General features: G+C 45.0%; 2 protein-coding genes, 1 long non-coding RNA gene and 1 other non-coding gene across 4 annotated transcripts; 2 read left to right on the plus strand and 2 right to left on the minus strand.

The window, feature by feature from the left end:
* The first annotated feature begins 11,309 nt into the window (after window positions 1-11,309).
* Window positions 11,310-23,375, plus strand: LOC135896922 (uncharacterized). The gene is made up of 2 exons (XM_070540176.1): window positions 11,310-11,687; window positions 23,322-23,375. Exons 1-2 carry the CDS (start codon window positions 11,310-11,312, stop codon window positions 23,373-23,375), a joined length of 432 nt encoding a protein of 143 aa, XP_070396277.1.
* Window positions 23,376-24,313: 938 nt separating this feature from the next.
* On the minus strand, window positions 24,314-98,950 carry LOC135896919 (G patch domain-containing protein 1). Its single transcript, XM_065425430.2, has 16 exons — window positions 98,690-98,950; window positions 98,412-98,540; window positions 97,534-97,622; window positions 94,735-94,892; window positions 71,418-71,778; window positions 65,181-65,310; window positions 54,286-54,492; window positions 53,680-53,946; window positions 52,166-52,341; window positions 48,320-48,447; window positions 47,374-47,486; window positions 41,614-41,696; window positions 34,489-34,939; window positions 33,875-33,972; window positions 33,631-33,791; window positions 24,314-24,409 (listed from the first exon to the last, which is right to left on the minus strand). The coding sequence occupies exons 1-16, from the start codon at window positions 98,739-98,741 to the stop codon at window positions 24,382-24,384; spliced, it is 2,631 nt and encodes an 876-aa protein (XP_065281502.1). The 5' UTR covers window positions 98,742-98,950; the 3' UTR covers window positions 24,314-24,381.
* TRNAS-GGA (transfer RNA serine (anticodon GGA)) lies at window positions 89,780-89,854 on the minus strand. The gene has a single exon. It is a non-coding gene; the product is annotated as a tRNA-Ser (tRNA).
* A 1,453-nt stretch (window positions 98,951-100,403) lies between the features above and the next one.
* On the plus strand, window positions 100,404-119,742 carry LOC135896938 (uncharacterized). Its single transcript, XR_010562852.2, has 3 exons — window positions 100,404-100,583; window positions 117,050-117,095; window positions 119,529-119,742. It is a non-coding gene; the product is annotated as an uncharacterized lncRNA (long non-coding RNA).
* The last annotated feature ends 23,385 nt before the right edge of the window (window positions 119,743-143,127 follow it).

The raw sequence follows: 143,127 nt of genomic DNA on the forward strand, positions 1-143,127 counted from the left end.
GAGTTTTTTATAGTGAATTCTGAAGTCGAATATGATCTGAATAGCAAAAAGCTATAACATATTAACTCTATGGCTAGAGCTATATGTCAAAGTATAGTTTAGAGATCTAGTTTAAAGTTTAGTTTAGGTTTAGAAATTTTCAAAATGCATGACTAGCACACGATGTCTCCAAGTCATATGCTTCTAGTCATTGTGAAGACAATTACTTGGAAAAAGTGGCAAATTTCGTAAGCATTGCCAGGTAGGAAGCTTCAATGAATTCGAGAAGGGGGTGGGGGGAGCTCACCAATGCATAGAAGGTCTATTCGATTCAGCCAAGTTTCTCTGCACCTTGTGCACCTATTCACGGTGCACTGCACCTAGACCCTCGATTCACCGAGGTGCAGCAGTGCACCCTGCACCCCCGTGCTCGATTGAACGGGATGCAAGGCAAGGTGCCGCCGCGGTGCACTGCACCCTTGAACCTTGCAGCGAGTGGGTGCCGCTGGGCACCCCCTGCACTTTTTCGTTTGAGGTGCCGTGCACCTTTTTCTGAATCGAACAAACCTAGAGTTAACCGGAAGGGGAGGTGGTTCAATATGGCTGGCTCAAATATGGTCAACATTGATAGCATGCCATGATTTGCAGCCTGCAAACGGGGAGCTCAAATTAAAATTAACACAAAGAGCGAGTAACAAAAATAAAATATATTCTGTTCAAAAGACATAGCTGTGCATTAAAGTTGTTTTAAAGCGAAAATATGTAAGCCTGAGAAGAGATTACATAGCTTTATTCAAGCGCAGCAAAGGTGGCGCCACATGCAGCAGTGCCGTAAACATGTTTCCTTCGGTGCCGTTGCGTGCTCTTTTTTGCTGGTTTTGAAAGCTTCGGCAGCGGTGGCTACCGCAGTCAGGAAGGCGATGATATCAAAAATGTCCGGGGAGTGGGGGAGGGGTGAGGTTTCAGCACCAGCACAGCCATCTTGGATCCCCCCCCTAACTTTGCTTTTGTACCCGGAGATCGCTAATGTAGGAGATATAGAGGCCGATTTATTTTCTGCACCAAATAAAACAGGGTGCTGCACTGATAACTTACGATAAGCGCATTTGTACATCTGCTGTCAGACTGAAAGGCTTGGCAGCCATCACAGATAGTTGTAATTAGCAATTTTAGAGGCAATATTGCACTTGCAAAATGAAAGCCCTACAGTCATATGTTGCCCAACAACTTCACAAAAATCGTTGTAGGTACTACGGTGTGCAGTATTTTGGCTGTCGCCAGCCCTGAACCCAAACAAAAAATATATAGCCTGTGAGCGACGCTTATCTCCCCAAACCTATCTGAAAATGCCACCTGCTTCCTTTCTGCATGCGCACCAATGCTATGACAATTACCAGTTCTCTTATAAATTCTGATCCATAAAGCCTTTCTTTATTTGCTGCTATTAGCAAATGTGATCATCCGAGCTGCGGTACCGCCAAAAGATTGGAAACGAAACAGAGCGCACTCCTTGTCGATTCCTGGCATCACTATGCAAAAAACGAGAAGGCTGTGATGAAGCCTGTGCCAGCGAAAGCTTGCGCTACTGTTGGTCTGCACTCGCAATGGAGAGGATAGAGAGATCGACGTCACTGGTGCACTATTTCATATTTCTTTCGGTACTGCCATATTAGGCTGCCCATAGTGCCAAAGTACTGCAGGCTCTAGCACCCAAGATGATTTTGTTTAGGAAGAAGTTTTTGTTGAGTTAATGATATGATTTTGGGTCACCAATTTTCGAATTACAATGTTTCCTATATAATTGCTAATTAAGCAGTTATTTAGGATATCTTTATTAATTATCTGTCATATTTTGCACAATACCGAGTTCCTAGTGATCACAAAGAGACATAACCTGATAGAATATCGGGAGATATCCTCACAAAATTCACCTTTTTGTAAAATTCCATCTTGCTAAAACAGGACACTGTGTTTGTGACACGTGCCGTGGTTGCTCAGTGGCTGTGGTGTTGGGCTGCTGAGCACAAGATCGCGGGATGGAATCCCGGCCACGGCAGCCGCATTTCGATGGGGGTTAAGTGCGAAAACACTCGGGTACTTAGATTTAGGTGCACGTTAAAGAACCCCTGGTGGTCGAAATTTACGGAGCCCACTACTACGGCATGCCTCATAATCAGAAAGTGCTTTTGGCATGTAAAACCCCATAATTTAATTTTAATTAATTATTTGTGACTTGAAGTCACACAACAACAGGAGGAGAAGGTGGAGGAGGAAAAAAAAGAAAGGAAAGGTAAGAAGGTCAACCAGACGCGCGTCCGGTTTGCTACCCTATGCAGGGGAAGGACTTTAAGTGAAGAAAAGAAAGGAGAGGGAGGGAAGAAGGTGCTATATGTGTGAATACATGCGGTTGTCCATAATTTCCCGCTTATAATCGATCACTGAGGCCAGTTGATTTCATTAAATGTAGCAGCGCCCGTGTTGCTTTGTAAGCCTGTGATGGGTGGCGCCATGGTCCGAGAATATTAGTCTCTGAAAAAGGTCTGTTGCCTAATTAGTTTAACACCCTCCGATGAATGTTGCGTTCAATCTAATAGTGATTATAAAAACGCAACATGCGCTTGATCGTCTCTTCACATTTGCACGAGTCACAAATCGGTGTGTCAGTCATTCCAAAAAGGAGTAGGCTTTCGTAAAAGCCACCCCTAACCAGAGGCGGTCCAGTAAAGTTGCATCACGGTGGGAGAAGTTCGATGAAATCTGCAGCTTCAATGTAGGATCCAGCCAGTGGAGACAGCAGTTGGAGATAATCGAGGTGTACATACCACAAGGTTTCAGTCTTGGTTTGAGCAAGTAAACGACTCCTCGCAGCATCTGTCCTTGATAAGGGTATAGGAATTGTCAGGGTTTCATTATGAACTGACCGGGCGGCATCATCAGCAAGGTCATTTTCGGCGATGCTATAGTGCCCCGTATGCCATTGGAAGATGGTGTCATGTCCATTTATGGGGGCTTTATGGAGAACCTCTCTGGTCTTGAACACCAGTTGTTCATGGGTCTTGTGTCGTAAGGCTGACTGCAGAGAGAGAGAAGGATGCATAGAAATGCAGGGATGTTAACCAGAGGTTGTTCCGATTGGCTACCCTACACAGGAGGAAGGGTTAAGGGGGATGAAAAGAGAAAGAGAGTGGAAGGGGGACACACAGAGAGAAAAAGACGAGCACGAACAAACCATGTACACTACAGAGCAGTAGGGGGCAGTGTTCTTAAAGTCTATCGTGAAGGCTTGAGCCCGCAGGAACCTTAGTAACGTAAGTAAGGCCTTCAGCGCGGTTGTTCTTTAGGAGCACTTACCTAAAGCTTTTAGTTCTGATAGTGGATGATTGTCCGACTGGTCCTGCACTCTGCACATCACCTGTCTCTGGGCACTACATCGCGGGCAGACACAGATAATGTGTGTGAGCGACTCATATAGCTATTGCATGCGTCGTATGTGGGGCTGTTGGCCAATCCAATAAGGAAGGCATATGAATTCGTAAATGCAATGTCTAGCTACAGACAGTACAGCATGGTCTGTTCACATCATGGTAACCCAGGCGCTAGGTGCATCCGTATGTCCAGAGACAATGAGCGCAAATGACACATGGTGAAAACACTTGAGTCCCACAGGGGCAAAGTACATTCACGAGACATCAATTGCAGCCTAGCCGCAGCATGTGTTCGCGAAAGTGAAATCAAGACACATTGACCACTTTCATGTGCAGATTGGGTGGCTTCGTCGGCATGGTCATTCCCACTGAAGCTGCAATGTCCTGAAAGCCATTGAAAGATTAGGTTGTGTCCCTTATCATGGCTGTGATGATATATCTGTCGAATTTCGGAGGCCAGTTGTTCATTGGGTCCGTGGCGCATTGGGCTTTGTGTGCACTGAAGGGATGCCTTGGAGTCACTAAAGACTGTCCATTCTTGCGGTGGTTCTTGATTAATGAAATGAAGTGCAGCAGGGAGCGCCGCAAGTTCTGCACTCGTTGATGTGGTCACACATGAAGTTTTTAATTTGATTTCTTCTGATTTTGCTGGGATGATGACTGCAGCAGCAGAGCTGTTGCGTTTTACCGAACCAGCTGTGTAGACATGTTGCCGGAATCTGTGCAAGTTGTGAATGTGTTCCAAAGCTGCTTGCTTAAAAGCTTGTGCAATGTAATTAACAGCGGCACACAGAGCGGCAAGTTCTGTTGCCGTAAAGGTCATTATATGGAACACTTTGAATGTAATTATGACTTGTAAGGCCGGGATGATAACAGCGCCTGTGGAGCTGGTGGTTGAGACAAATCCATTGGTGTAAATGTGCGTTCTTTGCTAACATGCTTCGTTCAGTAATGACAGTGTGAACTGATGTAGAGCCACTGTTGATTGATGGGTCTGTTTCGTAATTCCCAGAATCGTGAGGCGTACTTGTGGCTGCCGTAGGCACCAGAGGGTTAACAGTGTTCGAGGCTACCTTCTGTCGGACTTTACCTCAGCAGTAAGATCTTACTGCTGAGGTAAAGTCTGACAGAAGGTAGCCTTGATGTACTGCAAGAAGTTTGGAAAATGTGGATTGAGGTCTTTGTGCTGGCAAAGCAGCAATATAGTGACTGGGTACGCGACACACATGTCGAATGTGTGCTCCAAGGTTGCCAATCGTTATATATGTTGGCACCAAGTACGTAGTCTCTAACAATCATGTTTGTTGCGTGAATCGAGGCACATCGTGGTAGTCCAAGACATGTCTGTAGAGCTTGGCCTTGCAAACTTTCGAGGGTACAAATGTTTGTTTTACATGTGTTCGCCAAAACTTGCAAGCTGTACCGTAAAAAGCCCAGAAACAGTTATCTGTACAGCTACAGCATGGAGCATACCAACGTGCCCAAGGTTTTTCCGCACAGGAACCCCATTACATGTACAATTGAAATTAGTCTCCACTTCAGGTAGATGCAGTGGGGGCTCCATGAAAGGCCCCTGTCAATAATCACACCTAAGAAGTGGTAAGACTTCTGGTATTTGATACTCTGGCTATTGAGAGAAACAGGGTATGGTGCCATGGGTCTGCGCGTAAAAGCGATTAATGCGCACTTTTTTTATGGACACACTAAGTCCTTGTTTGCGGAGATATGAACAAGTTCGGGTGGCTGCCCACTGAATTCTTACTTGTGCTAGAAGACGAGTCACCGTAGAAGACCAAAGACAAATATCATCAGCGTACATTGATAGGTGGATTGTTTTGGGTAATATTTCAGCTAGGCCAACCATATAGTTAGGTTAAAGAAAATAGGGCTCAGTACCTCACCCTGTGGAATGCCAGCACGACAACAACAAAATGACGAAGAGACGGTTAACTATGACTAGGAGACAGTGTTTTTATTCAACACTGCGAAACTGATGCAAAACGAATGCAAATGATACAAAGCTGATAAATGGAACGCTGTATACATACTGACGAGACACGAACCATGGTGGAACATGAGCGCACTGCACATGAAACGTTCCGATAAGGCGAGTAGTTTAGTGATCACTTAGCGAATTAAATTTTTCAGCCCACACATTCGTGCAATTATTATACAGGAAGTTGATAAAGCTGCAGCCGACAATTCTGCAGCACAACACATCTGGTACATGAGCTTGTGCTGCTGGTTACCGGAGCATTCTTTGCCATTTGCACCCAGTCAAGCCGGCGGAAAGACATATAAAAGACCCCCCTTCCCTTCTGGCACCCGGGGCCCACGACCCCCCGGCCCCCCCGTTACTACGCCACTGCCTGGAGCTGAGGCCTCTTTTGTATAATGATGACAGCAAGGAGCAGAAGTTTATGATGCTGTTTCAAGGGAAGCCACAAGGGAGTAAAACAAAATCAGCAGCTCATAGGCATACATATGCAACATTTAATGAAAATTGAACTTTTAAAGTGGTCGAAAATCTGACAGGCGCTGCATTCTATTATGAGTGCAGAAAAAATATCACCTTTACACATTAGCAAAATGAAACTTCCAATTTCAAGGTTAAGAAATGAAGTACTGTGTGATTCGTTTCAATGTTCCTGTGTGAACTGTAAAAAGCCTATCCACAAATCATGGTGAACTTTAAATTACTTTTGCGTGTATTGTTTTGGTTGAATGTGTAAATAAATTTTTTTTAAATTTGTTTAAGATAACATTACTGTCAGTTGGCCTTTATTCTGTTTATACTGAATAGTTTCTGCGCTGCACTATGCCAAGTGGCTGTCAACAGAGCTGCGTCGCTTGAGGTGTTGTCACAGAGTAGTGTGTAGTCAATATAGCCTGCATTTTTTTTTTTCATTTTTCTTGTTACGAGCATTTGATTTTTTTTTTTTTGAGCACCTGTTTTCACTCAGAGGTCACATTTGAAATTTTGTGAAAGAAATCACTGTTCATATGACATTCTACCTTTCTCACTGCAATAGGAAAAATTTTGGCTGAAGCGATTCATAAGTGTCATGGAATGTGAGCTTGAAGTAATGTACGGTCAAGTTGGCCGCAGAGACAAAGCAATGACAATAAATTTGAGACATGAAACAAGGCTAAAACAAGGTACATTTTGTTTGTAGAACAGTGAGCTATCACATTTAAACTGTTTCCTTTGAATAAGTCAGTGAAGCTTAAGGTTGTTAATAGCCAATGTGCTATTATTTTGACAGTCTAATTTAAGTAGTCGTTTGTGCTACCTGCATCAGCTGATCAATATTTTCTCAATTTCAGAAGCAGCTAGGAATGACCTAACGTGGGCTAATATCCTGTCACACTATCAAAACAGTGGCAGACTGGCTGACAACACTGCTGCTTGAGCATCACCTGTGCCTCAAAGGTAAATGTGATGCATTTTATAGCCTTAATTACATAGAATTCCTACAGTGTTTTCTGGCATATAGCATCATCATCATCATCATCATCATCATGTTTTATGTCCACTGCAGGACAAAGGCTTCTCCCTGCGATCTCCAATTACCCCTGTCCTGCGTTAAGAGACAGAAAGAGAGCAGTTTGGATCAGAGAGCAAATGGGTATAGACAATATTCTAATTTACATCAAGAGAAAAAAATGGAGCTGGGCAGGTCATGGAATGCGCTGGTTAGATAACCATTGGACCATTAGGGTTACAGAATGGGTACTAAGAGAAGGGAAATGCAGTCGAGGATGGCAGATGACTAGGTGGAGTGATGAAATTAGGAAATTCGCGGGCACTAGTTGAAATCTGGCATATATTAAAGTGAGCTATGCTTGCATTTATTGGTGGGAAACGTCGTCATTTTCAGTTTAGTTATAAATACAAGTCTAACTTGTCAAATTGCAGTGTTTAAATGCTGTAAGCATCAGGAAAGGAAGTTTTATGGTGTGCTATTTGTCAGTAAGAAAAACGGCCTTTCCCTTTTGAAATTTACAATATCTAATTTGAATTTGACAAGAAAACAATGATCGTAAGGTCGTTTGTGTTGTTTGTTCTGGTGAGAGAGCACTTTGATTTTAGGAGTTAACAACAAAAATTTTGTCGCGTTTTTATGCCAAGACCAGATAGCTGTAAACTCAGCAATTATGCTATGGAGCCTCAGTTACTAGTTTAATAATACAGTTTAAAACATGTATGAAGTGTAGTGTGGCTTTCGATGTGAAACAGAAGTCTATTCATGTCACCAATACTCGATGTGGCGGTCTCATATAGTACCAGACACAACTGATGTTATGACCATCCTGCAAAAACAGAGATCATTCAACACTTGACAGGATAACAGGAGAGAGAGTCCTTCTACATTGCAAAAAGAAGCGTGCAATTGGAAGGGTCAATTTGACAGCTTTTAGTGACGAGGTTATAATATCGCCGTCAACTACTGCACTGAGCCAACTGTCTCAAGCTTGAGTTGTTTACAACACCGTATGAATTCCAACAATGGTTTCGGTGATGTGAATAATCTCCTGCTTCACTTATTAAATAGTGCTGCACTTCGAGTACATTTTAAACTAACTGTATAAGATTTGATGTAATAATTCTTTGTGCTTCTCAAGGAATTGAGGCTCCATGTCATATTTGTCGGGTTGCAGCTACCTAAAAGCACAAAAGTGAGCACAAAATTTTTGTGTCAGTACTCCCTTAATGAATTTTTCCCAGATGCATTAATTTATTTTAAACAAGATTAATAATTTTGATGCACAATTTGTTTTACACTGTTGATGTCTTGTTTTAATTTGTGCAGAATACTAGAAACCATTGAGCCAGCCAATCCCGGTGTAAGCAGCTGCATCTTTCCCTGAGGTGACATGGAGAAGGAAGTCCCGTAGCTGTGATCTCATCGACTAACTTTTTGCATGCGAGTCCCAGTTGTCCATAGCAGATTGCAACAAAGTATTCCAGGGTGAAAATCAAGCCGTTCGGGTTAGTGGAAATAGTGGGCCTCCTATTCAAAACATGACTCCAGGGCCCTCAATGAGCTTTTTGGGCTAAGCCAGCTACAGTTAGTTGTAATTCCAGTTGATAACTTTTGAAAATACCACAAATTGGTTTTGTGTGTGCGTGTGTGATGTGGTATAATTTTTGCAGTCATGACTTAGGAAAAATAAGTCTTTTAGAACATTGGTTACTGGAAAGATATATTCAAGAAAGCATTGTGAATGCATCTTTGCTGCATTTTAAGCTTACAATTCAGTTCAAGTCATAGCCTGTTGTTTTTCTGGACTGTTTGTGTTATTTGAAAAGAAAGTCCACTACATTTCACGATGCTCTAAAAAAAAAGTTACTTGGTCCTTGTACCCATTTTATAAACAGTTGAATTACCATTTTAGCTCGGACAATTTTATTTTTGTTGCATTGATAATTACAATTTCTAAGTTCTTTGTAAGGAAGTTGTTGAAACTCATGGAAGCGGACAAGAAGAGAAAGACGACGGCGGGCTCCAGAGGTGCGCGCGCTCTTACGAAAACAATAAAGAAAAAGAAGAATCTTGATTCCGTTTGCATCGAACGCAGCTGTCTCGTCTCGTTTCTGCAACATGGTGTCGTGACCAGGATAGCAGCTACTCCTCTTCCGACTGGCCACGGACTACTAGAACAACGGACTGGCCACAGAAGACGGACGAAGAGGAGGCCCGAAGGCGAACCAACGGCAGCGAGGCGAGACATCGACAGCAAGGAGCGGCACAGACACAGAGGGCGACCAAGACTCCGATGACGTTTCGCCGCTACAGTCTGTAAGCGACCAGCAGTTTCCTCAATTAGTCAAGATGAACAGAGAAGTGATTATGAAAAAGCGAAAAACGCTGAGGACGCAAATAACTAACTTAGTGAGCGATGCTGAAAAGAAACTGGAGGAAAATCAGGATCCTACAGCGATGTCGCTGATAGCCAGCCAGATCAAAGGTATTGCAGACTCGCTAAAGAAAGCAGACGAGCAGATGGAGCAGTTCATAACACCCGAAACAGCTGACTCGGAATTTGCGAAGACCACTGAGTACGAGTTAAAGATAATAAGTGCTTTGCACAGCATCAACGCGTACCTTTCTCGACAAGAAATACGGGAAACAGCGAGGGAGCTATCCAACTTTAATGGCGAAGCTAGACAATCGCAGCAAGCAACAACAGTGACATGATATTGGCTTCTAGCGCGAAGTGAAACACGGACACAGAAAGGAGCAGACAGGTCCTGTCTGCTCCTTTCTGTGTCCGTGTTTCACTTCGCGCTAGAAGCCAATATCATGTTACCGTACCAACTCGCCCAGCTGTCTATCCTGTTGCAACAACAGTGAAGCTGCCAAAGCTAGAAATAATGAAGTTTGACGGCGATAAAATGAAGTGGCAGAGATTTTGGTGGCAATTTGAAACAGCTGTACACGAAAGAACCGACTTGAACGAAAATCAGAAATTTACGTACCTTCTGTCATCACTAACCGGAAAAGCGGCAGCTGCTGTAGAGGGACTACTGTTTTCCGACAGTAACTATGGTAATGCCATTGATCTACTCAAGCAGAAGTACGGAAAAGATGACGTGCTGGCAGAAATGCATATGTAGGAATTAACTAACTTGAATACAGTGGCAAGCTGCAATGACCATGATGGTTTAAGAAAGCCGTCACAAAAGGTGCAGGTGCACATACGTGGATTGGAATCCTTAGGATTGAAAAGCGAGTCCTATGCATCGATGTTGCTTCCGATCCTGAAAAGAGCTTTACCAGTGGATCTGCACATTGGATTTCAGTTAAAATAAAGGGAAGTGATCAGTAGATCTTCAGCACAAGATCAGAACGTGGCTTTACGTCAAGAAGACATTCTTAGGTGTTTGATGAAATACATAGAAGATCAGGTAGAATGCAGAGAAGAATTGTCAACAGAAAAGAAAGAAAGCTACGGCAACAGAACGGAGAGTAAACCGCAGACAAGAACTGTTAATTTTCATAGTACAGCTGCAAAGTTTTGCATATTTTGCGAGAATACTACTCATTATACTGATGATTGTAGGAGAACGATGCCTTATGAAGATAAGAAAATGAAGCTCAAAGAGGCAAACAGATGTTTCCGCTGTACCAGGCTTCGCCATACTGCTAAAATATGTAAGACAAATATTAGGTGCAAGATATGTCGAAAATGGCATGCGACGTCTATGTGCCGAAGCAAAGAACTGACTGCACAGTGTATAGCATCTACTCCGGGTGAAATCAGGAAGGGAAAACATCTACTTGCCAGTTTATGAACCTCACATCAAGTGTTTTTCTGCAGACTGCAGTTGAATTAGCAGAAGGTAGAAGACAGTCATATTGTTGTCGTATTCTGCTGAACGTCAAGGCAAGCCTCGAGAAGCAGTATTCTCAGGAGAAAATGGCACTCCTCTCTGAGCAGATGGTACGTACCAAGGAGCTGCTGAGCAAGCATCGGGAAGAAGTGGAGCAGCTAGAGAAAACGGCGGAGGCAAGGCTAGCTGACGAGCGGAAACGCATGACGGAAGAGCTGGACGTCCTCCGTTGCAGCCTCCGGGAAAAGGAGCAGGCTCTTAGCCGGTGTGACAATGAACAGCAGGCAAAGGCTTCTGCTGATATGACAAAGCTTATCAACAAACACGGTGAAGTGGTCCAAAAACCGTCCTCTGCCCTCGAGGTAGAGCGGGAAAAGACAGAGTCATTCCGCAGTCCACTTGATTCCCTCAAGAAAGATATGGACGAAATCGTAGAGCTTGCAGAGAGCATCACAAGGGCCAGCTTGGACTCGACGGTTGAGCAAAGCACTGCAATCAGACGACTTGCAGAAGAGAATGCGACGTTGTGACGAGAGGCGGAAGCAGCACGCGCCGAATATGAGTCTATGCTCTTTGAGGAGAAGTCTAGGCTGAAAGATGAAGTGGAGACTGTTCGTGCCGAGTACGAGTCTACACTGCAGAATCTTGAGGAGAAGCTCCGAGGGACCGAGGTCGACCACAGGAGACATCTGAAGGAACTGCTAGCAAACCAGGAGCGGTACCAGGAAGAAGTAAAGTTGAAAGACGAAGAGCTATTTCTACTGAAGCACGAAGTGGAGCAGTACGCTGACACGCTTAGTTCGCAGAGGCTGAAGTATGACCAGGAGCTGGAAAACATCGAACGAAGTCTGGAGGCCAAACACGCTGCCGAGATCGAGTCACTCAAGTCAGAGCACAGGGAAAACGTTGAGGTGCTGAGAGAGAGTCTGCAACGAGAGCTGCTGGTACACAATATTAATAAACTCATGCTGCATGGCGGAATAAGCGTCACATTGTCTAAGTACTGGATAATACAAGGGAAACGGCTGGTGAAGAAGATAATTCATGAATGTCTGAGGTGTCAACGATTTGACGCTACACCGCTGCACCAGGAAACAGCCCCACTTCCTGCTGACAGAGTCAACGAGCGACAACCATTTGAAGTGATCGGTGTGGATTTCGCTGGTCCGTTACTTATAAAAGAGGCGATGAAAGGCACGACAAGACAGTATGTTGAAATATTTGTATGTGCTACTACTCGAGCTGTACATTTCGAAGTTGTTGACAACACGACAACAGAAGCATTCTTACATGCATTCCGAAGATTTACAGCGAGACGAGGGTTATGTTGCACCATTTACAGTGACAACGCTAGGACGTTCAAGAAGGCCGACAGAGACAGCAACTGTATGATTACAGAACTACAGGACGAAGTCTCCAAAAGAGCAACCCAAGGAGATCAAATCAAATGGAAGTACATCGCAGAACAAGCGCCTTGGTTGGGAGACTTTTATGAAAGGTTGGTACGAAGCATGAAATTAGCGATGAGGAAAGTTATTGGAAAAAGACTGTTATCAAGAGAAGAGATGCAAACAACAAGTGAAGTTTAAGCTATGCATAATAGGTGGAAAGCATAGGATTAAAGACAACCGATGGTGAAAAAAGGGTCAACATAGAAGAAATGTGCAGAAGCAAGCAAAAAATCACGAAAGATTGGTGGAAAAGATGGAACAGGGAATATCTGAAAGAAGTGAGAGAACAGTGTAACGCAAGAAAGCAAGAAATGACAGTAAACCAAGGATATATCGTTTTGATCGGCGCACGCACTCCTAGATCCTTCTGGAACCTGGCTAAGGTCATTGAAGCATATCCTGGAGTCAATGCGAAGCCGCGCTCCTGTCTCTTAAAAACGAAAAGAATACTCGGTAGGAGACCAGTACAACATCTTTACACACTTGAAGGCTGCTTCCAATGATGAGAAGAAAGCTTTTCGCGGCCGGAAGCTGTTGAAACTCATGGAAGCGGACAAGAAGAGAAAGACGGGCTCCAGAGGCGCGCGCGCTCTTACGAAAGCAATAAAGAAAAAGAAGAATCTTGATTCCGTTCGCATCGAACGCAGGTGTCTCGTCTCGTTTCTGCAACAGAAGTTGCATCTACTAAGGACCTACTCCATTAGTCATATTCATAGCAACCACACTGAATCAAATTTGTATTTATGAAATAAAGTGCGCATTTTTTGCTGTTCCCTTAAGTATTGATGAGCCATTGTGCAAGGTTGTGTCTGTATAGAGTCAGGAAACAGCCTTTCTACGTGCTGTTTTATCTTCCTTAAAATGCACTCTCCACACACTTGCACTCACTTCTGCGACCATCGGTACTGCATGCAACCATTTAGAGTGCAGTTTACCTGAGGTGATAGTGGTATTTATTGGATGTATTCTGTCATGGACATGGTATATGTGGTTCTTGCATTTGGATCCATGCATTTTCATACCAGCGCAAGTCTGCTGGCATGTAAGATGCATATGCAGTGGAACCTACTCATGGCCTGTGGAACAAGGTAAATAGAATCGAACATTTGTTGCACTATTTCAGACAGACATGCTTATTGTATGCATGGTATAGTATGCTAATACTGATCCACTAGTATCACAAAACAATGGTGCTTTCTGATTCTGAAAATGTAGAACTATTTACAGGCATGGTACTTGAACATTGAGAATGGCTCAACAAAATGAACGGACTGCAATGCATTATGTGCACTCAGTGTATGCTTAGGCTGGACTGCTAAACTTGTCTAAGTTGTATCTTAAATTCTTAAAAATAAAAGAGCATGATGAAAAGTCACTTTCTTCTGCTGCACGTGTGCAGCGGCAGATGTCATACTTAGTATGGAGACCTCCAATAATGTTTCATTGGCAACTTTGGTACACATTAGAGCTGGTTAGCGCTAATGCCATTTGATCTCTAGAAATGCTTATATTTGCACGAGCTTAGGCGGAAACTGTTGTCTTGCAGGTCAAGGAGCAGTTTACGAGTAGCAGGAAAACAATATATAGAGCACAAATACATTTCTTTATGAACGTTGGAGTAACTACTTTGGTACTGGTGCTATTGACAAAAAGTATTTGATTTCACTGTAGTTATTATTTTGTTAAGTGATTGTCCATTCGGTATTTTTGCGATATTACAGTGGCATGAAATTAAAGGCTTGACAACAGCTCATTTGGTTGGGAATTCACTTGGCACAAGAGAAACATTGACCACAGTTAAAGTGATAATTTTACTGAGGTTGTTGCCGTTCTTGTGCTTCTGTAGTGACATGTAAAATAAGAATTCAACCTTCCAGGATCGTAAACATTGTAAGTAGAGCTAACTATAGCACCTGTGAAGCTGGAACACGCCTGGACATTGAATGTCTACACTGCAGCTACAGCAGTGGCAGTGCTTCCCAACATGGCTGCTAGCTGTAAGTGGAGGGAGCATTGGCTGACCTACCAGCTGGCTTGTAGAGGTCTAGGTCTAGAGCACAACTTATAAAAGATCGCTACTAGCTGTGGCCTTCGCTAGATCAACCTGGAAGGTAGACGCCTACTAGCTAGCTGTGTGCTTCCTGGTCATATGCGAAGTTGGAGTAATCAATCGTCACGATAACGGTTGAGTCAAGGGCTGCATGAATATGGGACTGATCGTCACCTCAGCTGCGAGGAGACAGCATTTACTTGCTGGCAAAGCGATCATGTTGGACTCTCGAATGGAAGCGTTTGGAAAAGGTTAACCAGGTAAGAGACAGCCGGGCCGGAAGAGTTTCCGCCCTACTTTAGTACATTCTATACACAGATGTGTGCTCTCGGCAAAGGTTGAGTCCCCCTTGGTGGTCCAGTTTTCGAGCATTCATCTTCATCTTTTCATGCGTGCTCCTCCACACAATAGGGTACGTAAGTTCTACCGATGCATTACAACGGTCAGTTGAAACCGCTTCAATGACATGGTATAGTTGTGCGCACGGAGCATCATTCGCCTCAGCGGATGAAAATTGTGAGAAAGATGAGATTGCAAGGAAATATCTCAAAAAGAAAAGTAAAGAAATAAAAAATCAACACCCAAGCACTCCGTACTGATGGTTAACCAGCGAAGCTGAAACGTGCGGCTTCGGTGTTTAACATTGGGTTAATCCTGACGGTTCATTAATGACGGCTTGGTAGGCTGCCCGATCCTTGGTGCGCAGTTGCTGCTTGCGCTCGGCTGCACGAGCCTGTTCTTGTGTCTGGGCTGCATCAATGGTACGGTGTAGATGAGCTATTTCCTGGTTCTGCTCACGGCATCGCTGATCGAAAGCTGCCTGCTCCTCAGGAGTACATATGACACCTGGCCTACCCATTTCGGAGCCAGAGAGAAACTGCTGCACGCGCACTTGGCTGCGACGGAGAAAAATGATGTCATCACTGGCGCGGTCAATCGCGCACCTTTTTTTTTCTGCGCAAGCGCATGGGGTTGCGCCGGAGGAGTTTTTGCCGTACAGACGACAGATGGACGAATGAACCGGCTAGCCATATACAGCTTCGCTGTAAAACGGGCAATGGATACGATACCTGGAGAATGAGGACACCCTCAATTTGAGCGAGAACTTGTGATAATCATTGTGTACAATGTGTCGACACATATCAAGGCTGAAAAAAGAAAAATGAATACAATTAAGGGCAAGAGTCTAATATGGGTGTCACACGGCGCACTTTCGATTGCGATTGAGCCAGATTAGTCAAGCTAATTTTTCAAAAGCGAAATGACGCATTTACACATGGTAATGCTTGTAGAATATACAGGCTACACGCCTACTTGTATGACATCACAGCTCAGTGTGCACAGGCTTTGCTCTATTTCTGTGTTGGATATGCCAATGCCTCTTCGATCACGTCTGCACTTCGACGGTGCCATGATGCTAGGTAGTTGGACCGATAGCCATAAAATCAAATGAGGTCATTCACAAAAAGTGAGCAGTGAACATGATTGCCTGGAAATTTACAAGATAAAGCACAATAAATAAATGCACATAAATGCCTGAAGCCACAAGCACAAAGATCAGACAAATCTCTGTGCTACCCATAATTTCCACAGCAGAACCTCTATAAGTTTACGGAGGAGCTAGGTCGTATTCCACAGTAGCTGAATGATCACAACACTACATATTCTTCCAGTAATTTTAGTAGGAAACTGTGCCACAGCCTGTGTCAGTCAATTGGAAGTGCAACATTGCGAAGGCACATGTCCATGTGTTAATTATTTTTCCGGTGTTGTACACTTGGTTAGCATGCTGGCACATGCCTCACAGCTTCCACTCGAGTGCCACATAATGTGCAACAATCAGTGTGTCTACCAATCGTGTCTGGAAGTACTCGGGGGAAAACTCAGGGAATTTGTGCTTCTATCAGGGAAAATTAGCTGTAATTTTATTGAAAGGGAACGAAAGTCACGTTAATGCTGGCTTGACTAACAGAGAAATCGTAACGAATCATTTTTGACACCATGTCATCGGCTGTAGGAGTTGCCAGTGTACAGTCAATGACCAATTTTCTGGACGCCCGATTTTTGGGACATGCCTGATAATTTGGACGGCTTTGCGGCACCACCACGTGCCTCATAGACTCAATGTATAAGAACATATAAAATTTCGGACGCAAGTATGTGGTGTAGCATACGTAAAGTATTGTGGTGAAGTTTAACAGGTGTGGGAAGGGGCAATAGTCACGGGGCCCAGTATGTATTCCTTAATAATACACGCGTGCGCCCGCCATCTCCTGTCCCTGTACGGGCGCTGATATGCCTAATAAGTGTACTGGCAGGCTTTCAGAGCTTTTTCGGTTGTGCCTGTGGCATTTGAGCCTTTAAGGGCAGTAAAAGACATGCATTAACTTTTTCAAACTGCCAGATTTTTTGGACGTTTTCGCTGCCCCTAGGCAGCCCAAAAAATCGGATGTTGACTGTACTACTGACCAAGAGGATGCTTGAAAAGGTCCATGGGGTGAACGCGCGGCGGAAGGAAGACGGCAACACAAAGGACTGATGCATTGAGGATTGAATCGGAAAGAAAGTGTGCTGCCGCTTCTTCGAAGGAGCTTAAGCTCAAAAAACAAAGTTTTTTCTACTAAGAGATAATTTAATTGAAAGAAGGCAGAGAGGTCGGCCTGAGCTAAGGTGCTCTAGCCTGCTACTCTGCACAGGGGGAGGGGGAACGGGGACATAAAGATGTGATGAGGGATGATGATGATATAGCAAGAGGGATGCGCAAAGGCGAAAGCAAGTTCAACACTCTGATGATAAACATTCACAAATGTCATCCATGAAGCCACAATCAGGCTTCGCATCAAGTTTGTAGTCACCAATTTGAGTGAGCATAAAAATAGAGGCGTTAGGACGAAGCTGGTGGGAGCCTCCCCTGCGTGAACAGCACAAGCGCCAAACAAAATATTTATAGCATATAAAGAGCTGCGATAAGCGGCTCTAGCACGGCGAGCACTTGTAGGGCACTTTTAGCGGCCGGAGTCTCGAGACCACCGAGAATCACGCGCATTGATTCGACTAGGTGCTTCAGCATTTTTTGTACACTCTCCTCATTGTGTTCATCTCTTTGCTTGCCCGTAGTGTCGCCGGTTTCATTGGCCGTATGATTCTTGGCTTCATGGCGCAGAGGACCGCTAGTGCCCGGTGGCATGGCCGTGGGCCTAGAGGGCAGCAAAGGCCATTCCGTGTCTGTATCAGCTGGTGGAGGTGAATGTTTGCCGCGTGCTCTCGTCGACCTTGAATTTTCAGTAGACGCCGTTACCGTCCTCAGTGCACGCACAGGCAGAGGTGACCGTGGTACCTGTGCCACGCTAGGTAGTTCTCCTGGAATGGTTTTGTGATGCTTCTGTCGCGAGCGTTGGCCACTTTGGCGAACAGATTGAGCAGCCTCTTTACGCGAAGATTGGTCTCTTGCCATTTTTCGAAGGATACGAACCTCCTGTTTCATCTTCGGGCATTCCTTCGAAGTCGCTTCGTGAGAGCCAGTGCAGTTGGGACATTTAAATGAGGACGCCTCACAGTCGGTGGTATCATGCTCTCCGCCGCAACGCGAGCAGGTGGCTTTGCTTCTACAAACAGCGCTCACGTGCCCTATCTTGTGACATTTCCGGCACTGAATAGGCCTCGGAACGAATGGTCGTACTCGGTGTATAACGTAGCCCACTTTGACAGACGCTGGTAATGTCGAAGAAGCAAACGTTAACTTGATACATCGGGAGTCCCCCAAGCGGTGAATCTCAAGAATGCACACCGATGACCTCAAAAGACTCTTGAGGTCCGCATGCTTGATTTCAAGCTCTACGTCGGAAATCACTCCAGTTGTTGTCTCCTTCCCGTAAGTAACAAAGGAGCGGACGGGGATTGCGCTTAACTGTGAAATGTTCTTTAACTTCTCAAGTATTGCGGAATTTTTCACATCTATTGTCAGGATGTTCTTGCGAGCGTTGATCCTGATTTCGTTAATTTGCCCAGGGGCCACACTTTCAATATATTCGGTGAGGAACTGCCTGCTGAGGGAGTTCATGCTGTGTGACGTCGAGAGCGGCACGTAAGAAACCATGAAGGATTCTTGCTCACTCTGATACGATGAAGTCGCCTCAGTCGACATACGGCGCATCTTCTTCATGCGGCGGCCCATGACTACAGTGTACTCGCTGTCAGAGTCCATGGCTTCTGGCGTTGAGCTCTCCCAGGAATCGAGCTGGTCCGAGCTTCCAAAGGCATGTCGTCCAAAAATGAGCGATGAAGTAGACGACTGACCTTGTTCAGGTGGTCGTGGGGACATCTTCTTGCTCATCCTTGATGAAATGACTCTCACGAAAAATGACAAGAACGTAAAAAAATGCATAACAGCGAGAGGCCCAACGAAATTAAAAAAGAAAATGACTTAATTCAATTTGAATAGTAAAGAATAGTGTTTATTTTATTCAAAAAAAAAAAAACAGAAGGGATGGGTTAGCAAAATGCAAAGCGAATCAAATATCTTCAAAAAAAAATTGTAAAGCCCATGGCAAATTGAGCCGAACATCTTCAAATATGAATAAAAAGAGATGCATACAGAGCATACAGAAGCAAATATTTTCGAATATGAGCTATCTCTATCAACTGATAGCAAGCTCATTGTTATGAGCCCGAACTCCCTCAGCAGGCAGTTCCTCACCGAATATATTGAAAGTGTGGCCCCTGGGCAAATTAACGAAATCAGGATCAACGCTCGCAAGAACATCCTGACAATAGATGTGAAAAATTCCGCAATACTTGAGAAGTTAAAGAACATTTCACTGTTAAGCGCAATCCCCGTCCGCTCCTTTATTACTTACGGGAAGGAGACAACAACTGGAGTGATTTCCGACGTAGAGCTTGAAATCAAGCATGCGGACCTCAAGAGTCTTTTGAAGTCATCGGTGCGCATTCTTGAGATTCACCGCTTGGGGGACTCCCGATGTATCAAGTTAACGTTAGAAGAGTTCTTGCTCATCCTTGATGAAATGACTCTCACGAAAATGACAAGAACGTAAAAAAATGCATAACAGCGAGAGGCCCAGAACACCAGTGAGCTCTGGGCACTTCTTTCTCTTCCTCCTTTTCCTACTAAAATATAAAATAAACTCTTTAAAGCAGTGAAACGCAACACTGAGGCATTGTGTGTAGTGCTGAGAGTATGTCAGGACAGTTGAGGTTGACTATCCAACTGCCGAAAAAGAATCTCACTTGTGACAAAGTTCGGGCCTCATAACAATGAGCTTGCTATCAGTTGATAGAGATAGCTCATATTCGAAAATATGTGCTTCTGTATGCTCTGTATGCATCTCTTTTTATTCATATTTGAAGATGTTCGGCTCAATTTGCCATGGGCTTTACAATTTTTTTTTGAAGATATTTGATTCGCTTTGCATTTTGCTAACCCATCCCTTCTGTTTTTTTTTTTGAATAAAATAAACACTATTCTTTACTATTCAAATTGAATTAAGTCATTTTCTTTTTTAATTTCGTTGGGCGACATTGTGTCAACCTGTCTTGACATAAAACAAAGTTCTGTGTCACTCAGGAAATTTTGCAAAGGCACTTGGGGAAAAACTAGTAAACTCAGGAAGTTTGGAAACGTCAACTTAGTAGACACCCTGAACAAGTCTAGAATGTGCTGGCTAGTCATGGCAATCAACTGAATCAGCTTTCACGAAAGCGAGCAAGCTTGTGGTTAAGCTGCGGAGTCGTTGCGATCACATCATTCCAACTTGCTGCAGGAGTGCGACTATGCTGCTAAAATTCACTGGCTGGGATTCCAGCATGTAGGCAGCTTATTATTGGCTAGTTACTTGCATGGGAGCATATACAACAACTATAAAACGGCCATTCTCGGCTCCTACTCCTTTAATATTTTGAGCCAGAGCTTTTAAGCTAAAGTCCATAGCAGAACACTGTCTCCAAACACTGTCCCCGTCGCGATGTGCTGGGACATGAACCTAGAAAAAGTATTGATGTGATATAAAAAAAGCAAGAATGATAGTCTGGATGTATATTTTAGTGCAAAAGCGCACAAAGAAGCTGGTGTCCCGTTCAGGGTAATAGTATCAGAGAAAGGCACATGGTAGAAGTCCATTGCAATCTACTTATTAGACAAGCTTAACCTATCGAAATTAAAGATCCGTTCACCATGAAAAATTCCGAGGGAGTTTTAGCCTTTGTAGAGGCCAACTGTAACGCGGGACTAAAGGCCTTCTCAGCAGATGTGAAGGACCTGAATTATTCTTTGCCGCAGAATGAATTGTTGTGTTCAATAATGTATAGATAAATTTGGGGCCGTAAGATTTAGTACGAAAGAGGGCACAACTGTTGAATATTTTTTAGAACTATTATACTTGTACATGAAGTCAATATTTGCACAAAGAAATAACATTCTGTGCCTTGAAAAACAAGGGGTCTATATAGAATCCTGCTTAGCACCTGTTTTAAGCAACCTATACTTAGCTAAGCTAGACAGAGACCTGCATTCACGCGTCAATGAGACAAAAGTTGTTAAAATATTCAATTTGTTGATGGTTTTTTAGTGTTTGTTAATGTTAAGCTAGACAACTTTGACGCAGAATGTTCAACTGTTAGTAATCTTATACGCGGGTGCCTTTGTCCACTGAATGTTACGTTCAAAGTGCCCATAGAATGAAAGATCAAGTTTCTTGATGTTAAATTTACCTTCGGTGATGACCTAACATGCTGGTGCTAGAGTCCCAGGACAAATAAACCATTGTTGTCATATCATTCAGCCCATTGTCAATTGAGAAAAAGAGGAATTGCAAAAATGTGTTTTACTAACACACTTAATAAATCATGACATCACTGCACTGACGAAGTGTTCACACAACAGGCCAGGCACCTACATGATGCAGGTTATCCCGGTCAGGTTCTGGTATCAGTTGTAGAAGGAACACTAAGGCAAGCGCAGCAATCTGGGGTCCTCTGAACGTGCGGAAGGAAATAGTAGCTATGAGAAAAAAAGATCAACAGTTACACCCTATATCCACCGGTTGTCGCACAACCTAAAGGAAATTGCCTGCCGAGGTAACATTGATGTTTTTTCTGCACTTAACAAACTAATCAGCTTGTGCAGGAAAACAAGACCACAAAAGAAAGAAGGTGCTCTTAGTTGGCAAGTAACACACAGGAAAAAGTTTAGAGATTGTAAGGCTTCGATTATATATTGTATACCCTTATCGTGTGGAAAGTATTATATCGGGCAGTAGAACAGTTGCATTAATGATAGGTTGTGCGAACACAAAAACAAGGTCGACAAAGTTGCATCAGATGGGCTTCTCTCCCTTCACTGTAAGCGGCATAAGTGCTCCCCTCTCTCTAAATCAACAACCATTACTGGTATAAGTAAGTGCGAACTGATTAGACTTATAATAGAAGCTGAGCACATAGTTGCCCTGGGGGAGTCCTGTATCAGCAAACCGTCATTGGCTCTCTCTGAAAAAGAATTGAAATTTTTACGCATGGCTTAAGATATCACTTCTAAAAATTTTATGTTTTGAACTGTTCATATTGCTGTGACTCATGTTAGCCGAGTGTATCACCCCTCGATAAAGAACAGCGTTGGAAGTTTGCGCTGTGTACGTTTCTGTGTGTCTTTTGTCCCATCTTTTAATCGTACTACTGTACACCTATTCAAGACGCGTTACCAACAAGCCCACATTTCAACCCTCATGAACCCATATTAAGAGTTATATCAGACTTACCAGTGGCAATTATATGATCTGCAGTGAAGCTGGCCACACATTTGAAAGTAGCAACAATGAATGCAAAGCTTTTATTTTAATTTTTAAAGGGACAGAGAAGAATTATTTAAACTGTTAGTAAATTACACCAAAAATGTCACTCTTACCGTGAGAAAAGGTTTGGTAAGCCAGAAAAAATGCAAGGACAAAGGACAGGGGGCACAGCAGCCTGGAAGTTTCTGCACTAGCTCACTGTGATGTCATGGATTTCGATTACACCTACTTGGGCCTAGTTAATTTTTTCTCAGAAAAGATACGCTACATTGTATACTAAAAGTGTCGAAGACTGAACTTGGCCAGATTGAACAAAATTTGAACTGATTGAACTAAGCCACAGCAGTCCAAATACAGAAATGTACCTTGAAATCAGCTATGTTGAGTGATGCTGGGACTGTAGAGTTGGGACTGGCACCACTGCCCTTGAAGCCCTTTCACTTGAAGGTGATCGTAGGGGTGAAAGCTACCCAGCCTGAATTCTCCTCAAGGAAATTTGTCCAACCTGGTGATGTTTTGGGCACATGTGGTACAAAGTACAGGGGTGGGCATATGTGAGAAAATAAAAGCATGTGTGTCGTGTTGAAGCAAATTTCTATGGGCTAGGGGAAGGGATGAGGAGTCAGGCACAAGAAGTATTGGCAGATGCATGTTCTTCGTTTTGTCGTCCTTTTTTTATCTACCATGTCAATGAAAGGGTCAGAGCACTATCCTTGTACCCAGTGTAGATGAACGTTGAAACATGAATCACTATGAAGCTCTTAGATTTTTTCACACAGTAATAGAGCTTTAATGACTGACTTCACCTGTTTAATGCGATCAACAGCAGCCAAATACGAGAGGAGCCAATGTCTTGACAAGGGCACTTGTCTTTATCAGGGCAGACAAGTCCTTTTGTCGAAATGTAGGCTCCAGGAATCGGATTATCGTGTTCAGCCACTGTTGTTCAGTTCAAGTTTCCATCTTACTGTGAAACCTTTTATTTGTTCAGCTGTTTAATGACACTCAAATACTAATCACTGCATAGTATGTGTACTTGTATGATGCTTGATAAAGAAGAGGTTGCTACCTTAATAGCATCTAGTATGATTTGAAGCTTAAGTAAAATTGAGTCAGATATATTTGTCATGTATTCCTCATTTTCTTGAATAGGTAAATGTGTAAGGCTGACTTATGCTATACTTTCACTATCATTTCTAACAGCAGTGCCTGTGTACACCATGCATTTGTCCAAGGAAACATCAGTGTGCATTGGGCTTATGTTTCTGCTTGCAGGTGAGTGATTTGTTGCCTGTCATACAAGCAGATTCTAAGGAGGCAATGCAATGACCTGATGTGCTGAGGGTGATGTGTTGCAAAAGGAGACAGAGTTCTGCAAAAACTGGAATATGTCTCTAATTTGCGTGCTCACTCATGTAGAGCTGTCAGTTACACTATAGTGTTTAGCTGAGCGTGTTCTTGAAGAATAGAGGCGTAATATGTGGGAGGGCTGTAATTGTAATCATCACATCTAAATTAATGACTTCAAACTGGTACCACCACTTAAGTCTGAGTTGGTAAAATTGAGTGTGGTAGAGTACGGAAATTATTGAAACCGAAATGAATATTATGTGGCATAATATTCAATTGACTATTAAAAAATATTGAATATTTGCACAAGCCTAGTACATATAAACTTAATCACAACAATACTTTCCCACCTCACTTAACAATCTAATTTGCAACCTTGAGTGTGCACTGTGCGATGCGTTCAACAAGTACTGTGTCTGCACTAACGACATGATATTTTAGCGCAAAAAGCGGAACAGAAAAATTCTAAGTGACAGAAAAGCAAGAAAGGTGGCACAAGTAGCGCCGTCTTTCTTTTCTGTCTGTCACTTGTCATTCAGGTCATGTCGTTCAGCAAACACCAACTCGCCCAAGAAAAATGTGTTTGCACTACCTGCCATTGCAGCATTTGCTGTTTCACACAAGTGCTCTCTAATTCAGTGTAGCCTTGCACCATTACAAAAGAAATGGAAGCACGTGTTTTTCACAGGCACTGCTGAGCGAGCATAATGAAATGATTTCTTTGACTCAATTCTGTTTCATTCTTTTCACCCCCTGCTCTGAATAAGCCAATGCAGGTAAAATGTATGTAGGGGCCAATTGAGCCAATGGTGCTGTGCAGGGAAAAGAATTGGAATATAATTATTGCAATATTCCATTTGTGCCCTGTATAATTCTGCCACCGCTACCAGCAATTAGAATGTTCTTACACAAAAAAAGCACTATAAACTATAAAATTTATTGATATCATTTATTTATTATTTACAGTGTTGGGAGTCAGCCTTCATCACATAAGCTTTCTTAGCTTCTCAAGCCTGAAAAGTAAGAAAAGGGATAAAATGGAAATGTTTAAGGCAAACTGCAGCACATGCACAAGCATAAGTACAGCATCATGTAATAGTAACCAGCACATACAGGGTTGTCCCAGCTAACTTTAGTCAGAGTTCAAAAATATGCAAATGCACACTGAGACGATTTGACCAAAAGCATGTTGCTGACTATTGTATGGAGTAAGTCGCACTATTTTTTGTGTTCTGCTTAATTGCACTAGTCAAGATTAATTAACCAACTTCTGAAGCAACTAAGTTAGGCAAAAAATTCCAATTAGACAGTTGTAGAGAGCTTAGCAAAACATTCAATAAAACAGTTTCTAACTTTCTATTAGGCATTAGTGCTTTCCTGCTTACTGCAGATGCCCGCAGAATTAAAAAAAAAAAAAATACCATGTGACATGTCCGCTTGCGCACCGTGATTGCAGCGAATGCTCCGCATACAAACAAACATAGCATTCAGCTATGTTCCCATGTGATCAAGACCTCATGTAATAAAGAAAATGCGCGAGGCGTGCACGATCGAGAACAGTATATAGCTGCCCACCATGGCAGCTTCACTGCAATGCTTGCCCGCCCATCTCACGTGAAAACGCCGGCACGCACTCAGTTTCTCATTTAGGTACCAGGAAATCTTCTCCGGGGTCATCGCACGCGGTATTCACAGCTATCACCGCCAATCCTATTGCAATAAGCATCTTCGCCTATCCGTTTCACAGTGCATGGTGCTGTTGCATGCATAGCGCACCCTTTTAACAGGCGATAACCGAAATTCACCGCCGTTCCCTTCTGCAAACTGCGATTGTATATGTTTTCCAGCTGCTAGATCCCACGTTTAAAAAAAAAGAAAAAAAGAGAAGAAAAACAAGGGCGCAAAGCTCACGCGATTGATAACATTATATAGCTGCCCGTCTCGCGTGAAAACGATGGTGCGCACAGTTTCTTATTCTGGTACCAGTAAATCTCCGCCTGGGTTGTCGCACACTGCATTCACAACTGTCACCATCAATCCTATTGCGATTAGCACCTTACTGCCTTCAGCTATGTTTTACAGCGCATGGTGCACAGTGCCAGTGGTAGCGTACACCACGCTTTTGGTAGGAGGTAATCCACTGTTCCTTGCTGCAGGTGGGGCGGTGTGGACATCAAGTTTCACTTCGGCGATGTCTGGCATCCCCCACCAGCTCGATTTCGTTTGGGTTTCCCGTCTCCTTCTTAAAACACCAGGCAATTGGAAAACAACAAAGCGGGTTACCGAAACACCACCAGGGGCGCAATTGGAGATCGTTGTTCGAAACGCATTTTCAGTTTGTGTTTCGAACAACTATCTCCGATCGCGCCCCAGTAGTTAACAATAGTTGAGTCTTTCAAATTTTGGTTACTTCGGATATGTTTTTCCAGTTACTACGTTTTTCTCACTGTTTCTTCCAAAACGTATGAACAAGGTTCTACTGTATATTTGTTGAAAGGAACCGCACTCACTCCAGTGTGTTCCAAGTTTTGAAGGCATTGCAAGGCCTATTTAATGTGTAGTACACTCAGAAGCTATTAACAGTGATGCAGAAGCATGTGCAAAAAATCGCTGCTGGCGTATCAGTTCACAGGCTTAGCACTGCATGAAAAGTGTGCAAAATAGAGAAAATGCTCATAAAAGAAAAAGAGAGAAGGCTGCAAAGCACTCGGTGTGTTTGGTTGAATTTTGAGGAAGTTTTGTGAAGATGATGAAAAGGAAAATCAGCAATGAAAGGAAAGATTTGCTTTCAATTCTGTTCATGACTGGAACCTCTGGAACCATTAACGAAGTACTGACATGATGTTTAAAAATTTTCGCTCTTTAACAAATGAAGGTACACAACCTCGAAACACTAGAAAAAAAATACTAGCAAGGGTCTCGGAGTGCCCGATATAGTTTGGTTGTCTGTTATGCTGCTACTCATTATGCAGTTGGATGTAGCACAATTGAATGAGTCATAGTGAGTGGCAAAACAGTGCAATGTTTTGCTCTTATGTGACCATCTTCTATGTCACCATGTCATGACACATACACCTCCTTACAAATGAAACCAAAACTGGTTCCTAAAAAAGGTATTATAGTAAATTATTTAGGGTGCTTTGAGGCTTGTGAGTATTGGTTTTTGGGTTTCAAGGTAGAAGACTTTCATTCAAAGTAAAGAAACAGAAAGTCGAGAATGTCACGTCAATACTTCTCTAATATGCTCTCTTTTATTTTGCCAGTCATGGAATAGTGCCATTTTTTATCACATTTTCCAACTCGGGGAGCATACATGACAATAACTGATGAAGAACCCAAGTGTTTTAGCATTCCACCCTTATGGAATGACGACACCACAGCCAGGAATCAAATCCATGACCTCATGCTCTGCAGAAAAATGCCATGGCTACTGAGCCATCGTGACAAGTAGGCCTATATATGAAGCTGAAATACTTGACAATAAAATGTGAATCTTTTTAAAGATCTAATGAGGGAACTCTGCTTCACCACTGCCCACTGCCTCTAAAAAGGATGTCCCTCTCTTGTTTTCTAATCTGCCACAGCCACTGACACACTGAATCAGATGCTGGCTTTGGGATTGGAGCCCAAGGTTGTGGCAGTAGTGATAGAAGAGGCATTAAGCAATAAGCCAGTGTGGCCTAGTTTAGCAAGCCCACTGCAATCACTGCCAGTAGACTGAAGAAGGAGCACATTCACTGATTTCCTACAGCGAAGTAAATATATGAATAGACTTGGTAAATTCTTCACATGTACGGAAGCTAGAAGTGAGCTTAGGCGCATGGCAGTGAAAAGTGAAAAGTCTCTATGTCCTTTGTGTTATTCTGTGGTATGAAATGAGGAAGCAAATAAATTTTCTGGGAACACAAGGTAACAACGAAAGAAAATGGAGTCTAGTTGTATACATCAAAGCCACAAAATTCAAAGCATGAAGATGAAAATTTTGGGGCTTTGACATACTCATGAGGACATATAAGTTGAACTTCAAAAATTTTCTCTAGCAGGTGTTTTTCAAAAGTTTTCAAACTTATCCAAAAATGTAAATCTTAAATGTCAGCAATGCAGCCTCCTTTACCCATGGTAATGGGCAGTGCAAATGAGGACAAAGAAAGAACCACAAAGGACAGTCATAATCCTGTGTGGTTCTTTCTTTATCCTCGTTGTTCATCCTGCCCGTTACCATGAATCAACAATTCGCCCTATTTTCCAGTTTTACCCATCAGCGATATTGTGAAATATTTGATGTGTGCACTGTTCTTGCAAGTAAACATGTATTAAAAGCATGATAATAATCTTCAAATAGGGTTGAAGATTAATATGCAGAAGACAAAGATAATGATGAATAGCCGGGCAAGGGAACAAGTGTTCAGGATCGCCAGTTAGCCTCTAGAGTCTGTGAGGGAGTCCGATTACCTAGGTCAATTAATCACAGGGAACCCTGATAATGAGAAGGAAATTCATAGAAGAATAAAAATAGGTTGGATAGCATATGGCAGACATTGTCAGCTCCTGACTGGAAGCTTACCATTATCATTGAAAAGGAAGGTGTACAATCAGTGCATTCTACCGGTGTTAACATATGGGGCAGAAACTTGGAGACTGACCAAGAAGCTCGAAAACAAGCACCGCTCAATGAGCGATGGAACGACGAATGATGGGCGTAACGTTAAGAAGCAGAAAGAGAGCGGTTTGGATCAGAGAGGAAACGGGTATAGCAGATATCCTAATTGACATTAAAGGGACCCTGAAACGAATTTGACGATTTTGTACAAACGTACCGAGTCGTTAGAGTAGGTCCTTTATTATTAGGGGACCCATCTAAGTGCTCAGCGTAAAGTGTGTAATTTATTATAGGGTTTTAAACATGTTGGGTTAAACATAGGGTTAAACATGCTGAATTTTAAGCCGCCCCTACCCATTTGACGTCATTTTCACTAATGAAGTTAGTAGGGTGAGCTATCCGATCGGCTGCCCAGGGCGCATCATCAATAATTTTTCCAACTTTATGGTGAACAAATGTTGTTTGTAATAGTTGGAATGTTAGTTAATTTGTTTCTATAAAAAGAAAGTAACAGAAAGAGAATGCGCAAGAGCAATTTCTCACTACACTTAAGCACTTCCGGCACACAGCAAGTGTTGTCTGCTGGTGTTACAATGTGGTCCAGTTTGACGAGAGCTCCGCAGCCAAAGTCGGTCTGTCTTTTCGCGAGCACCATCATTCGACTTTGTTGTATTGTGGGCTGCAAACATAGTGACTGGCAATATGTCAAGCTGTGACATCGTGTCCCTCTGCAAGGCAGCAGATGAGCGGAGTGGTTGCAGTGCATAGTACTGTCGCTATCCGATTGGCGCCAGGATTTGCGCATTTGCGGCGATCACTTTGCACCGAAAGATTACTACCACAACAGCATTTCGCGAGTCTGGTGCTCGGGTAAACGCAAGAGCAAGGGGACAGGGCCTGGTCGTTTGACCGTGCCGTTTCACAGGATGAACAGAAGCGCAAACATGAATGGTCTGCATGGTGAAACCACCTGGTAGCACAGAGCTCAACCAAACACAGTGCCAGTAATTAAGCATATTCTTCTTTGGTGCTGGTGCAAATTTTTTCGCAGGAGTGTAATTGTTAACACATTGTTTTTGTATATGTTTAAAATGTTTTACACTTGGTTAGAGCAATGTTAGCTCTTTGTTTGGCTGGTTAAGCTCTGCGCCAATGGGTCGCTGGACCGTGGAGACAGATCAGGTAGCTCACGTACGTCTATGCTAAAGTTCCTTAATCAGCTTGAGTTTATTCCTCCACCGTTCCATCAAAACGCCTAGCTCGCCTGTGGTTACCGAAATACCAGACACGTTCAGCGTTGCAACAGAATGCTCGCAACACACGCTGCTTCGATAGCTGTCACTTGGGGTCGACTGCCAAGCAGCTGGCAGAGAGGTTGGAGAGGCTTCACGCATTCGCTCCTAGAGAACTGGAAGTGAAAGACATGACGTGCCATCATGATGCAGAGCCAGTGAAGGCGGAGGTGCTTAGCATCGATCACTCGGCGAACGAGCTGAAGAGAAAATGCGTGGCTATGGAGGAGGGTAACTTGTAATCGTCCATAGCTCTCTTAATATGAGATGCTTCACACAAATTGTGGTGCGAATAATTAACTTTAGCTGTACCCTACGTGTCCACAAAATTTTTCCAAACCATTTCAGGGGCCCTTTAAGAGAAAGAAATGGAGCTGGGCAGGTCATGTAATGTGCAGGTTAGATAACCATTGGACCATTAGGGTTACAGAATGGGTACCAAGAGAAGGGAAGTGCAGTCGAGGATGGCAGAAGACTAGGTGGGGCGATGAAATTAGGAAATTCGCGGGCACTAGTTGGAATCGGTTGGCACAGGTCAGGGGTAATTGGAGATCGCAGGGAGAGGCCTTTGTCCTGCAGTGGACATAGAATGGGCTGATGATGATGATGATGAATAAAATAAATTACTGCATATTTCTTCATACTTACTTTTGCTTGACTGAAATTTTACTTGCTATTTTACATGTGTCGTTTTGCACATTGCACTTATCTTGCACTATGTGGTGTTTTTTTCTACTTCTTATTAGGGCCTCCTTCATGTTTAAACCAATACAGTTGCCGACTGATAATACAGACATGCTTATTCCACCCTGAAAGTCTGCTTGGCACAACTTTATATGACCCCCATCGCGGTTGTCATGGTGGCAGTGACATGGTTCTTAACCCTTTACTGCACAATTTTTTGTTTCCTCAAAATATTATTCATGGCGTTGTAGGGAAGCATAATAGTACCTGTACTCCCATGGAAACTTACTTTAGCGAATGTCTGTGGTTTCAATTTGCAGAAAAAGGGTATGTTGCATATTTGCAACAATGTGCAAATAAAGAAGAAGTTGAAATTAAAAGATAGATTTAGTGCGATTCATACTCAGATGCTTATTTGCACAACACAATCATTGGTGCACCTATGATTTAGTGTGGAACAAAAAGAAGCACTTGTACATGTTTGTGCAGCACAGGTGGTTCCCGCACTTCGTGCAGTACGTCATGCAGATTCCCGTCCAGCCAGGAAACAATGCAGTGTTTTCGGGTTATTGACAAAATGTAGAACATCGAAGCACAGACGTAAAGTTGTGCCCGTGACGACGTGACACAGCAACGTGCGGAGGCACAGCGTACTTTTGAAAAGAAAAAAGGAAATTTGACCAGAGAACATCTTGTCCACATATTGAATCGAAACGGACTTACACTCGTGGCTGTCGTGACTAATTGAATAGTCACTGCCTTCACTATCAGGAGGAATTTCTAGGCCATACCAGCGTTTCGAAGCCATTTCATTATTCCGAAGAAAATAAACCATGTACACGTTGTTGCATTTGTGCAACATAGCAACGTTCTGTCGCCAGGAACAAACTATTCTGAAATTACAATATTTTTTTGAACCTACAGAGTCAGAAGGATGTGGAGCATAGCGTAACAATTTTTTTTGCGCTTTGTCTTGTGGAGAAATACATTTACAATTTGTAGAACTTACCTATATCACTGCTCCTGGGTGCGCGCAGCCTCCGCCACGTTTGTTTTGGTAGAAGATGCAAAGAATTAGCACAGATTGCAGCACAAGGTGCCGCATTTTACAGACCAATGTTGCGGATATGCAACAACATGTACAGGAAGCTCGAAACTGACTTCGCTTCGGTTTTTAACGCCGTTCATAAGAATGTTGCGTAAATGCAACAAGGTGCAGTAAAGGGTTAAAATTAAATTGTGGGGTTTTATGTGCCAAAACTAGTGGTGTGCGAATATTTGAAGATTAGAACATTCGATTTGAATCGGTTAGTATTTGATTTCATTTGAATGGCACTTTTACTATTATAAAAAGCCAACAAACACTTACATCAAGGACAACATAGGGGAAATTATTTGTGCTTAATAAATGAAATAAAGAAATGATAAATTAATGGAAATTAAAGTGGATGAAAAAACAACTTGCCGCAGGTGGGAACCGAACACACAACCTTCGCATTTCGCGTGCGATGCTCTATTGATTGATTGACTGACAGCGTAGCCTAATGCGGGGAGTTGCGACTTGTATACTACCCAGCCAATTTTGTCTCTTGCGACCGCCATCGCACCGTGTGTTGAAAATTCCAGCGTGTCAGGCCCATGACCCTCATGACGATTCACCACGCATCAATAACTGCAGTGACGATGCTTGGGCACAGTGTGCTGCTCAGCGAAGTGTGGCGTATTTTCGCCGGGTCCGGCCGCCTTCAGCACAGTTTGTCGGACAAAAAGCGCCCACACTCCATGACCTGTGCCACGTTCGGTAGTGCAAAACGCCCTACATATGTGTCAAACACTTTTCAAGTGTGAGATATATGCACAAAACCCAAAAGAAAGCACAAAACTAGCGAGACTCGTGCTACTCTACGGGACGACATATTTTCCATACGACCCAGCCAACTACGTTGACTGCCACCAGGTTGCACCATGGTGCATTCAAAACTCAAGTGCGTCAGCCACATAAATGGATACTTATTAAAACTTTGCAATAAAATAAACTTAATCGATGAACTTGGTACATATTACTGAATCTGTAGGATGAGCAGGTACTATTTAATTATCAAAATCATAGGAAGCCTCATAGTCAGAAGGGTAATCTACTCGCTGCCATACCACCCCATGATTTAGAGCGAAACAGAACAAGCAGAGACAACCCTGTGGAAGGCCTACAAGACGGCACTGCACCTACCAAGAAACACACCGAACAACAAGCTGCTACAGCTAGGGGTTAGCAACACCTTTGCCAAACTGGCAGAAGCACAGCTTGGAGCACAGTTTCACCGACTCAGAGACACGGCTACGGGAAGAGCGCTCCTGACAAAGTTAGGTCGCGACCCAAGGAGGCATCTCGATCGATCCATCGATATACCCGACGAGATCCGTAGGATCCTGCAGGTCAATCCCATTCCAAAAAACATGAATCCAAATCTCCACGCGGCCAGAAGGCAGGCGTGGGCAGAGTATGTGGAAAGGCATTTAGCCAAACTAGAAAACACGGTTTTTATGGATGCAACACTGTATCCATGGAATAGACATACAAATTACATTAAGGCAGCTTCGGTAGTGGTTGACAACGCAGGCAAGCTAATCACCTGCGCAACTACACATAGCGCCAAGATAGTGGAAGGGGAGGAGGTCGCTGTTGCGCTGGTGGCGGCTGAGGGCTATCGAAAAGACAAATCAATGGTCATTTTAACGGATTCAAAACAGACATGCAGGAACTACACAAAGGGTAGAATCTGCAGTGCTGCCTTAGCTATCCTCCGCAAGGCAGAACACCTCAGACACAGCGCAACCCACAAACTAATCTGGATTCCGGCACACACGGGGATAGAAGGAAATGAAAGGGCAGACAGCTTGGCTCGCGAGATCACGTACCGAGTCGAGCGGCCACACGGCCTGGAACAGCACTTCACCGTGGAGATCGGCTATTCAGAGTTACTGAACTACCACAGAGGCAAGAGAATTAGATACTCCCCGCCACACAAAGCCTTAACACAGCAAGAAGCAGATAGTTGGCGGAGGCTGCAAACGGGAACCTTCTCTAACTTACATATACTAAGCAAGATGTATCCTACACAATTTAGGAACACATGCCCGTGGTGCGGGACAACCTCCACGCTTTACCATATAACCTGGGAGTGTAAACGTAACTACACATTCCACCAACACAAAACCCTGAGTGCGGAGCAGTGGGAGAGCCGGCTCACCAGCTGCGAGCTCGCCGCCCAAAGGGCAATGGTGCAGCACGCAAGCGAAGCAGTGCGGCTCAGTGGAGCCCTGGACTAAGGGCCCAACTCTGCTAAGGTCAAGCGTCTGCAGCGATGAAGACGAAGACCGAACGCTAAACCCTTAATGGACCAAATAATGTCTCTCTCTCTCTCTCTCTATTTTGTAAGCACTGTCTGGGTAATCTTGAGACTCTACAGGTATGTTTTTGTGAACTACAACAAGCTACAAAGCTCAACCAAGATATTGAAAGGCAATGCAGCAGGCAGACACAAGAGATACCAGTGTTACTACGCAAGACAAACACAGCACGCAATGCTGCTTTGCTGTTAGCAACAATTTTTATATGCACAACAATGAAGAAAAAAGTTTATGAATGTTCAGTGTATACCTTGACATGATGTCTTTATAAGAGGGCTCTTTCTCGGATTTTGACAGTTCTTCCCCTGAGGTGTCACTGGTTTCGCTATCTTCACTGCTTTCATGTCGAGAGCTCTTTCTCGCTGTTGCATGTTTTGCATCCTTCTTGTGTTTCTTCTTCTTAAGTTTAGACTGATAAAAATAAAAAAAATAAACTTGGCATAAAATCCACAAAATTTTCAAAAGCACAGATTAAATGAGTTTTCTAGACATACCTTGAGCTTTTTTTTGTGTTTCTTCTCACTCCTTGACTTGTGATCTTTTTTCTTGTGTTTGTGTGAGTGTTGTAACTTAGATGAACCTTGAAGGATAGCTGACAATAGAAAAGCAACAGGGATTAATCACCTGCAAAAATGCATCAGTACATTAACTGCACAACAGCACCAAAGACAAAAATATTACATGCCATTTACACACTGCAGCTTAGTCCTATATAAATTTATACAGGCTGCATCACAGTACACCTATTGCATTCCTTACTGTTCATTACAACATTCAAAGAGACAAGTTATAGAAATTAGAAAAGTCTCAGGAGCTAAATTTACTTTTGCCCACATGTGAAGAAGATAAGATCATCCTCTGTGCCTGATGAAAGTGCTGTCCCAGCAGTATTTGTTCTTATGTTTTTTCAAGCTGGAAATGACGACGGAATGAACACTCATTTTTATGAACCAGACCCACTGAAGGCAACAACACAAGCAGTTTTTTTTTTTATAAAAGTGAAAGATGCTAATAATGTGAAAGGTCTGCAAGAAACTTCAGATATGTGCTGCTTCAAATATGACATATTGCCAAACCAGCCTTCAAAGTAGTGCTACAAGGTGTATACCTCGCTCCGATGGTTCAATGTTGGTAAAGCAAGGCCCCCCTTGTGGTGGTGGTGGTGGTGGTGGCATGGGGCCATACATGCTGCTGCTGCTGGACGTTTGCGTAGAGTGTTGAGACGACGTCGTTTCACCTAAGGAAGTGCAAGCCACTGTGCTGCTTGCTGGATTAGAGGGCATGTCTTGCAGTGGTGCTGGTGGCACCCTACGATTGAGCTGCTCAAAGTCAAGGTTGGCAAAGACTCCGAGGGCAGGTCTTGGAGGTTGCTTTACTGCTTCAGCCGGGCTTGCTTTTGTGTCAGTAGCCCCTGAAACGGCCTCCTCTCCTAGAGTTGTCTCTCCTAACATGGGTTTCCTATCTACATGATCCTCATCCTCATCCTCTGATGATTCTGAGAAGATTGATTTGAAAAATTCCAAAGGTGGGCGCTCCTCTTCAGGCGTGTCGCTGGAGACCTGGACCAGAAATAGGTTAAAGTAAGAAAACGTATTTGGACCCATTGCTGACAAGCACACAGAGACTAGCTTGTGCACAATGGAACATGGAACCAGGCTGCTTCATTATCACTGCAATGGTTTTTTGTTTTTAAAGCATCAGTGTTCACATGCTTAGGTTATAAAACATAGTGACTTTTCACCCACATGGCAAGCAGTGCGGATCAGTAAGTCATCAGGCGGAGTGGGGTAGCGCGAAGTGGGACGAGAGACAAGGGCGCTGCACCACTCAGCCTCATGGAATACCAACTAGCTTCAACGATCATTCTCTTAAAAGTATAAATATAAAAATAAATTTATTTTTATATTGCTACGGAACAGCCGCCACAGCGTGGCTGCACTGAGGAGGACGAAGACGACGTGTGTGCCGGTTAGATATAGTGCGCCATTTTGGCCTCCGTGAGCTTACCTGTAATTAAATTGTAAACAGTATTCGGCTTCAGCTTCACGTAACATTAATTTGGTGGAGGTGGACGTTCCCCGTACCCGTCATGGAGCTTCGCAGCGGTCGCAACGGCGACAATGCAACTTCGGCTCCTGCTGGCGGCACTTCATCTACGCAAGCGTCTCCGCCTGCAGCCCCGACCTACGTCGCCGTTTCCCCACCTCGGGATCCTGGTGTTTTCAACGGAGTCGGCAGTCCTGATGTTGACGACTGGCTCCGCTTATACGAACGTGTCAGCCCCAGTCACAGGTGGGATCCGACTATTATCCTTGCCAACATACTTTTCTACCTCGACGGAGCTCCATTGGCGTGGTTCCAGACTCACGAAGAGGAGATCTCGAGCTGGGATCTCTTCAAAGACAAGCTACGCGACCTTTTCGGCAATCCGTTTGGTCGACAAGTCGACGCCAAGAAAGCCCTTGCCACACGTGTACAGACGCCGACCGAGTCTTACGTGTCGTACATTCTCGACGTGTTGGCCCTTTGTGCCAAGGCTGACCCAAACATGACTGAGGACAATAAGGTTAATCACGTCCTCAAAGGCATTGCTGACGACGCCTTCAATTTACTGGCGTTTACGAACGTCACCAGCATCGATCCCATCCTTAAGGAGTGCCGCCGTCTCGAGCATGCTAAAAGCCGCCGGGTATCCCAGCACATCACGCGACTTCCCAACACAGCTGCTACGTTATCCTGTGACGACCTCTTCCACCAGCCGTCGTGATGTGACAACTTGACTCGTATCATTCGTCGTGAGGTCGAAGTGGCACAACCGGCGGCCCCTTCATTCCTCTTACCTGATCATTCTCCGGTGACAATCTCCTTGATCCAGGGCGTCGTCCGTCAAGAGTTGTCCAACGTCGGCATGAAATCCATTCGTTCCGTACGCTCGGAACCTTTGTCTCCACGCACGTCCCCACCGCGCTCTTCTTACTCCTCTTATGGACAACAGAACCCCTCTGAATGGCGAACCGTGGACGACAAGCCAATTTGTTTTAACTGCCGACGCATTGGACATGTCGCTCGCCACTGCCGCAGCCGCTGGACTTCTCCGACACGCTATTATCCTGGTTGCCCCCCTCGCCCCTCTAGTGCATCCATTTCCTTCGCCCCTTCTATGCCCGCTCCATCATCTGACCCTGCGACACCTTTGACACGACCCTACTCCCGCTCGCCTTCTCCCTCCCGCCGCCAATCTCGCTCGCTCCCGTCACGCCGTGCTCCTTCTCCGACCTACTCGCCGCACCCCCGACCGGAAAACTAGACAGTGCAGCTTCTGGAGGTGAAGCTGCATTGACGACATTGGCACGAAATCCTCGCTTCACCTTACCCACGAACAAGAATCTTTTGGACGTTCTCGTCGACAATGTTCCTGTGTGCGCGTTGATTGACACCGGGGTGCATGTGTACATTATGAGTGCTGCTCTTCGCCATCGGCTCAAGAAAGTTCTGACGCCTGCCCCGAACCGAGTCGTACAAGTCGCCGACGGAGGGACTGTCGCTATTGTTGGCATGTGTTCTGCCCGACTCACCATTGCTGAGAGACACAACGTCGTTCTCTTCACCGCCATCGAGCATTGCCCTCACGAACTCATTCTCGGTCTGGATTTTCTTGCCCATCATTCTGCCCTCATTGACTGTTCAGCCGGCTCACTTCGCCTTGACTTGCCTCTCCTTGCCGACCCCGTGGACCCGCCTCCAAGCCATCTGAGCTGCATAGATTTTATTCGCCTACCACCTCACTCTGTGACACACGTCGGCTTGTCCCCTCCAGCTGTACCTGACGGAAATTACGTGGTCGCGCCAATTCCGGCCGTTATGCTTACACATGGTGTTACCGTGCCACACACTGTGCTGAAAATTACTGGCAACCGCACCTGCCTTCCACTTGTCAATTTCGCACTAACCGCGGAAGTTCTGCCTCAGGGGATCTCCTTGGCTATAATTCGCGCTTTGCAGGATGATGAGGTCGAGCCATTCACAGTGGGAGATCGTTACAGCTCAGCCCATACCGTGACGTCATCGCACGGTACTGACGTCGACATTAAGAAGATGGTCTCCTCTGACCTTACACCTGCTCAAGCTGAAACTCTTTGCCGCGTTCTTGCAGGCTATCGCGACATTTTTGACTTTGACAATAAACCCTTAGGTCAAACATCCGTCGTGACCCATCGCATAAATACTGGCGATGGGAACCCTATTCACCGACGTCCATACCGTGTCTCTGCGTCGGAACGAGCTGTTATCCAACAGGAAGTTACAAAGATGCTTGCAAAGGACCTTATCGAGCCTTCCTGTAGTCCTTGGGCATCTCCCGTCATACTTGTCAAAAAGAAGGATGGAACGTGGCGCTTTTGTGTAGATTATCACCACCTGAACAAAATCACAAAAAAGGACGTGTACCCTTTGCCACGTATTGATGACGCTTTAGACTGCCTGTACGGTGCCACCTATTTTTCTTCTATCGATTTACGGTCCGGCTACTGGCAGATATCCGTCGATGACATGGACCGAGAGAAGACTGCATTTGTTACCCCTGACGGCCTTTATCAGTTCAAGGTGATGCCTTTCGGTCTCTGTAACACGCCCGCCACCTTCAAATGAATGATGGACTCTTTGCCTCAGGATTTCAAGTGGTCCACCTGTTTGTGCTATCTGGACAACGTCATCGTTTATTCGCCCACATTCGACATGCATCTGGACCGTCCTTCAGCGATTCTTGACGTGTTCCGCCGCGCCAGTCTCTAGTTGAACTCGTCAAAATGTCATTTCACTTGCCGCCAAATCGCCGTCCTTGGACACCTCGTAGATGCCAGAGGCGTGCGACCCGATCTGGAGGAAATTCGCGCCGTTACGAATTTTCCCGTTCCGAAGTCTACCAAGGATGTTCGTACTTTCTTAGGGCTGTGCTCTTATTTCCGACACTTTGTGAAGGATTTTGTGACCATTGCACGTCCCCTTACCAACCTCTTGAGAAAGACGCCCCTTTTTCTTGGGGTCCTGACCATGCCGCATCTTTCTCGCAGCTGACTACTCTAATTACGTCTCCAATTTTGGCCCACTTTGACCCGTCTGCCTCAACGGAAGTTCGAACTGATGCCAGTGGTCACGGCATAGGAGCAGTATTAGCACAGCGCCAGCGTGGACATGATCGCATTATAGCCTATGCCAGCCGACTTCTATCACCCGCCGAGCGCAATTATTCAATCACAGAGCGCGAGTGCCTCGCTCTTGTGTGGGCTGTTGCGAAATTTCGTCCATACTTGTACGGACGCCCCTTCTGTGTCATCACTGATCACCACGCTCTCTGCTGGCTATCCTCGCTCAAGGACCCCACGGGACGACTCGCTCACTGGGCGTTATGCCTGCAAGAATATACCTTCTCCGTGGTATATAAGACGGGACGCTTGCACCAGGATGCCGATTGTTTGTCCCGCTACCCCATCAACAAACCGGCTGATGCAGACGCCATCGCTTGCGTTTTCTCTGTGTCCCAGTTGCTTCAAATCGGCAACGAGCAACGGCGCGATCCTTCATTGCGCGCCCTCATCGACCGTCTGGAGTCAACTCCTGGCGACGCCTCTCTCCGGATGTTTCTCCTTAAGGAGGGGACATAATACCGCCGCAATCTCGATCCACACGGCCTTGACCATCTGCTCGTCATTCCATCGTACCTGCGTTCGACTGTCCTCCAGCAACTTCACGATGCTCCCTTCACTGGACACTTGGGTGTCTTGCGCACATACGACCGTGTACGCCGTCGATTCTTTTGGCCGGGTCTCGCCCGCTCCGTGCGGCGCTACGTTGCCACTTGTGAGCCCTGTCAGCGCCGGAAGAAACCCTCCACACCTCCAGCTGGATGTCTCCAGCCGATCGACATCCCACTCGAACCCTTTTTCCGTGTTGGTCTAGATCTTCTTGGACCATTTCCTCTCTCGGGCTCCAAAAATAAATGGGTCGCCGTTGCTCCGATTATGCTACGCGGTACGCAGTCACCAGAGCCCTCCCAACAAGTTGCGCTACTGACGTTGCTGACTTTCTGCTCTATGACATCATTTTAGTGCACGGTGCTCCGCGCCAATTACTCACTGACCGTGGCCGCAGCTTTCTGTCGGCAGTTGTCCAGGACATCCTCCGCTCCTGCTCGACAACGCACAAGTTCAGGACGTCCTACCACCCCCAGACCAACGGCCTCACGGAGCGCCTCAACCGGACCATCAACAACATGCTTTCCAAGTACGTTGCGACCGACCACCACGACTGGGATCTTCACTTACCATATGTGAAGTTCGCGTATAATTCATCGCGTCACAACACCGCCGGCTATTCACCGTTCTATCTCCTATATGGTTGAGAACCCGTGTTGCCCTTGGACACTTTGCTGCCCTCGGCCACACGTTCCACCACTGAATACACCCGCGACGCGATCGCACACGCTGACCACGCACGCCAGCTCGCCCGCTCCCGTCTCGAGGCCCCACAGGAGCATCAGAGATGCCTCTATGATTGCCACCATCGTGACGTGCACTTTTTTCCAGATTCTCTGGTGCTTCTCTGGTCACCTGTTCGCCATGTGGACCTTTCCGAAAAGCTGCTGTCGCGCTACACTGGCCCCTACCGTGTGGTCCGACAAGTGACCGATGTCACGTATGAAATCATCCCCGCCGATCTCTCAGCGTCATCATCAGCTGCAAGTGAGATCGTTCACGTGGCAAGACTAAAACCCTACCACACACCTTTCACCGCGGATGTGTAGATTAGGCACCGGGACGGTGCTTCTACAGCCGGGGGTGATGCTACGGAACAGGCGCCACAGTGTGGCTGCACTGAGGAGGACGAAGACGACGTAGGTGCCGGTTTGATATAGCGTCGCCATTTTGGCCTCCGTAAGCTTACCTGTAAAAATATTGTAAATAGTGTTCTGCTTCAGCTTCACGTAGCAATATATTCTGGGGTTTTACGTGCCAAACTACAATTTGATTATGAGGCACTCCATAGCGAGGGACTCCGGATTAACTTTGACCAGCTGGGGTTCTTTAACATGCATCCAATCCACGGTAAACAAGCATTCTTGGATTTCGCCTCCACTGAAATGTGGCTGCCATGGTCGAGATTCAATCCCATGCCCTCAGGCTTAGTAGCGCAACACCACCACGCCACCATGCATACTGTATTTACCCGAATCTAATGTGCACCTTTTCTCAGAGAAAATAGGTCTGAAAATTGCCTGCACATTACAATAAATACAAAGCTAAACTACCGTCACAGCCATGAGACGCAGCGTCATCACCATTACAAAATAGTGACAAAGCAAGTTTTTGTGAAGTTTGCTGCTGGTTGATTTTGTGCTCAACTACAATCTAGAGTGGTATTCCTGGCCAATAACTGTCAGAGATGCTATCACTTTCACGAGATTTTGCACGACTCTGCACTGGATGCGTCACTGTAATCGGCTTCCAGCGTTTCTGGCGCTATGCCAAGCTTTCTAACTGCGTACAGTACTATGAACGTTGTCGGACACACACTTCGACAAGTTCGATGCAGTCTTGCAAAAGTGATAGCAGTGTCTCTAAAAGTGATTGCTCATGAATACCATCTCTGTGTGCTTGGTATCTGCAGTCAACTAAGTGTAAATGGCAATGATGATACACTGCTTTCATACTATAAAAGCTCAGTGCTCTTAAAAGAAAAAAAACACACACACACACACATCTGTGAAGGTGTGTCAGTTTTTCTGATCATGAACGTGAGGTGCATACTACATTTTTCTTTTATGAATTTGCTGCCTGTTACATTCAGTTGCACATTTATTTAAAAAACAGGGTGCACGTCAGAATCAGGTAAATACGGTAATGGCTCATTTGAAGTGCTTTTATACATTAATGAACACTGATACACGCATTTAATACTTTCATTACATCAATAAACTAATAACATTAATAATACATGAATTATACAATTTCACTTTATGTTCGCTAATATGAATAAGCTGTCAGTGGTTTAGACAGGACTTAATCTTGCGTGTTGGGGGGTGAGGGAGAGTGTGCAACCCAGTGTTGATTTTAAGAGGTGTTTCTCACTTGCTTGTAACACGTTTCATGTTTTAACACAAATAATTTTTTGCCATTTTCTGACACCAAAACAACACCCTGCGCATGCAATGGTCAACCGTGGTCACAAGAACACTTGCCTCTTCATCATCAGACTTGGATTCCACTGTACTTGTCATCGCTTCTGCACCTGAGACAGCAGGTTCAGTAACCGGCACAGATCCTACGAGGGAAATGGGGGATTTTGCAATCAGCCACACATTTCATGATTGTAGATTTTCAGAAAATCTATGGGGAGGCCACAATGTTTCTTGACGTAAGCACATTGCTATTCAAGTAATACAAATTAAAATACTACTATAATATGAAACAATGGCAGCAAGAATCACTATATTAAATAATAAGGTAGGGCTTTCTTCTAAAATGATTAAGTCTTGGGTGCATTTTTGCATATTAGATAAAGTCCGAGCATAAGCGCAGGCTTAATTCTGACAATAATATACAGTAAAACCTCGTTTATTTGAACTTGGTTAATTCAAAATCCTGGATAATTCGGAGGTTTTCTGTTGTTCCGTATTTACCAATGTAAATTTGACAGGATAATTCGAACCGGCGGCCTAGGCCAACCCGGTTATTTCGAAGATTTGGGGTGCTTTGTGGCAATTCCCGATTCCCATTTCACTGAAATCTGCCGAAACGACTGCCATTCTGAGCCGCGAGGCGACGCCACATAGCAATCGTGATTATTTATAGACGAAGTGCCCGACCCGTAGTACTGCTAGCACAAAAATCAGTCCACGGTATGCCCCGCGCACGGCCAAAACGCGCGCCTGCAGAGAAGACATGCTTCACTGCAACGCAGTGGCATATCGGTTTTTGTCACATGCTCTCGTCCCCCCCTCTGCACGCTCCTCGTAGTCGCAGTGGTCGCAGCATCAGCGCGTGTTCTGTGCCACTGCTGCTGGCTGCCATTCGCCCATTCTCTCTCCGAGCCTGCAGTGACGTGTGTGCGCACAACGCCAGTCTGTGCCGCTTCTTTTTGTGCGGTGGTTAGGGATGTTGCAGCTAGTGTGGTGTTCTTTTTTTTCTGAACTGTGCAGAAGTGCCAGTGGGCAAAGATGCCAAAGTATAAGACTTTAACGCTGCAGCAGAAGTTCTGCTTGATCCAAGAAGCAGGTAAGAACATGTGTTCCAAGACTGAGTTGGCTGAAAGGCATAGCGTGCTCCTGTCGACGATGTCCACAATATTGAAGAACAAGTCGAATGTACTGGAGGCCTACAGCAAGACATATGCTTCGAAGCAGTCATTAGTATGGGCTCCCACGTACCAAGATGCGGAATCAGCTTTACTTCGCTGGCTGCAGAAAGCAAACGCAACCCACCTTCTCGTCACTGGAACGATACCGTGGGAGAAGGCCAACGACATGGTTCTACAACTTGGGCACGAAGAGTTCAAGTGTACCAATGGATGGTTCAGCCGTTTTAAAGAGCGCAATAATTTGACCTTCCTAGCCATCTGTGGCGAGAGCAGCAGCGCAAACGAGAGCGTCGTTGACGACTGGAAGAAACACACACGTTGGCTGCGTTGCTTAGCGAGTATGGTGCAGACAATGTGTGCAACCTTGACGAGGTGCAACCTTGACGAATTTTTTGCCTGGGTTGCATTTTTTTTTCGTGTTCATTCATTCGAAAAGCCGCTTAATTAGAAGATTTTTTGCAGTCCCGATGACTTCGAATTAACGAGGTGTTACTGTACAATCGCACCCATTTATAACAATATTCTAATGCCAAGAAACTCCCACTGTTATAACTGATAATTGTTATAACCACGTTGACTGTACAGAAATAAGTACAGTCAAACCCACTTATAGCATCCCTGTTTTTAACAATGCCCAGGTGTAAAAAAGGGCAGCTGCTGGAATGTGAACTTTTGTGAGTGTTCTGTGGTAATATAAACAGCTTACGAGAATGTTCCCATGCTGTATAATTGGCTATAAATTAAATCTGGCTACTGGGTGTTTGTGGCTAACAGAAAATGAACGTGAAATCTAGGAAAAAAAAAAAAAGAGAGCTGCTGCACGCCCGCCTTTGTGCCGCGCTCCCTGCACGACAAGCCTTCATCACATCATCCTACGCATTGCCGGCCTCACATGCTCCTCTCTCGTATTCCTTACACCTCTCCATTAAATGAGTCGACTGCGCTGTGTGTAGGGCAACGAGATGAACTCGTGCTGTGCGGGATATGTGGCACAAAGGCAGGTGTCATGGCTTACGCATTTTTACCCCTCTATTTTTTTTGTGTGTGTGTGTTCAAGTATATTGCATTCTTTTTCCATTTGGCACACGCATCCAGCAGCCAGATTTATATTTTTATAACTGATACTGCAGCATGGGAGCATTGTAGTAAGTGGTTTATTTCACCATAGAACATATGCAAAAATATATGGTGCATCGGCTGCTCATTGTTATGTCCAACACATTGTTAAGAGCAGTATCTAGAAGTGGGTTCAACTGTAATACCCTTGCGGCAGTTGTGAGACGTTCTGGATATTTAAATGTCTGTACAAGGGTATAAAATGAGCCAAGATTTGGTATATGTGGGTTCAACGTTCAACATGTGTTGATGTTGCCCACTTTCAGGTGATGCAAAGAGTGGAACCATACCTGCAGGGCATGGCACTAGCATCAAACAAAACGAAACAAGAACTTCAAGATGGGCAACTTCAGAGAATGACAACCTCGTTAGTTGTTTGTTGACGTAATTTCCAATACAGTCAAACCTGGCTATATCAAACTCGCCAAGAACGCCTATCAGTTCTATATAGAGCATAATTCGATATAATCCTGCTAAATAATTGAATGTCATAAAAGCACATACCATTTATAAAATCACTTTATCGATGAAACTAGCTTAGTTTCACGTGAAATAGTCCTGTATTTTATTCTGCTTGGGCAATTTCGCTGCGTGCAATGCACACACTTCTCCACATTGTCTAAGAAGTCGGAGCAGCTGAGGCTGCAACCTTCTGCATTCCCGCAGAAGCAGCTGACTAGTGTGAGTGCACCAATAACTTCGGAGGATGTGGGCAAAGGACTGTTGTTGCTTTCCTCATTGTGCCCACCTTCACTTGTGCTTGGTACGATGTCGGCAATGTAGTCTTCATTTTCGGGCTCTCCCGTGGTCGCGACACCATCATCTGCACCCACAAACTCGTCTACCATTGATTTGTCAACAGCTTCCGGAAATTCTGACAGTTCGTTCCAAACTTATGCAACACCCGCAACGGCTTCGTCGCATTCATCAGAATTTACAGTCGTTATCGAGCACGCGGAAGCCAGCACGGCTGAAGCAATTTCGGATGAACCACTTTCACACGGCCGTGCGTATGCATCGGGTGCCACGGGCACCGAGTCGCGAGCTTGGCCGCTTTAGCCCTAATCTCCCCCTTATTCTTCAAGATCGTGCTGAGAGTGCTCCTTCGAATCTTGCACGCTGCGGGGACATCCGACTACTCACTGCGTTCGACTCGATTTATGATTTCGAGCTTCACGACGAAACGCAAATCCTGCCGCTTCATCACGGCAACACTGCGGGAGAAGGCCCACAAGGCGCACACACAGTGAACCAGAAAAGCAGTGAGACAACTTGCACTTTCGCCATCTTGCACGACGAGGGCACAAGAGCCTCTGGTTGGCTGTCTGAGCAAGCATTGCGGGCGGGCCAGGATAATTTTTTGCAGGGGGGTGTGAACGGCTCGCCCGAGGCAGCGCGGTCACGGTAGGGAGAGCGGCTGGATGGAGCCGCGCCACCGGGTTTCTCTGCCACCACGAGGGAAAGCCAACTTTTGGGGGCACTTTACTGCCTTGACGTTCGATATATCGGGAGTTGCTGCTATTTTTGTTCAATGCAAGCATAAATTTTGCTATATATACTCATTGTAACTATACCGTGTCCAGAAATTGTTCGATATATAGAATAATTCGATGTAAAGGGGTTCGATATAGTTGGGTTTGACTGTATACTGAACACCCACAGTGCACTGCTCTTTCTAGAAATAGAACAGAGCTTGTACATAAAACAAAATCCAGGATAACACCTTGCTTAAAGACCACGCACAAATAAACAGAACCATGGAGAACTTGATATTTCTATGCATAGGCTTAGAGTAGACACTTTACACATATGTATTTTACTCCTTTTGGAAGATGCAGTTAAACCTCAATATAACGAAATTCTCGATATCATGAAGTATTTAACTTTTCATAACCTCTTGTCCACAGAACATATTTGTCCATCTTGTCCATTTTGAACAGCTTGTCTATAGAACATAGAGTATTTAGAGCCTCAATATGATGAAGTGTGTGTGTATGCGATTTCAATATAATGAAATTTCACTGCCGCCGCAAAGGTATGCCGAGACAATGGAAACTTTCGGACGCAGATGGTCACATGATTGAATTACAAGCTGCTGCTTGCAAATGCACTTCTCAAATCTCGCGCCTTGCAACAAGAGCAACCACCAAGTGGAGCCGCATCTTGTTCCATATAAAGTAGAAGTGCGATAAGATCCTATCGCGCCCCGCTGACTACGTGCTTTAGGTGCAAGTGAAAGTGTACGAAGATGAGACAAGAAAGATGGCGGCTTCACAAGTGCTGCTTTTTTATGCGAACAAAGGAAAGAGGGGGAGTCGAGTGAGCTTGCGGTAACGCGATCAAGCGCGCACAAAGGGGGCGGGGCGGAGTGGGGGGTAAGTTGGCGCGCATCTTGATCTCTGGCACGCGTCTCAGCCGTGGCTACGCATGGCTGTAAGCATGGCTGAATGCATACACAGCCACGCACCCTGCTTTAGAGGTAATCTGCCGCGTGTGCAAAGAGTGGGCGTGCTGAGTCGGTGTAGCACTATGCAAACTGTCTTACCGCGCATTTAGTATTGGAGGTTGTGTAATATAAAGTTTTGGTGGCCCATTAGAGCGAGAGGCAGATGAAGCATTCACTCCCCACTGTCGGTGGTTTTCCTGATAGTGTCACCCCAGTGCGGGCTACGCTATCAGCTGCGGGGGTGGAATACATGCAAAAGCGTGGCTGACTTCACTTATTTCTTAGCACCGAGGAGATAACGTTTGATTTACGTGGCTTGAAACCGTATCGTTCATCGCCGACTCCCAAATTTATCGAAATTAATTGTTTTCTCATTCAAATTTGCTTTTTTTGATTGCCCAATAATTCAAGAAATTCTGCGGCCCCTTTCCATGGAAGAAAAATTATTTGGCGACTGTAATTATTTGCACAAAAGGTTGAATTTCAATACAACGAAATTTCGATATAACAACGCAAATTGCCGATTTTACCGACTTCGTTATATTGAGGTTTAACTGTATAACAGAAGCCCAAAAGTCTGATATCTCTATCAAGTAGCCCAGAAATACAATGGAAATGAGTCTTTAAGAGCAGTGGTGCACACATGGCATTGTCCAAAGTATTCAATTGAAACTTTGCTGATGCAATGGCTCACAGGCATTCAGCTATGTGTGGATAAATGTGGGGAGCTCCAAATTGCATTTCATAGTAATAAATGTTATTTTCTGTATTAGAAGTGCAATAACACCATCTGAGAGTACCAGTTCTACAGGGCTGTATTCTGTATTCATGTCCTAAGGGCAGAATGAACATTATATGTCAGCCTGCCAATGCTCATACAAGCACTCCACAAGTAATGCTTCAGTGCAAATTTGAAGACAGTATATAATACATGAAAAGCCACAGATAGCCTGTCAAGTAAACTGGGCTAACAAGCCTTCCATTAACAGGTTATGTTATTATCGAAAACTGAAGAATACAATGAATTGAATTAAGGCTTTAAGTAAACTAAACTACATTTAGTAATGACAAAATCCACACCTTCATGCTCTTTGGCTGTTTCATTAGGCTTTTTATCTTCATTCACAGGTGTCAAAAAGTTAAAAATGGCATGCTTGTCAACCGCAACAGTTTCCAGGCCAACTTTGCTGCAGCTGTGAAAAAAAGAAACAGGCAAGGGCATCAGCTGTAAATTCCAGAAGAAAGCAGCAGCTGTAGAAATTACAGTTTACATTCCTGCATCTTGAGTATAGTAAACGAAGACACATTGTGGCTAACACAGGCTTTTTAATGATACTAAGCTTAATGACACTAACATTTTGTTTTGAGACAAGTAGAAAGCCACACGAGTGGTTCTTGAGGCTTAGTTTTTCATCACGAAAAGTGATTAATATGTTAGTTATACATGGGCTTCTTTGTCATAAAGAAAAGATGAACTTCCTTGAAAGTATGTGACATGTCATGATTTGTCTCTCAGATCTTTTTGTTTTTCATGGGCTTCAGTTCTTCATGTAGGTGTGTATATCTGCATTATTAAAACCTGGTTGTGAGCAGAGTATGTGTGTGCGTGTCTTCTTCCTCGTCTTGGTCTGTTGGAACTCACTTCCCAAAATGTGAAGTACACAAATGGAACGCACAAGGCAAACTACTGTGGTAGTCTTTTTGTCCCTTTCTACAATTAAAGACATACAGTTAAAAGAGCTACAAAACATTGCTGTCACCAACCTTGTATAATTCTGACAGCAGATAATTTAAACGTTCATAGTACTCCATAAAAGACCAATTTCTGCCAATAAGGAATGAAAGAAATGCTTGAATGCACCCTCATGCACATGTAAAGCTGGACACGCAAAACTGGTTTAGTACAAGGAATATTTTTGGCATTAGTATAATATGTGCTCACAAATATGTGCCCAACATCTTCGGACTCTATAAACTCATCATTCTTAAGTTCAAAAGTTTGCACACACATGCAAAGAGGGCTTACTTTGGATATGGATTTGGCACATTGAAGCGTCTGCACAGAAGGTCAGTTGGGTGCCATTCAAATTCGTCATGTGTCAGCTTTCCAAACATGCCTAATTGAGCTGCCCTGGTGGCATCTGCAGTTTCTTCCTGCATGAAGCAGCGCAATATGAGTGACAAACATATGGGAAAAGAATGCCAGGCATCACGGCAATAGTACTATGACCACCCAAGAATGCAGTGGCAAATACACTGCTGTCCATCCATGCAAATGGAATTTGTATAAGTGCGCCAGTCAATTAAGTTTGTTCATTGCCATGACACTGCAAGGAAAGCAAGCTACTTTTAATATCAGTGTCCCTCATGAACTACCTTATAGAGCACAGAGGGCAGGTGCAGTGCGGTATGGTGGGGAGAGCTCGTCATTCATTTTTAGTTTGTCACCAAGAATAGACCTCATTGATCTACAGCCTTACTTTACAGAAAGGTGAGAAGGTCAGACATAAAGAACAACCCACTTGCATACTGTATACAAGAGACTTTTGTTAATCTGACAAAAGCTAATTTGATTTTTCAATCAATTCAATCCAGAATGAAAGTCCCGGACGGGAGCCATGCATTTCCATGGGCCAACACATCTATTTTTTTTTCTATGCTGAAATGAGCCCTCACCAGATAATTCAAACTTTTCTGGTCGGCACAAATGTGCCTGATCTAAATGATGACCCCAATAGCTGCAGAATCTTGTTTTGGCAGCACTAGGGTGCAGTGGATCATCTCCTGCCAAAAAATGCTACTTTTGTCTGGCCCTAGGAAAATTTGCAAGCAAAAAATGGCAGCGCACAATTAATGATTACAATATTTACCCGATTCTAATGTATGCCTTTTCTCCCCACAAAAATTGATCCAAAAATTTGTTAGCGGCATGCCGCTCGATACAAGACCAAGACCACCTTCATCCCATCAGAGCCAGTGTCATCACCGTTGCCATCACAAGATGTTGACAGAACAAGTTCTTGTGTAGGGTGGTGACGACGACGCAATGCTTTCAATGTTTGATTATAAAAGTTCATAAGATACATTATTTAACAGGCTAAGCTAGTGGCAACAAAGCCGTGCCACATGTTCTTGGCATTCCGAAGGATTGAATACGTCGTAGGACAAACTAGCAAAGTGGTTAGTCTAGGCATGGGTTACTGTCCCGCTTGTGATTGTTGCAGAGTTGTTAGAGAAATCTGGAATATCAAATGTGTGGATCATATGGAGGGTGACATGTTGTGTTTCTTAGACAGCGATAAAGCCATTTAGCTCTGCATTAATCACTGCCCTTCAATCTGTTCAGAACCTTGCTGCCCAATATATGCTAATTAGTCTTGCTATGTCAGCGTTTCTTCAATGAAAGGCAAGCTTCATCTGCTGACACATAAGTCATGCAGCAAGTGCTTTTGCTTAAACCTTTCACAAAATTTATTACACTAATTTAACACTTAAAAATGAAAAATGATCTTTTCCTCCCCACAGATTACATGTCCTCGTGGATCAATCATAAACTTGAGGTCAAAATTCCATTATGCCGCACTATCACTTGCCATGCCTCTTTTTTGCCAAAAACAAGCAGTGACTGGAACCACCATTCCACCTCCGTCATTGCAACCAAAGACCCTGCTGCCTTCAAAGTTGTGATTAATAATTTATTGTTAGACCACTCCCCTCTCTAATGCTCTCTGGCCCTGAGAGTATGAAAGTAAACAAACAAACAAACAAACAAACAAACAAACAAACAAACAAACAAACAAACAAACAAACAAAGTGCTGTCTGAAAATGATGATGATGGACATTAACTGTAGATAAGTTTACATTTTGAGATGGTGAACGTAATCGATTTTGGCTTTTTCTGATGGCCAGAATTAAAGGCATGCTACATTTTTCTTGTTAAAGAAATTGGGTGAAAATTGTATTTCTACTTTGTTTAGGTGCTCTAGTATAATTTCTGAGTCAGCTCCCTATGTTGAGCCCATAAGAAGTGGGTGCACGTTGGATTTTAGGGCGTTAGATTAGGTAAGTACTGCCAAATGCAGCAACGGTTTGTTTGGGCATTTTTGCTGCCTATTTCTTAACTTAATGTGTAAAAAAAAAAGAAAGAAGAATAAAAACCACTTTTATCAGTAGAGCCAAGGTTGAATTAATGGAAGTCGACTATGTATGATTAAGCCACTTGTGAGGTGCAGGACATGACTCCACTCGTAGATGACCTACCCAAAAAGGGAACAATACTGACCGTGAATGACTAGTAGTACTTGAATGAGCCCCATTACCTAGCTTTTCATCCCAGCTAATGCCTCACCAGTAATCCTGTAATCCTTCACATGGGGCGACAGCAGGGTAAGGTGCGGTTCAAAGAAAAGCAAAGCAACAAAAGTACAAGAAATATGATTTGTCAGAAAGCAATATCATGCAGTCATACTAAAGAAAACATGAGCTTCAGCATAAAAATTCAGCTCTGTTTCGGGATTTTGGATGCAGACTCAGATTCAGCTCTGGCAAGAACTGATTTCGCTAAGCAGCACACTTGAAAAAACCCGCTCACACAAACATGAATGATGAGGACATGCCAATTGCTATGAAAAATTGCACTAATTAAATAGGATGGAATTAAAGTGAACACTGAAATGCTGAAGCCTATATTTCTTCCCTATACCACACCCATGGGGAACCAACCAAATATCCTAGAAGTGTCTAACACAAACAGGATGTGGGCTTAGCCAAGCTTAACTGGGGCTGTACTGAATGCAATGCAAGCAGCAACACTTATGACGAATTCCAGTGGGAGAACAGGAGCACTCAAAAGCACGCTGAAAGTGCTCTTTCCAGGTGCGGCGTGTTTCAGTGGTAGAACAGGAGTGGGAGCACCGTCATCCAGTGGTAGAACAAGAGCAGTTTCGCTGCGCTGAGAGCAGCCGGGAGCAGTCTGCACTGCTCTCGCCTGAAAAGTGGAGTATGAAGAAAGTCAGGTGATTCAAGCCGTCATATCCTCCTCATTTGTATTTATTTTGCTTCAGCCAGCGAGCGTGGTGGCAATGGCGGCAGCCAAGCGTAGTCGCTGTTTTGGCCCCAGTGACTTTGACGTCGTTAATATGAACGAGCTTCGCAATGATTCAGCGACAAATACTGGCATTTCTAGACAACCTTGCTTCTCGTTGGATTCGTGGAGGACAGCAGCAGCAAAGCGTCTTTGCCTTGCTGAAGTGCTTGAGATGCTCGACAGTGACCGCAGCGAAAGCTACTGTCACCAGATGCGTCGGAGGATGCGTTGGCATTGCACAAATGTATGTTATACACGGCCGCCAACCGGTAAACACCCAACAACCACAACACGGTTACACGTGTTTTGCCACTCTCCCACAGAGATTGCTGGGACATCGATTGCTTGTGTCACATGGTACACTTCTCCTCACACGTCCCGTTCCAACCTGCTCTCCGAATGTACGCCACATTGCAGTGGCGGGTCGAGTGTTCCGGCTCTCACTGCATTGCCACCCGACTCCGCACTGCGCCGTGCTCTACTCCTGTCCTCTCAATGGAATTCGCCATTAGTCCTAGAATGAAGCTGAAAACATTGTCATGAAACTTGCAACAGCGAAATTTGAAGACTTTGCTATCTGAAAGAGAAAGCTGTCAGCCACCTGAATGCAGCATAAAGCTGTAATGAAGACCCGTAGAGATTTCTAGAAAAAGAGAGAGAGAGAGGGATAGATGATTGATAGATAGACAAACCTTTACCTACCTCCACTCTGAAAACTGGATACGGAGCTAGCGAAACAGGGGAAAAGAAAATAAGGAAAAAAGGATGACAACAAACCAACATACCACTTTATCAACGGGCACATCAATGGTGTCATCATCCTTGAGTGTTCTGGTGGAGATGAACCGAGATCCCAGGCCCTGGCTTGGCTGGCAGATCATAGCTGCCCTTTGGAACTCTTTGCGTTCTCTTTCCTTTTCCCACTCTGTCATGCTAACTGGTTGCATGGCTGAAAATACTTCTACAGGAAAATGTGCAAATATGAGTATGTCACCATTAACCTGTGAAATAGTTTTTGTGAGGCAACAGCTACGTACCGTACTTACTCGATTCCAATGTGCTTTCAATTGTAACACACACCAAATTTTTAATGACCAGAAATAAAAAATAGGATGCCCTAGATTATAACACGCACCCCAATTTTGAGACTTCAAAAAATTAAAAAATGCAATAACCTTGATTGTTCTCGCACCAACTCATAATAACAGGGAAAATAGTGATTTCTTATCAATTGGAAAAAAAAGAACTTTATTGTATTCGAGTCACAATGTCTGTTTTTTCAAGGTTGGCCACAAGGTTAATCAAGGTACTGCATGGGTTTGTCTGATGCAGCACATTTTTAGACTATGCCACGGTCCCAATTACTTGGCTTTTGCAGATGGTTTACTGTTGCCAAAACTGTCATGTGCTCAGGCTAGATGGTCAGCTAAGTACTTGCATGAATTACCTGGCCATGCCACTATAAATGCTGTCAAATTAACATATTCGACAGGTTAGGCATGGAGCATATTTAGTTTGTGCACAGCGAGAGTACTACTGCTGTGGAAAGCATGCAGGAGGCTGCACTGACATTAAAGAAATTATGTATAATTTCGTATTTATTTATAAAAATGCTGGTTAATTATACATTACAATCTATTTAAGGAGAATACAAGTGTTGCTGGAGGCTTTTTCTGGCAGTTTATAAGAACATACAGTTGGCTACATCTGCACAAAAGGCATTCATTGCTTTTTAAACTTGGTGCATATTAGCTGGGACATTCTGGATATACTGGCTGCCACAACTAAACATTAACAATAAAGAAATAATAGAGGGCTCGAAACAAATGAAACTAACTTATTCACAAATAACATTTGTGCAAGTCATGAATGTATTTTTCATTGTGCTTCAGTAATTATTTAACAAACAATTTATTTTTTAATACACAGAAATAATCACCATGGTGTGAATACAAAAGCTGTAGAGGATGCCAAGAGCAGTGGTACCATAATTTTTTGAAGCATGTTGCTAAAGTGAGTCATAAAGGTTGCTAAATTATTGGCGAATTTTGCTGCAAGGCCACTAAAATTGCTGCTAACCCTTTTGAGTAAACCTTACATGGGAAGAAAGGGTGAGAAAAGGAATTCAATGAGCTGGCAAGAGACCGCAGTGACATAATGCTAATAAAAGACAGAAATCAAGATGCCATCTGCCCCACGAAACTGCAGATGTGTACACTTTCACTCTCTAGAAAGACCAGCACAACCACAAGCTGGTCTTTCCCAAAAAGCTTTGCAATGAAAATAAGTTAACACTTACCAAGTCTGTTAGAGTTCAAGAGGGTCAAATACTGCTCAAATCGCCTTTGCTTTGCCTCGTCCCGTGCAAATGGCTTCATGGGTTTTCCTGGCTCAGAGACAGGAGTAGGTGAGGGTGTGTCAGAAGACGATGCTGTTTGAGAAACAGGCGGAAGTGGCTGAGCTTTGCTGGAATTGACAGTTTCTTTCACAATCTCAGTGCTGCCAGTTTTCTTGATGCCTTCAAGTCTTTCCCTGTCAGCTGGCGATATGAGGTCAAAGACAGATCCTGGAAAGGATGGTACTACTATAAAGACAGAATGCTGCATGCCTATTGTATTATAGTTCATACAACACAAAGGGGGAGAAATATTACAAGGCACCAATAATATTTCACAGTACACATGCTCACAGAACTAAAGATGCAATGAAAGTAACATACAAACACATTTACCAAACTACCATCAAGAATGCCTGTAAAATATGTAGACTAATAAGATAAAGCCACTAAAAATTCTTGTTCATAAACACAAGTTCTGTGAGACAAAGGTGAACTTACAAATAACTCAACGTAAAGCAATTTTGCTGAATGCTCCTGAGATGTTGCAGGAACAATTTGTTTCACTACCTGAATGCTCAGTTTTCTTGTCCTTGCAAAGGTTACTTTTGGGTTCTTCAAAGCGTCTTCGTTCTTTCCTAGGTGCCTTGTGGATAGGTTCAAAATCTGCAGGAATTTCTGGTGGTGGGTAGAACTTCATCACTATTGGTGGCTCTTTAGCGAGGTGAAAGCCTTCCAGCATCTTAGTCAGTTGATGCACAGGCTTGCTCCTTCTCCCTGAAAGAAACAGTCAAATATGTTGGCCAATGTGCAGTATTCACTCAACTACAGATATTCACATAAACCATAAGCAATAAAAGCGAGACACAGGGCCAACAGAAATCTTAAAGGGCCCCTCACCAGGTCTGGCCATTTTGAGTTGACAAGCGTAGAGCATACAATGCGCACTAACAATCGTGTTTGCAAAGAATTACATCGCTACGTGCCACGGAAGTGCTTGAAATTTCAATCCGAACATCGTTTTTCCTTTCCCTCGCTGCGACCACGCTCCAAGCCAGATGGTGACGTACTCGTGTCCCTGCGCCTACGTACTCGTGTCCGCATTGTGACGTCGCTCGTGGTGACATGTGACTTCGAGAATTATTCAAGGCAACATCTGTTATTTGTGTGATCTGTTGCTTGAATTGATGAACCGAAGTTAAGAGAAATAATAAAACACACGAAGGGAATGTCTGCGTGTTTTTTGTTTTACTCTGCACTGAAGCAAGAGAGATATACTTTCGTTTCATCTGCTTGTTCCCACGGTCTTGCAGTCATGTGTGTAGGTACCAAAACTATGCCATTTTCTACTGCGTTCCAACGTGTGATCACGCTCAACGATCCGCTTGTTCTGCCTCAGTATTCGTATAGCACTGAATTATACCACTAGTCATGTGTCCTTGTGCACAGCGTGCAAAATCGTGCACTGCGCGAAACCATACAATCAGAACAGCTCGCATGCGACGCAGTCAGCGAAGGTGCGTAGCGCCAGGGGGGGGGGCACGAGGAGAAAAAGAAATGAAGGCAGGGCCTGTGACATATGCGTCACGCGATCCTCGAAGTTCGGTGTGGAACAACGCAGAGAAGGAATTTCACTTTCGGAGGCTAGAAGGGGCGAGTGGATAGAGTCTTGCTTGGCAGTGGAGCTCACCTTCTGAAATCATGGGTTTGCAGCAGAATGCTCCCTAGAGGACACGTAACAGCTTCCAGCGTATAACCAAAATTTGCTTTGGGGCCTGGTAAGGGGCCTTTTAAAGTATGAGAATAGGAATGATACACCATAGCCAAAAACAATTGCACAACAACCTCTGCTAAGCTCTAAATTGTGTCACTATGTACTTGCTGAAACCAGCACAGGAACATATCAACTGAACATATGCAATGTGGTACCATGAAACTCTACTGAACTGTTGCTGTATTGTGGGCTGTTTCTTTCTCACAGACAAGAGGAGTTGGGACCAGTTTATATGGGTAGAACTGGGCAGTGCAGCGTCAAAAAGCAATAACTGCTGCAAACAGTGATTGTCTCCAGTAACACATTGGCTGCAATGCGTTGGCCAAGTTTGCAAGGCTTAACACAGCTTATGATGCAACACTTCAGCCTTGACATTGTATAATGAGGCTTTTATATGCACAACACAATAAAATAAGTGAAAATACACAGCAGTCCAGTACTGCTAATAGGGTAAACCAGGGTGTCTACCAAGTTGTCATCTCTAATTTCTCTGAGTTTTCCTGGTTTTCCCTGGCTGCCTTTGCAATATTTTCTGAGTGACACAGAACTTTGTTTTATGTCAAGGTGGGCTGACACCACGTTGCCCAACACTTTCACTCTCTAGAAAGCATGTTAAAAAATAAAAAATACAACTTAATCCAGTTTGAATATTAAGAAGCAGTGTTTATCTTATTCAAAAAGAAAACAGAATGGAGGGGTTAGTAAAATGCACAGCGAATAAAATATCTCAGAAAAAAAAATGGTAAAACCCATTGTAAATCGAGTCTAACATTCTCAAATACGAATAAAATGAATAGGCATACAGAAATCAATATTTTTGAACACGAGCTATTTATAACTAATAGCAAGCTCATTGGCATAAGGCCAAACTTTGTCAAAAGTGAGATTCTTTCTCAGTAGCTGGTAAGTCAACCTCAACTGTCCTGACATGTGCTGAAGCAATACAGCAAGGTGGGCGAGTTGGTTAGGATTCATCATACTTTTGGCAACAATGCAAAGAGACATGCAGAAAAGGAAGGAACACAACAACACGGGCGCCCGTGTTGTGTTTCTTCCTTTTCTCCGTATCCCTTTGCGCTGTTACCAAGATAACGATTGATATGCCCTGACATACTCTCAGCCCGCGCACAATGCCTCAGTGTTGCGTTTCACTGCTTTAAACAGTTTATTTTAGTTTGAATAGAGGGACACCTGCGTCTTGGCTTCAGCCAACACTTTGTTTTTTCAACTCAAGGTCCTTCAAAGAAGCGGCGGCACGCTTCCCTTTCCGTTCATTCTTCAATGTGTAGGTCCTTCCTGTTCACGTCCTCCTTGCGCTGCACGTTCGCCCCACGGACCATTTGAAGCATCCACTTGGACTGCCTAGGGGCCGCGAAGACGTCCGAAAAATCGGGCAGTTCTAAAAAATGAATGCATGATTTTCACTGCCCTTAAGAGCTCAAGTCGCCACGGGCACATCCGAAACACCTCCGAAGGCCTGCCAGTAGACTTATTAGGTATATCGGTGCTCGTACTGTGACAGGAGATGGCGGGTGCACGCGTGTATAATTAAGGGATAATACTATGTGCCGTGACAATTGCCCCTTCCCACGCTTATGCTTCACCGCAATACTTTTGCGTATGCTTCATCGCGTAACATTTCTGTATTGAGGCGAAGCTGACTTTCGCGAACCGGCTCACACAACGCACCATGCTTTCCGAGCTTCGAAGCCAATCGCGAGGACCACGAAGGCGGAATCGGTGCCATTGCTAACAGCGGCGAATTCTATAATGAAAAAACAGGGCACAGAACGGCAAGAAGCTTAATAGCGAACGTCAAAGCTGCTAAACCTAGCGTTGCGGCGTTTGTGGCTGCGGCTGCCAGCAGATCTGCGTGCGAGAACGCCGGTTCGAGGCGGCGAGGTAATGAAGATGGCGGCGGTGGTGGCTTTGGTTAATGCCATTTCGGACCTTCGGTCACGGCAAGAAGTTCGGAAAATCGGACGGCGAAGGGTTCTTGCGTCCGAAATTTTAGACGTTCTACACATTCACTCTATGGGATACGTGGCAGTGCCGCGAAGCCGTCCGAATTATCGAGCGTCCGGAAAGTCAGTCGTTGACTGTACACTGGCAACTCCTCCAGCCGACGACACGGCGTCAAAGACAATTCGTTACGATTCATTTGTGTGACTCGAGCCCCCTTCCCCCAGCATTACCGCCACTTTCGCTCCCTTTCAACAAAATTCAAGCTAATTTTCCCTGGCAGAAGCACCAATTCCCTGAGTTTCCCTGAGTATTTTCAGACTATTCAAAATCCCTGAGAATTCCCGGTTTTCCCGGTTGGTAGACAACCTGGGTAAACGCGCACCAGATTGGACGCCCACCTTACAAGTCACATTCTTTCAAATGCAGCGGCTTCATTACAAATTTTTAGCAAATGTAGTTTCCTGCATCTAGTGTTCCTAATGCCATGTGTCTTAACACATGAAAGTTTCCTGATGTGCCATGTAGCAGCAGCAGCAGCAGCCATAAATGACCATTGAAAATTCCACAGCCAGTGAATTCAATGGACACTGACATTGCCCTTGTGACAAGGCTATAAGTAGCGCCTCACACAGCCATGGTCATGACAGAATATGCACACCGGCAACATCACCTATATTATATTGCACTGCCATGTCAAAGTACGCACTGATCCCTTGTAGATAAAGTGAAGCAGAAGTGCTTCCAGTCTGCTCAGCTTCTTGGCCATGCAGGGCTGTTGTGGTGGACTCCACAAAGAGGCAAAATGGTTCAGGACAGCCTTTCTTAATGGCTGCTGGATATACTGAGGCATTTTCTGTGTTTTCAATTCAAATTTACTATTTCACATAATGATTACCATTCTGACAATTATGAAATGGAAAAGGAGGTCCCAAAGTCAACAACTGAGTTATTGGGACCGGTTCACTTGGATGTCAATGCATGGCACACAAGACAGCTACCCATCCAGGTTTTCGATGAGCTGAGCCAAATGCACATGCCAAAACAATTTTGCATATGTTAAGTTTAGTGACTTTTTTTCTTTCCTACAGGGGCCATATTTTGTAAACACCAATTTCATTTTTTTAATTTTTTGTTCCTTATTATTTGTCATGCCAAGTGGCCAATCCAGAAGCTAACGGTGGCATGCTGACATCTAAGCCAATAAAAGGGGTGAAAAGAATGGAATATGCAATGAATTATTATAAAATAAATTTCAGATCTTCGAACATATGTGACAGACAGTGCAGTTTCGTCACTTTATGTTGATAGCTAAAAGACGTGAGCATTACTTGCATGACAAGCCACAATGCTCATAGAGCCTAATTACTAAGTTTCATAAATTCACTTTCCAACTTTTCCCTTTGAGCACATGTTACAATCGCAGAAATGAAGCTAGATAATAAGAAAGTCCTTGAAGGAATCCTGAGACTAGCATTAGTTTTGAGATATGTGGCCTCAAAAATCTGCTAAAGTATGCACTGGTGTTCCAGTTAGTATCATCCGGCAGAGTGTGAGAGAGACTTCTTTCTCCCTGTCCTTCTCTCTCCCTCCTTCTCCACACTGCTGAGTTCTTTGTTCTTGCTGCACGCTACACTGTTATGGTGAAGCCAGCAGACTTCCCACTTGCCTTTCAACAAAACTTTTTCTCTTTCTTTACGGAAACCATTAAAGAAGTACTGTCATGACATTTTCAATCTGCCATTTTTTCTTTGCATTAAATGAACATCCACAGAGATGCTATCCCAGTAACAGTTCATGAGTTTTCTTTTAGGAGTGACGCCATCAGATATTCTTTTCTTTGTCTAATTTATAGAAGAGTGAAATGAGTCATTTGCCTGACCTTGTTAGTATCGAAAGTAATGGTGATTTTTATTGTGCTTTCTGTTTGTGATACTCCCTGTACATACTCCCTGCTGTGATGCCTGCAAAGGTGAAACAGGTAAATAATAAATAAATAAATAAATAAATAAATAAATAAATAAATAAAACCCTAGAAAAAAATACTGAAAAGCATCGGAGTGCATTAAAGGGCCCCTCACCAGGTCTGGCCATTTTGAGATGACAAGCGCCGTGCATACAATGCACACTAATGTTCCTGTCTGCTAAGTATTACATCGCTATGTGCTGTGCAAAGAGCTGAAATTTCAAATTAAACGCCATTTTCCCTTCTCCTCACGGGCGCTGCACTCCCAGCCGGAGTGTCAACGTTTATCGCACAAGTGCGTCTATGTACATTGCACTGCTGTGACGTCGCTTGTAGTGTCACGTGACTTCGAGAATTATTCAAGGCACTATCTGTTATTTGCATAATCTGTTGCTTCAATAAACTAATTGAAGGTTACAGAAGCAATAAAACAAACAAACCAAATGCTTGCATGTTCTTGTTTTACTTCACACAGCAGCAAGAGAGATGTACTTTCATTTTGTCTGCTTGTTCCCGCATCGTGTAGTCGTGAACGCAGACAACGAAAGTATGTCATTTTCTACCGTGTTCCAGCGCACGATCATGCTCTGCGAACCACTTGTGTCTGCCTCAGTATTTGCGTAGCACTGACTTATACAGTAAAAGGTCGTTAATTCGACACCTTTTAATTCGGAAAATTCGGACGGCTCTATTGGTCCCGGCCAAAGTGCACATTAGTCTATGGGACCAAACCTTCATTATTTCGTCAGAATTTGGCTCCATGCTGCTTAATTCGGACAAATGACTATGGCTGCCACTACACGAAAGTATGGTAAAGCAGCGCTGGCACCACTGGAGTGAAACCGAAACCTGAGAGGCATTGCCATCGTCATCAATTAGTGGGGGTGATCGCAGCATCACCAAACGTTGGTGTCTTCTTTCTTCGCTCCACTGCGCCTTCGACGCCATTTTCCCTTGTGTTGCCAAGTCGGCATCATCTCTTCTTGAGGAGTTTTCTTTTTTTGTTGTGACTGCGTTTTGCATGTCACCACCATCGTGCGCTACAGTGATGGCAATGCCGGCAAAGCGGCAGAAGTACGAGGCGAAGAAGTTGGCAACTAAGGTGGAAATCTTGTAGGGTTTGAAGAACGGTGAATCGCGACAGCACGTTATGACCAAGTACAACGTGAAGCATAGCACGTTGGGAACGTACGTGAAAAATGAACCACAGATTCTTCAAGCCTTCGAAAGTGAGAAGTTTTATGCATCAAGAAAACGGTTATGAACCGCAGCTCCTCCTCAGCTCGAAGAAGCTTTGCTCCAGTGGGTTATTGACTGTCGCAACGCGCATCTGCCTTTGAGCGGACCTCTCATCATGGCACAAGGTGAGAAGTACGCTGCAGTGATGAACATAGAATCATTCAGAGCTTCACAAGGGTGGTTCGCAAGGTTTCGGGAGAAACATGAACTTGTCTTCAGAAGTGTGTGCGGCGAAAAGGCCAGCGCTGACGAAAGCGTGACCCCACAGTGGAAAAATGTGAAGCTGCTTGAGCACATCGCCGCATATGAACCAAATTACGCGTTCAATGGAAACGAAACAGCTCTATTTTTCAGAGCTCAGCCCGACAAGACGGTGACTTTCAAAGGGGACCCGTGCATTGGTGGAAAGAAGTGCAAGCAAAGGATAACTGTGCTTCTTGCCACCAATATGACTGGCATGGAGTGCTTGCCACTTGTTGTCATCGGGAAGGCCCATAAGCCACGTTGTTTTAAAAACATCAAAAGCCTTCCTGTCGAGTACAGAGCGAACAGGAAGGCTTGGATGACCTTGGACATTTTTTTAGGCTGGCTGCGGCAGTTAGACCGGCACTTCACATCTAAGGATTGCAAGATAATTAAAGTTGTTGACAACTGCAGTGCACATAACTGTACAGTCGAACTGAAGAGCGTCAAGGTAGTTTTTTTGCCGCCCAACACTACATGTGCCTTTTAGCCGATGGACCAGGGTATCATTCACTACGTGAAGTTGAAGTACCGAAAGCACCTTCTACAGCGAATGATCTTATGCTAAGAAGTTGGTAAGCTGAATGAAGTGGACTTACTCGGCGCAGTGCAACATCATCACCCACTAGTGGAAAAATACACCTCCACAAGTTATCGCCAACTGTTTTCGGCACAGTGGTTTTGTGAGGCCTGAGCATGCGGCAGTAGCCGACGAGGTGTCAGCCGTGTCCACCGATGATGACTGCCCAAACTTCGATGCTATCCTTCCCACAGATGTGACCCTTCAGGACTACATCGCGATTGATGATTGTGTCACCACGACTGGTTTCCTGACCGATGAAGAAATTATTAATGATGTCACGGGCGCCCGGGAAGACCATGATTCAGACGAAGAGTCATGCGAGGAGGTGCAGCAGCGACCTCATCACACTTCACGAGAAGTCACGGAGGTGCTTTTGATATTGAAGGACATTTGCCTGAGCACTTCCGACAGTTTGCAGGCTGTTGGCCACTTGGAAGAGTTAAGAAAAATTGTCATGTCAGCCGGAATCTGCACGAAAAAGCAGACGACTATTGCAAAATACTTCAGTAAATAAAGGTATGCTTCTCCAACTTGATTTTAATGATGTTTTTCCTATTCATTTGTTAATTTGGCATTCGGATAATTCGGACATTTTTCCCGGTCTCACGAGATCTGAATTAACTAGCTTTTACTGTACCACTAGTCACGTGTTCTTGTGCACAGCGCACAATATCGTGCGCTGCGTGAACCGAGACAATCGCAACAGCTCACACGTGACACCGTCAGCAGAAGTGCGCCACGCAGCAAAAAAGTGAGGAGAAAAAAATGAAGGCAGGGCCCGTGACATATGCGTCACGCGATCTTCAAGCTCCAGTACGGGAAAATGCAGGGAAAGAATTTCGCTCGCAGAGGCTGGATGGGGCAACTGGAGAGAGCGTCTCTCTTGGCAGTGGCCCTCGCTTCCTGAAATCATAGGTTCCCGGCAATGAAATATTTCCATCTTGGCTATTAATGAACCAATTTGAAAAGTGTTTGTGGCAGAACACTCCCTACAGGACACGTAACAAAATCCAGCGTATAACGGAAATTTCCTATGTGGCCTGTTGAGGGGCCCTTTAAATAATTTACTATAACACATTTCTAAGAACGAGTTCCAGTATCCAGGAGGTGGATGCATAATGATGTCATGGTACCTTGTCTCACTCTGTTCCTGCAATTGCTGTGGCTGCCATAAGCAAGTGCAGCCACAAGAGCTATGCGCTGCACTCAGGTTATTTTTTTTTAATGAGCAATGTAATCATACCTAGCCTTATTGCTACATGATGTCAGCAAATTTTGCTCTGTGTCATGATGTCATGATAATGTCAATGGTGCCATGTCTGGAAATTTGAGAACAAATTATGTATCAATATATATAGTGCTTCCCCAACCTTCATACCTGTTAAGTGCCGTCCTTTTACATGTGAACAGTATGTGGCAGCATTTTGACAATTTTGAAATAATGCGTCAGTACTTCTCTGGAGCCCCAGTGCATTTTGTAACCTATTGCAAAACTGTTTAGTCTCAGAATTTCCACTAAGCATATATGACTTCACTACAGCCTGGCTCCAAAGCTACTATTGTAACATGCGCCTAAGGTGAACAATTTATCAGCTATTTAGAGTAAATGTGGTAATTAGCTATCTGAACACTGTAATTTGCAGAGCAAGTAATGCTTGCCTATTTATGCAAAGCATCTTAAGAGGCTGAACTGTGCTATAGTAGGCTGAGGCCAATTATTGAGGGGGGTGGAAGAAAAAAAACACCCCCTCTCTTTCTCTCTCTCTCACACACATGGTGTGTATACTATAAAGCGAATGCGAAAACACAGTGCTTGTACCCACTTGCTTGTTCCTGTACGTTACTGCATTTAACATTCTTAAGTATGTCTTACCAACAAGTCCGAACGTCAATGCTCATAGCAAGAGGATGTGCTAGTACTTGTGACAATTCTCCTTTTCAATGGCTTTATGGGCTGACATTTAAAAAAAGAAATATGTACTGGTGTTCCAGTTAGTATCACCTGCAGTGTGCTCTACAAAACACGAAGGGATCTCAATAACTTTTGTGGTCTGGGCTGAGGAATTTGAAGCTTGACTTCTCCAAATGTGACATCATTAGGTTTATGAATAAGGAACAGCCTCTGGTTACCAACTATCACATGGATTGTTTGCTTCTGTCTGTCGGAACAGAATGCAAATATTTAGTAGTAGTTCTCGCTAACACTTTGTCTTCTAATACTCATGCGGTGCAGTTAACAGTAAAAGCTAGTCAAGTACTAAACTCTCTGCAAAAAAACTTCCGAAATACACCTATAGTAATGAAGAAAACATTAAATGTCAAACGTCCATCCAATCCTAGAATATGCTTGCACTGCTTACTACCTTGCTATAAGCCAAATATAGATGAATTAGAACATGTTCAGGAACATGTAGCCCATTTTGCATGCAGCGTCCATGACTCCACAAAAAAGATGCAGTGATATTATGAGAAAGCTGGGGTGGGCTTTACTACAGGAAAAATGTAAGTGCTTCAGGCTGCGACTTGTTTTTTTCGCCATCTTTCAAGAACCAACAGGGTTCAACAAAAAACAAGTCTGTGAGGGAACGCAGCTGCCCCCCCCCCCCCCCCCCAAATTACCGTAGCTTGACAGTCTGAGCCATAAAAATGCTCTTAATTGTAAATGTTTTCCTAAAACAATACATGAATGGAACCGCTTCCCAGAGGAGATTGTTACTGCACCGACTTTGCCATTTCCTCGGCTCTTGCAGCAGTTCTTATTCAAACACTCACAAAACTGTTTTTCATTGTTATTCCAGTTATTAACTGTATTTCCTCTGTGTATAACTCAATACCATTGTTGGCATTCTCTTTCTTTCTTTTTTCCTGTTCTGAAATGTGATCTAAATGCGTGATGCGTTGCTCTTGCATTCTACAGTGCTTCTAACAATGTTATTAAATGTGACACATTTGTATGATGTGGTATGGCCTGTAGGAAATTATAACTTGTACTTTGCGTGATTACTCCCCCTACAATAATGCCCTGAATGGGTGCTGCAGGGTATCCGTGAACATAAATAAATAAATAAATAAATAAATAAATAAATAAATAAATAGATGGCTAAAGAAAGCTCAGCAAGAAGCTAAGGATTGTGTGATAAGCACCAGAAAGGAATATGATTTGCAAATGGTTAAGCAATAGAAAGGTAACACTAAGGACTAGGGATCAAACATGGGTAGGTAATGTCCCAGTTGTGATTATTAAGAACAGATCGAGTTGGATAGGTCATGTAATACGCAGCACTCATAGTCAGCAGCCTATTATAACACAGAGAATGTGTGTTAACAAAGGGTAAGAGTAATCAATATCAGCAGAGGATTGGATGAACTGATGACATTACAAAGGAATGGGGCAGGCTTGGTTGGTGGTGGGCAATGCCAGTTAGTGGTCTCTGGAAGAGGCCTTTATCCTGCACCGATGATGAAAAAAAAAGCACTTTCTTGGTTACTTAGATTGGCTCAGAAAAAACACATGCCCTATGAGATCCTTAACACTCTGCTTGGAATGCTAGGTTGCAGTTTGAAAGTGGCCAGACTAGTCACTAAACACATAAGAGACATTACAATTCATTCCTATCCATGCATGCTTCAGATTTTGTTAGTATCAGCACATACACAAAATGCTATCCAAAAGAAAGCCAGTGAGCTTAGATTCATACCGTCAATGGCAGGAAGCACTTTGCGAGGCTTGTCCTCAGGTTCGTCAGTTACCTCAAAACTGTACTGGGACATATCTTCACGAGCGTAAATATCGCTGTCATCCTCTTCAAAAGCGCCAACACCGAATGCCTGAAAAGCCAGCATAAAGCATTAAAGAAGCTCACTTTTTCTATTACAGCGAAGCTGTATATGTCTACCCTCCCATAAATTTTTCAATGCCCATGTGTCAAAACTCCCACGCCTTCTTTGAGGAGGCAAAGCACACCAGTAAGCCACGTGCTGACACCTGGCGTAGAAAAAGGAAAGCTAAGAAACCACCCAATATTACATAATGCTGCCCTCTATTAGGAGGCGGAACAAACCAGCAAGGCATGTGCTGACATCTGGCGTAGTAAGATGAAAGCTAGGAAACGGGTGGCGAGTAGTAGCAAAGATCGTGCCCGGGAGGCTGCCCGTAAGTGACGGGCTTAACGGGAAGACGGGTGCCATAAAGCGGAGAATGCGGCGAAGTGGCGCAGGTACCACACCAGTAAATTGCACGAGCACAAGGGTGTGTATGCAAAGTTTCAGAGGGACTTTCTGGACAGACATTTCAGATTCAGTTGTGTGGTGTGCGACAGAATGTTATTCAAGAAAGATTTGATGTCACGTGATTGTTAACGTTTGAAACGTTGCGAAGTGCGAACGTAATGCAGTTTTGACAGCTACCCCAGATCTTGACTTAGCCAACTGCTAGGTTTGGCTGCACCGAGGGAGTGCTAATGGCCGTAGCATACATCGATTATTTGGCGTGACAGGTGGTTGCTAACAAGCCATCTGCTGCATTTCCACGCCTGTGCTAAGAACCAAACAGACAGTTAGTATGTTGCGTGCACTAGTATGGGCAGGCCACGCGTAGTGCATACTGCTGAAGAACACACTGCTCACAAGGCCCAACTTCGGGACCGCAGATGCGAGAATGAGTGAGAGCTGCGGGCGGCACGAACCAGCAAGGAGCGTGCCGAGGAGGCTGCCCATAAGTGACGGGCTCGAGCAGAAAGTCCCCCAGATTGCGAGGCGATTAATGCGGTGCAACGACTGAGGTACTGCCCTTAGAAGGCTGATACTTACAGCAGTGTGGACGTGCAATTCCATCGAGAATTTGTGGACAAAACGTTTGGTTTCAGTTGTTGCGTGTATGACCGATCGTGGTTTGAAAACGACCTATCAGTGATTGGAAACATTTCTTACCAAGATGTTTACAGCTCCGCCAGTCATCCACCTTCGCCGGGCGCCTTGAATTTTTATATACATCCACCTTCCAGACAACAAAACATGATGTTCTGGAACTTAACTTTTTCAACAGGTAACTTCTGCAGAAGTATAAATAATGCCCTGCCTTCTAGCTAGCTGGCTGGTACATACAGTCTAGCTCTTTACAACGGACTCTCACACAACAGCCTTCCGGACATAACGGACTTAGTTTGCTCTACGTATTTTGTTAATGCAACGAATTTCACTTTTAACGGACCGCACTACAACAGACTATCAGCTACAGCGGATGAAATTAGAGGCAATTTTTTTCAAAATCGGGGCTATAAAACATACTTTTGCTGTGTCGACACAGGCTGACAACTGCCTCGCAAGGGTCAACCGACGATCGCTGCTCAATATCGTGCGCGCGAGGGAGGAAAGTGGGGCAGAAACGCGCCATCTTTAGCACGCAATGCACAAGAGGAGGGGGGGGGGATGAGGCGAGAGAGGGGTGTTCTAGTCTGGCGGCTGCCGCCGTACCTCGAAAGTGATCTGCTATGTGGACAAAGTGCATCCAGTGCTGGTAGCTTCATATGTGCTGTGCTTTCTACGTTTAGTTCGCGTTGAAGCGAGATAGCATGAAGGTCAATTCGCTCGCTGCTGTTCATGCACTTATCTTGCTTCATTTGCTATCACAATCGATGCTTCGCCTTTCAGGCGATACTGCGACTTTTGTTTGTTCTTTACTTTGAACAGTCATCACTCACTCTTTGCAATATTGCAAAGTTGTTAGACATCACGACTAAAGTTTCAGAAGTGAGGCGTTTCAGACATTACGGACTTTGGATAAAACGGACATTTTTTGTTGGATTATCAGGGTCTGTGTGATTAAGTTGACTGTAATCACACGAAGACAATGGGTGACTGTCACAGGTGTCAACTATGGTGGCATGAGAGGGCACAAGCAAGCAAGGTCAGGGGCTGTGCCAAGACATAGTACTAGTGTACACACTAGAGCAAACAGCCAGGGGACAAGACAAGACACAGGTCCACTCCCAACCAGGGGCCAACTGCCAGTGCCTGGTCCCTTCCTCCTTTTATAGCCCTTTTTCAGGGGTGTGGGGCCTTGGGAGGAGGGAGACGATACCCTTCTGGTGAAGGCAAACTGGTTCCTTCATGATTGGCAAAGCTCGGGTGGCTTCCCCTGTCATGTAGTCACGCAACTGCCTGTACAGTACACTTCTCGAAGGCCAATAAAATTGGCCTTCGCTAGATAATTCGAACTTGACCAGTCAGCACGTACGTGCCAAACTCCTTTTGTGACCCCGATAGTGACCCCTTTAGTAGCGGCATCTGTATTGGAGGGGCTTAGGGGACAGTGAATGCATTGAGCACACATTATTTCTCGTCGAAAACTTCTATTTCTTGGCCTGCCCTAAGAAGATTTTCAAGCAATAACCATAGCTCAAAATGTTTGATTACGGTATTTACCCGTTTGCTCGTTGGTCCGGTGAGGGCCGAGTTGATGGAAGCTGACTATTTATTTATTTCTTTAAAAGATGGATGGTGTATGCTGGGTTACAACATCAAACTGTGACTAAATGGGCTTGCAAAGTGCATGTTATTCCTCATCAATCACAGTTTCACGTGCAGATTGACAAACTTGCATTAGCAAAGCGCAGATACTATACACCTTGGTGAAGCTTCTGTTTTTGCAGCGGCATGGTACTGTGCCATCATCTAGTAAGCACTGTTATGGTTCACTGTGTGCAGCGATGAATGGAATGGATGCCAAGCGCCTGAGACTTCACGTGCTTAATCGTCACGCTTGTCAATATGAAAAGACTTGTCCGTCGGGTGTGTGCGACGGGATTATGCACTAGTACAAATCCTACTCTCCTTTCTCCTACCAGGGTGTCTACTAAGTTGACATTTCCAAATTCCCCTAGTTTTCCAGGTTTTCCCTGAGTGCTTTTGCAAAATTCCCTGAGTGACACAGAACTCAGGGAATTTCAGGGAAAACGACTTAATCCAGTTTGAATAGTAGGGAGTAGCATTTATTTTATTCAAAAAGAAATCAGAAGGGAGGGGTTAGTAAAATGCACAGCGTAAAGAAAAGTATTTGAAAAAAAAATGTAAAACTCAAGGCAAATCGAGTCGAACATTCTCAAATATGAATAAAAAGGAGATGCATACAGAAACAAATGTTTCCGAATAGTATGAGCTATTTTTATCAAGTGATAGCAAGCTCATTGGTACGAGGCCCGAACTTTGTCACAAGTGAGATTCTCTCAACAGCTGGTGTGTCAATCTCAACTGTCCCGACATATGTCAGCCTGCGTACAACACCTCAGTGTTGCGTTTCACTGCATTAAAGAGTTTATTTTGGTTTGGATGAGGGACACCTGCATCTTGGCATCAACCAAAACTTTGTTTTTTGAGCTTAAGCTCCTTGAAAGAAGTGACGGCATGCTTCCTTTCCCGTTCATTTCTGATTGCGCAGGTCCTTTTTGTTCTTGTCCTCCTTCCACTGCGCATTCGCCCCACGGACCATTCGAAGCATCCTCTTCGTCAGTTGTACAGTCAACGAACGATTTTTCGGACTCCCTAGGGGCTGCGAAAACGTCCGTAAAATCGGACAGTTCGAAAAACGAATGCAGGTCTTTTACTGCCGTTAAGGGCTCAAATCGCCACAGGCACATCCGAAAAGGCCTACCAGTACACTTATTAGGCACATCAGTGCTTGTACTGTGACAGGAGGCGGGTGGACGCGGGTACAATTAAGGAATAGACTCTTTGATTAATTCCATTTCAGACCTGCGGTCAAAGCAAGAAGTTCGGGAAATTGGACGGTGAAGGATTCTTGCGTCCAAAATTTCAAAGGTTCTTATACATTGACTCTATGGGGTACGTGGTGGTGCCGCGAAGCCGTCCAAATTACTGGGCGTGTGGAAAGTAGGTCGTTACTGTACACTGGCAACTTCTCCAGCCAACAACACGGCGTCAAAAGACAATTCGTTACGATCCCACTCTATTGGGCAAGCCAGCATTACCGCGACTTTCGTTCGCATTGAATAGAATTACAGCTAATTTTCCCTCATAGAAATCCCTGAGTTTGCCCCGAGTATTTCCAGACTATTCAAAATCCTGGAGAATCCCCAGTTTTCCTGGTTGGTAGACACCCTGTCCTACGTTCAACCCCTCTACGCCTGGGAGTGGTTTGCATCCATATTCCTCTGTGCGAGCTGACCAGTGTGCTGACAAGGCCCTCTACCAGGGAGCAAGAGAGAATGAGGTTGCCCTGATGGTGTAGGGTATAAGGAGGCCTGCGAGATGCCACATGGACATCTTATCTGCCCTTGTGTGCAGGAGTAGTATGCTGAACGTTTCTGTACTTTTTGTCTTGGAGCGCATCGCTCACCCGTAATGATGTATTAAACTTCTGTTATTTGTTTTAGAGCGCAGCTCTTTGGCGTCCGTTCCTGGGTTTCGCGTCGTCGTCGGCGTTGTCGTCGGCGAATCTGCTCCGCCGCCACGCATGCGCGCTGTCGGCTCTCCGGGCGAGGGAGGATGATGGAAGGGAGGAGGAGAGACTGTGGAGGAGGGCTGGCTACACAAATGGCTCTTTGGCGTCCGTTCCTGGGTTTCGCGTCGTCGTCGGCGTTGTCGTCGGCCTCGTAACCAGCTCCGCCCCCCTTTCATCCCCCCAGCGCTAGCAGCGACCGACTGATACCGCTTTCGTGAGTCCGCTACCGCACTCACGAAAGACGTCGTGCACTTCCTGCAACTCGCATTAACCGTCCATCGATCCACACCGATGTTAGTAGTGGGGGACTTTAATGTTGACATAAAGACAAACAGCAATTTCCTAACACTTATGCGGGAGAACATCCCGTTCCTCTCGCTCGTAACGCGTCCCACGGCTGTGACAACCTCGCGAGGCACTTGTATAGATCTCGTCTTTGAGAATCAAGCATTGGTGTACCAAGTCGAACATATATCAGTCTATTTCTCCGACCACAAAGCTTCCTTCATGACTGTCAAGAACTGTTAGTGGAACTAGTATAAGTTAATCATATGGACATATGAAGTTTATTAATCTGGGCTTCAAATAAATAGACCTGGGACAACAATATCTACACATTTTGCAAAGTGAATATTCACAGAACAGACTAAGGTGCTCATAAGAAAGAGTTTACATATAAAGTTGTAGAAAAAAAAAAATTCTGTGATAGCGCATACATGTGTTGCTCGATTTCTTTGCCTCAATCTATCGAAAAGGTGAAACAGCTTATTTGCTGCGCTCAAATTTCGCATTAGGAAGTAACGTAATCGTCGGTAATTTTTTTACATCACCTCTTCTTCCTTGCCAAACCCTCTCCGATGGTCAACCTGGTTCGAGCTCCACGCAGATGCTGTTGAAGGTCACAAAACCTTGTCCCCATAAGAACGGGACACAGGCATTTTTGCATTTTACCCCATCGAAATGCGGTCACAGCAACCGAGATTTGATCCCGCAACCTCATGCTTAGCAGCCCAACACTACAGCTGCTAAGCTACCATGGCGGGTAGCATGTATTTGCGGAATGGATGCTGTCGCCTTCAAGATTTCTGTGCACACCTTTGTGTAATTTTCTCAAATTTTATGCCTTTGCGTGATTATACATGGCGCACAAGAGGTTTCAGACCAGATGACATAAACGACTGCAAACACTAAGTATGACTTGCAAAAACAAAATAATAATAATGAGAACTATTAGGCTGTAATGCACTGGTATGAAGATCATCTCTAAATGTTCTATGCATCTGATGGAGCCCATCACGCATTAAAATGTACTACAACGAATAAAATAGAATTCACTGACAAGAGGGAGAGCGAATATGACAGGGAATGTAACATTGATAACTAAAACACGGTGTGGATGGTTATCCTCTTCTGAGGGAGGGGTAGCAGATAGAAAACTCACAAGACAGATGCCATAGGTGCTGTACAAAAATCTTACCTGTCCTGTTATAGCAAGTTTTCTTTTGCTCTTTTCCAAGTGGCATTTAGTTGTTGTAGGCTGGTCAATATCTATTGGTGCTGACAGCACAGAATGCTTGTCCAGAGGGACATATCCAATGCCATGTTGGTTGTCCTTGGGAACATACAGCACTTCGTCCACGTCAGCTGGTGCAAATGAGTGATCTGCTGTGAACTCATCTTCGTCAGATGATTCTGTGCCTGGTGGCAAGGCACAGCTATACACTTTGACACCTGGTTGCTCCTGGGCCTGTTGTGGCTTTTCTCGTTTTACACGTTCCCCTATGCCTTGTCCTTGGCGCCAGCCCATCTTGTTTAGGAGCTTGACACCAATGCTCTGACTGTAAAAACAATAAGTTTTTTCATCAGTACCATGAACCCACAGAACATGAAATTTGGAACAACTAGTATAAGTTAATCATATGGACATATGAAGTTTATTAATCTGGGCTTCAAATAAATAGACCTGGGACAACAATATCTACACATTTTGCAAAGTGAATATTCACAGAACAGACTAAGGTGCTCATAAGAAAGAGTTTACATATAAAGTTGTAGAACAAAAACTTTATAAAAGATCTGCCACATATGTATTACAGCAGCACATCTTATGATGGCAGATATAAAAAAAAAGTATATCTAAGCAGACAGCGAACTAGCTTTTTACTTACGATAAAATCTATTTGGATGACGACACTGTTTCTGTTATGTGACATGCTATACTTTCACTAAAATAAACAGTGTAGTTCACCTAACAGATATTTAAAAAAAAAAGAACACCGATTGCACATATGACAACTAAAGCTGCTGCTAGGTTTTGTGACTGGAATGTGTAGGGAGCTTCCTAGTTCTGCCACGCTGTAGAGGTTGAGGGCTCCTCACAATCTCCAATGTTTTGGAATAGAGAGGATGCACCCAAAGCCCTCAGAGTCAGTTCAGAGTCAGCTCCAGTCGTATGTAGTTTCATCTGTATAGTGCTAACAAGGAGTGTAGACTGCCTGCATCAAAAATAGAAGGGATGCAGTGATGATATAACAAGTCTCACTACCTCACTCTACACCCAACTTTTTTATCAGTGCTACCTCAGCTCCACTGCTTATAACATTCATGAGAAGTGTACAAAAAAGCTAAATGAAATTATTAGGGTTTCTGAAATAGCAAACCTACTGAATGAAATGAAATAAGAACATTGAAGAAAAATTAAAGGTATCTGAATACCAAATTGAATACAGAATATTTTCTAATTTTAAGCAAGATGAAATACATGTGTACAGTGTTTATTGTATTTCAGTGACCATTTTCTCATTGGCTAACCACTGTTACAAAGTATGATAAATCATGTATAAACAGCCAATGGTGTTTACTCGTAGATAAGATTTCTTTCACTAACGCCTGCACTAGTCACTATCGTTGTGCTTTGGGAGTTATAGCCGAACCCACATATAAGAATATTCAAGCACTAAGAAAATTCAATTGTTAAAATCGATAACTTTAAATAATAATAATAAAAAGAAGACAAGATAGAAATTAATACATTTTAATTAGACAAGGAAGTACAATCAAACCCACTTATAACATTACCACTTTTAACAATACTCAAATGTACCAATGCGCAGCCGTGGCACAGTGAACTTTTTTGCGTGTTCTATGGTAAAATAAATCACTTACTATATTGCTCCCATCCCGTGTTATTGGTCATAACAATTAAATCTGGCTACTGGGTGTCTGCATCAAAAGGAAAAGGAACACGAAATACTGAAAAAGAAAAACCCGAGCTGCCACCCTTTCTCACGTGCCTTTGTTGCATTGCCATTTACATATGGAACTTTACAAACTGTTGCCTCGACCAACTAGCTTGCGAGTTCATCCAGCAATGCATAAAGATGTTCCTGGAATGGTGAAAACATGTTGCACAGCAAACGTCTTTGAGTTCTTTGAATTTAATTGCTTTACTGAATTACAGAATACAGTTTCTCTTTAGGAGGTATCGTCAGAATTACTACCTAGAGGGAAATCTGGTACGAGTGCCTATACGAGTTTATAAACTTTATATGTGCCAGGGATTTTAGGCATTTGTGCCTGCTATGTGCTGGAGGTTTTTTCAAAGTGCAACAAATTCAATTTTGGCCTAAGCAGCATATTAGGAGGCTTTAAATTTTTATGCTATTTTTTGGCTGAGCATTTTACAATGTTTATTAATATGAAAATTCAAATAAAAATTAAGACATGCTAAGTAATAATTTTAATTAAGATAATTAGTGTTTTACAGGCAGCACAGCATTTTCGTCACTGTCATCACTTGAAGACACATCATAATCAACATTGAAGTCCTATGAATCAGAGTTCATAGGAAGTCCTTGAATTTCTGCACAATATCAAACTGAAAAAACATGCAGGCTTTTTGCACCAGTATGCTATATCAAAAAACAAAAAATGCTAGCAACACTGACAGATAAGATAAACTTTGTCATGCCATCTGTTGTATAAAAACAAAACCTGCCACACAATTTTAATTTAACCAGCTTCTGTGTGGATAACACAACTAGCCTACAGATGTTCCATGTTGATGAGTTATCTCAGGAAAGGCAGGGAGTGTACAGAAAATGTTACATGGCTTTCTTTACTCGAGAATGGCTAGGGAGGTGCACCAGTGGACAGACGAGTATGCATGGGCACAGCAATCAGAATTAAAGGGTGCTGTAAGAGCATGAGAATGTAGGGATAGGATATAATGCTGAGACATGAAAGATATGATTAGTCCTGAATGTGGTTTGGCCCAAAACATTCTCAAGGCTGCAGAAATAAAGCTTTCCTAGAATTGAATCTCAATAACAAGGGTTGGTTCTCCCGTAATACATCTTGCACTACATTTGCTCACACACAACAAGCAATCACAGAAAACAAAAACATACACACAGTGAGCACCGCCCTTCTTATCTTTCTTCCCAATTTGGCAATGCAATTTTGGTACTGTTCACATTTGGTAACATTTGATATAACCCTAAAACCCAGTGTGAGTGCTTACGCTACACTATTGAATTACTATAATATACTATATAATAAGCGATCAGCAAAACCCATATATGGCGGATAATTCAAGCATCTTTTCAGGCATGTAGGATCCTCTGGGCTGGAATTCTCTGACATAAGGTGGCCTGACAGCCTGCAGGGTTACCTGCCTAAGTTAGCTTGGATGCTCGGTTGCCACAGTCATAAGTTCGAATCCTTGCTTGTTTTTTTTTTTTTTTTCTGAAGGTGGGAAACTTGAACTCACCTTCCCCCAGTACACTACATCTCCAGGCTTGGAGTGGTGCCTGACACCGACAAAAATGCCGAGAGCAAGTGGGGCTATACTAATCCAGGTACAGCCAAATTAGAAAGATCCCCTAAGCTTCAATAAGACACTCCCTCACAAGAACAGGAATTGGCCTCCCTAGTGCAGTATTCGGCCACTCCCTCCCAAATGACTAATTCAATCAACCAATGGCCCTCAGTCCCCAGCAGCTACGGAGCACCTGACGCAGCAGAGGGTGCTAAGAATCTTGGGACGCGGGCAGGCCCTGACCCTGACAATGTTTAACACTCGAACTCTTTCCAGTGAAGCTAGCTGAGCAGGCCTCTTTGAGGTACTATCAGGTATTGTTTGGGATATCACTGGCCTAAATGAGGTTAGAAGAACTGGTGAGGCTTTTACAGCACTGACTAACGGCCACGTCCTCTGCTATAGAGGACTACCAGATAAGAAGCAGTTCGGAGAAGGGTTCCTAATCCATAAGGACATAGTGGGCAACATTGACAAATTCTACAGCATTAATGAGAGGGTAGCAGTAGTCGTAATAAAGCTGAATAGGACGTATAGAATAAAGGTAGTACAAACCTATGTTCCAACCTCCAGTCACGATGATGAAAAAATTGAACAGTTTTATGAAGATGTTGAATTAGCGGTATGAAAAGTGCAAGCTCAGTATACCGTAGTCATGGGCAACTTCAATGCAAAAGTGGGGGAAAAGCAGGCTGGTGAACAAGCAATTGGTCACTAGGGCGTGGATTCTAGGAACACTCGAGGAGAGATGTTGGTAGAATTTGCGGAAAGGAATAAGCTGCGAATAATGAACGCTTTCTTCAGGAGGCGTTGGAACAAAAAGTGGACCTGGAAAAGCCCTAATGGTGTAACAAGAAATGAAATTGATTTCATACTTTCTGGCGATCCCAGCATAGTGCAGGATGTAGAAGTGTTAGGTAGGGTAAAGTGCAGTGATCATAGGTTAGTGAGGGCTAGGATTCACCTCAATTTGAAGAGAGAGAGTAAAATTGGTCAAGAAGAAACAGGCCAACCTAGACACAGTAATGGTAAAGGAAGCCCAATTCAGGCTGGCACTTGCAAACAAATATGCAGCCTTAGAACAGAGAGATGAAGTTGACATAGAAGCAATGAATGAAACTGTAACTAGGCTGGCTTCAGAAGCACCAACTTAATTGGGAGGTAAGGCACCAAGGCAACCCGTAGGTAAGCTCTCCTAAGTATCAAGGGAACTACTAAAGAAACGAATTCGTGGAGCTCTCAAAACTGATCAACAAGCAGAAAGTAAGTTATATTCAAAATTATAACGTGTGAAAGAGTGAGGAAGCAGTAAAAAATGTACGCAGCTTGAAATCAGGGAGAAGGAAACATGGCATAGCACAAACCAAGATGTATGCACTGAAAGATAAGCACGGTAATATCATCAGCAATCTCAAAGATATAGTAAAAGCACAGGAAGAATTCTATACTGACCTGTACAGTACCCAAAGCAGCTACGACACCTCCATTTGAAGCAGTAATGAACAGGTTACAGAGGCTCCTTCTATAACTAGCGAGGAAGTTAGAAGGGCCTTGCAAGACATGAAATGGGGAAAAGTGGCAGGAGAAGATGGACTACCAGTCGATTTAATCAAAGATGGAGGAGGCATAATGCTTGAAAAACTAGCAGCCCTTTATACGAACTATCTATAAACTTCAAAGGTCCCAGAGAACTGGAAGAATGCCAACATTATACTAATTCAGAAAAAGGGAGACGTTAAACAATCGAAAAATTGTAGGCTCATTAGCTTTCTTCCAGTATTATCTAAAATATTCACCAAGATAATCTCCAACATAATAAGGGTTCGGCGCATTGTCACCCTTGCTAATTTCTGTTGAACGAATACGTAACCGCAAAAAGAAAAGAAAAAAGAGAAAGAACCAGCAAGCAGCATCCGTAAAAACGCGTGAACTGATTCCCGCTGTTGTAAATTGGTTTAGATAGTTGTTTAGGTCGTCTCGCTCCAAAACAAACGCGCAGTGGTTGTTATGTGTCAAATCTAGCTTCATACGGGCTCTGTGCTGGAGCTTTGTATGCACTGTGCTTTTTATTGTGCATTAATAAAGTAACGTGCAGCTCGTTTCCACACCAGTATCAAGACGTGACTGCTGGAACAGGGTTCATTCATGCCGATGTTTTCTCGCGCTTAGAACAACAGAACTAAGGCTGGAGTGCACTGCAGCACACGTTGAGTATTTGCAAATTAGCATTTCTCTTGTGTACGTTAACACATATTTGTTCAGTCTTTGCTTTGTTTAGTCTCAGCTGATCGCTCTCTCTATCATGTTTCAGTGGTGGTAACTTCTCCCATTGGAGCCCGAATGACAATACCAGAATATGCTCGAGGCACATTGTCAGTGGAGAACAAAGAGCTTACCTGCCAACTCACCAAAACCTCTACACTTGTGAGGTGCAGAGCATGCTGCAAATAATGAAGCTACAAATGACAGCTAAAAAACGCCTAGAGCCGTATTTGCTCACTTTAGTGGAATATAATAATTATTTGTTAGCTTACTTTGAGTTCAACGTCATAAGCATGCTTGCTTTGTTGTGACAAACACTTCACGACCTGTGGTGGTTGCTTAGCGGCTATGGTGTTGGGCTGCTAAGCACGAGGTCGTGGGATCAAATCTTGGCCACGGCGGCCGCATTTTGATGATGACAAATTGCCAAAACACCTGTCTACTTACTTAATTTAGGTGCACGTTAAAGAACCCAGGTGGTCCAAATTATTCCAGATTCCCCCACTACAGTGTGCCTCAATCAAATTGTAGTTGTGGCACGTAAAACCCCATAATTCAACTTATTATAAGCACTACGCTGCGACATCTGTGCTGTTTACTTTTTGTACACAATATTCATGGTTATAGTCGTAAAGTTGGCATCCTTTCTCAAGCATTGGTGGCCGAAAATGCGCCTCAATGTTTACGATTGCCTTAAAACTGCAATTTAGAATGTCTGACATGTTCCAAACAAGTGCCGTGAAAGCATGCCTCGGTGTTTCACGGAACTGACATGGTGGCGCTGATGGCTGAGCTGATGGCTGAGCCGATCGCTGCGCTGCCTCACCATTGAAGGTAGCCTACAGGATTCATTGCATTTCATACCTCTCGACAACGAAATGCCACTGTACTACAATCCTGCATCAACGAAATTTGCCGGAATGTAACATCGCATATTACCTACTCATGCAAGGCTAGCAGGTTCAAAACTGTGCTCAAATGCGATTGCTTTGCACTAAACTTGCATAAAATACCACCACGTTCCACTTGTGTGGGCGGCGCCATTTTTGCTTATAAAACAACCAAGCGCCGGGAACAATTGCGTGCGCCGGAAACATGTCATGGCCGCTATCTTTTTTGATGACTGCCCTTTTGAAGTGGCATGCATGCTGCTACCGACATGTGACGATGGTTTTTGCACACCTAGTGCAGTGCTTAATGTGCACATCGGCAAGCTAAATGCAGCACAAACAAAGAAATCCATGTCTCACCGACGTGGAATTGTTTATGACGCTTGAGATGGCGGTCGCAGCATGGAGTGCCATGCATCAGGCTATGATTCAAGAACGCTGGTTTCGGTGCCACCCGACAAGCATCGTGTGCGCATTTGGCACCGGACATAGATTTTCGCGAAGGGGCCCCGTAATCTTGATCGAGTGCCTTCAAGTATACGAGATATGATCACTTTTGTGCTTGGCACCCGACGCGTCAGCATCTACGGGTGACAGTGTGCGCTGGAGAACTGCTGCTGCTTACATGGAGTGCCCTTGCTCTGCGTCCAGTGTTGAGTTACGCAAAATCTCGTAAAACTGATCGCATCTGTGAAAGCAATTGACCAAGAATACTACTCAATGGCAGTGCTACCACTGCTGATCGACGCATGTGGCACGCTATGTTGGCAATGCGGTTCTATATTCTCAAGCAAAGCTTGCCAAAGCAGGCTAACAGGATTTTGACAGTAAAGTTTCCTTTTGTGACGCATGACTTATCTGTGCTATCTTATTTTGCAACAACGAAATCCTCACGAAAGCTATTTTTTTCGCTTTCCCCGCCAATTTCGTTAGTGCGAGGTTCAACTGTATTATCCTATTGGACTTGGTCCTTGAAATGAAGTCACTATATGTCAATTTGAATATATTTCTAACAATCTTTTCAATACTCCACATTGCTAACTGTGTGCTGTCAAACATAAAACTGAAGGAAAAATGTAATAACTTTCATGCCAGTGGCTATTCTTGACACAAAACACGAGAAGTTATGTAGTAGAGCACGATAAGTCATTCAGAGAGCCAGATTTTCCAGCTAAACCATGATAACTTGCACTTAAATTCCGTTCAGACATGGTATATTTGGCCCCATTATGGAATCTGCCCCCGCATGTTCCCTTTGAATCAAATCTGAATGTGATTTGCAGCAACATTATTTGGTATAGTAGCACCACAATCAGCTATGACCATTCCAACTAGAGAAAATGTCCCCTTTCCTTGCTCTGCCATTGCTGGAGACAATTTTGTATTTAACATATACACAGATGCTAACAGGCCCATAAGGCTGCTTTTTTAAACTTCACTGCGATAATGCATGATCACTCGAGCTCTAAAGAGTTCCAAGTATGCAAGCAAACTGCTTATTTGTTGCTAATGCTCCACTGGTTCTCTCTCTACAAAGACAGAAACTTGCTAACTCTGTGAATACTAGGATATGAACATTGTTTTGTACCATTGGTGAAGAAGACTGTTCATTATTTGAAAAGTTCAATAATTTGCTTCACTTTGCTTCCAGCACTATTTGTATAATATATGATTCGGTCCCCAACATTACTATTTGCATGACCTTAAAAAACAGCACCTTACACACTATTCTACTATGGACTATGGCAGATGGAACAGTGGCTGCCAGATGCATTTTCAAGGTGTCCTGACTCTTTGAAAAAGGTGTCAATCCGAAGCCCTTATTTCTTGGCATTCCTACACATATACGAGAACCACAGTGCTTTTTCTTCCTTTTAGGCAATTATAAGAAACTCAATGGTACATGACGAGGTGTTTCGCCCTAAGCAGACAAGAGGGAAATCTGGTGCTAGTCTGCGTGTGCTGCCGATATAGCATCTTATCCAGCATAGAATGGGTATTATGTGTATAGTCAACGACCGATTTTCTGGACGGCTGATTTTTCCCTCATGCCCGATAACTTGGACCGCTTCGCGGCACCACCACGTACCCCAAAGAGTCAATGTATAAGAACGTCTGAAATTTCGGACGCAAGAACACTTCGTCGTCCGATTTTTTAAACTTCTTTTGGTGACTGCAAGTCCAAAACGGCATTAATAAAGCCACCACCACCGCCATTTTGATTATATCGCCGCCTCGAACCGGCGCTTTCGCATGGCGCTCTCTGCTGGCACCCGTAGGCGTCAACGCTAGGCCTCACTGCTTTGACGTTCGCTATTAAGCTTCTTGCCGTTCGGTGCCGTGTTTTCATTGAAAGAATTCGCTGCTGACAGCAATGGCAAAGGCTCTGCCTTTGTAATCTTCGCAATTGACTTTGAAGATCAGAAAGCACTGCGCATTGCATAATGGCGGTTCCTAAAAGTGAGCTTCGCCGCAATACAGCAATGTTACAAGGTGAAGCATACGTGAAGTATTGCGGTGAAGATCAACAAGCGTGGGAAGGGGCAATTGTCACGGGACACATTATGTATTCCCTAATTATATACGCGTGCACCCGCCGCCTCCTGTCACAGTACGAGCACCGATATGCATAATTAGTGTACTAGCAGGCCTTCAGAGCTTTTTCGTACGTGCTTCTGTTAATTTGAGCCTTTGAAAGCAACAAAAGACAGACATTTATTTTTTCAGACTGCCCGATTTTCCGGACGTGTTCGCGGCTCCTAGGGAGTCCGAAAAATCAGACGTTGACTGTATTTGTCTAGGCCTTATCCTTTTGGCTTCTAAGAGCCTTCTGGTTTTTTATTTTAACCCAATCTGTCATCCCAAGTTTACTGTATGGCTATGCATTCACTGTATGACGAAATGCATTGGTGTTCCAGTTACTTTTTAAAGAAATCACTGTTTTATGCATTGAAGCACAAAAGTAACTGGAACATCAATGCATTTCGACAGACACATTGAAAATTAATATCTCAGAACTGGTGCTGTCCAGAAAATACGTCCTAAGTGGATACACCCTATGAATTCAGCGGCTGTAATTAATATATTGAAGTATGTGGCATAAAGTAATTATTTTTAAAAGTTAATCAGCATAATTGTTAATTATTCAATTGAACGTGTTAATTTCTCATAGAACTAATGGCCACCTGACCGAGTAATCTAGATCAAGGGTTAGAATTGTGCTATCTGCCATAGGCAATATTTTAAAAATTTGGTGCAGGTAAAAAAAAAACATCCTGTATATAGACTGGCTGCCGCTGCAGTCTGTCTCAGTGACCATGTGACTTTTTGTACCATCTCCATCGAAGGTTTGTCTATTAGAGCACACGACAGAACTTCCCGAAATCACTGCCCCGACTGGCAGTGGGCCAGTGCCATCACCACATTCACAGAGGGAGGGGCAGTATGGGAGTGCTAACATGATGAGTAGCATCGGAGCCAGCTGTGGTCACAGAGATACGTCAGCAGTGGCATGAGCGCTTCTCTGTGACCACGTGACTTTTTACAGCAAAGCTGTTTATGTAGACCCTATGCCATCGTTGTCGGACTTCGCTAAAAAGGGGCCATGTGACCCCTTTCCCCTGTGAGAATGCTATCTTATACACGAAGCTTATATGGTTGTCACACGGTACATTTTCGGCAATTGAGCCAGATTGGTAATGAAGTTATCGATGATTGATTCCACCCTGCAATGAAAGAAACAATCGTCATGCTGGTGGTTTGCAACCAACGAACAGTGCCCAGTGATTGAAACGCAACACTAGGAGCACGTGGCTACTTGCACTTCTTGCGCCAGCAAGAAATGCCGGCAGGCACATCAATCGTCAAACCAATCCAACCAATTGTCAGAATGATTGCAGTGCCCGCATCTCCAGTGGTGGGCCTATCATCCAATATATGGAGCTTTGGATTAGTGGTTCCGCACATTCCAGCCCAGCTACAACTATGGGAAGACCACGAGTAGCACATACTCCTGAGGAAGAAGCGGCCCACCGCAAGCGTCAGCGAGATCGCTTGTTAAGTTTGATTTGCATGGTGTAACACTTGGTGTAACTAACACAGCTTAGCTGTTCAACTATCTTCACAGACTGGAAGTGGCAGTGAATTTTTGTACCATCTCCAGTCACGCCGCCGGAATTTCCACTTCGTGAGCCATGTAATGCATTAATATAAAACTTTCATACATAAAAATAATCACCTATGGTGAGCGTTTCTGCACAAACGCATTCTAGGTTTAGTGACACATACAGTTGAACCTCAATATAAGAAACTTCAATATAAGAAAATTCTCAATATAACGAAGTACTTAACTTTTCATAACATCTTGTTCATAGAACACCATATAATTAGAACCTCAATATCACAATGTGTTTGTAGGCGATTTCAATATAACAAAATTTCGTTTCCGTTGCAAAGGAATGCTGAGACAATAAATGGAAACTTCCGTGGACGTAGATGCTCAAATGCTTGAATTACAAGTGGCTGCTTGCGAACGCGCCTCTGAAATCGTATGTGGCGCGACAAGAGCGACCAACCTCCGAAGTGATGCCGCATCATGTTCAGTATAAAGTCCAAGTGTGATAAGATCCTATTGCGCTCCCCACACTTTGTGCTTTAGGTGCAAGTGAAAGAGTGCGAGGGTAAGAAGATGGTGGCTTCACGCACGAGTGCCACCTTCCCGCGCTAGCAAAGGGAAGAGATGGAGAGAGGGAAGGGTGCTCGCTCGCAGTAACGTGATCTAGCATGCGCAAGGGGCGGGGGCAGGGGAGGGAGTAAGTTGGCACTTCGCGATTTCTGGTGCGTATCTCCACCCTAGTTGCACATAGCTGTAAGCGCGGCTGTGCGCCTACACAGCCGCACACCCTGCTTTAGAGGTAATCTGCCAGGTGTGCAAAAAGCGGGCACGCCGAGTCAGCATGGCATCATGTAAGCCATCTTCTCGCATGTTGAGTATTGAAGGTTGCATAATGTTGCGTTTCGGTGACCCGTTGGAGCGAGAGGCAGACGAAGCAGCGCTTTTCATGATAGCGTCGTCCCAGTGCAGGCGACGCCATCAGCCACGGGGGCAGAGTGCACACAAAAGCGTGGCTGGCTTCACTTAATTTGTGCCGCCTATGTGAAGATATCGTCGACGTGGCATGAAACTGCATCATTTGTTGCCGACTCCCAAATTCATCAAAATGAATTGTTTTCTCCTCCAAACTTCCTTTTTTCCATTGCCTGATAATTCGGAAAATTATGCGGCCCGTTCTTGTGTAAGAAGAAAAGATCGGTGACTGTACTTATTCGCATAAAAGGTCAGATTTATATACAATGAAATTTCGATATAACAAAGCAAACTGCCAATTTTACCTACTTTGTTATATCAAGGTTTAACTGTCCGTAGGTGCTGAGATTCATTTGTGCACTGGAAATTATAAACAAATGAATTAGTAGTGAATGTAAAACACTCAAATGACCTTGGTTAACCCCCTTTCTTCTCGTTCTTACATACCGAGGGTCTCGAATCCAGCAACATTGATGCCTTCAGGTAGCATGTGCAGGTTTATTGACCAGCTGCCTTCACCCAGAAAGATCATGTACTCATGATGCCTGCGGCAGAAAGGATGCTCCACATCCGCCGCCAAGGTTTGTGAGTGGTAACGCTGGCTAACACTCCCAAGGTTAGTTCTAGTAGTAACACATTAATACCCAGGAAAGTGGATGGGTAAATTGCGCCACGGTAGTTCAATTGGCTAGAGCATTGTACGCATAATGCGAAGATGTGGGATCGTTCCCCACCTGCAGCAAGTTGTTTTTTCATCCCCATTCATTGCCATAAATTTACCATTTCTTTAATTGAATTAGTAAGTACAAGTAATTTCCCCTATGCTGTCCTTGGTGTCTTTGTTTGTTGGCTGCTCATGATATGATCAACTGCCCTCAAGAAATACGGTGTACCTAGAACACATGGCACAGGCAAACTACTAGGAACAAAAATGAAAGCTGCAGTTTGTTTTTTCAATGGAATATGTAAAAAAATTCGCGAACTACCCACCCTTCCCTCAGTTGTCGACTGACTGTGGAATTTTGCCTCTAGTAATCTTAGTATGAAACTCAATGGCACAGGAAAACCTATTCTATCGCCATCTTGTGATGACAATGGCAATGATGTTAGGCCTGACAGTAGGCTGCTGCCAATGCTGCAAAAGTAGTTTTAATTTCCTATCTAATTGTGACAAGCAGAAAATTTGTGGACCCCCCCTTTTTTTATTGAAAAAGAAAAGTGCACATTAGCATTGAGTAAATATGGTATATCGAGGCAAACGTGGCCCCTTCTATGTCACCTCACTGCAAGCCTCACCTGCAAGAGGTGAGGCTTAGCCTGAAGCCTCTTATCCCCACAACTTAATCCGGCGCTGAAGTGTACGTTATTTCTCCTTTTATTAAAAGCATGCAAGGAGCAGAATGCTGACATAGTAGGTACTTTCCTTTTTTTTCTGTAGAAGGAAAATACAACATTTTTTGTTAACAATGACTCATTTGCTGTGTCTTCTCTTGCAAAAAAATCTGTTATTCATGTAACAAATACATTTCAGCCTCTCAAAAACTAAGACACACACAAATACACCAACAAAAAAGGAAACTGAAAAACAGAGAAAATTTAAGAAACAGCTGATTGGCAGGAGCACCAATCAACCTGCTAGGGGTATCGCTGAGGTGCTTAAAATATAATAAGCGACAATGGTGTGAGTGTGGCATTTGTAAATTTTTTTATGAAGCGTATCTTGCAGTAACATGCTGACTATTCTAATATGCTGACTATTCTAGAGCTGATGATGCAAATGTAATAGAGTACATGAAAATGTGCCTCAGTGATTTTGGTGAAAGTGACAACAACAAATTCACACTCTGGCAATGTTTTTCAATATGTGTCGTGCAGTTTGTCTCAGCTGAAGGTAACAACTCCAGCTGTCTTCCCATAACATCCGGTGTACCCCAGGGTAGCGCCCTGGGGCCATTGCTGTTTCTATTCTACATAAATGACATTGTCACCGTTGTTACACCAGGTACACAAATTAGATTGTTTGCAGACGACTGCGTCTCATTCCGGGAAATATCTTCAGTACATGACCAGACCGAACTTGATTTAAGCTTACACAATATACAAGAATGGCGGGATAGGTTGAGCATGGCCTTGAACAAAGACAAAACAGTCTGCCTTCGTTTTACTTGAAAAAAAAGCCCATTAAAATATGCATACAGACTGGCCACTTTACCGTTAAAGGAAGTTGAAAATGATAAATACCTAGGCATAACATTTTCTAATAACCTTTCCTGGAATTTACATATTACATGCAATATTTGTTGTTCTGCCTTCCATAGACTTTGCTTCTTAAAACACAAGCTGAGAAATTCACCTGTCAGCACTAAATTACTAAGTTATTTAACTTTCATCAGACCTAAACTAGAGTATGCTTGCATTACATGGGATCCATACACTAAACATAACATTAAAATCACGGAGAGAATTCAGAGAAAGGCTGTTTGTTTGATTTATTCTAAGTTTAAGTGCGCCGATTCACCCACACAGCTAATGATGGCAAACGACAATACCTTCCTCATGACATGGAGGCAGGTGCGTCGGCTGAATTTCCTAATGCAACTAATTAATCGCAAATTATCTTTAGAACCCTCTGTACATGTGACCCCTTTGTCCACAAGGCATACATGTCGTGATCACACATACGCGTTATCCCCTCATTTCACCAGGGCAAACACATACAAATTTTCTTTCTTCCCCACAACAGTGTCTGAGTGGAAGTCTCGACCTGCGATGTATTAAAAGCTTCCTAATGAAGTGCGTTACTCATACGTTACCCATTATGCATATTTATTTGTATTTATTGTATAGTATAGTATTCTATATTTGCATATTTTTGTATTGCTTGCTTTGTTTCTTATTTGCCTTGTAAGCTTGAGTGCCCTTCCTGCAACGACAAAATTGTGGTCCGCAATGTTTTATTTATTTGTGATGACGAAGAGGCGCGCAGTGTGAAGACGACAACGATGATTAGAGGCTAGCGCAGGCTATTGCCTCTTGACCAAGTGCGGCGTATTTCCTTGTAAATATACTTGTATATAGATTTTCGTCTGAGTCTTCATACGTAACGTATCTGGTGGAGGTGGACGTTCCCTGTACCTCGTCACGGAGCTTCACAGTGGACGGTACGTTGAGCCTTCCTTCATGGCTCCGGGTGACAATAACTCTACTCCGCCGGCTCCGACACCTGCTGCCACTTCGATGACCTACATCACTCTCCCCGCTCCCTGTGATCCTGGCGTATTCTCGGGCAAAGATGGGGAAGACATCGAGGACTGGATCAGCCTGTACAAACATGTCAGCCACAAAAACCGGTGGGACCCTACTATCATGCTCGCCACCATAGTCTTTTACCTCGGTGATACACCTTGAGTTTGGTTTCGGACGTACGAAGATGAGCTCACCAGTTGGGATTCGCTTAAGCAAAAGCTACGAGACTTATTCGGCAACCCCTATGGTCACCAACTTGCCACGCAGAAGGCATTATCCGGCCATGTGCAGACGTCAACAGAGCCCCAAGTCACGTACATTTAGGACGTCTTGACTCTGTGCCACAAAATTGACACACACATGACTGAGTCAGACAAGGTTTCCCACATTCTCAAAAACATTGCCGATGACGCCTTCAACTTGCTCGTTTTTAACAATGTGGCGATGGTGGATGCCATTATAAAAGAGTGCCGCCGCCTGGAACTCGCTAAAAGCCGACGTATCGACCAGCAGTTTGCCCGTCTGCCCAACACCCCAGTAACATCTTCCTTGTGCCGACGCTCCTCATCCCAACAATACTGGCGATGTTACCAGGATCGTCGGGCGTGAGATCGAGGCCACCTATCCGGCTGCCTTCGACTCCAGCTCCTCCAACGCACCTGTAGTCACGGTTTCCCTGATCCAGGCAGTTGTCTGCGAGGAGTTCACAAACATGGGTCTTCACACCATCTGCTCGGCCCATCGCCCTGATACCCACCCGGCTTCTTCGATTCCGCCCCGTCCCACATCTTATTACCTACCACGTTTCCGCAACCCATCTGAATGGCGCACTGCTGATAACAAGTCCATTTGTTTTCACTGCCATCGAATCGGGCACATTTCTCGGCACTGTCGCAGTCGCTGGAGTTCCCCGGCCCGGTCTACTTATACTGCCTACTCTCGCCCCCCAGGTGGCCCTTCTCGTCCATATGCCGCACGCTCCAATAATGCCGCCCCTATTCTCGTTCCCCTTCGCCCTAACGACGACAATATCGTTCTCCCAAGCCCCGTCACTCCTATTTGCCGACTCCCTTCGGACGCCGCTCCCAGCCGGAAAACTAGACAATGCAGCACCTCGAAGTGACGCTGCATTGCTCCCTACGCTGCCAAATCCTCTACTGACGTTGCCCACTCATCTGAACCTTCTTGACATGCAAGTCAATGGTGTTTCCGTGTGTGCTCTTATAGACACTGGGGCGCATTTGTCGGTAATGAGCGCTGACCTTGGTAACCGGCTGAAGAAAATAATTACGCCCGCCACGACGCCTGTTGTCCGTGTCGCCAATGGTGGAACAGCCCCCGTAATTGGTATGTGTGCCACCCGTGTCTCCTTCGTCGTTCGCTCCACTATCGTGCTATTCACAGTCATCGCCCACTGTCCCCACGACATCATCCTCAGCTTAGATTTCCTCTACGCACATTCTGCTTTCATCAATTGTTCCGCCAGTACTCTCCGCCTTGACCTGCCTGTTCTGGATCCCACTGAACCACACCCCACTCGCCTCAGTTCCGTCGACTTCATTCACTTGCCACCTTCGGCAGTGACTTACGTTGACTTAGTGTCATCCCCATCAGTGCCCGGCGGTCACTACATCGCGGCTCCTATGCAAGACGTCCTCTTACACATGGGACCAAAGTACCTCATACAGTTTTATCCATTACGGCAAATTGCGTCTGCCTGCCAGTGGTCAATTTTGGCTTGACGACACAAGTACTGCCACGCGGGATGTCTCTGGCCCAGCTTTGCTCATTCGAGGATCACTCAGTAGCATCCATTGCAGTAGACGACAATTTAGTCAATCCTCCTCTACCATTGCAGTCGGTAACTTGTACCATCGCCGACTTACAGAAAAAGATTGCGCTTGACATGCTGCCCGACCGAGCCTCTCGTGAGCTCTACCGCGTTCTGTTTTCCTACCACAATATTTTTTACTTTAACGATCGTCCTTTGGCCCAATCTACAGCTGTTAAACATCGCATTATTACCGGCGATGCCCCTCCTATTCATCGCCGCCCGTATCGAGTGTCACATTATTCACACCGAAGTTTGCAAAACGCTTGCCATGAATATTACTGAACCGTCATGTAGTCCATGGGCGGTCACCTGTTGTACTGGTAAAAAAGAAGGATGGCTCATGGCGCTTTTGCGTGGATTATCGGCCCCTTAATAGAGTTACCAAAAAGGACATGTATCCCCTACCTCGGATTGATGACGTCCTTGACTGTCTCCACGGTGCTCGCTATTTCTCCTCTATTGACCTTCGCTCCGGCTACTGGCAGATTGCCGTGGACGATCTCGACCGAGAGAAGACTGCTGTAGTCTTCACAGCAGTCTGTCCTGTCCAACACTGTCCCTGTGGAGCCATTCTTTTGTGTTGGATTAGACCTCCTCGGTCCCTTTCCCACGTCATCCTCTGGGAACAAATGGGTAGCCGTCGCAACAGATTACGCCACCCGATACGCTATCAAGCGGGCTCTTCCTACCAGTTGTGCCACTGACGTCGCGAACTTACTCTTGCGTGACATTATCTTGCTTCATGGCACCCCGCGACAGCTGCTTACTGACCGTGGTCGTAACTTCCTCTCGAAAGTTATCACCGACATTGTGCGCTCCTGCTCCATTCAACGCAAGCTGACTACCTCATACCATCCTCAAACCAATGGCCTGACAGAGCGGTTAAACCGTACTCTTACCGATATGCTGTCCAGGTACGTTTCCAAGGACCGCCTCGACTGGGACATTGCCCTTCCTTACGTCACATTTGCGTATAATTCTTCCCGACACGACACCGCCGGATTTTCTCCATTTTATCTACTGTACGGTCGCGAACCGACCTTGCACCTTGACCCGGCACTTCCTCCTGCTGTGATCTCAACAAGCGAGTATGCACGCGACGCCATTGCCCTCGCCAACCATGCACGCCAGCTTGCCCGTACTTGACTGACGGCCTCGCAAACCACTCAGCAGCGTCAGTACAATGCCCGCCACCATGACGTACAGTTTTCGCCTGGTGCGCTTGCGCTCCTGTGGTCACCCTCTCGTCACGTCAGACTTTAAGAGAAGCTCCTTTCGCGATATACAGGGCCCTACCGCGTGCTGCGCCAGGTGACGCCTGTGATGTACCAAATTGCTCCTGTGAGTTCAACCTCGTAGTCTACTCTGGCATCTAGTGATGTCGTGCACGTCAGAAGCCTCAAGGTCTACTACACTGCTTCGGAGTCTGGCCTTTAGTCGCTCCGGGACGCCGCCAAGCCCGTGATATTCCCATAGGGCCAATGGGGCCGATTTTTGCAGACACGCTAGCGCCGCCTGGATTCTAATGGTAGTTGCACTGATACCAGAAAAATGTTTACTTACTAATAATAGATAATGTTTTCAATATTATTCCCTTACAATGAATAAAGGGAAATCAGACATCCACCCGTTCGTAGCAATTGCTACAAAGGAAACCCATACGAGTTCCTCGAAAGAAAAGCCTCATAGTTGAAGAAAAATTTGTCCTGGTCCGGGACTCGAACCCGGGACCACCGCCTTTCCGGGGCAGCCGCTCTACCATCTGAGCTAACCAGGCGGCTAGCAGATGGCAGGGCGAAGTTGAATTTGTCAACAACACGAAGCAAAGGCAAGAGTTTGACGTAGTAGTTCTGCGGAAACCCGCAAGGTGGAGAGAAGTAATGAATAAAGGGAAATCAGACATCCACCCATTTGTAGCAATTGCTACAAAGGAAACCCATACGGGTTCCTCGAAAGAGGAACCCGTATGGACGAATGGACCAGGACGAATTTTTCTTCAACTATGAGGCTTTTCTTTCGAGGAACCCGTATGGGTTTCCTTTGTAGCAATTGCTACGAATGGGTGGATGTCTGATTTCCCTTTATTCATTACTTCTCTCCACCTTGCGGGTTTCCGCAGAACTACTACGTCAAACTCTTGCCTTTGCTTCGTGTTGTTGACAAATTCAACTTTGCCCTGCCATCTGCTAGCCGATAGTTGGCCCAGATGGTAGAGCGGCTGCCCCGGAAAGGCGGTGATTCCGGGTTCGAGTCCCGGACCAGGACGAATTTTTCTTCAACTATGAGGCTTTTCTTTCGAGGAACCTGTATGGGTTTCCTTTGTAGCAATTGCTACGAACGGGTGGAAGTCTGATTTCCCTTTATTCATTACTTCTCTCCACCTTGCGGGTTTTCGCAGAACTACTACGTCAAACTCTTGCCTTTGCTTCGTGTTGTCGACAAATTCGACTTCGCCCTGCCATCTGCTAGCCGCCTGGTTAGCTGAGATGGTAGAGCGGCTGCCCCGGAAAGGCGGTGGTCCCGGGTTCGAGTCCCGGACCAGGACGGATTTTTCTTCAACTATGAGGCTTTTCTTTCGAGGAACCCGTATGGGTTTCCTTTGTAGCAATTGCTACGAACGGGTGGATGTCTGATTTCCCTTTATTCATTCTCTCCACTTTGCGGGTTTCCGCAGAACTACTACGTCATTCCCTTACAATCTAAATTTAAAAATGACAGGCGACGTCTGAATAATTTTTAGTTGCTTAGAAAGTTACATGCGTATCGATAGCGCAATGACGCTTGTGAGGAATACCGCACAGCAAACGGCCGACACCAGCGTCGTCTGCTTCTGCTATTGCTTTTGTGCTGCCCGCTTGCTTTGGCCAGGTATATCCCACTATATATATATTCTTATTTACCTTTGATATATATTCACTGATATACATTCTTATTTACCTTTGAAGGTTGGCACTCCTTCATAGGCTGAGAGAAATCACGACGCTAATCACACTAACTTGCTCCCAATAAACAGCTTTATTATATCATCGATGTTTACATGAAATGAAAAGCACATGAATAGCGTTTCAAAGATATACTGGTGCGAAACATGCATAGTTGTTTATATGCAAAAAGATACTACGTACAGTCTCGCCACACATTTTTGGTGGACACAAGCTGTCCGCCGCTGAATGAAGAAACACATCCGACTACATGAAGTTGTCGCACGCTGGTATGTTGATGAAGTTCCTCCACTTTTGTAGCTGAAGATGTCACGTTACTTCGTTCACAATATTCATAAAGTGCGACTTGATTTGAGCCAGTGCTTCCTGTTTGACCAGAAACACGTAGCTTTCACAAGGGCCAATTCTGTCGCGACTGTTTGACTTCTGGTCCATAATGTCTGCTCTCTCGCAGTTATCCATTGGAGAAGTCACGTCATAAAAATTTTCAGCGTTTAAGCTGAATTTGCTTCGAAAAATTTATAATTTCACATAGAAATGTTTTTCTGTACGTGCAAGTTTGATGCGTTGCAAATAAAGTTTACATAATAAAGGCTTAGCTGGCGTTTCGATGGTGGCGCCACCCCAAAGCTTGGACGTGAAACACGCAACATGCCACAGGCTTGACGGCGCATTTGCCGCCAGGGGTAGTGCTATGGAACAGTATTTACGATGACGAAGAGGCGCGCAGTGTGAAGACGATGACGACATTAGAGGCTAGTGCGGGCTGTTGCCTCTCGGCCAAGTGCGGCGTATTTCCTTGTAAATATACTTGTATATAGCTTTTCGTCTGCGTCTTCCTACGTAACAATATATATATATATATATATATATATATATATATATATATATATATATATATATATATATATATATATATATGTAACGTGGTTGAATGCAAAGATGCATGCTGATTTAGGTTTCTGACAACTATGCTAGACACTTTGGCTTTTCCTGATTTTGATGTAAACTTGTTTTGTTTTATTGAGTGTGCTTCACTAGTTGTGTATTTATGAATGTAAATGAAGTCTCATTGGAAGCAAGCACATTGCATGTTCTTCAGTTTCCTGTTTTCTGTCTCATCTTCTCATTTGTTCTAATGTTGACTCCGTGTTACACCAGCCTGCCGAAACCTACACATTACTTACTTCAGCAATTTGAATGAAATGACCAGCTCCTATCTGGTCAGAACGACAGAAAGCTGAGCTAGTTGGTGAGGATTCATTATGCAAAAAAGAGGTGAGGCATGCAGACAGGACACAAGAGTAGAGAAGTGGACAACATGAACGCCGACTATCAACTGAAGGGAGCACTGAGGCGAAAAAAGAAAGAAGACACAAGAAGAAGAGCTTGCGCAGATGAGTTTTGAGCCTTCTTTCTTTTTTCGCCTTAGTGCTCCCTTCAGTTGATAGTCGGCGTTCGTGTTGTCCACTTCTCTACTCTTGTGTCCTGTCTGCACGCCGCACCTCTTTTTTACCTATCTGGTTGGCTTCAACATTTCTAACAACTAGACCAAATCGACGGCGTACGCCACGCCATATACGCCGACGATATCACTGTATGGGTCACCAAAGGCTCACTCAGGGAAAAGGAAGAAAGATTACAAGAAGCTGCGACATGCGTAGAGAAATATGTCAAGGCAAGAGGTCTAACCTGCTCAACGGAGAAGTCCGAGCTCCTAAGAGTATGGCGAGGCAAGAAGAATCGCACCGTCCCAGAGGAAGTAAACATGAAGTTGAACATCCACCTCGAGGGACAGCCAATCCCGGAGAAGACGCTCATCAGGATATTAGGAATGTGGATACAATCAAACCAACGATGTACCCACACCCAGCACTACTTAAAACTGCAGCCAACCAAGTGGCCCGCATGATAACGCGGGTCTCGCGGAAAAGACACGGCATGAAGGAAGCAGACACACTCAAACTGGTCAGAAGCCTGGTGGTCAGTAGAGTGACGTACAGCCTCCCGTACTACCACTGTACGAAGCACGAAATGCAACAAGCGGACGCAATCCTGAGGAAAGCCCTCAAGACGGCGCTCCACCTACCGCAGTCAACATCGACCGACAAACTCCTGGTCCTGGGGCTACACAACAGTCTCGAGGAGCTCCAAGAAGCGCAGATAATCGCGCAAATGCAAAGACTAAGGCTATCGGCAACAGGCAGAAGACTCCTGAGCAGATACGGCGGTGAAGCTACCATAAAGGAGACACAAAGCACGGAGACGATACCGGACGAATACAGAAACACCATCAAAGTAGCACCGATACCCAGCAAAATGGACCCGAACCTACACATGGCACGAAGACAAGCAAGAGCAGAGTATGTACAAAGAACACTGGCAACTAGACATGACACAGTGTACGTAGACGCCGCTACCTACAGTCAGGACAAAAACCACAAGAAAAGCAAAGTCGCAACGGTGATCAACTCGGACCTAAAAGAAATCACCAGCGCATCAATTCGGAATTGTACGGTAGTTGAGGCCGAAGTGGCAGCCGTGGCTCTAGCGGGAGCGGAGGGCTACCGATCCAACAGGTCCTTAACCATACTCACAGATTCACAAGCAGCATGCCGCAACTACCTAAACGGCAGAATCAGGCACAGCGCGCTTCGCATCCTCCGCTCAAGTGGCAAAACCGTCAACAACCAGGCCAAACACACGATAGTTTGGGTGCCGGGACATACCGACATTACGGGAAATCAGGAGGCCGATAGGATAGCTCGAGGGCACGCAACAAACCGAGCATCCAACATTCCCGACCCCGCTGAGGAACCCGAGCCGGTAGCCCAAAGCTATTCAGAGATACTAAACTACTACAGAGGCATCAGACGAAAATACCCGCCCCCTCACAAACAACTAAACAGAGAAGACGCCGTAGCATGGCGACAGCTACAAACGGGAACATTCCCGTGCCTAAACATGCTAAGCAAGATCTACCCCACGCAGTACGAGAGCAAGTGCCCATGGTGTGGAGACAAACCAACCCTATACCATACCACATGGGCTTGCCAGAAAACAGTAGGGCTAGCCATAATAAAAAACCAGAGTGCGGAACAGTGGGAGAGGATGCTATCCAGCGACATCCTGAAAGTCCAACAAGGACTAGTAAGGCGTGCACGCAGGGCAGCTACCCTCAGCGGAGCCCTGGACTAGGGGAACCGACCCTGGAGAGAAGATGGAAAACTCCATCTGATGCCGCAAAAATCACTGCAAAATAGAGCAAATAAACGTTTTTCATCATCATCTATTATAAGCTCCAAAATGCCTCCTTCAAAGACTCAATACTACAATGGTGCGGATTCCCACTATAGCAGCACAACTTTGCATAAAGTAGTGCATATAACATCTCTGGAAAATGAAATGCAAGTTATCAAAGAACCTCCTTTGAAAATTCAATTACAACAGCACTACCACTTCCCATTGAAGCAGCACAACTATACACAAATTAGAGCAGATAAATGATTTTAGAGGACCACATGCAAATTATCAGAGTTGCTAGTTGCCCATTACCATGTAATAACTACCCAACCTTTTACAAACTTCACTATGGCATGATAGCAAGGCAAAGCAAGGCAAGATAGACAATTTTTCCATCCTGCAATGTCCCCCATTTTGACCTTGAAGCACTACACCCATAATTAAATAGTGCAGGACATGTAAGCCCTCTCACCTGACGGGCTTGAAAAGGTTTTTCAAAGGCGGGGAGCCAGGAATGGGACCTTGGTGCATCCGTGGTGGCTCCCGAACTCGTTTCCGTTGTTCAGTAAAGTCCACAAAGTCATCTCGTACTTGAATCCTTTGAGGGGCGATTCCAAATTGCCCAAGGTCCTAAGTTAAAAAAGTCTTGCGTTCAGGCACAACAGTGAAAAGTGAGTAAGCTGACAAGTGAAATTCTGACACAACACAGTTGACACAGAACAGACATTCAGGCAGAATAAGGGCCAACATTCAACATCTGAGGTAAATTTAGACTTATTCCAGCTCATTTATGTTAATAAACTACAGTGCAAACTTTGCAAGGTTTATAAAAGGACTACAAGAGCATGCACAATCATCAGCTTCCTAGTTGCAAGCTCACACATATTGAACAATGTAGAGTGTTATGCCCAATGGTTAAAGGCAGCTAGGTTTACAATTTCTTTATCTCAACTAATGGTCAACTGGTTCTAAAATTTTGCACAGCAGTTGCGTGTATCATAAGAATTTTTATAACACTTTGTCTTACAATGGTAGCGGTCTTATCTGGTAGCATTCAATCAAACCAAATTCCACTGTTCTTTGCAAGCATAACCCTAAATCTGTGGCAATAGCAAAAAAAGATTGCCTTTACAATTATCATGGACAAGTAGTAAAAAACAAACAACCATAGTGGTTTATATCTGTTGTGTTAAATTTGCTCCAATTTTCACCTCTTTAATGCACAATGGCCAAGAATTAGACAAGAAAGCGCATGTGCGCTTTGATTCCTACATGCAAAAAGATGGATTTCAGTGGATAGCACTGAAAGAAATCTCATGCAATTTATATCAATCTTTTTTTTCTTGTTTTGGTGAATGCTGCTTGTAGCATATGAAATAATTTGTGCTCACTTAGTTTACATTATGTTATCTATATTTATTGCAAGTGTTACATTTGAAGGGGATTTATCAAGATGTCAAATAACTTGTTTTAACAGGCTGATGGCCCAACTGCTGCAAACAGACATTATATAAATCTCTTATTGTTTGGTCTCAGTGCTATAACATGCTTTATCTTGCAGTGTCTTGTCTCCATCAGACCAGCAGTTATATATCCCCAAGTCCTGGGTTGGATATAGCAATTGTCAGTGTAACAAAGCATCAGGAGACAGCATTGAATCAATTAGGACTGGGATCTATTGCAATAGAAAGTGGTATTTCATTAACACAGAGTTTAATGCTTATTGCTTAATGAGTATTGAAGCTGCCCTCGTCATGGGCACAGAATATTCAGCAACAAGTGCTATGCGCCACCAGAATTAAGTTTTCCAGCTGCACAATGAAGTGGGGTATTCTGATTCACTAATACCCATTTGCTCTCTTTGCGAGCATACCGTTTTCCACTAATATTACTAGATTAAATTCTGGCGCTGTGATTATTTATCTCCCCAGGGAATGATGGTTAACACATGGATTTGTCTAATCTCCATGCTTGTGGCTTCAGACGTTCTTGTGACATTATTTACTACACTTTACTCACCTTAGTTTAGAATCAACTTTATTTTTCTAAATGAAAACGCAATAACAACATGTGCCCATGCATAATCAGGGTAAATTTTTTCCTTTATAATGCAATATTTAGTTGAATATGGCTACCTTGCAAAAAAACAATGCCGTTGGAAGATAGAAGGACGAAGTTTAGGCAAATCCATGTACTAACCATCATTCCCATGCTTGCTTAACTTCCATCCTTGCAGCTCCTACAGCCACTGAAGCCAGAGTTCCCTCTTGTAACTTTTGTACCACGTACAGTGGTGCTACACAGCGATCACACAGAGAAATTGTATGAAAAGCGTCTTCAGACAATAATGTTGCATGGCCACATTTCCTCACATGGCTAGTCTGAGCTGTGCCAATGCCTCCTGTGCTATGCACTCGTATTTGCCTCTTTCATGCACCATGGCCAAAAGCTGTGCGAGTAAGTGCATGTGCTGTGTAACCTAGAGCACAAACCAGCACCAGATATAAGAGCCAGACTACAAGGGGGCAGCAGGAACTTCCTTATTGTTTTGTTTGTTTACCGCTGGCACACCAATTTTCTCATTTTTGACAATCAGATTAAGCGAATAAGTTTTCCTGTTGTGCACGTTTATAACTGGTGCATCCTATCCAGGCGGCCACCTCCATTTCTGTTCATTTAAATTTGTGCATGACATGAACTGAGTTGTGTACAAAAAAAAAAAAAATAAGATACATTCTTTTCCAGCAAGATTTATAGTGAAAGAAGGAATGGGGGGGGCAGTGAGGTTGTGGATTAAAAAAGCTTGTAACACTGCTCATTAGGTTTTGCAGTGCAAGTTTGACCTGTAGCAACTCCTTCCTTTACATGATCAGAAATACAGCTATGCAAGCTTTAACACACAGCAAATGATGGAGCAGGCATTTATTGCTTATTTGTCTTCAATTAGGCATCTAATCCCAGCCTTTTATCTTTTGATATGGCTCAAATGCCCACTAATGAAAGTAGCTTTGTAAATTACAGAGGCATCATGTTATATGTCTGCCATAACATGCAAAAATATGCTTTGACATCTGCATTTGCAGGACTCTTCTTTGAGAGCCATCTTGGTTTGCCTTGCACACCAAGATGGTATACAAGGCTTTCCTGCTTAACACAGGAAAAAGAGGAAGTATGGTGGCCATACCAGATACCATGCATCTCATTTCACAAAGATGGTTTCTAGGTGCCCTCTTTAATGCAAGATACTATGCCAAACTTCAGATACACTCACCTCTTCATCCATAAAGTCTTGAGGCTTGGATGCAACAACATTTTCTGATTTGTTTGTCTTTGATGACTTGTATGTTGAAGGAGTCCAACCTTTGTGTATGCAAGTGGAGTTGTCAAGAGCAGAAGAAACACAAACTAGTTACAAGTGTACAAACGACGGTACGCGCAGTGAGACATCAAAACATTAATTCAATTTGCACTGGACAATATCACAAGAAGAAAAAAAAGCTTTACATGTAATGGCCCAAAATTTCGGTGAAGCTTCTGAAAACATGCATAGAAACATCCCATAGAGAGTCACAAAGCAGGTTACTATTTGATGTCCTATGATCTGAATGATTGACTGACTGGGTTCTATGTTCCAAAGCAAAACTGAAGGAATCTCCACTACGGCGTATCATAGCCCCGAAGCAACACATGGGCTCCGGAACAATAATGATCACATAGGGCACTTAAATGTGCACATAAAACAGGGTCGCGAGCATTTTAGCGCTCCGGAGCCCCCATGGGAATGGGGTTGCCACAGCTGGTAATCAGAACTACAACCTTGGGCTCCGCAGCATAACGCCATATCTATAGAGCCACAGCGGCAGCGACGTTACGTTATGATTAAATACCCTACTTCACCCAATTATGTACAATCACAATCAGGAGTTGTTGGAACGGTAACTTTTGACTAAACATGCGTGTCCAGATAGTCAGCTAGATGTTCTTCTGGCACACCATCTTGTATGTGGCCTCACCATGGGCTTGAAAAGTGTAAAGCCATCTTATACGTATAAGATGCCCACATTCATAAAAATCTGTACAACATCAAGCGCTAGCAAATTGTCGACGTTAAAGCACTATGTATAGGCTGCCTTTGTCGAAATGCCCTACCTTCTTTTGTGCCAACAGTGTTGAAATAGCCAGCGGAAAAACCGCCAGTGAAAGCCCCGTGAAACCGGCGCCTTCCCTGCGCATCTCTGACAGTGAGATCGGGCTGGAACTTCTTCCGGGGGATGTCGTCTGCACAAAACAAGCGATTCATTGACATTCGCGCAAATGCTAACGCATGCTACATTACTTAACATCCTGCGCAGTAAACAATAGTTGACAACAGTGATTTAGAATGAAATAATTCGGTTGTTCATTCGCAGTTTTCATAGCAATCGCACCTTCGTCAAGTTCCTCTAAAGGAGTACCAAGAAATAGGTACTCTTCTGCCATATCGAAATGCCAGCCACACGATCGGCGACAATACCGCAGTTTCAACTTTGAGCTTACGCTTTCGCGGCACTAAGAGAGCAATTCAAGCTGCATTTTCGTCCTACATCAGCCATACGTTTAGTGGTACACGGTAATGAGAGTCGCAATAAGATTCTCAAGCGTGCCGCCATATTGTCTATATAGAGTCATAGTGGCCAAGCTCAAAGCAGTCAACTGCCAAAATAGGCCATAAACAGCGAAGCCCCCCAGCGCCCCCCCTCCCCCCATGCTCGATCTGTCCCAAATGAAATAAAAAAATCCGCGTCCAAAAATAACACATTATTTTAATTAGTTGTACCTCAATACAAATTGAATTTTGGTTACTTTCCTAACGCCTATTAATTAATAATGTATACACACTCTTAAGCAAAATTACACCCTTTTGCCACACAACGATAATCGTCATCTGTCTTGTCCGCATTTCCTTTCTTTAACGCGGCGAGCCTGGTACTTTCCAGTAACGAACGGCATGCGCGTTATCAGCATGACATAGCATTCCCGACAGGAAAGTAGCGGGCGCGGTGTTTTTAAGAAAGGAAACGCAAGAAGGGCAGGTGACGACTATCGTTGTGTGGCAGAGATACACCCCAGAGGGAATATCTTTTGTCTAAGAGTGCACTGTAAAACGGTTACACCCTTTGGGGTGTATATCTGACACCCAACACTCTAAAAACTGTTTGCACCCTTTGGGGTGTATATTTGTCCCACAACGATAATCGTCATCTGCCTTGCTTGCGTTTCCTTTCTTGAAAACTCGGCGCTCGCTACTTTCCTGTCGAGAATGCTGCGTCACACTGATAACGCGCATGCCGTTCATGACTGGGAAGTACCGGGCTCGCAGCGTTAAAGACAGGAAACGCGGGCAAGACAGATGACGATTATTGTTGTGGGACAAATATACACCCCAAAGCGTGCAAGTGTTTTTAGAGTGAACGATAATCGTCGTCTGCCTTGATGCGTACCCCCCTCGTGGGTACGTGCCAAAATGTGAAGAAGAAGAGGAAGAACAAGTCTCGCGCTGGTTCAAATTGTACGTAGCCACCACAATAGCTTCCTACAATAGCTTACCTGACGACTACTAGATTCAGGAGATATACAATTACTCAAGACTTTTTGAACCCAGCTGTAGCAAATTTTTCAGAATATCGGCACCTCCTATTCCCTTGGCTTAAAAATTCCTTTCACACCAGAAAAACTGAAGTCATCTTTACCCGATTACGTTGTCGAATACCAAAATTAAACTTCTATCGTCACAGGGCTGGTCTGGTGCCCTCCCCTCTGTGCCCAGTCTGTGGAGAAGATGAAACAATGGATCATTTTTTCATATTCTGCCGCCGTTTCGCTTCTTTAAGAAAAAATCTAGAATCAAGATTTACACAGCTTGGTTTGAGCTTTTCAATTATAAATATCCTTTCTCTAGGAGCCTCCTCTCTTTGACAGTCCCACAGGGACATTTGCTCAACCGTGGAGGATTTTATAATTGCTACAAAGAGATTGTCTTGAATTCTTAAGCATTTTATTTTTGTTCATTTCCTCCAGTTAGCTATACCATTTTTAGTTTTTAATAAAGATAGCCTAATTTCATCCAAATCTTGGCCAATCCTCCACAGTGGGTGTGCGCCATCGCATAAGGAATACCATACCATACCATACCGTAGCCACCACGGTACCGCTGGTACGCTCACCAGCTCACAGAGCATCCGTTGAGGAGGCCGTGGTTCGGCGGGATTCAGCTACGTGATTTCTATACCGCCACAAGCACGCTACCTGCCTCCACGCTGGATGTACTACGCATAGAAAGCGGTGAGCGTCTACCTCATGGATACCACAGGGAATTCACACAATTGAGTCAAAGAACAGCGCCTGTACTTTGTAGTTTCTTGCGCTGATTTCCTTATTCAATCGAGTACAATCGGGATAAATCGCGATCGAAAGTTCCCCGTGTGACACAAACTAGCCGCTTCTCGTTCGGTTTCTCCCAAATAACGGGTGCCCCATACTAGCATTTGGTTTCTGCCAATGCTTACAGCTCTAGGGCGCTAGTGATTTTCGCCGCGTGGACGCGCTCATGGCAGGCTGGCTACTAGAGCGTTGTGTGTAAAAATGTATTTATTTTTACGATATTGTGCTTACGAAACATGGCGCGCGCAACTGTCGCTTGCTAATTAAGACATATGCGCATTCTCTTTCATTCTTTCTGTTTATTTCTGCGTTTTGAATCCCTTAGTTCCCATATGCTTCGTGATCTAGAACTTAAAGGGTGACTAAAGCGACAAAAAAAAGATCAGTTTAGACTAATAAAGCATTGTTTGAAAACCCTGCAGGCAGTCATTTTGAAATAATAGTTTGATAATTAGATGAGAAAATGAACGTTGAAGTATCAGTATTTGAATATATTTGAACGTCAGTGTGACGTCAGGGATTCCAAAGTATGTTCTTGCATTTGGGCTGCGTTGGTTGAGTAAAGGTTCCCGAAACTTGCTATGTTTAATATTTGGTTCCTTTAGAACACAATGTAGACAATCTGTGCCGCTATTAAGTAGGAAAGTAGGAAGGAAGGAAGGAAATCAACTTCATTCAGGTCCTGCAGGCCACGAGAGCTTTGGGCTCTCATGGAGTGAGCGTCTCCCACCCACGACGGAACCGGGAGGTTGAGTTTCCTGGCGGCGTCGTGGACCTGCTGGACGGCCCACAGTTGGGGAGCGAGTTCTTCGCTCCGGATTGCTTTTTCAAACTTGCGCTTGTCCATTTCGGAGTTTATGTGAGCTTGCGAGCACGGCCAGAGTAAATGATATACGTTAAGGGATGTATTGCAATTGGTGCAATAAGACTTGTCGTAGAGCTCAGGCATGTAATGGTGTAATCTGTTTTGCGGTATGTGTCTGTATGTAGCATTCCGAGTGTAACCGCTTGAGCTCGAGTGAGCGTGCGGTGTGGCCTGCTATACTGTCTGCGTTGTAGGTAGTAGTGTTTAGTGATTTCATTGTATGTAGTGGGCGCGTCCTTATTCTCCGGTGGTTGGGTGAAGCCGCGCGGTCTGTAAGCGCGCGCGCAGCCTCGTGTGCCGCCTCGTAAAGGTTGCGGACGTCGCCGATCTTCGGTCCTAAGTGTGCCGGGAACCAGTATATGACGTGGTTCTTAATCTATTTCTTTGCGAAAATTCTGAGAGCCTTTGCGCAGACCATGCCCGTTTGGAAAGTTCTGATAGCGGCTATGGAGTCGCTGTAGATATGGGAAAGATTGTCGTCGGTGAGCGCAACAGCGATCGCAACCTGTTCGGCCTGTTCAGGCTTCCTTGCAATTACCGTGGCTGCATATCTTGTGGATACGCGGCCGTCCGCAACCATCACTGCGAAAGCTTTGTTTCCCGTGTATGCCGCCGCGTCCACAAAAGCTGAGCGTTCACGGTTCGCCAAGGCTTGGTTAAGAAGGAATCGTCCTCTCGCTTGTCGTCTGCCTCTGTTGTTTTCGGGGTGTACGTTTCTGGGTATAGGGCGGACCGTGATCTTGATGCGGATGTCCCGTGGGAGGTCCGCAAAGTCTTTTTCTATGTCTCCTTGAGCAAAGCCTAGCTTCTCTAGGATCGTGCGCCCCGGAGGCGTCGTCGAAAGCCTAGCAAGCTGGGCGCGCTGCTGGGCTTCGGCAATTTCTTCCAGGGTGTTGTGCATGCCCAGGTGCCCCAGCTTCTCGTTGCTGGTGCTGGTTGGAATGCCGAGGGCTTGCTTGGTGACCTTTCTGATTTGGGCATTCAGTCTGTCTCTTTCGGATCGTGTCCAATTGAGCATTGCCGCAACGTATGCGAAGTGACAGGTGACGAACGCGTGTATGAGTTTGATAAGATTATGTTCCTTGAGGCCCCTGTGTCTATTGGCAATTCTTCTGATGAGCCCAATAGCGTTGTTGGTTTTGGTGGTGAGATTCTGAACCGTAGAGGCATTGACGTCTTTAGTCTCTACGATCATACCCAGGACTTTGATTTTGTTGACGCACGGTATGGCGTGTCCCGAAGTGGTTCGTACGGTAATTTCCTGATTATAATCGAAGTCTGACGAGTATGGCCAGCGGCCCTTCTGCGTGGGTCTGCGTATGAGCAGCTCCGACTTGGTAGGTGAGCATCTGAGTCCTGTGGGAATGCGAAATTCTTCTGTGCCGTTCACTGCTTCTTGCAAGGTGTCCTGCACCATGCCCGATGTTCCTTTGGACAACCACATGGTGATGTCATCTGCGTATATGGTGTGCTCGAGCACGTGGATCTGTCCTAGTTTCTCAGCAAGTCCCGCCATGGCAAGGTTGAAAAGCATAGGGGAGATGACCGAGCTTTGGGGGGTGCCTCTGCTCCCCAGCGAGAGTGTCTCCGTGGAGAGGTCGGCAAATCGGAGCGTAGCCGTCCTGTTATCCAAGAATGACTTGACGCACGAGTGGAATCTAGCTCCGAGGTTGAGTTCGGAAATGGTGTCCACAATGTATTGGTGAGAGAGGTTATCGAACGCTTTCTCTAGATCCAACCCAAGAATGACCTTGGCGTTTCTAATGGGGTCATCAATGATTTGGTGCTTGATTAAAATCATGGTGTCTTGAGTTGATAGACCGGGTTTAAATCCGATGAGGGTGTGTGGTAACAGTTCCTTGTTTTCGAGGAATCTGGAGATTCTGTTCTGAATGGCGTGTTCCGCCGCCTTACCCACGCACGACGTGAGTGATATGGGTCTGAGGTTCTCGACACCCGAGGGCTTGTTGGGCTTTGGAATGAGAACCGTGGTGGCGTTCTTCCATTCCGGTGGGACCCTGCCGGAAGCCCAGACCTGATTGATTTGATCAGCTAGGAACCGGACGGAGTCTTCGTCCAAGTTACGAAGGGCCTTGTTACTAATACCGTTCGTATCTGGGGCCGATGTGCCATTCAGGTTTTGAAGGACGGTCCTGATTTCTTCCAGGGTGAAGGGTTCGTCGAGATTGGGGTTGTCCGCTCCCGTGTACGGGGAACCGGGTGCCTCGGCCTCGTTTTCGTGGCTGCTCGAGAGTTGCATGTATCTTTCGGCAAGTGTTGCCATAAGTTCCTGCTCGTTGGAGTTTTTGAGGTCACGTTTCGCTATCTTGTTAGCCGCCTTGGTCTGGGAGCTCCTGGTTTGACCTTTGTTAAGAAGGTGTTTGAGTAGGTTCCAAGTTTTTCCATATGTCATGCTGCCGTGGGCCCTTGCACATACTTCGTCCCATTGTTGGTTGGAGAGTACCACACAGTGGTGCTCAATGTCCTTGTTCAGTAATGCAATTTTTTTCCTAAGTCTTCTATTGAGTCTCTGGGTACACCATCTCTGCAGTATGGATATTTTCGCTTCCAGCATGTGAGCGAGCTTAGCGTCCATCCCGATTGTCTGGACATCTGTTTCTATTTCTTTGGTCGCGTTGCGGGCGTCCTCCTTTGGTTCTAGCGTCCACTGTTCTAGTGTAGCGGACTTGTCGGTACGTTCCTTCCTTATCTGTCTAAACGCATCTCAATCCGTGTATCTCCACTTTCGTAGTGGTTTCAAGGCGATTGCTATTGACGTTTCCACAATGTAATGGTCGCTGCCGAGGTCGTCGCCGGTATTATGCCACGTGGCCCCCTCGGTGTTGAGAACGAACGTGAGGTCTGGGGTGGTGTCCCTCGAGACCGAGTTGCCCATCCTGGTAGGGTAGAGCGCGGACGTGATCAGGTTGAGGCCCATCTCTTCCGCATCGGTGGCAAGATTTCTGCCTTTGGCGCTGGTGACGCCGTAGCCCCATTCTAGATTTGGGGCGTTGAAATCTCCGGCAATAATCAGTGGGTTGTCCCCGGCTTTGTCCCTGGCCTTTTTCAACAGTCTTCTGAAACTTTGCGTTCTGTGGTTCGGGCTGCTGTACATGTTCAGTGTATAGCATGCTCTTAGTCTTTTTGCCTTTCGGAAAGACTTTGATGAACAAGTGCTCGCATTTGCTGTCCAGATTACTTCTGTCAATTTCGGCCCACGCGAGCCTGTTACTGAGAAACGTCGCTATGCCGCTGCAGGCTTTTGTTGGTGGAACGGCAATTGTTTCATATCCTGGAAGTGTGGGTGTGTCGGTGTTGATCTCTTGAATGAGTATGATGTCCGGCTTGTCTGTAGTGTGTCTGATGTATTGTTGCAAGACCGATTTCTTGTTGCGGAACCCGCGACAATTCCATTGCCAGATTATAAGCTTTCCTTGATTGTTCGTTTGCGCTTGGTGCCTTTCGGCTGGTTCTCGCTTATTTTTTTTTTATTTATTTTTATTTATGGTACCCTCAAGGCCCGAAGGCATTACAGAGGGGAGCGGGAAAACGGGAAGTATAACAATAAAGTACGGAAAATAAACAATGCAGTGTGTTAGTAATTACTAATTATACAATACTATGTAATATCTTGCACAATATTTGTAAGTACGACAGACAATGTAAACAAAGTAGCAACTTGGTAATTCCTGTTAGTACAATGTTAACCAGTGTCGTCCTTAGTCGCCTGTAAGTACGGCAAGTAAATGAAATAACATGTTAATAATTCCTAATTATACAATGTTAGCTAAAGCCTTACGAAACAGTTTGTTGTCGACAATAGATACAATTTCACAGGGAAGGTGGTTCCACTGTCGTGATGATCTGGGAAAGAAAGATTGACTGAAAGTGTTAGTGTTGCCTGTTTGAAGTCCGACCTTATGGCGATGATCGATGCGGCTCGATAGGTAATGAGGCTGAGAAATGAAGTTACTGTGAAGGGAGGAATGGTAATAAAATTTGTGAAACAGTGTCAAACGTGCTATTGTTCTGCGAGATGCAAGTGATGGAAGAGATAGATTGTCCTTCATTGATGTTATGCTAGCGGTACGGTTATAATTTGAAAATATGAATCGGACTGAGTTATTTTGGACAAGCTCGAGTGAAGAAATAAGGTTTTCATGGTATGGGTCCCACACAGCTGCAGCGTATTCTAATTTAGGGCGCACTAATGACTGGTAAAGTAGTAATTTTAAGGATGATGGTGCTTTGGAAAACTTGTGGCGTAAGTAACCGAGCATGCTATTAGCTTTACTTATTATGTACTCAGTGTGAATGTTCCAGGTTAGTTTTGCTGTTATATGAACTCCTAAGTATTTGTATGAGTTAACGGGTTCTAAAGGAATTTTATTTAGATAGTAAGTAGGAAGAGTACTTGAGGTGTTCCTCTGCACGCGCATAACTTTACATTTATTAATATTAAGTTCCATAAGCCAAGTGTTACACCAATCAATCACGTAGTCCAAGTCAAACTGAAGAGCATTAGTGTCGTCGTTAGTAATTATTTCACGATATATCACGCAATCGTCAGCAAACAAGTGAATGTGAGATTTCAATGAAGAAGGTAGGTCATTAATATAAATCAGGAATAGTAGGGGCCCTAGTACTGATCCCTGAGGCACACCAGAACGAACCTCAGTCAATGATGAATCGTAATTATTCGCAGTAACAAATTGATGACGGTTAGTAAGAAAACACTCAATCCATTTCAGCAGGTTACTGTCAAGGTTTAAAAGACTCAGCTTGAATAGGAGCAGTTTGTGGCAAACCTTGTCGAATGCTTTGCTGAAGTCTAAAAATACACAGTCGGCACAGGAGGCGCGGTCTAAAATACAGTGTAATCTATGAGTGAATGATATTAGTTGGGTTTCACAGGAGAATGTTTTGCGAAAACCATGTTGAGCAGAGGTGAAAAATGTGTTCGAGTCAAGAAAGTCAACAAGATTAGTAAATATAACATGTTCAAGAAGTTTGCAACAGGTGCTGGTAAGCGAAATCGGGCGGTAATTCAGGGGTGAGCTTTTGTTACCAGACTTATGCAATGGAACCACCTTCCCTATTTTCCATTGAGATGGCAGAGTACAAGTGTTTATTGATTGCTGGAAAATATTAGCAAGTATTACAGAACAGTATGTGGTAGTGTTTTTCAAAAATTTGCTATTAATGGTATCATAACCGGGAGCTGAGTTTAAAGGCAAATCATGAATCAGCCTAGCAATACCTGCAAAGTCAAGAGCTATGGGTTGCATAATGAGATAGTTGTAGTGTTCTGTGTGTGGTAGATCAATGTTCGATGAAGTGGAAAAATTATTTGCAAATGATTCACAGAGAATGTTTGCGCAAGCTTCACTTGAAATGACTTCACCAGACTCATCTTTCAAGGTGATCGAGCTATCAGAAGACGGGTTAATGACGCGCCAAAACTTTCGGATATCTGTCGTAAGCATGTCAGGTAATGTATGGGATAAGTAATTGTCTTTAGCATTTTTAGTGCAGTTAAGTACAGATTATTGGCAACGTTATAGGTTTTCCAAGTTGTTTTACTTGCAGATGATTTAGCTAAGCGATAAAGACGTTTTTTTCTGTTAGATAGGCGCTTTATATAAGAGTTGTACCAAGGGGATTGAGGATTAGAAGTGATGATGCGATTAGGAATAAACTTTTCAGTTAATAGGCGTATTTGGTCTACAAATATATCCCAATTTGACTGGACCGTACGGTTCTCAAAATCAACAAAAAATGTTTGAATAAATGACGATAGTTCATTGTTAATGGCTTCAAAGTTGGCTTTCTTGTAATCGCGTATTACTTTCTTAACTTTTATCTTTTTGGGATGGAAGACTTTTAAACCGAATGTCAGTAAGGTATGGTCGCTAATACCAGGTAGGTGTGTTATGGAGGAAGCAAGTTCTGGTCGGTTAGTTAGAATTAAATCAAGCGTGTTAGCGGTTCTGATTGATGATCTGGTAGGCTGAGTCACAAGTTGGGAAAATGAAAATAGGGAACACAGTGTACAGAAATCTTTAGCCTGAACGGAAAAAGGCTTTATGGTGGGTGGATGCGTATTCCATATTAAATTTGGAAAATTAAAATCGCCGAGTAAGAATAACGGTGCTGTAGGAAAACGGGAAAAAATTAGATTAATAGCATCGTGTAGCTGTTCAGTGAAAGTAGCAGATGACGAGGGTGAGCGGTAGCAAACGCCGAGGATTATCTTTCTGTGATCGAGAGTTAGGCAAGCCCACGTGGTTTCAAGTTCAGTGTTAATATCTATATGAAATGATGGAATATCTTTAGAAATTGCGAGAAGGACGCCTCCTCCTCGACGTGCAGATCGGTCACAGCGGTAAACAGCGAAATTGCCGGCGCCACAGAAAGTATCATAATCGCGCACATGTGCAGGAAGCCAAGTTTCTGTCAAGGCAATAATTTTTGCATCGCACGTGTCGATCGCCGAAGATAAAGAATGAAATTTATTCCCAAGGCTTCTTATATTTGTAAACAGAATAGGCAAGTAAGGTAAAGCTTTTTGTGATGTTAGGCCACTACCCCTTACGCTTCCCTATTGTGACGCACGTAGTGGAACCGAATGATTCTGTAATGTGCCAGATGCACTCTGTGCTCTTTCACGGACGCTATCGGTAGATGCGTCGTAAATATAACACTTATTGTTCAGAAACAATTTATTGTAGCGGAGTTTAAAGTTGGGGGAACCGGGGTGACTGGTACCGAACTCTATTAGTTTTTTGCGAGCAACGCGGGTGGGAACCGAGAAGTCTTCGCTAACAGTAAGGTTATTTTGTTTGAATTGATCGCGCAGCGCGAACACTTTCTCCCGGATTTTCGAATGTGAAAACTTTGCAACTATGGGGCGACACTTGTTAGGATCGAAAGGGCCAAGGCGATGTGCGCGATGGAGGGTGTCATCTGGAAATGTATCGAAGAATGATTTAATCGTTGATATTAACTTGGTCTCGGTTTCTTGCCATGATTCTTTTGTGTCAGGGATACCACGAAATATTAGGTTATCACGGCGCGATCTGTCTTCAATGTCAACGAGGCGTAAGTCAAGCGCTTCCAAGCGATAGGTCGTACTGTTTACCTTGGCATTCACTTCTGAGATTTCTTTGGCCACTTGGTCGACGTTTTTAAATTTTTCTTCAAGTAAATCTAAGCGATTTTGGAGACCGGTAATTTTTGTTTCAATGCTTTTCTGGCCATTTTTGATTGACTTTACGTCAGCAGCTAGTTCGGATTGTGTTTTGGAAGTTTGAAGCGATCGAGTGTGCAGATCCTTAAGCAGTTTGAATAAAACGTTCATTTGTTCAGAAGGATCAGAAGGAAGCGATTCAATATCAAGCAGAGATTCAGAACGTGTGTTAGGTCCAGGGTTAGTCTCGACATCCCCCGAACGTAATAACAGTAGGATAACAGAACAACAGTCGTACGCTGCGTCAAATAACACTTGTGGACACGGGAACAGTACCAGGTAGCGGTTATCAGATTTTTTAGCATGAAGAGAGGCAATTATACGCACCTGCATAGCGAAAACAAGGCGATTAGGCGTGGTACCACAAGCGCTGTTCCCGTGTCCACTGAAGTGTAGGTCGATCGGTCGGCAGCTTAAATCAGCCTCTCCTGGTGATGGCTGTGTCGATGTGGCTGGGAGGCCGAAGGAAACGTCGAGCGAATAGGTCGGTATCGCGGCTGGCGTATCGCTGAAATAGGCTTCGGTCATGCCTGAGGCTGGCACAAGTAAATGGGACGGTGCGGGTTCAAGGGATAAGCAGGACGACCATCCGAAGATGATAAAAAGCGAGACCTGCATAGCGAAAACAAGGCGATTAGGCGTGGTACCACAAGCGCTGTTCCCGTGTCCACTGAAGTGTAGGTCGATCGGTCGGCAGCTTAAATCAGCCTCTCCTGGTGATGGCTGTGTCGATGTGGCTGGGAGGCCGAAGGAAACGTCGAGCGAATAGGTCGGTATCGCGGCTGGCGTATCGCTGAAATAGGCTTCGGTCATGCCTGAGGCTGGCACAAGTAAATGGGACGGTGCGGGTTCAAGGGATAAGCAGGACGACCATCCGAAGATGATAAAAAGCGAGACCTGCATAGCGAAAACAAGGCGATTAGGCGTGGTACCACAAGCGCTGTTCCCGTGTCCACTTGCCTTCTACCTTTTTGCTTTCTACTATGGTTGCGGACTTTACCGCCATTTTGGGTGTGACGATATCGCTTGTTGCAGTGTTCCTTCTGACCATGGGGGAGGCGGGGGAGTTGACCGGTGTCGTGGAGTGAGTAAAGACGGTTCTCTCGAGGCCCTCGATCCTGGCGCCGAAGCCCATCTCCGTCACTTCTATCCTGCTCGTTAGGCCATTGACCGCCTCTACTAGTCTGTCGTGCCCCTTCTTTAGTAACTCGACATCAAATTGTAGTTGACCAAGGGTACTAAGGATCTTGTCCAATTTACCGTCTATGTCCTTGGCAGGCGTGTCGCATTCCGTGGTCTTGGCCTTGCGTTTCTTGGTGGCTGGTGTGCCCACGGGTGGGCTTTGACTAGTCGTTTCTGATTCCGCTACGCTGGAGGGATTCGGACTGGGTGAAGTCTCCATGTGCATGTCCTGTGTCTGGGCATTAGGTGAGCTAATTTGCGTTTTAAGCAATCTATTCTCGTTAGCCAGTTCTGTCATTGTGCGTCTGAGTTGAGCGTTTTCGTGCTCGAGTGCTTTGATTCTCTCTAAGATGTCTTTGTGTACATTCTCTGGCCGCGCTTGCAAGCTCATCTGAGATTGGTCCCTCAGTGGCCCGCAGTTAGTGGGCAGCGTCCCTGCCGTTGCCGAGGCCTGGCATCCCGTTGTCGGCCTGACTCGCTGGGCCCAGCTGTTAGCTTCGGCCGCGGGTGCGAAGCGCGCGCCCGAGGTGGAGCGGCCCCGGCTCTCGGGTGTGCGGGAGCGGCTCCTGCGACCTCTGCTGACCGATCGGGATCCCGAGCTCCCTCTGGATCTGGAGCGTCCTCTGGGCTCGCGCTGTCCGTCTGGATGCTGCGCCGCATCTGCGCCGTTCTGCCTTAAGAGACACGATGCTTTTTCTCGAAGTTTCTTGGTCGCAATGGCTGCCTGCTTGTTTTCAATTCTTCGCTTGCGTACCACGTACGGGACCTGGTACATGCTCTTGCATTCCTTGCTTGCCGTGGGGTGTTTCTCGCCGCACAGCACGTAAGAGACCTCTTCACAAGCGTGATCTTCTCCGGGGTCTGGAATGCCGCAATCCCTGCAAGTCTGCTTCTCCGGTGTGGGGCATACGTCTGCTCAGCACTAGTTTGCCGCAAGCCTGACATATGGCGATCTGCTTCCTGTAGAGCGAGCACTCTACCCGTGCACATCCGTACATCACGTGGTTGGGAAGTTCGTGTCCTTCGAGGACTACGATCACCGTCCCGGTTTCCTTAATGCGCTTTGCCGCCAGTGCGAGTGGGTTTCTCGGGTTGACGACGGACCTGGTTATCGTTTCTTGCGTGTGGTGGAGCGGAATGTTGCGAATGACTCCCTTGCACGTGTCGTCCGGTGCAGTCTGGTAGGAGAAGGCCTCGTGCGTCTGCCCGGCGATGGTGAAGCTCTGAATTTTCAAATATCCGTTGACGTTCTCGGGTAGCGGGGAACTCACGACCATGATGTTCTATTTGAGGTTGGGGCAAATCGTGTCCCCGTCGCACTGCATCGGTTCGAGTCCGGCTGCTTCTTGAATTTCCTGCACAATTCCCACGTGTCCGGTTTTGGCGATGTTCAGTCCGCCGCGAATGCGAATTACTACTTTGGTCTCGTTTTGTGGGAGTAAGGGCATTCTACTTGCCTTGATTTCTTTACGGGCCGACATGGGCTTCGGTGCTTTCGCTCTGGCGTCGGAGGCTTCCACGTTGGCAGCCACGTTGAGTTTAGACTTAGGCTTGGTCGCTCTTCGTGGGGCGATGTCGCACCACCCGTTCCTGGCGGAAACCTCCGAGGGGTCGATTTCTCGGCCGATCACTTCGTAATTCATTGTAGTGCCGTTGGCAAGACTTGGGTAGATGTCTCTGTGCCGGTGGGAGCCCCGGCGTCCGTCCAAGCGACGAAATCGTCGGCGGATACGGCGTTAGGGTTAGCCGACGTAGCGTCCGCTTCGGACATAAAAGTCCTCGCGGTAGTGCACAATATAAACTCACAGGGTCGAAAATGGTCTTGAAGTGAAGCATATCTTCATAAACGTGATTGCGCGGTGCGATGGAACTGGTTTCGCAAAAATCACACTTAATTTGAGAAAATTGCGGGGCTTCGACGCGACGCGTCCTGGCTCGCAGTCACTTCCTATATGAGTAAGTAGGCCCTAGAAGATGTCATCAAAATGCATGACGTCACGGCGACCAGGTGCGGGAAGATCAAGGAGCCGTCGCCACCCGTCTTTCGTTCTTACGCTTTTTCTGGCTTACCAAGCGTCTTATTATGGTAAGAGCAGGTGTTTTTAGTGTCGTAGAAAGGTAATTTACTGATGCAGAAGAAATCATTTTTCTCTTTAGTGTCCCTCTAAATAGAATGTCATATTGAGTCACGGTACCATTAAAAGTTGACAGTCACTTCAGCAAACGTTAAAGAGCATGAAGGCGGAAGCCTGCGCGCTCACGAGACGTTTGTTAAATTGCTTGACATTATCATTCGAATGCGTTGTTACTTCGTATTCTTTTCTCTCACCAAAGATAGTGGGTTCGAGTGCTGTAATTAGCTATACCTTAATTAACAAGAGTCGTGGGTTCGACTCCCGCAAAAAATGGGTTCGAGTGTCTTAATTACGTATATCTGAATTAACTCTGAACACCAAAGGTCGTGAGCTCGAGTTTCATCAATTTTAATGCCATTGAATTTTGGTGCCATAACACCAGATGGTCAATTTGTTGACCCATGAGCCATTTAAGGCTTTCGCCTCAGTGCCACAAGAAACCAGAAAAGGACCATTTTATGGTGACCATATATGGTGCACTTATCTTGAGCTGGTACAAAATGTCTCATACCACAAATATTATCAGCCGTTGCTAGCATTACATCTATAGATGACTTCGTTGTTATAGATTAGAGATATCTGACAGCACATTGGAAGAACAGATTCCATCGTTTGCAAATGTTCACAAGAAAGCAGCTCTTGCTGGACCCTGTATTGGGCTGATCAAAGAGCTTACAAACTTATATATACGTTTACTGTAGAGTATGGGGTGCGAAATAAAGGAACACTGTACAATGTGACAATTACGAGTGTAAACTTGACGCTCATCTTTGTCTGTATGTACTGGGTGCTTCAGCGAACAAAATTTTTTTAGAATCGCTGTGGCAGATAGCACAATTCAGCTAGTTCATGAGCTGCTCTACTCGAAATGGCTTACGTGTACAAAAAAATTGAAATGCGTAATCGACTAATTAACAAGAATTCACTAATAAGGTGTTTACCGAATTACTCTATGGTACATATTGCAATTTAAAAATTCTAGCTGGGTAGTTCGCAAGGCAGATACACTTGGAATGAACTCCCAGGATGACACCATTTTCGAGATATTAATTTCCCAATGTTGCCGATAACTGCATTGGTGTTCCAGTTACTTTCGTACTTCAGAGCATAAAACGACGTTTTGTGAAGAAATTAGGTGGAATGACAGTTCATTTTTACACCAAGTTAGACGGTGCATATCTCGTAAATGGTGTCAACCCCACCATTCCTTTCAAATGGATATGCCTCGCAATCTCACCCGCTAGAATTTGCCTCACCAGGTCTGGCCATGTTGAGCTGACAATCGCAGAGGAGGCAATGCGCGCTAACGATCGTGTTTGCAAAGTATTACATCGCTACGCCCCGCGGAAAGGTCTGGAATTTCAATCCGAACGCCGTTTTCTCTTCCCCTCGCGGCGACCGCGCTCCAAGCCGGACGGTGACGCACACGTGTTCCTGCGCTTACGTACTCGTTATACTCGTATTCACACTGTGACGTCGCTCGTGGGGACACCTGACTAACACCTGAATTATTCAAGGCAGCATCTGTTATTTGTGTAATATGTTCCTTGAATAGATGCATTAAAGCTTAGAGAAATAATAAAACACACAAACCGAATGTATGCGTGTTTTTGTTTTACTTCGCTTCGTAGCAAGAGAGACGTATACACTTCCGCTTCGTCTGCTTGTTCCCACGTCGTGCAGTCGCGTGAGCAGACAACGAAACTATGTCATTTCCTACCGTGTTCTAGCGCGAGATCATGCTCTGTGATCCGCTTGTGTCTGCCGCACTATTCCTGTAGCACTGACTTATACCACTAGTCAGCTGTCCTCGTGCACATCGCTCAAAATCGTGCGCTGCGCGAAAGGAGTCAGTCAGCGGAAGTTCACCGCGTAGCAAAAAAGCAAGGAGAAAAAGAAAGAAGGCTGGTCCCGTTGCGTATGCGTCACACGGTCCTCGAGAACACAGGGAAGGATTTTCGCTTGCGGAGGCTAGACGGGACGAATGGAGAGAGTGTCTCGCTTGGCAGTGGAGCTCGCCTGCTGAAATCATGGGCTCGCGGCATGAAATATTTCTATCTCGGCCATTACTGAGCCTATTTGAAACATTTTTTGCGGCAGAACGCTCGCTAGAGGACACGTAACAACTTCCAGCGTATAACCAAAATTTATTATGAGGCCTGGTGAGCGATCCTTTAAGGCAATTACTTAAATACTTCATTAGTTATTGTTTAATTAGGCGGTTGTACATTTCAATTTTTTTTATGCAATGTCCGCCGTGGTAGACTAGCTCATGGACTAGAATTATGCTAGCTGCCACAGGCAACTTATGTAAAAAAAAAATTGAAAGTGTTCTTTGAAATAACTTAGTCAGCTGCATAGCTTGCCATCTTAAGGATTGCAGGTTCTAAGCGATAAACCTCCTTGGTTTTGTTGGAAACAAGCAAATATATATATATATATATATATATATATATATATATATATATATATATATATATATATATATATATATATATATATATATATATATATATATATATATATATATATATATATGGGGGGGGGTGCAGAGACTATTCAAGGCTAGCTCGATCGCCGATCGGGCCCCAATTGTGGAGCGCTAAATACTCAATTGAAGCTTCACACAAAGCATTTATTTTTATTTATTCGGCTGAAAGTACTGCAGCAGTGCAGCCTGCTTCTTATTGGCAGCCGCGTGCTTTAAAACGAAGTCGTCAACATAGTCTATATAACATTTGTTACGCATGAAGAAAACGAAGACCAGTGAACGTGCTTGCGGTCCCGGGTGGAGGAAGGAAGAAGAGGACGACGCTCAGTTGATAAACCAGCTGACCGCTCTTGCGCTCACCTCCGCGACTTAAAGTAAACGGTCCCCTTCATCCGTAAGGGTTACAAACGGTCTCCTTCGCACGCAACAATATATATATATATATATATATATATATATATATATATATATATATAGGTGTGCGACAACCAGATCAATGGAGGCTTGTGGGTCGTTCCAGTGATGTGACTGCAGTATGTCTTGCACACTGAATCTGAGCTGCAGATCTCTAGAGAGTCCATAAGCGCAATTGCCTTTGGTCAGTTCAGCTTTGTTTCAAGTATGCACAAGTTGCAACCCTCCTTTTTTCTGATGAACAGGTGGACCTACCTTCAGTTTTTTCATCATCTGGAAAAAAATATTTCGCGAAATTCGTCAAGAGGTAGCAGAAATGTCTCAAGCTGGTAATGAATGTCAGTGACACACTGTCACACTTGTACATGGCTCACTTGGTCACCGTGTTAACTTGGGCAACTACAATGTAGCTCTTCCATGCTGTCTCTGCCTGGACATTAGTCTCACTGGCCAAAGCAAGCACAGTTCTCTGTTCGCACCTGAAACCATGGTTGGCCACAATTGCTGTATGGTTTCCACAAAGGACGTTAGGATGCATTCAGAATGGCTATTGACGAAGGTCGCGTGACCGACCGTGACTGGCAACCAACAAGCCACTCATAGCAACCAATGTACACACTGGCATACATGATCTACCATCACCAAACAAAAAATTCTCATGATTGGTGCCATTCATGTCTGCCCGCACCACGATCGCCACGTAAGGTAAGCGTCATATAGTATACATATGTCCTGCTCGTGCGCCATTGATTGATTCAGCAGCTTTGCAACTCAAGTTGCACAACAGAAAAATCGAGCAGTGAATATATGACCAAAACAGTCACTTTTCGAACAAAGCAACTATTTAGGACCACTTGCGTTGGATCGCTTTGCAAACAACTTGCTTTTGCGATCTCTGTCAGTTTCCCATGCTAATGAGCCCTCATGCAGAGCATTAATTTGAAGCTTTGGTGCCGCAAGCATATACAAACACTATGTCACTACCACCTACCAGAACGCCGCGTGCAGGGTGTGTAGTACATGTACAAGTAGAAAACACATATGTCCTATTCAATTTGCTTTATCATTCAATATGCATTTTTCTGAATTTCATCAGTAAAATGCAGGCAGCTTGCAGAATGAGCACTTACGAGCTAATGTCACTAGCCCTAAAGCCATGTAGATGATATCAGTCATGTTTGTTGATCCAAGAATCAGATGCTAGGCAAATTTGGTTGTGACTAGCTGACCTGATGCTATAGCCAAATACTGTATGTGTTTGCAATGACACACTTCAGCCATGCTAAATGACCACACCAGTAGGCAAGCTATCGCAGCATGCCAAACTTGGTTTACTTCTCTCTTTTTCGTGTACTTTGCACTGATGGTACCGGAATGACTGGATATTCACTAAAGAAGTTATCGTTCTTGCAGTCAAGGCCCGTCCACCGCTCTCCCTTTGTAGTACTCAGCAACATTATTAGTGGCGCAGGCGCTGGAATATCATTAGTAATTCACCCATCTCACTGTAGGGAACCAAGCTTGCGTTTTCAGGGTCATATCTTGTAACGTACTGACTATGTGCATGTGAGAACCGCAGTGAGCTCAGTGAGACATGTGAGTCCGTGCAATCAATAACCTGTTTCTATGCACATCCTGCACTCACACGCTCATCTGCTCATTAGAAAGGTGGAGCGAACCTAATGTTGCCTTGAGTGCGCACAAAGTCTACATAAAGTGGTACTGTACTGTACTGTAACCCTCGAGGGAAGTACCTGAGATGGCCTTGACACGTCAGGTTTAATAAATCTCACTTCTTTTTTGTGGTAAGCCTTATTGGTTTTATAATTTTAGTGATGACAATTCGAAAATAAGGTGTTGGAAAGAAGACAAAGCTGGATGCTATGGTTGCAAAAGGCCATACCCTGAACGCCCACTTTGCCAAACATTTCTGAGAAGCGAAAATTTTATTTCTTTAGTTTCTCTATTAAGAGGAGTTGTGCTAATGTGGGGTTAATTACAGCAGCTTCCAACATGTAACTTTCTTTCCAGTTCGAGCATGCAAGCCACGGCTCCGGCCAGTACAGCGACAAAGAAGGTAAATGTAGGGCATTTCTGAAAATTCTTAGTGACCAGCAGAGGGTGCCACTTATGTGCCCCTGGTATGTGGCTATGTCCCATGTTCATTTGTAAATTGAAGCCAGCATACAGTAAAGTTATTGCCACAATAGTACTACTCTGGTAATTACGACATTGCTTGACCATGTCCGTTTGATCTTGTGTGCATATATATCTATATAGTAGTCATTATTTAGCTCCTCAATACCAAACAAGCTTTAAGTGCTAGTAGACTTTCGTTAATTTGAGTTTTAATTTAATTGGATCCCAGCCAGCGCCCATGCATTTCTATGGCCCGAAGCTTTGTTAAAACTTTCAGCGAAGGCCAACGCTGTGATCGAAAGTCCCCATAGGGGTCAGGTGCGTGCGTGCTAACTGGTCAAGTTTGATTGTTCAGCGAAGGCCAAAGTTAGGATCGAAATGACTTCGATCCCAACATTGGCCTTCGCTGAACAATCACACTTGACCAGTTATCACGCACACACCTGACCCCTATGGGGAACCAACAGCAATACTTCTAGTTTCAGCTTCTGCCTCGGAACAGTTAGGGGACAATGAATGTGTTGAACATGTCATTTCCCATCGAAAACGCCTGTTTTAGGCCAGCGCTAGGACGCTTTTCAAGTAATAACCATGGCTGCACAATGTCTCATTACGGTATTTCCCCAATCCTGACGAGTGCCTTTTTAGAGTGCACTTCTTAGGTGCCCGTTCCAACGTCGGCATCCCTCGGCGTAACCGAGCGAACGAGCACCGCGAAGGATGAAAGAGCGAACGCGGAGCGCAGCGGTGGATGAAAGACGGCGAGAGCGAAGAAGGCGCGAGGAGGAATGCGGAGGAGGATGGTATGGCGAAATCGTGAGGAAAAAAGCATCGCGCTGCACAAGACGGGATCTGGGGCGACGATGGCTACTAGATGGTGCCAGAGTAGGGCGCGTCGTCAGTTCAGCAATGCCGACACCGATACTATATATGAAAACGAGCGCTGCGAGAGCGGAGGTTATTCTGCGGTGGCCGCTGTGAATCGTGCGCGCGCGTCATCGACGCGCTGCCTCTCACGATTTTCTGATAAGGCAGTCGCGCCGCACTGTGCACGACAATCTGCACGAGACAGATTGTCTGCGCCAGTTGATATATCACGAAATGAAAATACATATAGAGCTGCGCTCAAACTGCGCATTAGAAAGTATCGTATTCGATGGTGAATTTTTTTTTCAACAAATTGGGCCGAAAATTGCCTGCGTGGTGCAATCGGATGCAAAACCAAAAGCGCAATCTCGGCGTTTGTATGCTTTACCACATAACACAACCGTCCTGCGGCAAAGGCGACATAAAAATTTGCGTGGCGAAGTTGATTCTAAAGAACTGGCTGCCGCAGCGCAACGTATAGTAGACCGGAGCCTATGCCACCCCCCCCCCCCCACTTTCTTTTTGCTAAAAAATCGAGTGCGTGTCAGATTACAACTTTTTTTAAGGAGCCCTAATGTTTTGTCTGCGCTAGTTTTGCCTTTATAAGAAGTGGGCGCGCACTCGATTCGGGTGCGTGTTAGAATAGGGCAAATATTGCCATGTGCGTCAAGTGTTCATAAAAGCGCGGTAAACACGAATACGAAAGGAAAACACACGAAGGGACGGGTGCATATGTGTGCTCTCGGCTTCGTGTTTAACGCGTTCTTATTAAAACTGTCAAGATGAACCAACTCGTCCAAACCATAGTATTATTGAATCAAGTGTCTTTTGGCGTTCTCTTTATTTGGGTTAATTCGATCCGCCGGATAATTCGATCAAGTTCGTCTGTTCTGTCAGGGTTGAAATAACGAGTCCACCATATGCTGTTAAATAATGCTTTGAATTTACATTTTATTAATGCCTCGGATACTAATGCTGTTTTACGCAGCGTTGTATTATTGATAATTAATACTGGCACTATTAACAGTAGTGTTAGTGCCTAAGTAATACTTCACAACGACTGCTAATGTTTATAGCCGGCCATGTGAGGTCGTGACAGCCCTTTTATTCAATCTGTCATGATGCATAATGTAACTGCAGCTGCACATTGCGTATCTCTTGATGGTGTCCCTATGACTATTCACATTTTAAACAAATGACAGCTAATCAGTAGGGGCACATTCGTCTCCCAGCTGCTGTGGCTGCATTCTGTTCGAGGTGCAATGCAAAAACTATAGGCAATCAAAATTAACCCGGGGTTCCCCAGTGTGGTGTCTCTGAAAGCCCCTACATTGCTTTGGATTATCAAACCCTGCCTGTCAATCAATCAATCAATCAATCAATCAATCAATCAATCAATCAATCAATCAATCAATCAATCAATCAATCAATCAATCAATTCTTTGTCTCAGCTTGGCAGCCAAACAATCCGACATTTCTGTGACTTACACGCTCTTATTTGTAGACAGGAAGCCAGGATCGCGAGACCACCAGCAAGCCATCAGAGGTGTCGTGCAAAGGGAGCCCTTGGACTCCACTTGGACAAGCCAGCAAAGGTGGAAGGGCCCCAGTCATTACACCTAAGTTTGACATCCGGCAAGTGCAGCATCCCGTGCATAATAAAGGGATACGCTTAGCAACCGGTGCCTATATAAGGACCTAACCTATTCCCAGTTTGCATTCCGAGAGTCTTCAGATCACAGAAGAACACAACTCATGTTGCAAAAGAGTACGCATTTGGGCTGGTTGGTTCATGATTACGAGCAATAAAAACAGCGCTAAACGACGGGACGAGTGAAGGGACACAGACAACGGCGCTGACTAACAACCAAAGTGTGTTTATTCCGTCAGTCAGCATATATGTGCTCCGCCGCTATCTGAAACCACAGAATCTACAGAATAGGGCATGCGCAGGGGGAATTGCAATTAATGTGATAAGAAGGCAATCTCCTTCGGAAGGAGAGAAATGGACGGAAGGCTTACACATGCTTCGCCACTAACGTGAATGTGGAAGGCTTCGGATATAAGGCGTGCGCGGTCATCACGATATTTTGACAGATAGGTTACACCTTCGAAAGATGGCTTGCAGCCGCATTCATTGCAATGCAGTGACAACTGACTATCTTTTGCCCGTTTTTGAAATTTGTTGAAGTGCTCGCGCATGCGGTCGTTGATGCAACGCTCCGTTTGGCCGATATAAAAACGCTTGCATGAAAGGGGGAACGGGGCGTTGCATCAACGACCGCATGCGCGAGCACTTCAACAAATTTCAAAAACGGGCAAAAGATAGTCAGTTGTCACTGCATTGCAATGAATGCGGCTGCAAGCCATCTTTCGAAGGTGTAACCTATCTGTCAAAATATCGTGATGACCGCGCACGCCTTATATCCGAAGCCTTCCACATTCACGTTAGTGGCGAAGCATGTGTAAGCCTTCCGTCCATTTCTCTCCTTCCGAAGGAGGTTGCCTTCTTATCACATTAATTGCAATTCCCCCTGCGCATGCCCTATTCTGTAGATTCTGTGGTTTCAGATAGCGGCGGAGCACATATATGCTGACTGACGGAATAAACACACTTTGGTTGTTAGTCAGCGCCGTTGTCTGTGTCCCTTCACTCGTCCCGTCGTTTAGCGCTGTTTTTATTGCTCGTAACTCATGTTGATGTACGTTCTCAGAGTTCGCTCATCGCCAGACCATATATGCCATAACATTATCACGCACTGCGACAAACGACTACACTACACGAACAAGCCAAATACTATAACACCACTCATACTTAGATTTAAAGAAAAAAAGCTGCGACTACAATGTCCCTACTGAAACACTTTCTGTGATACAAAGGCCAACTCGATTAGCCCCTTGGAATGATTTCATGAAATTTCTCGATCTATCATTGACACATCTAAAGAAAAGATACGCCTCGTGAACGTATACTGCAAGAATTTCGCACACAGCAAGACACACACAACATCTAAACGGAATTTTACACCGATGGCTCGAAGACACCCATTTATGTCGGAAGCAGCGTGGTTGAAGGTACGTGGGAGCATACAGTTAGGCTACCACAGTTTGTATCAGTTTTCACTGCTGAGTGTTATGCCTTGTGGATGACAGTTCAAAAGATTAAAAGTGCCAAACACGAAAAATCAATAATTTATACGGATTCTTTAAGTGCACTTAAAGCCCCCAATATCAACCCATCATAGGTGACATCCTAAATATACCAACACATCTAAATAAAGGCCAAACCACTCGTTTTTGCTGGGTCCCATGCCACATTGGTTTCCCCGGTAATGAAAAGGCGGATGAATATGCAGCAACGGCAAGAAATCTGAATATTCCAAAAGTTAATATACCTGTTAGGGATGGGATTCAAACTGTTCGCAAGGCACTATACTCTTTAACTAGTAACGTGAATAGGGAAATCAAAGACAACAACAAACTTCAACTCATTAAACCTGTTCTTGGGGAGTGGTAGACATGCTATCATCACGAACGTTTCATCAAAGAAATTCTTTGCCGACTTCGGATAGGTCACACGTGCATCACACATAATTACTTATTGGCAGAGGAGAAACAACCAACACGTGATAAATGCCATGAACCGTTAACAGTAACACACATATTAATTGCGCGTCCACATCTCGAAACGTGTAGACAAAAATACTTCCGCCTATTGCAAGTCACACCCTCCACTTCACGCGGTGCTGGTGTTACGACCAAATGCACTGGTACTTCTGACTAACGTGATCAGTTTTTTTTAAACGAAACATATTTTTGAAGTAAGATTTATTTACTGCAGTGTATGCTGCATTTACTAACGAACTTTTGCCACCATGTGTCTTGCGCAGCATAGCCTTAGTCGCTTTTGCACCAATAAACCCAATTTAACAAACTAATCTACAGCGACTACATTTTAGGCCCATATGCAGCAGTGTTCCGCCTATGCTTTGCACTGTATATATTGTAATGTTTAAAAGTAACGACAATTTGTATGGCGCTCCTTAGCCAGACTTGGCCCTTGCTCCACTAAACACCACACATCATCATCATCAACAATAGGTGTCAATGTAAGCCAGTTTCCTTTCTTTCTCATGTCGACAACGTGAGGGCCCAGGGCAAGTCGCGATCGACGATGACGCACTGGCGAAGAGCGGTGAGTTGCCGTTAATTGACATCGATCCTGTTCCCCTCAACACTTCGTGACGTAAGCGCCTCACTCGAATGCGTTAACCCAGCACTTCGTGTTATCAGCCATGTGCGGGCATGGCTTATAAGCTTGCCGCTTGCCGCCCTTTTTACAATTAAACTCAGCACTCTAACATCTTTATTATTATCTTTTTATTTGTGCTATCTTCCGTTTGATATTACTCTCATTCATGACAAAATTCACTTAACAGATGGAATAGGCTTGCCTGTTCAGCGCCCTTTAAAGTTATGGTGCCTAATATGACGATTTCTTTGTGCCTAAGAACCCAGCCTCTAAATCATCGAAAAAGTAAAGTCCAGTTGGCCATTGGCCTGAGGTTAGGTTTCCTCTGTAACTGGGAATATAAGCGTGGTGCTGGAGTTGCCTATACATTTAGTCGTGACCCGGGCGGGAGTTTTAGTGGAATCGAAAAACTGATTCTTCAAAACGTACTTAAATCTAATTTTCAGCATCACAGTTATGCTGTATATAGCCAAAACGTATCGCTCCATTCTCTATAGGGTCCCGTTGACTGCATGATCAAGGGCGTCGGCATCTGGTGTCAGTGAGTTGGTTGCACTCCCTTGGCGCAATGACATCAAAACAAAACGCAACTTAACCCTGCTAAGTTTGAGGATGCTTAAACATATAGGGCAGCGGATTGGGCGAGTTGGTGTTGCATGGTAACAATAAAATTCAAACAGCGCTAAACGACAGGACCAGAATGAGGAGGAGACAGCGCCGTGTTTGTCTCCTCCTCATTCTGGTCCTGTCGTTTAGCGCTGTTTGAATTTTGTTGTTACCATTAAACATATAGTTAAGGTTACCAACCATGCCGAGTTTAACGGGACCGTCCCGACTGCAGAGCAAGTGTCCCGATTTTCGACTTGACCCAATCAGGACGGCCAAATGTCCCGCTGAATAATACTCAATAAACCAGATTTCCTTTTTATAATACCTGACAACTCGGTTGGACAATCTTCTGTCTTCTATTCCCCTATCGTAACCGTAAACGCGGTTTCGTTTTTTGTCGTGTTTGTAGTGGTGTTCTATGCCCTAAACGTTCACAGTACTTCTGCCTGTATTGCTAGTTGTGTAAGCCAGGCAACTACTGCACGTTGCTTGTAAATCTCGACATGGTAGGACGAAACAAATTTGGGCAATTTCGTTGCATCCGTATGCGGTGTCCCATCCAACGATTGCAAGGCGTTCAAAGAACAAGAAACCAGGTTTAAAAAGCACGGTGCTAGATACAACTTTAAGACCGGTGGTGTTCCATCGTCAGACCTCCAACAACCGAACATCATAGATCTTTAATCGTATCTTGCACCGTGATTTTATAATATTTTATTTCTTTGAATACTTTGGCTAACGTTGGATGAGACACCCGGTGCGCAGACTGGCGGCTCCTGGCATTGACGGTGTGAGTGATAGACAGTTGATCTTTTATATACACATATGTATAGGACGTGCCTCGCAGTGGTGTTCCATAGAGCGCCATCAACGACATAAGTTTGCACGAATAAAAATTATTTGAAGTTGTTTTCTTCTCAGAGTTGTAAGCCGGAAATGTGCCTTGCACACTTCGCACCACTTCTTCGTGGGAACATGATGCGTAACGAGGGCGGAACTGCATCCTCGATCGTGCATTTCCCGGCGATCTAGCTTTCAGTGGAGGCTAATTTGCCGAAGATTTGCTAAAGCAGCGGGAGCGGACGTGGCGAACGAAAACTGAGGGTGGGCGCGCTTCGCACGGGTGTTTTTTTTTCTCTTCTTTTTGCTTACCTGGTTGTTAAGCTCGTCAGCAGCTGTGCTGCTGTATGTACATGGAGCGAGGCGTCATGCTGAACGTTATGTTGCGCTATAGATATTATTATTATTGCTGAAAATTATTGCTATAGATATCGATAAATAGGCAACAGTACGTCACTCGTCCTGATGTCGCGTGGGCGTATCAACCTCTTCTGTGGCGTGAGCTCGAATGTCATCTCTTCCACCAAAATTCGCAGTAAATATCTCATTGCTTCCAACAGTACATCATTCCTAACGCGGTTGTTCATGCTCCTCTAACCGCTTCGTTTGGGGCGTTTTTAATGCAAATAGACCACTTGCAAAATAGTGCGCGCCCTTTTCCGTGCGGCGGCTGAACTACTAAATCTGGTGGGAAGCATATCCCCGCTATCGTTATCGTTGTTATTTGACCGCTTCTTGGCTGGCTGAGTCGGGCTGGTCACTTGCGTTTCACGTAATAGCGATAACGCGACCTAAAGCGCGTGCTCTTCGCCACTGGTCAGTCGCTTATGCTTTCGCAAGGCAGAAAACGAGCGCGTGTGCGCTAATCTACGACGACTCATTCCGTTTCTTAGAAAATGGCCGAACGTCCAGATAAGCAATTTTGGTTGAGGAAAAAAAAACATTTCTCGCGCATGCACAGAATATTTTTGCAAATGACTCATTGCATCGGACTAATGTACAAGTACCGCCCTTAAATCTCCCATGCAGGCCTCTCGTCGTTTTCGGCATTGCCTCTCGAGACCGGCTCAAAGCAGTTGTGGAGTATACTCGTCCTCTTGATAGTCCAATCACATTCGTTATCAGTTTCGTCTTTTAGTTTGCACACATAGACTAATAGTCTTTCAACCTCACGCCATTCGTTCACTGTCTGCGTAAAGATTTCGGAGATAATGCGGTCACGTGCGTGTCGTACCCTTTCGCTTGCATGGCCATTCGAACAACGAGTTTGTTAACATCCTTTAGATAATAGAAATCATACGTGCTTGACAGTCACCTCATGTATGTAGACCGACACTCCAGTTGCATGGAGACCACGCTTTGGAAAAATGTTAATATTATCGATATCACACACACGCACACGCACGCACACACGCACACACACACACACACACGCACAGACACACACACACACACACACACACACACACACACACACACGCACACGCACGCACGCACGCACGCACACACTCTACGGCGAATTACGCCTGCAATGATTTTCGAAGAGTGTGATCTATGCCTCGCGAATGCAGTTCTGGAATAACAGCCAGCATTTTTATCTGTGCTAATTGTAACTATGTACGCCATAGCCCAGTCTAGACGCTTTTCTGAAGATGAGGTTGCTTGCTTGATGGACCAACTAAGGAGAAGATGAGGACGATAACTGTGTTGTAGCCTGTTGCTGATTACAACCGATTGTGATAAAAGTCCCTCCCATCGCACAGAGTTGATTGATAAGTTTCTGTTTAACTTAACCCGGTGCAGCAGACAATTAATGGAGAGCTTTCCGAGTAAAGTAATGCGGGCAAAAAAAAAAAACGGGGTTTTACGCGCCAAAACCACGATCTGATTATGAGGCGCGCCGTATTGGGGGATCGACTCCGGAAATTTGTACCACCTGGAGTTCTTCACTGTGAACCCATAAATCTAAGTACACGGGTGTTTTCGCTCCCATCGAAATGCGGCCGCCGTGGCCGGGATTCAATCCCGCGACCTCGTGCTTACCAGCCCAACACCATAAAGCGACCACGGCTAACGCGAGTTGCTTCTCCCTTTAGCGGGACTGTGGTTGCGCTCTCCGTTAGAACTCAGTAACACGTAACTCGCGCACGTAGCAACGCTTATGATATTTCATCGCATTAAGTGCTTGCAAATGTTTGTTGCCCCTTATACAGAGCGCGAACTTCTGCGCTTAGCGTGTGAGCCATTCCAGAGAACGCTTTCAAAACAGACATTTCGCACGCTCACGCAGACGCTTCCTTTGCGCTTCGTGTTCTGTAAACAGACGAGACAAAGCCACGGGGCAAAGGTGTCCGCGAACGTGCTACAGGCGACATGAGCACCGCCACGCCAAGGCTGTGCGGGAAATTTTCCTGCTTCCCTTCTGCTCGGCCGTTTTGCGTAAACGAGAGCTTGTCGGTGGGCGGGGCGAACGATTCTCTCCCCCTTGTGACGCTAAATGAATCAATGATATCTACCGCTAAACGAATATGTTTCAGAGCGGCCACATTGAATGTCTAAATAATGTCCCCTCGCGCAGCGCCGCGGCGCCGATGCGCGTTGCTGTTGCGGGGGGGACCAATGTTTATGAAACCACCGGTGGGTCACTGACGTAGCTCGGGAGCTGCCTCCTCCGCCTTCGATCTTTCTCGGTCCCGCTCCCTCTCCCGTTTCCACCGAGACCTGTTTCATCGGCTCCTTTCGCGCGACTTTCGTTCCCCGGTCTCGGACTAGAGCGAAGAGCGTTTCGGTACCTCCTGCTTTCCTGTTGCTGTTTTTGGCGAGGATTACGAAGACGGAGAACGTTTTCGCGCTTCGAAGGAGTTCCTCTCTCCTAAAGACTCCGGACTGTCCCGCGGCGTCTTCTCGCATATCTCTTACGTAGATCATTCCTTGTTTCTGTTTTTATTTTAGAGGCCAGAACTGGCAGTCTCCCAAGACATTTTCACCTCTTGAGTCTCCTTCAGTTCGCTTGAAGTAAAAGTTAGGAGTCGCGCTCGCGCCTCAATAGCCGAGTGAGAGTGTTTGGTGTGACGTATCCCAATACTTGGCGAGGTGTTTTCCGCTTAACTTGTATACACCGGTTTCGAGTGTTTACTTGAGAAGCAAGTCGCTGATCGAAGGTTGCCTTCAGCAAGGTCAGAGCTTAGCCAGATCGACTCCTTGCTGCCGGCAAGCGATAAACGCCTTGCATCCCGAGTCTCAGCAACGGCACAGAGCGCAAGCGTAACTTGGTCCACGACGTACCGAAGTTGTGACGATGAAGCCTCTGAGACGAACGTTCCTTTTTAACGCTTGAAGCTGCGATAGAAAAAGGCGGAACGTGGCCTCAGCCCGCGCGCAAGAGGCAAAGCAACCTTTGCAAGGGTAGTGATCGGCTCTGCTGGAAGACAACGCTATGCAGGGCAGCGACTGTAGTTTCGTCTACACGTCCGCCGAGTCGGTGGGCCTGGGCATGGACTTGCAGCGGTACGAGCGTCGCACGCTTTGCAACCTCTGGGGCTGGTTCGTGCGGCTCTTCTATGTCTGTTATTTGGCTACGCGCTGCGCCCACTACTTCGGCTTCATCACTGAACAGGGGTACGGCCGCGCCGAGCTGGCCAGCATGCTGCTGCTGGACCTCAACTTCCTCCTGGCAGCAGTCATCAACTACAGACTCAGCGTCGGTGGTCACCTGATCCGCAACGGGGTGTCTATTTTCCCACATGCAGCGCCCGGGAACCCGAGGTTTTTCTTCGCCATTGTGCTCACCGTCGTCACCCTTTTCGTCTGGGGTGTGGCAATATTCTCCAGTGTCTACCAGCACGAATACGTGAGGGCGGACAGTTGTGTGGAGCGCTCGTTCCTGGTGCTCTCATACTACGTGAACGGCATCTTCGTATTCGGCACGTTCTGCTTCTCGATGGCGCTGTTCAACTACGTGGTGTACTGCATATGCTACGCGCTGCAGGACTACCGCAAAAAGGTGTCCACGCTCTTCGCTCGCCCGGCCAAGCCGACCGTCATGAACCTGGTGCTGCGCGACTTTTGCGCGCTCGGTGGCCTCATCCGCGACGTGTCGGTCGCATTCCGCGTCGTCGCGCTTCTGTGGTTTGTGGCTGGCGCCGTGTATGCCGTCGAGGTGGCCGTGCGCTGGGCCTTTGCCGACGGCGCTTCGTCGTCCCTGGTTCCATCTGCGCTGCGTGTCGGCGTCGTCACCGCGCTCCTATTCCTCAGCAGCGACGTGGCGGCCAGGCTACACCGGCAGTCGATCGCCATCCGCGCCAGCCTGGACGCGGCGCTCGACTCGCTGGGAGCCGAAGGCGACCGGGATTCGTATGCCGTGGTAGACCGCTTCGCCAGCGACTGCTTCCCGGAGGACGCGCCTGCCGTCAGGCTGCTGTGGCGCTGGTGCCTCGGCCGGGCCACTTTCCTCACCTGGCTTGTCGCCGCCGTTGCGGTCAGCGGGGGCGCAGCCGCGGCCTGCTATTACGCCGCCAACTGACGCGATGGACGCGCATACTGATATCCGCACCGATAACAGGAAGAGGCTGTGCATATATTCCGGGGGACGTGAGCATATTTTTGTGAGCGACGCGCAGCTGAATGCGACAGTGGAACATTGAAATGGCCCAAGTACACCTTTAAGACGATGAGCAAAACGAGAACTAGGTGAAAGCAACTTTCACCTAGTTCTCGTTTTGCTCATCGTCTTGAATTTCCATCTCGCGCCTTCCCCCTGTATACCTAAGTACCCTTTTGTCACACATATACTGTTCTCTACGCGTACATCCACATTTGTCGCTCAGCCTTTCATGACACGCTTGTAGCGTTTCTCAACTTTGGATGGCCGGGACAACAAGTTAGCCTCACTCTCCAGAGTCTGAAGCGGTAGAAGTGCGGTGAAACTCGCCCAACGGTGCCTGCATGGACTCAAATCCGCTATAGCTTTGACAAAGGCATCGCGTTTACTGGAGGTAGTTCGCCGCCAAACGCACACTTTTATTATTTTATATTTTTAATAGGCGTTTCTGTTTTCCATCAAGTACATTGTGCGAGTGTTGTTCGAAAAGTACGACCCGATGTTGTGCTTTTCTTGATTGGCCGGGCATTTCACAGGTAATTCAGCCAGCAAGCATATACGAGACTTAGTGCGCAATGTTGTTCCGCTAATCCGTTGTGTTGCTTGCAAAACACTTTTGTATAAATGCGAAACGTCGTGTCTGTGTGCTGCACGGAAGTAAAGCAAGCAAAATCTTTTTGTGCACCGAAACTGCTAGTTGAGCCTGCCAAGTTGAGCTCTCACCAAGTCCTTAGTCTTGGTGAGAGCTCAACATGGGCTGAGGATTTCAGCGACAACAGTATTCAGTTGCATAGGCACTAAGACCTTGTCTTTGACAGAGCTGTGTGATCTGTGCGTCACTAAACGTATTTCAGCTTATTCCCAAGCCACATCTGCAGCATGGCGTTTCTGCATGCGCGCAGGATTGGCCCACCTATGGCTGCATTTATTGTACGTTTAGAACACTGGCAAACAAAGGCAGCTCGATTTTTCTTGCTCTACTGGGTATTTCATTCTCAGCTTATGAAAGTTGCAGAGTGCACGTAATTAGCAAGGGAGACTGAGAAGACGTTCGTTACATAGCTTGATAGAACTTCTGACGGTGTGTAACCGCTGCTACTTAAATACGATGTGTCTGAATATGAGTTTTATTGTGGACAAGGCTGCTGTATGGGGAGACGAAACGTCATTAAATTTCCAGTTCTTTTGGTGGGTGTATCTTTTCGCGTTTCTTCAATATGTATTTCCCAGGCCAGACGGGTGGCCGTCAAGCTTTGTATGTAGCTTGATACATTCGAGACAACCACACAAAGGGGCAAACTTCGCAGATTGGTTTCGATTTAAAAGCTCGAGTTGCTGGAACGGTTTTTCTTTTACGAGAGAAATTATTAGCACTTCAACCCATTGCTGATTGCTTAAAGTATTTATGTTCAAAAGCCTGGGAGCCAATTAGCACTTTGCGCTTCCGACTCGTTGAGAGGAAACTGGCGGCTAACAGTCATTAAAGGGGGGGAGGGGAGATGAGGTGGCTACAGCAGTAGTTCAGGGGTGGGTGAGAACTGCGGGTGAGGGGAGGGCGATACGTCCCCAGTCCGCTGAATGACTGCCTCTTAAGAACAACACGTCACTTTTGCGCACCCCTCAGTCCCCCACGCACTTTTTTTGGCTCACCTTCAACTCGCCTCTCAAGAGCATTCGATTTGGTTTCGCCTATGAATGGCAGATAGATAGATAGATAGATAGATAGATAGATAGATAGATAGATAGATAGATAGATAGATAGATAGATAGATAGATAGATAGATAGATAGATAGATAGATAGATAGACAGACAGACAGACAGACAGACAGACAGACAGATAGATAGATAGATAGATAGATAGATAGATAGATAGATAGATAGATAGATAGATAGATAGATAGATAGATAGATAGATAGATAGATAGATAGATACTTCAATCAGATCTGAACGGGACAGAAGCACGGACGGAAATGAGTAATGATAAAAATGAGTAATTTAGATAAGAATGAGTAAAAATGAACTAAAAATAGGGGTGCTGTTTCCTTTAACGTTAACAATTGCCCTTCGGAATCTTAATTGAGCCTTTGGAACACTCTATTACGCGAAATTGCGAAGACTGCCGAGTGAAGTCGGAAAGAGGAGTGGTAATGTGGTCCGTGAATTCAGTGGAGTAAGCCTATTAGCCAGTTGGGATGTAGGCCCATCACGGCGCAGCTACAGGGCGTCGACGATGCCATTTGCACCGCGTGGCATGTCTGAAGGCGGGGCAGGGCTGCCCCCCGTACTGGCGCATTGCAGAGCGGACAACTCGATGACGTGTCAATACATGTCCACTGTTCGCAGATGGATGGTGTGACAGCCGCAATCCCGCCAACTCTTAGAAGCGATGCCTCTTTTCGGCGGGTCAGCCCAACCGGGAGATAGGAACCACGCGGAAGTACGAGAGCTCGCGCGGTGTGCCTAAGTTGTGCCTAGGTGCTTCTTCACGAATGTCCCTGTTCCAGTAGCGAATCTGCACGTCGTTTCACGCGGTGCACGCATCGTGCAGGGCGAGTTCGCAGCAATCTACACTGAAAAAAAAAAGGAGCTCGAAAGGAATTTCTTATAACTGTAGCTCAATGTTAATTCCTAGATAAACATGCACGATATATGTAGAGGGAGATGACATTGGAGAAGACATTGTGGCGCTGTATGTTGACGAATATCACCAGATGAGCATCTCCGATGTTTCAAAGAGCCCGTAGAAAAACGTTTCAGGCATATTTCGCAATGTCCGGACTGAAAGGAGTCACGCCCGCAATGCATGGCGCAGGCGTGTGAACGCACCAATTGCGTGCGAGCGTGATGCTCGGTTTTCGGGACCGACTGTTACGTCTCTTCGTCTTTCAATATTTGACGACAGGGAAGCACCGGGGCGACGAAGGCGTGCTTGCGCGTCGTTAAGTCGCGGAAGGGTATTCGAGATATCACGCCGCCTGCTTTCTCGTTAACGCATCGCTAGGCACAAGGACAGCCTTGGTGCGGTTCATTGTTCCGCCACCAAAGAAAAAAGGAAAAAGAAAAGGTCTGCCGACGTAATTGCAAGCTTCCTGAAAGCTCTGTGTCCGTCCCCGCGCGCGGGCAACCGTACAGAAGGGGCTGAAGCTGCGCCGAACGTGTGTACAAGGCCAGAGCGAGCAGCTTATACTCTCTATAGCCGCAAATGTGACGCAACAATTACTTCAACGAGAGGTAGATAGGATAGAATGGAGGACACAGTAAAAAATAAATAAATATGAAACACCTTATTTGCGCATGCACCCGCCGTGGTTGCTCAGTGGCTATGGTGTTGGGCTGCTGAGCACAAGGTCGTGGGATCGAATCCCGGCCACGGCGGCCGCATTTCGATGGGGGCGAAATGCGAAAACACCCGTGTGCTTAGATTTAGGTGCACGTTAAAGAACCCCAGGTGGTCAAAATTTCCGGAGTCCTCCACTACGGCGTGCCTCATAATCAGAAAGTGGTTTTGGCACGTAAAACCCCAAATATTAATTTGCGCATGCATTTCGGAGGAGCCCCAGTAGGCATTGCGTTTACACCGTACAGCTCGTGGTCGCAACGCGCCACTGAGCGCGGCGGTTATTTTCAGGGTTTGCCTCTGACCAGTCGGCTGCCTTGGATGTAACTGAACGTGTTGTCGTGTTGTTGCTGCCACAGCCGTTATCGAGTGATGCACACAGTTGGGGGACACTGTACGGGATTGCAGAAATTTCGCACAAAGTCCGGCGCGTCGGTTGGTAACGGTAAACGAGCTGAGAGCCTGAGAAATCGCTGAAATCTGCCGATTCATTTTCTCGTATTAGTATTTCTGGGCAACTGTGGACTCGCGTCGCGTGCGATGAAGCCGCCTATACTGTTACAGGCGATGGCAGCGCTTACCGGACCGGCAACTTCCTTCATTCCTAACATTATCCTCCTCGCGGTGGCCCGGTTCCGTCGACGTCAACAGATTCTCGGCTTGTACGGTATAGCTGAAGTTTTCTTTACTCAGGCGATAACCGGTATCGAATTATTCACAGAAGGGCTCTGAGAGACTGCGTTATATATTTGGGCTGAAATCTCTTTATCATCCGATGAAAGCGTGTTTTTATTTTTTTTTTTCGAAAGGAAAAAGAAAATGTCGAGGGCTATTTGCATGGTTTCAGTGTAAAGTAGCTAATTGTAGAGGCTGTACGTAGTCGGCCACTGTTTTGAGGATATCTCAACTGTCGTAATTCATGTGAACCTAAAAGAGAAGAGCCATTTAGCAAACAATGACGGCAGCTCTGCCACAGATTTTGAAGTGAAGTTTGTCGGATAGTTGGAGAATAGGGGCAAAATAAAGTGATTATGCATAGAAAATTTACCTAGCACGAGGTCGAAAACACAGAAAGGGGCAACACGAGTCATGAGATGAAGGTTGGGAGAGGAAGAAGTAGAAAGAGTGAACCGTCGGAAGAAATCTCCCAGTGGGGGTATGTGCCACTAACGTCTAGGCTCTACATTGACATCTACATCTACGCCCTGTAACTGCAGGGTTTCAACAGCACAGAACTTGATACGTGGCTTAGGAACTGCGCTTGATGCACCGTTCCTCTTCGAAGACATTTACATCGATTCCTATGGATGCCAGAGATGAAGTAAGTTCAGTGAATATAGGAGCATAACCTGGAATCCGGACGAAAAAAAAGAGGACTGGACGAGTGCTCGTCCCGTCCACTTTCTTCGTCCGTGTTCCAGGTTGCGCGCATACATACGGGTGTTTTCTTTTTTATAAGGCCAAAATTTTTTTTAATTGCCTGTGACAGATAGCACAATTCTAACCCTTGATTTAAATTACTTGGTGAGGCGCTCATTACTTCTACGAGAAATCGGAATGCCTAATTAAATAAATAACCTAATTACCGTAACTAACTTTTTATTTAATGATTATGCGGAACATATTAAAATCTGCGAATCATAGCCGGTTTGTTCGCAAGACGTATCCGCTTGGAACGAATTCTCTGGACTGTACCAGTTTCGAGATATTAATTTTCAATGTGTCCGACGAAATGCAGTGGTGTTCCAGTTACTTTTGTGCTTCAACGCATAAAACAGCGGTTTATTAAAAGGAGTAATTGGAACGCCAATGCATTTGATCGGACGCTTTCTAAATTAATATCTCGATAGTGGTGCAGTCCTGAGAATCCGTTTTAAGTGGATAAGTGAACGCATCGGCTATAACTCGTAGATGTAAATATATACCGTAAAATCGTTAAATAAAGAAGTTAGTTCGCGCAATTAAGTTAATTATTTAATTAGGCATTTGTATTTCTTATAGAAGTAATGGCCACCTCATCTAGTAATTTAGATAAAGGATTAGAATCGTGCTATATGTCACAGGGAATTTTTACATATTTTGGACCTTCTAAAAAAGCAAAAAAAAAATATTTCTCGTATATTTACTGAACAAGTACTGACAAGCCCAGCTACAACTACTGCTATGAAGTAAGTTCTTTCACAAATATTGACCCGAAGTTGATAAGTGACCCGGGTGAAACAAACAAACAAACAAACAAACAAACAAACAAACAAGCAAACAAACAAGCAAGCAAGCAAGCAAGCAAGCAAGCAAGCAAGCAAGCAAACAAGCTGCATTAAGGACACAGCCGCAAACGCACCAAGGGCGGTTTCCTCGGACAATCAGTTTCGGCGGTACTAACACTTTCGCGTGACGTAGTACACGGCGCGTTCGATCATTCGAGCAGTTTTGCTCAACCAGTTAATCAGCGCGAACTGAAAGTGATATCTCGGAAAGTGATTGTCCTAGAGCATGTTCACGGAGCCATTATTTCAAAAAAAAAGTACTTGTGCTACAACCGTTTGTGAGAGCGGGTGTCAGCGAGTTGTGATGACGAATATATTATTCATCACAATTGGGGTTCTCCTGCAGAGAACCCCAATTCGTTTGCGGGACTGGAAGCCGCAAATGGGATTTCGCCGCTTTCGTCAAACGCGCAAATCTGTGCGCTATAACGTACAGCTAATACAAACTTTTCTATTCCAATTCTGCAATCAGCCTTCCGCGACTGGTCAAAACATCTTCGGACAACCCCCACTTGGCCTGTCTGTCGCACGACGTCGCGAAAACCATGATAGCTCCCCATCTGATATGACGTGTACACATTGATTATGCATGAATAGACAAAAAAAATAGTTATTTCTGATTCGGCGCCTTATAGTCATTAGCCCTCCGCTATCGGTCAAAAGTTTTGGGCTGCAGCCATTTCACCTGCCTGTCATGCGACGTCACAAAACAGCGAAAACTCAACGCGTCAAAGTGACGTGCATGGGTTAAAGATGCATTAATATGCCGAACAAAATTGATTTTTTTTTCTCTTCTGAATAACAGGAGAATACCCCGTTCCGAAAGGAATAGAAGATGGCTGCCCACCGATCTCTCAGGCGCTGGCTATTTGCAGCTGCTTGGAGAGCACGGATTTATTTGCGTGTGATAAAAAATTTTGCGCGGCTGTATAACGTTATCGAGTCCTTTCGGTACGCATACGACACCGCCATGCCAACTCTTCTTTACTGAGGATCTGTTTTAAAGGCATTCTTAACCTTCCGTTGTATACCCGTGCGATTCTCGATCAACCACCACAAGGGAAGCGGACCAATCGCAGACGCCAGCACCACCCTCTTCATCCGGTTATCGCTATTTTCACTGAGCTGGCTCGGCCCCACCGAGGTCCTCTCCACTTGAGCGTGCTGCTGGCCTCTTGCCAGCCAATTAGATAAGATAAAACCACTCTATGTAGTCAATTTGCTTCGTTTTTAAGGCAAACAAGACTTATCTCCTATGAACAAGGAGAGCGTTTGATTGCATTGTTCATACACTCTTAAAACGGTTGCACGCTTTGGGGTGTATATTTGTCTCACAACGATAATCGTCGTCTGCCTTGCTTGCGTTTCCTTTCTTGAAAACTCGGCGCTCCCTACTTTCCTGTCGAGAATGCTGTGTCACAATATGAACGCGCAAGCCGTTCGTGACTAGGAAGTACCGGGCTCGCAGCGTTAAAGAAAGGAAACGCGGGCAAGACAGATGACCATCATCCTTGTGGGACAAGATAAGCCCCAAAAGGTGTAATTTTTTTAACTGTGCACTCTATAGGAGTGCACAGTGCACAAAAGGTGTAATTTTTAAACTGTGCACTCTATAGGAGTGCACAGTTAAAAAAATTACACCTTTTGGGGCTTATCTTGTCCCACAAGGATGATCGAGGTGTAATTTTTTAACTGTGCACTCTATAGGAGTGCACAGTTAAAAAATTACACCTTTTGGGGCTTATCTTGTCCCACAAGGATGATCGTCATCTGTCTTGCCCGCGTTTCCTTTCTTTAACGCTGCGAGCCCGGTACTTCCCAGTCACGAACGGCATGCGCGTTATCAGTGTGACGCAGCTTCTCGAAAGGAAAGTAGCGAGCGCCGAGCTTTTAAGAAAGGAAACTCGGGCAAGACAGATGGCGATTATTGTTGTGGGACAAGATAAGCCCCAAGGGGTGTAAATATTTCTAAGAGTGTAAGCAAACTTACACTCTTTGGGTAGTATCTTGCCACACAACGATAATCGTCATCTGTGTTATCCGCATTTCCTTTCTTTAACGCTACGAGCCTGGTACTTCCAAGTCACGAACGGCATGCGCGTTATCAGCATGACAGAGCATTCTCGACAGGAAAGAAGCGGGCGCAGCGTTTTCAAGAAAGGAAACGCAAGAGGCAGAGGACGATTATCATTGTGTAGCACATATACACCCCAAAGCGTGTACATTTGTTTAAGAGTGTACAACACTGCGGGTCACCGGCCGATGCTGGCGTCAGCAGTTACGTAAACTTGACGTCAAAAGATTGGAATAAAAACATGTTGGAATAGATTGACATTATAAGACCCTTGTGTTACTTATCTTGATTTTATGCACGACGTATTGGCACGTCAAAGAACACATAGAGCTCATTGATGCTAGACAGCGTCTAGCTTCTGCTTCGTGGGCCACTTGCTGCTGTTTCGCCATTTTTTACAGTTTAACACATTCAGACGACTACCATGCAAGAGAAAGGGTAGAATGCTCATCTTCTCCTTATGTTGTGGGATTGATAAAGTGAAAAAAAGAGGCCAGAATTCTTTAATAAAATGGAGAGAGAACGCAGCAACAGCTTTTTCAGATAAAAAAAGAGAGAGACAGAGAGCACAGGACAATGTTCGATGCGAGGCAACTTCAACACAGTATGGAGCTTTCTATGCAAAGTCGACTGAGCGTGGTGTAAAACTTGCAGGCCCAAATGAATACACCTAGTCGTGGCATGAACGCTAAGCAACTCGATACAGCAGCATGAAAATATACCAGCTTTTTTTTTGCTGGAAGACAAACATTATGCTCCCAGGCCGATCGTCGATCGAGCATTGGGCATACGCCGAACGCTGCTTCAATGCCCTTGCAAAGCCTCCGCACGATTCCAACAACACTAGGGGCCGAATTCACAGCGCTTTTGCTTCGTAAGAACTGCTTGCCACTGGCTGGCCGCTGTCGTTAATAATATTTGCTTTCACGCTTGACAAGCGCGTGTTAGCACGAAACTGCTAGGCGTGCGAGCTCTATACGAACTGCTTTATGAATACGGCCTGTATGCTGCTGTATGTATGCTGCATCCTCCATCTATCACTTTCGGTGGTATTTCCCAGTTTTCGTGGCGTCAAATCCAGCACGTGGCTCAGTGGAGTGAAGAATATTTCTCGACGTCACAGCGTTTGCGCTGCTCATGACGTCACTGAATTTGACAACGGCAATGATAGACTAAGTTAAAGCGCAGGACCTCCCACAAGTTTCCTTCGTCACGTTGACTTTCTCTCACTGAGCCAATCGGGGCTTTCTACTTTTAATGTACCCAAATGGACTAAAATGGGCCTCGGTATCCATGTGCCCAATCGATTGCGGACATTCGTTCACGTTTACTGAACATGTCAAATATCGAGCGTGCACACTGGGATAATTTGTTTTTTTTTTTGTGTAGATAGCCTTACATGTCCCGTCCAAAGAGTCGAGCCATATTGTACCTGTGTTCTGTACCTCAAAAATCGGGTCGCCGTGCCACTCGGGACAAAACACACATTGCCTGTCAGACGACGTAGATATTTATGCATACACGATCCAATACCAATACTTGGGCTATATATCTTTCCAGTCATTACCGATGTCTTGCTAATGGATCGTCCTTAGAAATGTCGATATTTGCAATGAGCGACGATAAAGGCACCGTATATCACTTTGGAATGGACAACCTATTATGCTAATAATTTAAGAGCTCACGAGATGCCTACGAGGAAGGTTTTTGTGGGGCCCCATACGCTTTTCATTTACCGGCAATTTGTGACGCTACTTCTTTTTGATACTAGGGCTCCTGACCATGAAATTTGTTCCAAAGAAAGGACATGATCCCGGACTTCGCAAATGCTGCATACCTATAGCCTGTGGTTCAGCTGCTTAACGGTGAATCTTATACAAAGGGGCACTAAACGAGAAAATGGAGTCACGACAGACAGACAGACAGACAGACAGACAGACAGACAGACAGACAGACAGACAGACAGACAGACAGACAGACAGACAGACAGACAGACAGACAGACAGACAGACAGACGGACAGACGGACGGACAGACAGACAGACAGACAGACAGACAGACAGACAGACAGACAGACAGACGGACAGACGAACAGACGGACAGACAGACGGACGGACGGACGGACGGACAGACAGACAGACAGACAGACAGACAGACAGACAGACAGACAGACAGACAGACAGACAGACGGACGGACGGACGGACGGACGGACGGACAGACAGACAGACAGACAGACAGACAGACAGACAGACAGACAGACGGACGGACGGACGGACGGACGGACGGGCGGACGGACGGACGGGCGGACGGACGGACGGACGGACGGACGGACGGGCGGACGGACGGACAGACGGACAGACAGACAGACAGACAGACAGACAGACAGACGGACGGACGGACGGACGGACGGACGGACGGGCGGACGGACGGACGGACGGACGGACAGACGGACAGACGGACGGACGGACGGACGGACGGACGGACGGACGGACGGACGGACAGACGGACAGACAGACAGACAGACAGACAGACAGACAGACAGACAGACAGACAGACAGACGGACGAACATTTTAATAAAACCTGAAGGGGACGGCAGCGCGGATGGAAATGAGTAATGATGAAAATGGGTAAGTCTGGTGGAAATTACTAAAAATGAAGCTAAACAGGTGCTAAACTACGCTGGTTTCTTCAACGTTAACTTCCCTTTCGGAATGTTAATTTACGCTTCGGAGCCCTTTGTTGGACAGGATTGCGAAAATCTGTCTCCCACATAAAGTCCGAAAAAAAAAAGTGGTAATGTGGCACGTGAATTCAGGGGAGTAAGCCCAGTGGTCGGTCGCGAATATAGCGATTCACTTTATTGTAGTATATTTGTTGTAGTGCTGATAGGTTGGTGTTCGCTGTTTCGTTGTCTCATTGCATGATTCCGTAGTGAATGGAACCGTTAACCAGTACATCTGTAGCGGCGCTGAAGCCCTCTCCAGCAGCCACCTCAAGGGAAGAGGGAGACGGAAGAAGAGGAGGGCAATAATTTCCGAGCGCTCCCCCACAGAATCTAAACCTTCAGAAAACCCACAGCTACCTCCTTACAGCGAGTGCCGACAGGTCTGGCTTTTCGTTTACACGCACAAGGACGTTGCGAATGCATATGTTCAACGGATCTGCCTTCGCAATGTCACCCCATATTGCCTATATTGACATCTCCTGAATAGCCCTGGACGTTTAATGAAATCTAACGAAATATTTCTTTTACCGTTCGTTGCACATGCCATATCTAGAACTCATACACGTTTGTCAGAGCTATACCTTCCGCGTCGAAGCTCTTTAATGCGAAGCATTCTTTGCCTCATTCTTGGCACTTCGCGGTTGGTAGCTAGGCAGGTATGTTCCTGTCTTACCTCGCTTTAATAAAAAGAGAATAACGTGTGACCCATGGTGAAATCGAACCTCTGCCGTGGAATACAGCAACCCAGTGCTCTAACCACTAGGCCGCTATGGCACTTCCCCCCCCCCCCTTTATTACAGGGAAGCAAAACCACAGCACTCACCCTAAACACACGAGTCAATAATCAGGCAAATTTAAACGCAAACCAAAGAGGCGTAACCAGTCAAGAGATTCACTAGAACGCTCGTATATCACGCGTATTCGAATTATTTTTTCCTGGAAGATGCTCTTGATTGCTCGGGATTGGTTCGGTATGTATATCTATATCATTCTGGCACTCCAGAGACTATGCAATCCAATAGGGAAAGTGAGGTCGTATGGCAAGGTTCTGTTTTTTGTCACATCGAGGTATCAAGTTGCGATAGGATTTACTTCTAATTCTTTCTTGAATGCTCACTGTAGAACATCTTCAAAAAATATTGCATCACAACAATCGCTGTAGCAATAATCAATCATTTGCGACTTTTACAGCGAAGTTGCATATGGCTAGCCAATTCGTCCGTCCGTCTGTCGCCTGTACGCCGAAAACTCTTCCGGCGCAACCCCATGCGCATGCGCGAAAAGAGAGAGAGAGCGAAAGAGGCGCACGATTTGCTGCGCCAGTTGTGACGTCGTTGCTCTCCGTCACCGCCGAGCGCGCGCGCAGCAGTTTCTCTCCGGCTCCGAGATGCGTATAGGCCACGCGTCATGCGTACTCCTGACGAGCAGGCAGCTTTCGATCTGCAACGCCACTAGCAGAACCGGAAATGAACTCGTTTACGCCGTGCCGATGCTGCAGCCCGGGCATAAGAACAGGCTCACGCAGTCGAGCGAAAGCAGCAACTGCGTACTGCTATGATCGACCTCTCGGGTGTGAGAGACATTCAGGCGTACGCTCCATGACAAGATGATTTGCCTCATCCCAGAAAAGGCTGTTACGGTAAGCCTGGACATCATCCTATCAACTGTGAGAAGCGTTCAAGCGGGCGTCCCCACGTCAACATAATTTCCTTCTTCTCCGAAACAGCGTCACCCCTTTTATTCCATGAGCTGACACAAAGGGATGGACGAATAGAAGACAAACGGAAGGGTGGGAGGCCGTCGACGACAAAGCCTGACGAAAGCACTAATACCTCCACAGGCTGCCCGGGAAGACGTCGACAACCACAAGACCGCAAGGGGTAATTAATTAAGGCCGTCTTGGCCCCCGTATGATCGACCTGTCAAGTGTGAGATGCGTTCAAGCGGGCGACCCCATGTCGACATAATTGCGCTCTTCTCCAAAACAGCGTCACCCCTTTTATTCCCTGAGCTGGCACAATGGGAAGGACGAAGGGAAGAAAATCCAAAGGTCAGGAGCTCGACAGCAGAACCTGGCGAAAACACTAATACTTCCAGAGTCTCCCCACGAAGACGTCGACGACCACAGGACCGCAAGAGGTTATTTAAGACCGTCATGGCCCCCGTGTTAATCAGAACCGCTCGAGACTCAGATGAGAGTCACAGCCATGTACCAATGAAGTGAATACAATCTTTTCTACTTTTTTTTAATCATCACAATGCCCGGCTTCGTCGTCGCCTCCCGATTCATGCGATGAAGACCCACCTCACCCGATCGAAGATCGTATCAGTACCGAGGATCCGGTAGCCTACCAAGCCGCCGTTTAATGAACCACCAGTATTAACCCAGTGATAAACATCGGGGCCGCACGTTTCAGCTTTGGTTTCACCGCACGTTTCAGATGGTTTCAGCTTTGCTGGTTAACCATCTGTACGGAGTGCGTTGGCGGTGATTTTTTTTACACACTCTGCAATTTTGTGTGTCAGCTGAACATACATACACCACATACACCACATGAAATAGCCATAGGTACGTAGGATTGTAAAACACACAGTTGCTGAGGGCATCGTAATCCGTGTTTCTCTAGCTTACGCTCGCCCACTACCCATGTAGAACCCAACAATCGTCATGTCGTAAGCTCACGTCAAACGCTCGGCGTATACATGTCTTTGCTGCCACACGATCGTCTTCGACGTGGTCGACGTCGTGGTGCTGTGGTCCCGCACACGTACGCTCGCCAACCCACAGTCACCATTGCTCAATTCACACAAACACGTTGGTTCATCTGGTAACGCTTTCCAGAACCCCAAACAGTGCTGGATAACCAGGTACCTGCAACATGCTTCGAATAACATGGCTTCCCCCAGAGCATAAGATGTGCATAATTTTTTATCTAGTATATTTATCGTTGGCGGCGAGTGGCATCGCCCAACTTGGTTGCGTGAGAACACGCGCTATTTGTATCAGTGGTGTAGGTCAGATTGCCAACCACCAACCACGAAAACGGGTGAAAGAGCTATTTGCTGCTTCCCTAATAGCCGCAGAACTTACAGGCTGCTTCTTGAATGACATCCTAGCAGCGGTGTAGGTCAGATTACCAACCACCAACCACGAAAACGGGTGAAAGAGCTATTTGCTGCTTCCCTAATAACCGCAGAACTTACAGGCTGCTTCTTGAATGACATCCTATCAGCGGTGTAGGTCAGATTACCAACCACCAACCACGAAAACGGGTGAAAGAGCTATTTGCTGCTTCCCTAATAACCGCAGAACTTGCAGGCTGCTTCTTGAATGACATCCTAGTCGATAAATTCCTTTGAGAGCAGGCGATTGCGGCGTAATTAGTGACAGATGGACGCAGGGCTTGCTGCGCACCCGCCTCACTTTCTGAAGGTGATGGCCTCGTAGTCGAAAAACTTAGGCGCATAGCTCTCGAGTGGGCTTGTGCGGTCATGGAAGAAACGCTTGCGCGGTAGTGACGCTTCGGGTTTGAGCAAAAAACGACTGCGTGAGCTGCACGGTTTGTAGCGTGGTGGACATTTTGGTCGGCCGGTTTTGCTGCGTGCACTGTATGGGGTAGCGTGCGCAGCCACCGAGCGACGCGCCAGGCGCTACCAACGGCCCCCTTTAGGGACAATCTGATGCTATGAGTTGACGATACTACTTCCCCAATTTACTCCGGTGTAAATTTTCCCTTGTGGATATTCTGAGGTAAATGCTCTCAGCATATGGGCGCAGGTTTTTCTTTAGAATTGATGTATTGAATTTGCAATGATACTATGTAGATAGCCATATGCCGACACTTGGACTTAATCACTTGAAAAGTCGGATCTTTTTTTTTTAGATTTTTCTTTTGCGGTAGGCGTAATGCCGTAAATATATAGTTCTAAAAAAAATCTTTAATTTTTAGGTGATTCACTTTCGAGCACATTGCGGTTGCAGAATTCAAGCCGGACGAACAAAATATTTTTTTGGATCTGAATAATAATGAATATATTGGTAATGACAATAAAAAGAGCTATGTACAGAAAGCAGTGAATAAGCAGTCGTCGAACAAGACTTACATATAGACCTTCAAGTTGGTGCATTGCACTGCGGTTAATCTAATGTGCAAACCACGTGTAAACGTTGGGACAGAATATTTTTGTTTTGTAAACTGTTGATTTTCCACTGCTGTTTGACAGAAGTCAACACAAAGCCAGTGGAATAGGGCGTTAGGTTTCAGAAGAGAAGACAACAAACCGGGAGCTGCATCATCAAGACGAGAGCTGCATCATCACGAAGACTATGAAGACTGATTTCTCTGAAACGCTATAAACGAAGCAGCTGCTGAGACGCTGTTGAAGACGAGCTGAA

This window comes from Dermacentor albipictus, chromosome 1, assembly GCF_038994185.2.
Source record: "Dermacentor albipictus isolate Rhodes 1998 colony chromosome 1, USDA_Dalb.pri_finalv2, whole genome shotgun sequence".
NCBI classification, from domain to species: domain Eukaryota; kingdom Metazoa; phylum Arthropoda; class Arachnida; order Ixodida; family Ixodidae; genus Dermacentor; species Dermacentor albipictus.

What these genes read in the sequence shown, in the direction of transcription:
- LOC135896922 (XM_070540176.1), top strand. Translation starts at nt 11,310, where the DNA reads ATGCTCTTTGAGGAGAAGTCTAGGCTGAAAGATGAAGTGGAGACTGTT. An exon ending in GTCTGCAACGAGAGCTGCTG is followed by an intron (nt 11,688 to 23,321) that starts GTACACAATATT and finishes TTCTGCTTGCAG; the next exon opens with GTGAGTGATTTGTTGCCTGT.
- LOC135896919 (XM_065425430.2), bottom strand. Translation starts at nt 98,741, where the DNA reads ATGGCAGAAGAGTACCTATTTCTTGGTACTCCTTTAGAGGAACTTGAC. An exon ending in AAGACTTTATGGATGAAGAG is followed by an intron (nt 94,893 to 97,533) that starts GTGAGTGTATCT and finishes TTTTTAACTTAG; the next exon opens with GACCTTGGGCAATTTGGAAT. An exon ending in AACCTTTTCAAGCCCGTCAG is followed by an intron (nt 71,779 to 94,734) that starts GTGAGAGGGCTT and finishes TTGTTTTTACAG; the next exon opens with TCAGAGCATTGGTGTCAAGC.